Below are 122,872 nucleotides of genomic sequence, written 5' to 3' on the forward strand. Positions count from 1 at the left end.
GTCAACCATTGGGTCTACATGTGTCGTTCTGTGCTTGAATTAAAGTCAAATAGTTTTCCCACAACTTCACGCTTAGCAATTTTCCTCTTAGGATCAGTATGTTCCCTGATATTTGGCTCAAAATTTAAACCTAAGCTTAAAATTTCACTTTTTGGAAAAAACATGACCTTTTTTTGAAGAGCAGTATTAGGGAACTATAGGACGCATATAGCTGCGGTATAGTTCAAATTGCAGAAAATTTAGTCTAATTTAAAAACGGTGAAAGTTTTTTTCGTTACGTCATATAGGTACTGTTTAAATTGTAAGCGAAAAAAAGGTGCGATTATTTTGCTGTTTTTTTTCTTTAAAATATTTAAAAACGCACCAGGTAATTTAAATTTATAACACCCGATTCGGATTTAGCACCCAAAAAAGAAAAACATAGGGAATGATTATAAAACCGACTGCTGTTTTTTGTGTGTGTGGAAAGTCCAGTTGCCATTATAAAGGCAAAACGAAGCATGATGACGAACATGAAAAATTTTATTTCTCTGGAATTTTATTTTTGTAATATTAATTTCATCAAGAACCTCCATAACATGAACTGGATTAATACTACCAAAATGAACCTCGGAAAGGTTTTAAGTAGGGAAAAATATAATTTTAGATATAAGTACGTCATAGAATATGAATACGAATTATGTACGTAAAGTGAACGAGCACTGCTCACTTCCTACTGTGTTTGTCACTCACAATCAGATCCCAACATAAAAACTAGTGGTTACTGAATGGCGGGCAGGATGCTGTGAGGAAAGTTGTGTTGTGTTTTTTGTTGTTTTTTTTTACAATGAGGAATGACCGACATCATAACGTGCTTCTATAAAAAAATGACACAGGATCTAACACAGTATAATGCCCCGGAAGTAATTCTGTAGCACCCAGATAAGGTACTAGACAATAATTGTTATTTAGAACAGCGCTGAATAAAAGGCCCTAGTTGCGAAGCTAATGCAATTTTTTTTAAAGGAGGAAAAAAACATAGTGGGGGATCCCCGTGTATGTACAACTCTAAAAAAAAAAAAAGTCACGCGCAATGTCAGTAGCACAATGACCTAATTTGTCAGTTCATAATTATAAAACGATAGATTGAAAACTAATAAGTTAATTTCAAAAATTCTTGTAACACTGTCACCAATATGGCAGCTTGATTGACGTGCCTCTATTCTTTAATTCTGTTTTATGTTTGACATCTGAGCTCTCGGTATACGGCCCTTGGTAGGAATAATTTCATGAATGGAACGGCAGTCGCATGGGTAGGAAATTTGTAAACATGGCGCTGTCATGTGGCGTATGACCAAAGGTAAACTTTATAGTATTTACTTTTTAATTAGTTTTAACAAGATGGGCAGTTTTTTTTAATACAATTCCTTGTCGCAAATCAGATCCAACGCAGAGGGCTTAATATTTTTTTTCCAAGTCTGTTTCGCTTTTGCCGTAGCCGTTTCATGATATAGTTTAACATTTTTCTCTGCAAATCGAATAAATCGATAGTCAAAGTATCTGCTCCGGCAGCGAATTCTAGTGGCGGGTGCGGAAACTACGTGTGAGTGAATTCACAACTTGATAACACATGAGTGTTCTCGTTACCGAGGTTAGATGTTACATATCTCTGGGGAGCACTCAAATAATTGCTCACACGCACATATATATATTCTTTTCCGCTTCGGTATTGCAGTTAGTAAAGTTTCATTTCCGTGGAACATACTATCACTCGCCATAAGTAGAGACCTGTAAAATTCGCGATTTCAAATCCCTAAAGGATAGACTCCACGATCCTCTATGCACTCGTGCAAATTACATCTTCTGATTGGTTACCGACTCGTAACACCTGTTGACTGGAATGATCGTGATTCGCTAATTCTTCTGTTAAAGATTTTTCATTGGCCCAGAGTCCTTCGGATAAACTGTGGCCCAATCACTGAAGCAAAATAATGTCAAAAGTATTTGGTCTCTATCCTATCGCGAAATGAACCCGCGAATTTTACAGGTCTCTAACCATAAGTTATCTACAGTAAAATCCTTCACTCCGGGGTGTTTGTATCTGTCTTATATCTCATTCGACCGTTAGTCAGCAGCGACTCTGTGGCCATCTTCAACGGAACATGTCTACTTACATCAAGCCATGCATGCAGTCACAAGTCCGAGTATGTTCCAGACAAGTTGCAGGAGATGGGGACGACATATCGTGTTTTTTTTTTTCTTTGATTAATAACTTTCAACTTGTAAAGAGTCTGCGCTATTCACAGCAGTGTGAAGGTTACAAACTCGCAATATGATTGATCAGCGTATACGTAAATTGTGTGTGTTTTTTTTTGTAAATTTGGTACGTATAAATATCATTCAAATTCTCACTGCTACAAATTTAAAACACACCTGTCTAGTTGAACAGGTTCACTCTTAGTCAAAGAGAATTATGTTTCTTATACTAAATCATTTAATAAGCAAGAATATTTACATGGACTCTACGCACACAATTTTAAAAATATTTCTAAATCAAAGGACTGGCATCTGGGCTCTTGGAATAGGGACAACCATTACCAAACTCTAGCTATGCTTATGATTTTGAAATATATTTTATGTTCATACATTAATAGCCAAGTGCAAGTAGACTTTTGATAAATCAACACATTTGAGGGCGCTGAACTACTGAGAAAACTATACATGGTAAATTGTTTGAAACTGAATTAGTAAACAATTTACATTTCGTACATAATTTATTTACAAATGCAACTGGATATTTTTTTACAAAAATACAAAACCTTCAATAGTATTATAAAACATTTTACATAACAAAGCTTTAATGATTTAAACCTAGTAGTACAAGCTATTTCGTAAATATTGCACTGACTATAGGTTTAATACATCAGTTACACCCAATCTATTCTAAAAGTTAAGTTACATCACACATAAACACATAATATTACTATCCATTGAACAGACGCCAACACAATTTTTTTTCATACACCATATTTTTTATATAATTACTGATTCAAAATTTAAATTATTTGACTTTTTTGCTAGTTTATAAAAGTTTCTAGTTTAAATTATACAGAATCTACAAGCTCTTGAGTAAATATTATTTATTAATTAATTACAAGTGTAAAAGACCTAAATTACTAAAATCAAAATAAGTAATGTAAGAATTTAATACTGCAAATGCAGTGATATTTTTAAATACTCATGTGCTATGTTAGTGTTGAAGCATTGAAATTTACAACGCATCTGCAAATATACAACATTTTGAGGAAAAAAAAACTGAATATTGTTTAGCTATGCACAAATATTTCAATCAACTTCGCCCCCCATAACACTTTGTTAGTGAAATGGTAGAACAGGAGATAATTAAGCTGGTGTCACATTATGCATTTGTCACCACTGTTAAAGTTTCCGCAGAATTTTTTTTGTTGAATACTCATTCGAACGCTTTTCCTAGAATGCACAATGCCGGCCTGTCAAGAACTCACTAAGTAAATTCACCACAACAGAACATGTAAACAACTGATGTAGAATAAACCACCAAGTGGAAAATGGCAACCGCTCTGGTTCAACCGCATAGTGTAACACTGGCCTAGTATTATCGCTCTAACTTACAATATAAATGTTTGTACTGATAGATATCAATGTTTTTGAAGTGAAACTTCTTTGGGCGCGATGAGAGTACAATTTCAAAGCCGAATTTTTATGCAAAGTTTTCGTGAAACATTGTTGTGAAACGTTTCTCACGCGAAAAGGACAGAGAATAGGTACTTGGCCAAATATAAATAAAGAGAGCATTGTGCTATATACGTTGCTGGGCTCGTTTTCGTTCTCCTCCTTTGTGTGATGATTTGTAGCCCGCAAAAAAAAATCGAGAGAGATAAACCACATAATAATACAGTGTGTGCGCATGCGTTTGTTTCAGGAAAATAGATATAGGTATCCAATGCAGTCAGCTGCGAGTGCCTTGAATTTAATATTTGCTACCAGCGCGCTCGCATTTCTCCTTGTTCAACCAGCAGCATAGAGAGCGCTGTTTAGACAGTCCCTGCATTTGCCGCATATATAGCTCTACCTGTAAAGAATATCGTATTTTGTTCAGAGATTTGGCGTGTTCCAAATGGCAGAACTGTTTGACGAAATAATAACAAGCACAGTGTTTTTTTTATGGTGTATTTAAACTGTGAGTAATATTATTTAGAAAATTGCCTCCTTTCTGTCCACCCTTCTCCCTCTCTCTTTGCCATTTTACCCCTTACGATATACTTAAGAGTCGAGGTTTGAATCGCAGAAGTTTCACTTTTATCACGTGTACTGAGTTACAAAACTTTTTTTTACATCTCAACGAGAGCAATACACAAGGAAGGGATGCTGGGGAAGAACTGCACTCAGGAATCTCTTCAGCAGTTGTCTGGAGTAAGTTAGAGAAACCATGAATAACGAAATCAGGATAGGTGGACTGGCACTCAAACCCAGTTCCATGAATTGTGTTGTAAGATCCGAAGAAATAACATAAAAAATAGCTGGTTGATCAAAGTAATAAAAATCAGACAAATATTATTACATATTTGGTACCAGTTATTTTACAATTAATATTATTTTCGCACCCCTTCACAGGAATTCATTAAAAGTAGCCGTGAAATTACACGCCTCTAATATACTCATATATATAACGAATAGACCTATTGATATACATTTACCATCGCATTATGTATACACTCATACATACCTAGACATCTATATGCTCGTCGAAACTTGCATGCATGTAGGACACTCGAATACATACATGTATTCACACGTGCAAAATCACACACGGTACATCTTGGTTCATTGTTCTCCCTGGATCTGTGCATTCAGTCACATAAACTAATAAGTATACTAATATGCATTCTTACACATTTTTTTTGACATGACAACGTCTAATAAATCGATGAACGCCGGCTGTACGCACGAAAAAGTGTTCCGTTACGCACATTGTCCCGTTACGCTCATTGTACGCTTGCGCCGCATCTATCTCTCTTCCACTCGATTGGAACAACCATCGATTTGACTTTTTCGAGGCACATTAAACTTGAAACACTCCCATTCGTTTCCTACTTTTCCTATTATCGTCCTATCCTTAACAGAATAACACAGATTGGAAGAAGTTAAATAGCAAACATGTATAAAAGTTATAGTTAAAATAATCTCTTCGTTAAAGTAATAAACATATTTGAATTAATAAGTGCAAATAAAAGTAAATTTATCAATTAAATTTTAGATTTCATTTCACCCCTTCTTTGTATCCATACAAAATAGTGATAATTCAATCAAAATGATTCCATTTTATTCATAAAAGTATGCAATCATTTCATCAATGTTTTATTATGACGTCACGTTAAACTATCGTCCGTAAACCAACTTTGCAGACAACCAATTTTTTTTATATAGAACATTCATTCATTGATAAATTTATGTGCATACGATGCTAATTCTAATAATAAAAAAACCTCAATGTCCTACCTGCAAAGTGTCACGTGATATGCTAGGTTATGTTAGGTTCCGAACTGTTTGCAGTATCTTGATGAAAAAACCTCAATGTCCTACCTGCAAAGTGTCACGTGATATGCTAGGTTATGTTAGGTTCCGAACTGTTTGCAGTATCTTGAGGAAAAAACCTCAATGTCCTACCTGCAAAGTGTCACGTGATATGCTAGGTTATGTTAGGTTCCGAACTGTTTGCAGTATCTTGAGGAAAAAACCTCAATGTCCTACCTGCAAAGTGTCACGTGATATGCTAGGTTATGTTAGGTTCCGAACAGTTTGCAGTATCTTGAGGGCGGCCTGATGCTTGGCCCGCTTCTTGGAGAAGCCGGTGCCTCGCTGGAGGAAGTCCAGAAGCTCGCAGTCCATGCTGAACGTGCCTCGATCAGCCCCGGGCGGACACACCTCCCGGTACCTCGGCAGGGGCCACCGCCGCGCCACGCACAGGTTCTGAAGCTCCCCCACGGCGTTAGCCACGTCGGCGTCATGTCTCGCCACCTGGATGCCTGTCTCCATTGACGGTTCCTTCGTGTCTGGAAGGTTGGCCACAGTTGCAGTCGGCTTTCTTGTCCCCGCACGGTCGGTCACGCTGGCGAGCGGCGATTCTCCCGCGAAGCCTAGCTTTCTTGTCTCTAGGTGACTGGTTACACTGGCACGCACTGTTCCCACGGCAGATAGCTTCTTGCTCTCGGGAGAGTTTGCCATGTTGGCCAGCTTGTTTTCTAGAGAAGACATTTTTACCTCAAGTTGGTTGGTGCCACTAGCTAGAGGATTTCCTATGGCAGATATATTTTTTGTCTCAACATGATTTGTCCTTCTAGCTAGCACATCTGCTTCAGGGAACTGCTTCCTTGACTCCACACAACTAATCATGCCGGTTTGCACATCTACTACGGAAGACAGCTTTCTTGAATCTGAACAGTTGCTAACTTGTGCTAGAAATTTTTCTATAGGAGACAGCTTCCTGGACTCTGTATGGTTCATTATGTTGGTTAAGCCATCATTTGTAGGAAGTAATTTATTTGATTCTTGGTTGTTTTTCATTTTGGATAGACCATCTCCTTCTGGAGACATCCTTCTCGACTCTGGATGGTTATTCATGCTGGCCAGACCATCTCCTACTGGAGACATTCTTCTTGACTCTGGATGGTTAGTCATGTTGGCTAGACCATCTCCTACTAGAGATATACTTCTTGACTTTGGCTGGTTAGTCATGATGGATAGACCATCTCCTACTAGAGACATCCATCTTGACTCTGGATTGTTAGTCATGTTGGCTAGACCATCTCCTACTGGAGACATCAGTACTGACTCTGGATGGTTAGTCGTGTTGGCTTGAAGGTCTCCTACTGGAGACATCTTCCTTGAATCTAAATGGTTATTCATGCTGGCTAGACCATCTCCTACTGGAGACATTCTTCTTGACTCTGGATGGTTAGTCATGTTGGCTATACCATCTCCTACTAGAGATATCATACTTGACTCTGGATGGTTAGTTATGTTGGCTAGACCATCTCCTACTAGAGGTATCCATCTTGACTCTGGATGGTTAGTCAAGATGGCTAGACTATCTCCTACTGGAGACATCAGTATTGACTCTAGATGGTTGGTCGTGATGGTTAGAAGGTCTCCTACTGGAGACATCTTCCTTGAATCTGTATGGTTATTCATGCTTTTCAGACCATTTCCTACTGGAGACATTCTTCTTGACTCTGGCTGGTTAGTCATGATGGATAGACCATCTCCTACTAGAGACATCCATCTTGACTCTGGATGGTTAGTCATGTTGGCTAGACCATCTCCTACTGGAGACATCAGTATTGACTCTGGATGGTTAGTCATGTTGGCTAGACCATCTCCTACTGGAGACATCAGTATTGACTCTGGATGGTTAGTCATGTTGGCTAGACCATCTCCTACTGGAGACATCAGTATTGACTCTAGATGGTTGGTCGTGATGGTTAGAAGGTCTCCTACTGGAGACATCTTCCTTGAATCTGTATGGTTATTCATGCTTTTCAGACCATTTCCTACTGGAGACATTCTTCTTGACTCTGGCTGGTTAGTCATGATGGATAGACCATCTCCTACTAGAGACATCCATCTTGACTCTGGATGGTTAGTCATGTTGGCTAGACCATCTCCTACTGGAGACATCAGTATTGACTCTGGATGGTTAGTCATGTTGGCTAGACCATCTCCTACTGGAGACATCAGTATTGACTCTGGATGGTTAGTCATGTTGGCTAGACCATCTCCTACTGGAGACATCAGTATTGACTCTAGATGGTTGGTCGTGATGGTTAGAAGGTCTCCTACTGGAGACATCTTCCTTGAATCTGTATGGTTATTCATGCTTTTCAGACCATTTCCTACTGGAGACATTCTTCTTGACTCTGGCTGGTTAGTCATGATGGATAGACCATCTCCTACTAGAGACATCCATCTTGACTCTGGATGGTTAGTCATGTTGGCTAGACCATCTCCTACTGGAGACATCAGTATTGACTCTGGATGGTTAGTCATGTTGGCTAGACCATCTCCTACTGGAGACATCAGTATTGACTCTGGATGGTTAGTCATGTTGGCTAGACCATCTCCTACTGGAGACATCAGTATTGACTCTAGATGGTTGGTCGTGATGGTTAGAAGGTCTCCTACTGGAGACATCTTCCTTGAATCTGTATGGTTATTCATGCTTTTCAGACCATTTCCTACTGGAGACATTCTTCTTGACTCTGGCTGGTTAGTCATGATGGATAGACCATCTCCTACTAGAGACATCCATCTTGACTCTGGATGGTTAGTCATGTTGGCTAGACCATCTCCTACTGGAGACATCAGTATTGACTCTGGATGGTTACTCATGTTGTCTAGACCATCTCCTTCTGGAGACAGCTCGCTTGAATTTGGACAGTTATTGATACTGGCTAGAACATCTGCTATGGGAGATAGTTTCTTTGACTTTTGGTAATCATTTGTGTTGCTTACTATGTCTGATAAGGTGGATATTTTTCTTGTATCCTGACTGTTCATCATTAGTAGTGAATTTTCTCCTCGAGATACCATACTTATCTGAGTTTTATCAGTTAAATTATTTGTTCGTGTAATAGATTCACCTAAAGGTAGTTTTAACCTAAACATGATTTCTTTGCTGTCTGAAATAACTGGTTTCTTTGTAGGTACTGGTATACATTGCTCGTGGTCAATGTCTTCGAACATATCTTTTAAATTTTTAATTTTTTTTTCTTGAGCGAGATTTGAAGTATTGGTTCCATCCTCTTTATTAGGTATATATTTTGATTCATTTTTATTTTTTTCTTGTGTTTTAGTTGCTACATTAATGTCACTTGCTACAATTGAATTATTTTCTTTATCATTCTCATAGGAACGTATAGTATTGCATTTCAACAACCAATTAAATATCTCATCTGTAGCATCATTCTTTTTAGGGGGATTACACTTGATATTTTCACTTGTCTGCTGTTTTTGTATTTGTAAGCATATATGAGGTTTCTCACACAGTATCTGGCGGATGAGAACCTTGGCCGCTTCATTTTTGGCACTCTTTTTGGATCGGCCGCTACCCTGCGCTGTCTTGTTCCTGTACGAGGCCGTGCAGTTGAATGTGTCCCCGGAGCGTGCAGTCTTGAAGTCCGAGATCAGCCCCTGGCGGTCCAGCAGCTCTTTGAGCTGGGCCACCGGGGACTTCGTGTTGCTCAGAATGTAGTGCTCAAGCTGGATCTGACCCCTGAGAGGAGTCTTCTTCCAGGCGTTCCCAGCCGGGAAGTATCCGACTTCAAAGGCCGCGAAGGGTAGCTGAGACTTGCACAGCCAAACCCCATGTCCTGAATTCATAGTCACCCTGCTGACGGTGACTTCTGTTGACGTCTCCAGGCAAACTTCTGTTGACGTCTCCAGACAAACTTTCGTTGACGTCTCCAGGCAAACTTCCGTGCGGGGATACATGTCCCGCCGGCCCGAGTGCAAATGCTCAAAAACTGCCTTTCGACCGAACTTGGGAGACATTTCTGAGAGGTATATCCCCTCACCATGCGTGCCTTCGTAAGTCCATACGAGACCTAATTTGTATATACAATTATAGTCATCGTAGGTGGTGTAGAAGTAAAGCTTCTTAGCCATCGTGCACCTGGAAAAAAAGAATTAATTTAAGTTTTGTTTCAATAGGGGCATGTTATTTTTATAAAAACAAAACTGTAAAATTTTAGTCCATTTACATCGAGGAACATTTCTGAGTTATCATTTTAATATGAACACAGTGTATACATTTCTGGCTCTCAGTAATATTTAGTTATTTATAACTTAATATAGTAAGAGGGTACGAAATATTGATCTACTGATCAAACATCTGGATAGAGAATGGCCGTGGCGAATCCACAAGAGTCTTTTAAAGAGCTGATTCTCCCTTCTGACTGCATCTGACACTGGAAAAAAAAATGATTTTTAGTGGGAAATACAGGAAAAACAACACATTTCAGAACAGAGCACCACCTTCCTTTACCCATTTCTAGACCCGCCACTATGAATCAATAGGTACTGGCTTTGGCTGGGTCGGGGGTCGACTTGTATTAAAATTCCTTACTGAGTTCATGACTCGGTTTTATGTAATAATCATCTCCATGCTGTGACAGGCAGTGACAAAGACCACAGAATCACCACTATTACAATCACTGTAAGTGCATCGCGGCTTATACTGTGGTAGATTCGGGGTCTAACATAATCACCATAATTGTAGGGGTAGTACAATAAAGAAGCATATTAACCTTTATTCTCTATATAGTGTCCTTGTTTCGGAGTGAATGTTTACATTCATAAGATAAACAGCCTCCACATAAAATATGTTAACTTACACAATTCAACGAAGGGCCGAAAAATAAGCTACGCCTTTCAATTGTGTGCGTGATTTGTACAAACTATCATGCACAAATGTAAAGCAATGTTTGTGGGACTATTGTAATGGCTTAAACCGTACCTATCTGTTCAGTGTTCACTATCACACAATGTTATCACCCGTCTACTTATTTTATCACACGCAACTAATGGACATTCGTAACTACTTGTGCACAAAGCTATCATGAGTTTAGAAAAGTTGATGCATAGTTAGTTAAAAGCTGAATAGTGTTAATGTTAAGTATGCATCAGCTCCTTAAATAGTTTCTTGTCACTATTAAAAAAAATGTACGAGACATGGTTAATGTTCAAGGGAAAATGGTTTTAAGTCGACTTTATTGAATTTTCACAAAAAAAAAAAAAGAATGAAACTCGAAATATTATAGTAATACCAATTATTTGAGGAAAAAGTTCTAGGACTTATTTCAATATTGCCTTAACTGTAAAGCAATGGAATAACAAAATTTATAAATGGAAATATGAGACTTTTTTAAGAGATGCAGAACATTACTACTTGTTCCACATTCATCACGTAATGCAAGTGACCTTGGATGGACTTGGATATTAAAATTGTTATCTAAAATTTATAATTTTTTGTTTTATTTAATTTTTGTCTTTTAATGGCAGTACACTATAACACTTTTATCTTTTTTTACGATTATTCCAGAATGTGGAGATTTTGTAAGTCAAAATCATAAGCAGAAAATGAATTAAAACTAAATTCGAAGTCATTATTTAAACTTTTTTCAAAAGAGTTCTTTACTTTAAGAATTGAATATCTGAATGATATGTATGTTATTTTCTCTAAAAAGTCTAGATCTGTCTATCCGTCTGCAAAAAAAAAAACTTCCGAGTTCTTGTCTGTACTGGGTAAGATGGAAAATTAACATTTCCACAAACTTTTTATTGCTCTGACCCCAAAATGGAATCCATGTAAAACATATTGTAGAACTTCACAAATAAAAATCTTATCGAAACTTTTTTCTCGATACAGACGTGTGTGGGATGTCATTGTTAACATAGAGTTCCAGGTAAATTCATTTTAGGCCCACTTTAATCATGTACCAAAATTCTTCAAATGTGTCAATAGTTCCAACACCGATTAGGCTTTTAGTCGCTACTCGCTCAAGGTTGAAGAAATCTGAAAGTTATTTTCAAAACTACAAACCTAGCCTTGCTCTTTAATGAGTAATTAAGGAAAAAATAAAAACTTTTTAATTTATTAAAACTACAATCAATTATTATTATATTTACTCTTTTGGGCTCATTAATACGCCCCCTCTTTTCCTGCTTTAATACCGATGGACAAATGAGGGACGTTTCCAAGTTAAATTAATGTTTTTAGGGATGGCAAAGATACTTCTGGTTCAAAATATCGATAATTTGGTATAAATATCGATATTTCGTCCAATAGTATAGAATTTTAATAAAATATAATTTTTCAAGTAAAAATAACAATTTTATGAAAATTATCTGTAAATAAATTTGGCAGAAAAAAATCATAAAATGGTGGCCCGAAGGCTCCGGAAAGAACAAATTATTATTTAAAAGGATGAAAAAAAATATATTGGCGTTCACGGTAGGGAATTTCACAGGTTGTAAGTTGCAGCACTGCAATGCAGTGACAGGTGACTGTTGGGCAAGGCCAGTGGCCGGTGATGACGGGGAAGTAGATACGTGGACATATATAAAGTAGATAACTGATTTTATACTCGTAAATTATTTTTTGTTAGAAAGAGCTTGAACATTTAATAGGTATTTCCTTATATTAGCTTAGATACATGTAGGTACAGGAAAGAACTCAATATAACTTACACTTAAATCATAGGCGGATTTAGAAATGGGCACGGGGGGCAAGTGTCCCTCCCCCCCAAAGGGTAAAATATACACTGGATAATACGACTTCTGAAGTAATAAACAGGTAATAAACTAGCTCCAGACAACCTTTGGGACGTCTCCCCCCCCCCCCTCCCCAAGAAGTCAATCCTAATAATATAAAAATATAGTGCTATCATTTATCTACCCGTTACTTATATTTACTGCACTAGCAATGCAATTTATCAATGTTATTTAATACATGACAGTTGACCACGGTAGAGAGCAGATGTGTCGACCGTTGCTCCGTTCAAACGCGAAGTATCGTGCCTAGTGAAAGTGTTAAAAAAAAGTATTTAAACTATTATTAAATAATTATATAAATAATATATAAATAATTACTTAACAATGTCAAATGATTCAGAAGTGTGTGGTAAATGTCTAATGTGTCTGGAGACGGCGAATATGAAAGACATTATTAAATGCTCAGGGATTTGTGAAAATTACGTTCATGTTCAGTGCACATCTTTAGAAAACTTAAGAAAACTTGGTTTGAAGAAAGACACCTGGAAATGTGAGAAGTGCAAATCTCTTAAGGGGCCCGCCTCGTCAGGGGTGTATGTGTGTTAGTGAGGCGGGATGATAAGCGCGACGCTCGCTGGTGCTTCCAGCGCGGTATAGCCTCTAAGCGCAAGTCTCTGAACTGGCGCGCATTCGTCTCGTCGTCACAGGATAACTGTGAAATTTGAGCGGTGACCGTAACATTATATGGCGGAGAAATGAAGATAAAGGTGTTATGCAAGCCCCTTAAGTGCTTTCAAGAATCTGTACTGATTGTTTTATGCCTAAAAATTACTCTGAAAACACGCGTTTTAGGCATTTTAACGCTTCTAAAAATACAGTTTAAAAACTTAATCCGAAATTAAAAGTACTTTTCGGTCCTCAGCGAACTCTTAAATGCTATTCGTAAATAGGCCCCACGCGGATATCTGGAGTAGTTTTGAAATCGCGTTGTTTTTCCTGAAGCTCTGCACACCGTCTGTGTGACCAGGTAGGCGGGCCCCTTAAGGTGAGTAATATTGATCTGGTTGTTGATATAAAGCTTTTACTGGAACAAGTGGCTGAAATCTACCGCCAGTTACCGGCTCTCCAAAAAGTTGTTCAAAAAATAGAACTCTTGGAGAACAGTGTCAAATTTATATCTGAACAGTTCGAGGAATTTCGTGCTACTACAAAAATAATTGAAGAAAAAAAAAAGATAGACTAGTGAAAAAAAAATGGGGTTTTAAAAAATCGGTAAACGAGCTAGAAGAGTTAATGAACTTGAACAATACAGTAGAAACATGAACATTGAAATTGTTAGTATGACTGAAACGAGAGGCGAAAACTGTATTGCTGTAGTAGGCGAAATAGCTAAGGCTGTTGGCATTGACGTGGGCAACAAGGATGTCCAAGTTGCTCACAGATTACCCAGCAACAGAAGAGACCAGCCTAGGCCAATACTTGCTCAATTGTTCTCCCGACAAACAAGAGATCAATGGTTACAGAAAGTCAAAGAAAACAAGATGCTGTTGGCTTCAGATGTGAAAGCTAGATTTCCTGCAAGTAGGATTTTTATAAATGAACATCTCACGCACTACAATAAATCTCTTCTCTGGGAAACAAAGAAAGTAGCAAGAGAGAACAATTTCAAGTTTGTGTGGGTACGCGACGCGAAAATATTTGTAAGAAAAGAGGAAGGGAAACATGCCACAAGAATCAGACGTCCGTCAGATCTTGAAAACTTAGTGCCTACAAGAATTTCTAGTTAATCCGTAAGTTTCCAAAAATCTTTTATGAATGAACTTTTACAACCATTAGATGCAGATATTTTCAGATAGAAATTTTGTAGATAATGGTTGTAGTGTCTTGCATTTAAATATTAGAAGTATAAGCAAAAACTTTGAACAGTTCTTGGTCTTATTATCAGATATTAGAGTAAAATTTGATATTATAGTTCTAACTGAAACCTGGCTAAGCGGGCAGAGTTCGTTGTACTCCATTGCGAACTACAGCGCATACTTTAGCAACACAACGCTTCATAAAAGTGATGGAGTAGCAGTGTTTGTCAGAAGCGAGCTGGCTGCTGACGTAGAGGAGATTGTCCTCGCGGGAGCAGTCTGCTTGCGTGTCACTGTCGCGCTCAGTTACAGCATTGAATATATATTCAATGGTTACAGCGACACCGCTGTTTCAAGTCATGCTTCGCTTTTAGCAGTTTACAGATCTCCTTCTGGGTGTCTTGACGACTTCCTTAATTCATTAGACAATGCGTTCACCGTTCACAATACTTCAAAATTAATGCTAGTTGGTGACATGAATATAAATATACGTACGACTGTTTATGATAAATACACAGAAAAATATTTAAACATTCTTGCTAAACATGGCTTGACATCTTGTATTAACGAATATACACGCAAAACACTTTTCACACAAACCTGTATAGACCATGCGTTTGCAAAAATAAAAAATAAAAATGATGTTTATGCTGCTGTGTTACACATTATTATTACAGACCATTTTGCTACTGTTATTAGCTACAATATCGTGTGTCAAAGGTCTCTTAGGAAAAACAATATACAAACAAATTTTGATGGAAAAATTTTATCTGATTTTCTTGAATTCAAGTCTTGGAATTGTGTATTAAATGAACAAAATGTTGATATTGCAAAAGATAATTTTGTAAATTTGATAGAAAATTACATAGACAAAGCTAGTTCGCTTACTGTTAATACACGTAAGTCAGTAAAAATGTTAAAACCATGGATTACAATCGGGTTGATAAAATCTATTAGAACACGAGACGAAATTGAACAACAATTAAACAAACAACCATTTAATAGGCAGCTAAGACAAAAATTTTGTAACTACAGAAATAGGCTTACGTCTCTTATACGAATAACCAAAAGACAATTATTATAAAAGAAAAATTGCTGAAGCAAAAAAATGATTCTAAAAAAGTTTGGAATATTATTAAAGAGGTTACTGGCTCAAAAAATGAAAAAAGTAGATATTAAAACTGTATTAAATGATAATAACATAATAAATGCCATATTATCTTTGTGGCCACGTGCACGTAGGTGAAACTGGCAGAGCGCTATCCACCCGAATCAAAGAACACAAAAACAACTGCAAGAAGGGTGAAACCCTAAAATCCAGACTTGTTGAACATACATGGGAAAATAGCCACAAAATTCTCTGGGAAGACACCACACCACTCATACAGGAACCCGATAAAATGAAAAGGAAACCATGTGCGTCTCTGCCTGAGGACGGGAGCAGATAGCAGTTCCCGAAACGTCGCTTGTTTCTGTTTTGGAAAACTATTGTGTTTGTTTCGTCTTTTCGTTTTGACGTGTTTTTGTTCGTTTCAACTGTTGTGTTGAATTTTTTTGGGTTCAATATTTTTGTGCTGTCATAATTTGTGGTTTTTTTTTAGTTCTCTTCTGTTTTGGAAAACTATTGTGTTTGTTTCGTATTTTCGTTTTGTCGTGTTTTTGTCTCGTTTCAACTGTTGTGCTGAATTTTTTTGGGGTTCAATATTTTTGTGTTGTCATCATTTGTGGGTTTTTTTGTCGTTCTGTTAGTCCATTTTTCTTTGTTTTTCTCTTTTTGTTGACCATATTCCTGTTATGGAATATTATGTGGTGTTTATATCCTGTTGACAACAGCAATTGTTTGCTTAATTTGTGTTATTGTCTTTTGGTTTTTTGTAGTTTTCTTCTACAGACATACATATGCTCATCGATGGCGTATGTCCAAAAGCTTACATCAAGTAATAATAAATGCCATGTCAAATCCTGAGCAAGCTGCAAACACATTAAATAGATATTTTACAAATGTTGGAAATGCTATGGCTTCAGAAATCATTAAAAATAATTCTAGTAATAAGTCCAAAAATTATTCAGTTGGTACAAAACTTGTTTAAGGGTCTTTATTCTTAGCTCCTGTGTCAGAATATGATATACAATCAATTATTTCTGAAATTTAAAACACCAATGCGTTGGGTTCTGATAAGATAAGTGTAAACATATTAAAAGAACACATATATATATAAATTGTGCAAACCTCTAGCTCATATAGCAAATTTAAGCTTAAGTTTACGGAAATTATCTAGACGGCTCAAGGAAGCGATTGTCATACCATTGCATAAAGGGGGTAGCTTTGCATCCTCAAATTTTAGACCAATCTCTATATTAAGCAACATTTCAAAAATTATAGAAAAATGTGTTAAAAAAAACAATTAATGTCATTTTTTGGATAACAAGAAAATACTGTCTGTAAACCAATTTGGGTTTAGAAAAGGCTTAAGTACAAATGATGCTCTAATTAAAGTAACAAACTTTGTGCACAAACCCATAGAACAAGATAATAAATGTATTGGTGTAATGTTGGATCTTGCTAAGGCTTTTGATACAGTCTCACATAAAATATTTTTAGATAAACTGGATAAATTAGGAATAAGAAGTTTGGCAAATACTTGGTTTAAAAGTTATTTGGAGGGTAGATCTCAGAGAGTCAAAGTAAATAATAAATTAGGAGACATCCTAAATATAAATATAGGCGTCCCACAAGGCAGTGTTCTTGGGCCAATTTAGTTTCTGATATATTATATAAATGATCTATGTAACTTAGACATAATGGGGCAGATAGTTTCTTTTGCAGATGATACTGCAATTTTATATTCATCCGACAATTGGCCTTCGGTTTTTGAAACGGTAAATAACGAACTTAAAAAAGTCAAAGAAATATTAGATGATAGGTAGTTTTCTTTCTATAACATAAATAAAACCAAATATATTACTTTCTCTGCCAACATTTTGGGTCAACCTATCGAACATGAACTAAAAATTAATGTATGTAACGAAATAAACATTAACTGTGAAAAATGTAGCGTCATAGAAAGAGTACAGGATAAAAAATACTTAGGTATAGTGCTCGACTCTTTTCTAAAATGGGATAAACATGTTTCTTATCTTGCGAACAAGATTCGAAAAATGGTGTATAAATTCGTTGAACTAAGAACAATATTATCTATTGAAGGTATTAGAATGGTTTACTTTGCTATTTTTCAGTATGTTATGCAGTATGGCATTCTGGCTTGGGGAGGGATGAGTAAAACGTCAATTAAGCCACTTATAACAATTCAAAAACTTATTTTACGAGTTATTTAAAAAAAACCACATGTACCCATCCAAGGAACTTTTTGAACTATTATAGGGCCTATGTATTTGATATTAAAAGATTGTTTATTAGAGCTGTAATAATAATGAAGTAAGCTGTTAGAAGTCGGAATCGCACATTTAATGCTAAAATAAATACGTAACATTAGAACTCGTTAATGAATTTCATGTTTTAATGCACCAAAATACATCTGCCACAATTTCTCCCCAAGATCAGAAAAATCCTGAAGGGCTGCCCTTCCAAGGGGCAACAATTCAGACAACCATTCAAAAAACACTACTGTCAGAAACAGTTTTCAGGATTATTTAAACACTTACAGAAACGTGTTTTCAGAAATTGGATGGGCTGCCCTTCCAGTCGCTGTACAGACAAACCATTGCCAGAAAAACCCTGAAGGGCTGCCCTTCCAAGGGGCAAAAATTCAGACAACCTTTCAAAAACACTACTGTCAGAAAAATCCTGAAGGGCTGCCCATCCAAGTGGCAACAATTCAGACAACCTTTCAAAAACACTACTTTCAGAAAAATCCTGATGGGCTGCCCTTCCAAGGGGCAACAATTCAGACAACCTTTAAAAAACACTACTGTCAGAAAAATCCTGAAGGGCTGCCCATCCAAGGGGCAACAATTCAGACAACCTTTCAAAAACACTTTCAGAAAAATCCTGAAGGGCTGCCCATCCAAGTGGCAACAATTCAGACAACCTTTCAAAAACACTTTCAGAAAAATCCTGATGGGCTGCCCATCCAAGGGGCAACAATTCAGACAACCTTTCAAAAACACTTTCAGAAAAATCCTGATGGGCTGCCCTTCCAAGGGGCAACAATTCAGACAACCATTCAAAAAACACTACTGTCAGAAACAGTTTTCAGGATTATTTAAACACTTACAGAAACGTGTTTTCAGAAATTGGATGGGCTGCCCTTCCAGTCGCTGTACAGAAAAACCATTGCCAGAAAAACCCTGAAGGGCTGCCCATCCAAGGGGCAACAATTCAGCTCCCCCGCCGCACGCAGCTGCCGGCCGTGGGTGCCTCGCGCGCGGGGGTCGAGCCACGCACCGCAGACTCCGGGATCCCGCACTCACGCCTGGAATAGAGGCAACACCGCCACCCACAGCTCGCTCCACAGCCACTCCGCGCCTCGGCCACAGGAGGTCGACAGAGCCAAACCTAACACCTTTGAATATATATACTGTATAGAAGTCGCCAGCCCAGGTTAACATTTCCAATGCGGTTTTGAGGTAGTTGGTTAATTCACCGCCGCAATCGCCACCATCTCTAGGGCATCGACTTGTGGTGGTCCCTAGCGGACAAGTGTCGAACTCTTCAAACACCCCTTCCCCCTACCGTTGAACGACCTCGAGCTGCAGTGAATGATAGATGGGGGGTGCGGGGAATGGCAGCGGGCGACAGTGCTGCGCTCTAACGTGTAAATAACAACTAAGACGATACAGGGTGTTACGGCAGCGCACTGCAGCGGTGAAGTTCCCAAGCTGCTCATCATACGCTTCTGAAAAACGTAGAGTAAATCCTATCCACTCGCGACTTCTATACAAAGCTAAGACGAAGCAGTCGTTAAGGGCGCCTCCAAGTGCGTGCGGGGCAGGCAGGCTCGGCCTTACTGGCGCCTGCAGTGCGACAGCCGCGGGTTCCCTCGGGGGCTCGAAGCCGGTAGCTCCAGGCGAGACAGGAACAGCTAGGGCCACACGACGAGTGCAGGCTGAGGCGGGACAGTGGTGCCGGCTCTCTCTCGTAGCGGGAAACCCGACCTTGTGGCTGTGCTCCAGAGCACTGGCTGTGCTGACACGTGGCCGGCAGTCTCCTGGAGCGGGCGGAGGGCTAGAGTGACGGTCTCTTGCGGGGAGAGCTCGCAGGGGCCGTGTATCATCCCACTCACGTCCACAAGCAATCATTCACATCGGTCGCAGATAACTCTAGGAAAAGAAGTGACTTCTATCTTTATTCATCGCAAGGCCCTCAGCAGCGCGTGGGTTCGAGTCCCTCCCGCGATCCCGCTAGAGAAACACATTTTAACACCGCCTTATAAGCAGGAGCGTAGGAACCATGTCGGGGGGGGGGGGGGGGACAGGGGGGACGTGTCCCCCCTGTACTTTTTGGGTGGAGGGGACTGTCCCCCCCAACTTTCTAGAGCGTGATATATTTATTTTATAATATTATTCTGCCCAACTTTATTTGTAATTTCTTCACTCTCAAATTTTATCTTAAGGAAACAATAATAATTTTAACATCGATGTATCCAATGGTTAGATACAAAAACTGCTTAAAAAGCGCTATTTTGCACTTTTAAAATCAAAAATTTCCGGTGGAGGACCCCCGGAACCCCCGTCTTAGTAAGAGGGGAATGGGTTTACATGACATCAAAATCATTATTTGTCCCCCCCCCCCCCAACTTTATGATCACAGCTACAGCTACGCCAATGCGTCATAAGTAACCCAGTATCACAGACATCCACACATGGACAAGAGGCAGTGGGCGGGTCCTTGGTTCGATGCCCGGCTCTGGCACTCGGACCACGAGGCCCGCAGCAGCTGTGCTGACAGCACACTGTGTCGCGGTGTGGTCTGACTGAGCGAGCAGTCCGAGCGCCTTACCTGTAGGAGTATCACTGTCGCCGAGAGGCAGCTAGCACAGGCTGGAGCACCAGCCAACTAGATATACACGCACAGCTGACTGCTATCGCTGCGTCGCACCGCGTTATCTTCCTCGGACTGCGCGCCTTGCAGTTCCCACGAGATCGGCTTGATTGGAAAAGTAGGGGGGGGGGGGGGGGGGAGGGAAGTACAGGGTGCGAGTTCCAGGAATACCCGCGACGATACAACTCCAGCTCGAAAACATCGACCCCCCTTTAAACTTGTTCTTAGCACACAAATTCAACACGGTTGTAGGGAACTGGGTATACACATGGGAAACAGATGAGATATACAGAGTCGGCGAACCCATTAGGTGAGTCAGGTGACCACCCAGGGCGGCAACTTTTTAGGGGCGGGGGAAATAAATCCAAATATTAGTACTTAACGATGTTCCTCTCCCCACTTAATTACAGTACTGAACCTAACTTAAAGTCAAAGGAAAGTCTTGTGTAAAAAGTTAAACCAATCAATGTGTTTTTTTTATTTTAAATTTTTACCTTTTGTCTTCTCTCTTCTCATAACTCATGTAACTGACTTCAATGTGGCGTGGTATAAAAATAATTTCTTATTTGGCTGTCATTGATAAACTGCATTGCTATAGTGCAGTAAATATAAGTAACGGGTAGATAGATGAGATAGCAGCATAGCACTATATTTTTATTTTTAAGATAAATTTAATTTTCTTATTAATTTATGACGTTTAAAATTTGCATTTTCATAGTTTGTGGCTACACAATATATTATAATTATACGTTTTTTTTTATTGATTCTAGAGATAGCGTTCTTATCGAAAGTGGGCGTTTGAAATGGTATGAGAGATTGTGAATCTTTATTCTTCTTATCTACAGTGTACGGTAATTTTAATTCGCAAATGTGGTCACCTTAGTTAAGGGGAGGGAAATGTGACTTTTGCCCAGGTGGCGAAAAATACAGATTGTGTCAAGAAAAATTTCGTTGCATGGTGCGCGCGCATCCTAAAAATTAACTCTCATTAACGCGTCTAAAGAAGTATAACTTATAAAAAAGAGCCTAAAAGTATCGCTCTATGACACAAAAAAAAATTATCAAGGAAACATCCATGTGACAAGGGAGCTTCTGTAATTCGCACTTGGCGGGCAATGCTTTTAGCCCGGCTAATACAGCAATAAAGCTATACTTTATGTTTCCGCGCATGCGCGGGATCAGCAGGGGAATCACGGCCGTCACTCCACGCAGTATTCACTGGCGAGTGCTGGTTAGCCCAGCAGAGTTGCCAACATATACACTTTTATTACTTTCGGGGAAGCCCACGATTGTCAAACGGCCGAACGGTACCGAACTTAAACGAAGCTCGCCGCTCGCTCGTGCAACTTCGTGGTCAGAATACGAAACACTATTTTATAGTTTTTAAGTGTATGACTCATCCTAACCAAACTTTCGTTTTAGTAACCCTTTCCTAGATGTGAGAAAACCTATACCCTCACCTCTTAAAAGAAACGCATTTTTGTGAGGATTCTATTTATGCTGCATACATGTCAGGCATAGTAATATAATGAACATGGTTCGTGAATGAACACTTCAGAAAATAAAAATTTCCAATATTTCATGAATGGACATATATTAGCATTGGGTGCGACATACTGTTTTCTCTCCGCGAATCGATTCATAAATCATACGTTTTAGGAGGGTCGTTACCACAACGCCGAATGTCAAAATTGACCACAACGCCAACAGCTAGAAAACTGCTGTGTACCACAACGCCGAAATAACAACTGAATGAATTTGTGTGTGTTTCTTAAATTTACCTTAACGCCGAAATACCACAATCAAACCTAACCTTACCTAACCAAACCTAGCGTAATATAACCTAACTTAACCAAGCCTATCCTAACATAACCTAGCCTAACCTAGTCTAACCTAACCTAACCTTTGTGTCAGTCCTGCAATGACATTTTTCGGCGTTGTGGTGCGTCCCCGTTTTAGGAACACTAACCTGAACGACACACCGGTAGCGTCCCTTACAATAGCAAACACGTCATTCATATTGAGACCACACATTTATTACTGCGCAATTCGCGAGCGGTGACTGTGTGGTGTGACCGGCTGCGATTATCGTCCAATCAACGTGCGCCCAACACGCGAGCCATTGTCCGACGCAGCATATAACCGCGGCGCTGCAGCACGCCTGCACTCAGCAACCGAGGCGCCACCATGAAGACCGCAGCAGTTCTAGCAGTTCTCGCCGCAGCGCTGTGCGTCGCGCAGGCGAGTCTCCCTGCAGCGCGCGGTGTTGCCAGGTCTCGGAGAGCCCGGTGTTGCCGGTTCATCTCTCCGCGGAGGGACTCCCGCCATTAAGGGATATTGCACGTTCCAGCCATTAATTTTACATTATTGCGATTCCTACCAATTTATTACTTTATAAGCACCACAGAATACTTGTTAAATTTTGTGTCAAATATATTGTACAAGTAATGATAATTTAAATTTTTGTCCGACTAATTCCATTATAGTTACCTACTCTCTAGAAGCTAATATTTCTGTACTTCTACAATAAGATAATACTTTACTTACACACATTTATTTTTGAAAGATTTCTCTTTAAATATCTGGAATCAGAAAATTACTAAGAATATAGTATGGCTAATTTTTCCTGATACAGAAATAAAAATATTCAAATATAAGAAAGACCGGTTATAGGTTTTTTAAAATAAGTAAATCAAGTTTTTTGACAGGTGTTTTCATATTACGGAATGTTTAAAATGCACCAAATAAATAAAAACTTTCTTTCTGAACTTTGTTTTGCATAGGTTTTAAAATTAAGGGAGTTTTTAAAACAATCTGTTGGCACATCTTTTCTAAAAACCTGGCAACACTGGCTGCTTTTGAAACCATAGACTAACGATGAGTAAGACCGCGCGTGGAAAATGCAAAGTTAAGAGATTTGAGGTCCCAACAGTGAATGGACCATACGCAAATAGATCTGTCAGCAGTTGGGGTGTAGTTGAGGTTATAGCATCTCTTAACTTGGTCTTTGCTTCAATTGATATTGAGATTTTGTGACAAGTAAATTGAAATAATGCTGGTACTACGTCAAAATACAACTTGCCATTTGATAATTTCAACAGAATCATGTTTCTGTTTGAGTACTATTTGTAAACTAAAAATGCATGTCATTAACATAAGCATTTTTTTACAGTCCTATTGGCAAATAATCGTGAGCCAATGCCGGAGCCATGCGCTGAATGTAAGACTCGTTCTGTGACATCACAAGTCTAGGTATTATCTTTGAAAGATTTGTGCAATGGGAGTGCATGACTTGATGTAAGTTTTTGGACATACGCCATTGCTAAAAACTTTTTCTGTTGAAGAAAAACTAAAAACTAAAAATAAAGAAATATATAAATAAAACCCAAAAAAGACAAAAAAACACAAAATTAAGCAAAAAATTGCTGTTGTCAACAAGGATATAAACACTACAAAATATTCCGTGACAGGAATATGGTCAACAAAACAAAGAAAAACAAAGAAAAATGTACTAAGAGAACGAAAAAACCCACAAATGATGACGACACAGAAATATTGAACCCAAAAAAATTCAGCACAACGGTTGAAACGAAACAAAGCACGACAAAACGAAAAGGAGAAACAAACACAATAATTTACAAAAACAGAATAGAACGATAAAAAAAACCCACAAATGATGACAGCACAAAAATATTGAACCCAAAAGAATTCAGCACCACAGTTGAGACGAGACAAAAAACACGACAAAACGAAAAAAACTATTGGTAAAACTATTGTGTTCGTTTCGTTTTTTTCGTGTTTTTTGTCTCGTCTCAACTGTGGTGCTGAATTCTTTTGGGTTCAATATTTTTGTGCTGTCATCATTTGTGGTTTTTTTATCGTACTATTCTGTTTTGGTAAACTATTGTGTTTGTTTCTTCTTTTCGTTTTGTCGTGTTTTGTTTCGTTTCAACCGTTGTGCTGAATATCCTTGTTGACAACAGCAATTTTTTGCTTAATTTTGTGTTTTTTGTCTTTTTTGGGTTTTATTTATATATTTCTTTATTTTTATTTTTTAGTTTTACTTCAACAGAAAAAGTTTTTAGCAATGGCGTATGTCCAAAAACTTACATCAAGTCACAAGTCTAGGGTATGCTCGATATCGCACTCACCGAGTATTATGTTTTCTACGAGGGAAAATCATTACAATGATTTGTTTGTTATTATTTGTTCAAACTTTTGTTGTACTTTTGCTGTTTTGTTTTAGCTTGACGTACGATAGATGTTGTCGGCGCATGTCGGTCTGAGCATATCATTGACGAACGCAAAAAAAGGGGGGGGGGGGGGAATTAGGGGGGGGGGGAGAGAGATATATACCTCTAAGTTATGAAATTTTTTTCAAAATATCAGTAAAGACAGTTAGTTACTGTGTGAGAAGCCACATCACTTATACTGTAGGGTATGTGTCAAGGGTGATGGTGTTAATAGTAATGTATATTTTTGAATACATGTGTTAAATTTAATATATTTTTATTTTTATAATACTACCCGTACCACCCTTCCCCAAAATAACTACTGTATCCACCATTGGAGCAGATGTTCAGCAGACACACCTGTACTTGGCGAAAACGTTTTGCTACAAGATGTGTGTCAAACCACTGTAGCTTCACTTCGCTAACTTGGTCGGTCGAATGATGTTTAAATCGGCGTTGCCATTAACAATTGAATCATGGATGCATAGTGCCGTATTTGCGTTCTCATTGGCCAGTATAGCATGTAGAGGAACCTCTACCGACCATCTGCAACGATAAAAGAAACTGTACCAAACATTACTACAGTTTGTCGAAGTCTAAAAAAAACAAAAAAAAACCAGCTAATATTTATGCGAAATACAGGCGTGTATAACCCCCTTTATTATGACCAATAACAAACCAACAGTAACCGAATGGTCGAAACACATGTACTAATTATTTAGATTAGTTTTTGATTCCGCATGTGACTATTTGCAGGTCGACTCTTCAGTGGAAGATATGTGGGAGAAGATTGACCCTGAAAAGAAAATGCGTAAAGCCATGGAAGAGTGTCAGAAAGAACCCGAAAAGAAAGTTGATTTGAGTAAGTACACGCATTCCTATACACCTATAGTTACGCTCATCACTGAATGACTCTGCAACGCCAAAAATATATGTAGGCCTATACATTTGAGACAGGCGTATAAAAATATTAGCCTACTCCATAGAATGTGTATACAATAGAAATTTAAAGTCTAACAATAGAGTAATCTTTGCAATACAGCTACATATGTACATCTAAAGTATTGGTTATATCCTTCATTTTTCAATGGGTGCGTTAGGCGCTGTACGAATAACTATTCTTATAATAACTAAAAAGGCTCATATTTCATAAAGTTTAGCTCTAAACGAAAAACAGTGAAAAATTTTCCTTTTTTGAGAAATTAAATTTGCGTCACTGGTATGAATTTTGTACTTATGTCCTTTAGAAAATCTTTGTTTTTTCTATGAAGTTTTTAATTTAATTAAAAACCTGCTTTTTTTGTCTTATATAATATATGTTTGCATGTCCATAAGTTTGTTTTGGCAGATTTCATTTTTTGTAGCTTTTTGATATTTATTTTATATTCTTCTATTGTGCTTGCTGATAACATCAGTAAATAGCACAGATGTACTTAATACAAATATATATATATATAATATATACATAATTTTCTGTCAAATATTTTTTATATGTACCAGGAATAATTTTCATTTGCACAATATTAAAGGAAATTGAAATTTTCATGAAAATGTCGCGTGTATTAAATTAAAATGTCTGTTATGTTCATTATTTTTTCAACGGGAGCGTTAGGCGCCTTGCAACCTCCTAGTATATTTATGATGACGTCTAAATAAAAATTAAGGTAGAGAAATTTAGGGTTCAACATCTAATTTGAATCGTGGTCATTAGAGACAGTTAAAAAAAAAAAGGGGGGGGGGAGGTTGGGAAGATGAGGATAGAGCAATGACGGAATGCAGTTGGGAAATAAATGGCGAGGTTTAAAAAATAATTGTTGGCGGAGGGGGGAAAGGGGGCTAGTATCCTGGGAAAATAAACCCACCCTCGGCAATTTACGCCACGTTTCACTAAAGGTTCATTATCACAAGCTTGAAAAAAAAAATTACTAAAACTCTGTTTGGACCTTTTTTTTTACAAAGAAATTTATTAAAATACTGTCCATCTTGTTAAAATTCATTGAACAGTTAATACTTTGGCTTTGTGAACTTTGGTTCGCGCCAGCCGCCACAGATGGCAGCACCGTGTGTTTGTTACGCATTTCCGCTCCTCGACTTCCGTCGCATTCAAATGCCGTGTACCGAGAGCTGAAATGTTACACATCAAAAAGAAAGTATATTTTTGTTCGATCGTCACTGGCTTGTGTTCGAACATTCTCGTAGTGACGGCTGAATTCCCGAGCCCGAAGAATGCCGGTAACTCAGGTCTACGGGTGTTGCGCGGTGGAGCGACGACAAAATTATTTTATAACCAATCACGTTCCACACATCTGTGACGTCAGCGGGACAGACTTTTCCGATTAATAATATTTTTTTTTATATTTCCTGCTACCTCCAGTCACAGAACTGTACATGTATTCCAATCTTGAAGAGTTTTGACTAAAATGATTTTTATATTAATCATAAAAAAACTGTACTACTTCTAAAAGCTGTGCGATTTTACTGACAGAACCGTCTGTTTACAAGGTCGTGGGCTGTATGTGGATAAAACACTGAATAATTTTGAGGTCGAAGATTTCATTCACATTTTCATATTCTGATATCAGATGACAGGTAATAAAATATTTTGTAACATTTTCATTGATACTTCAACTGGCATCTACTGATGCGGTGGTCCTTTAAATGCACATCCCACAACGCTAGATACGAATTTTAAAATGTCCTCACACACTCCATATTATTTTATAATCCTGCAGGATCGAACTTATACGTTTCAAAATTTCCTAAAATACACAAAATGTTTGAAAAAATGAATCGCATATATTGTGAACATACATGTGTCTTAGTGCCAAACGAACATATGTTTGGAAAGTAAAAATTTTGAGATGTTATGTATAGGTAATTTTGATGTTGAACGGCACGTGATTTTTTGTGTAGGTAATCATTTAGGAGCACTCTACACTTGTTTAATAATGTCGAAAACACAAAACAACCCTATATTTGGGTTGGGAGCAGTAACATTTCGCAACTTACTCAACGAACTTGAACAGAACCGAGACCATCTAAGAATAACCGACAACTGACTTCTACTATCGGGCGAAAGTAAACACTGTCGTTCCTCGTGATGACTTTCTGTGGAAATCCATTCTGCACCATAACCTTAAACTTTTCCTTTTTTTTTTAGATGGATATAAACTAAAAATAAATTTACCGTAAAATTTGAAACTAAATAGGCTTTTCAATTCGTTACGCCTAAGCCTTACAGTTTACTAACATTTTGATAATGTTTCTTTTCCAGAGGAGTGCGAAAAACAATACGCAGCCAATGAAGTTTCAGAAGACTGTAAGGTATGAACATTGTTCATGTTTTAATGACTAAGGAAACCCATCCTTTTGGATACATTCAATTTTTAAATAACTTTTATTTGAATTTTAGTTTGGTAAATATGTTTATTAAAGTAAAATTAACATAATGAACCCTCTAAGGAAAGTTTATTTTAAATCTATATACTTTAAGAGTATTGTTACAACTATAAACGCGATTAATTGTCTACTTTCAATGATTACACACAAAAAAGTATATTTATATTTATTATTTTCTGTGTTACCTGTCGTTTACATATTTCATTTCCCTTTTATTGTAGAGAGTGACTTCTTTTGATCTAGGTTTTTACAGCATTGAAAGCCCTCTATTTACAGTAGTTTGATTTTGTATTTGGTGGCTTCCATAAAGAAACAAATAAATAAGTAGTTACTTAACGTAAAAATCTCCTTCGATGGCTGAGTGCATTTAAACGCTTGTAACGAACTGCGAACCCAGTCCATCAGCGGTGAGCAGTGCAGACAATACTTAAAAAAATACTTTGAGAAGTTTGGTGCAATTATTATGGGATGTATAGGTATGTAACATTAAGTATGTTCGAACGCACGGGATGGCGTGGGTACACAGATCAAAGGGAAGGAGATGTATCATGGTAACACGTGTCTGCTCTAAACACGCTGTGCTTTACTGACTACTAATGAAAAGGTAAACTTCTCTTGTATGGTGAAATAAACTTGTGTTTTGTTTTTCAGTGCCTTGCCAAATGCGTGATGGACAAACTTGAGTTGGTGAGTAGCCTGCAGATAGCACATTCATTCTAAATACGTAAGAAAGAAGTATGTATGAAATGTTATCTTACGTTTACTTTAAAAGCTGAAAATTGCATGAACCTATTATTCCTTTCGCAAGCGGCGGGTAATGAATGCATTCTACTGCTTCAATAAACACGATTATTTTATCATATATGTGGGGGGGGGGGGAAGAGAGAGAATGTCATCTTCTTGCTTATTAACATGTAAAATTTTGTGAATTAAAAAAAAACTACGCACAGAGGCTTACAAAGACTTAAATACATGTATTAGAAACTAAGGGTTCATGAGCTGGGAAATGTCAGGGTCTGGTTTCGAACCACGTATCCTCGGCGCTAGAACGGCACGCAACCACCGAGGATATCCCGTGATGCTCGTGTGTGCAGTGACATAGACATAGACATCACTGGACAGTGTGTATGCAGTGACATAGACTTTACTGGACGACACCCATGTCCCGGCATGGCGACACCTGGTCGGTCTGGGGTGCTGACCACAGGATGTCCCAGTTTCAATGGTACATCGCAACAGTTTAAATTAGATTATTTGCAACAGTCCACACATCAAACATGAAGGTACACTAACCTAGGGTTTTTCTTACAAATGTCCAAACATGTGGACCTTTAGCTACGCGGCACATATCCAACCTTTAAGTCGAATTCTTCCCACACTTTGGTTAACACGTCCGGATTAATGGAAAGGAATTAACCTCGTCAATTCTGTGTCTCAACCCTGTAAAATCATTAGGTAGCGGCGGAACGTAGACACGATATTTTATAAAGCCCCAAAGTAAAAGAAAAAAAAAACCGCTTGGTTTTATGTCAGGTGATTATGGAAGCCGACGAAAAAGAGCTCTGTTGTCTCGACCATTACGACCGATCAAACGGCCAGTGACTTCGACAGTTAAACTTTAAACGAAACTCACGTTGAATTACAGATTCACTCTCATTAAATTGCAGAACGCAAAACGCTTTTCGCTCAGGAGTCGCCATTTTGCGTAGGCGGTGCTGCAAGCGAGAAAACAACAAAGCAGTACTCGTGCATGCGCTTATCTCAAACTGCTTGAGTTACTCTTTAATTGTGACCTAGGAACAAACACTTTACAACGCTTACAGTTGATACGATTAAAATTTATGGTTGGAATATTCTTTTATGGTCATACTGTAGTGTGTTTAGGTATGCTTCAGTCCAAAGGCCATCTTCGCCCTTAAGGCTCGGCCTGACCCACCAGGTAATTCTGTTTCAAGGGGTGGAAACAGGGGATGGGGGTGGTTTTTCCGAAATCTCACCTAGACAGTGACTTTCCCCGCGTTTCAAAGGTCAGGAGTGCTAAATTTAATCGAGATCGGATAAATAGTTTAAGAACGCATACGGGACAAACAAACAAACAAACAAACATTAATTTTTGTATATAGGTTCTCTAACAGCTGTAAACAATCACATAATTGTTTATAATTACTATCACTTGCGTAAACATTTACAGCTCGAAAATAACGTGTAGTAAATATATCTGGTGATATATGTCATGACCCAGCAACAAATGCAAGAGAGGGTTTACAATCTGCAGAGCGGCTGTGTCTTAGAGACGGGGGTGTCCAACTGTCCAGCCTGGGTGTCCAACTGTCCAGCCTGGGTGTCCAACTGACCAGCTTGGGTGTCCAACTGTCTAGCCTGGGTGTCCAACTGTCCAGCTTGGGTATCAAACTGTCCGGCTTGGGTATCAAACTGTCCAACTTGGGTGTCCAACCGTCTAGCCTGGGTGTCCAACTGACCAGCTTGGGTGTCCAACTGTTTAGCTTGGATTGCCTGGATTGCCTGGATTGCCTGGGTTGTTCAGTCCCTGAATTGAACAAATCAAACTCTATTCAAGTCAATGTGTCACTTTTCTACAGGTGTTTCAGCAATCATTCAGATTAAAATTTGAAAACTCTCATAATTTTTCCAGCTGTCAAAAGTATGAATGTTCGCTGAATGTCTGAAGGGACACTTTGTCTTGAGTAGAGTTTACACGCATGGACATCAACACGTCCATATTGCAATCACGTGTTAACCTGTCTTTTTTTTTCTTCCTCAGACTAAAGACGGTAAGATTGCCCACGACGAAATACAGAAACACATCAATGAAAAAGTCGAGGATGAAAACACAAAGAACATCGCTAACAAACTCCACGAGAAATGTAAAGATTCTGGTAAGTGACATCTCGATTTCAGCTCTGCGCGAACTTGTATGCATGCTCCATGAATAGTCAAACTTTTTTGAACGCTTCACGAAGGCTCGAACTTGTATGAATGCTCTATGAAGAGTCGAACTTGTTTGAATGTTCTTTGAAAAGGCGAACTTGTATGAATGCTCTATGAAGAGTCGAACTTGTATGAATGCGCTATGAAGAGTCGAACTTGTATGAATGATCCATGAAAAGGCGAACGGGAGCTATGATGTATGTCAGGCATGGAGATAGAAATAGAGATGGCATAATGATACGTAGTTGAAGTCACTTTCTAACCTTGATATCGCCATATTGTTCCACCCTAAAACATTTCGGAAATTGTGCTTGATATCGTCAGATGATGTTTAGTTAATTACGAAGTAGAATCTCCATCGCTAAAAACTAACTTTAATATGTATATAAAAAAACCCTTCTGCTTGAAATAAGTTGTCTTAATTTTTCTGTTACTAATGACTATTCGTTAGGATAGGGTCATTTTGAAAATGAAAGAACAGGGCACTCCACGAGTTTTCCCCATTAAAATTAATTGTTTTGGTTATTGCTTGATTCTTATTTTAAGCTAATCAAACAAATTACGTTAAAAAGAGTTGCTGTTCGTTCAATTTCTATTGAACAAATAACTTAAATTTAAAGATTTTTTTTTATTTTGCTTCTTAGTTCGTACAACAATAAAAGTCCTTAAGAGGAGTTTCAAGCAAGTTGGATCTCGAATTAAGGCCCCCGCCTACCCGGGCACACATGCGGCGTGCACAGCTTCAGAGAAACAACGCTATATGAAATCTGCTCGAGGGTCTGTTTACAAAAAAAAACCGAGGGCGGAGGGGTTGCCCTGCCTCGTGTTTGTTTTGTTTTCAAACTGTGTTGTTTAGGAGAGTGAAAATGGCTAAAACGCGTGTAGAGTAAAACCAGAGTAGATTCTAAGCATGAAACTCCCCCGGTACAGATTCTTGAAAGCACTCAGTATAAATATAAAAAAGAGAGGCGCCGAGATGAGATCTTGCGAGCGAGTGTGACGCTGTGTTGCAGACAAGGGCGAGGGAGGCTGCGAGGGTCCGTACCGCTACACGCTCTGCATCGTCGCCAACTGCAAGGTGAGTGCCTCGCCACGCCGGGCCATCTTAGTTCAGAAGCTAGGAGGTAGGTCTCGCTAGCGTCGCCAACTGCAAGCCGAGTGCCTCCCGGCTGGCTGGCGCCGTACTGGGCCATCTTAGTTCAGAAGTTAGGAGGTAGGTGTCGCTAGCATCGCCGACTGCAAGCCGAGTGTCTCCCGGCTGACTGGTGCCGTACCGGGCCATCTTAGTTCAGAAGTTAGGTGGTAGGTGTCGCTAGCGTCGCCAACTGCAAGCCGAGTGCCTCCCGGCTGACTGGTGCCGTACCGGGCCATCTTAGTTCAGAAGTTAGGAGGTAGGTGTCTCTAGCGTCGCCAACTGCAAGCCGAGTGCCTCCCGGCTAACTGGTGCCGTACCGGGCCATCTTAGTTCAGAAGTTAGGAGGTAGGTGTCTCTAGCGTCGCCAACTGCAAGCCGAGTGCCTCCCGGCTGACTGGTGCCGTACCGGGCCATCTTAGTTCAGAAGCTAGGAGGTAGGTGTCGCTAGCATCGCCGACTGCAAGCCGAGTGTCTCCCGGCTGACTGGTGCCGTACCGGGCCATCTTAGTTCAGAAGTTAGGTGGTAGGTGTCGCTAGCGTCGCCAACTGCAAGCCGAGTGCCTCCCGGCTGACTGGTGCCGTACCGGGCCATCTTAGTTCAGAAGTTAGGAGGTAGGTGTCTCTAGCGTCGCCAACTGCAAGCCGAGTGCCTCCCGGCTAACTGGTGCCGTACCGGGCCATCTTAGTTCAGAAGTTAGGAGGTAGGTGTCTCTAGCGTCGCCAACTGCAAGCCGAGTGCCTCCCGGCTGACTGGTGCCGTACCGGGCCATCTTAGTTCAGAAGCAAGGAGGTAGGTGTCGCTAGCGTCGCCAACTGCAAGCCGAGTGCCTCCCGGCTGACTGGTGCCGTACCGGGCCATCTTAGTTCAGAAGTTAGGAGGTAGGTGTCTCTAGCGTCGCCAACTGCAAGCCGAGTACCTCCCGGCTGGCTGGTGCCGTACCGGGCCATCTTAGTTCAGAAGCTAGGAGGTAGGTGTCGCTAGCGTCGCCGACTGCAAGCCGAGTACCTCCCGGCTGGCTGGCGCCGTACTGGGCCATCTTAGTTCAGAAGCTAGGAGGTAGGTGTCGCTAGCGTCGCCAACTGCAAGCCGAGTACCTCCCGGCTGGCTGGTGCCGTACCGGGCCATCTTAGTTCAGAAGTTAGGAGGTAGGTGTCGCTAGCGTCGCCGACTGCAAGCCGAGTGCCTCCCGGCTGGCTGGCGCCCCGCCGGGCCATCTTAGTTCAGAAGCTAGAAGATAGGTGTCGCTAGCATCGCCGATGAATGTTATTCTATCAAGAATCTGGTTTGAAGAGGCCGATCCCCGAACCGAGGCAAGCAAGCACGTTGAAATTATGAATACACACGCCTTTAACCTCTAGGCTACGAAATCGGTTGGAGAACAAACAAATCAATAAGGAATAGTATTAGTGACATAAGGGAGCGCTGTGTCCAATGGCCGGGAAGTCTGGCTGGAAACAGTGGCCACATATTATTTATTTTATTTGTTTGTATACCCCGGCACATCTCAGCCCAGGGACGGATATAGGATTTCATTCGCCCTGGCCAGAATTACAACTAGCTCCGCGCCTATACTCCTCAATCATCATCACCGAACAGCAAAATGCACAGGAAAGCAAGGGGCTAGGTCCAAAACATGCTACAACTCAAAATTCAGAAAAAAAAGTTGTGAAACAAAAAACATTCAAGTCATAACATTTTCTCAAAATCACGAAATAAAACAACAAACAAACATTTATTTATGTTCCCCCCCCCCCTTTTTTTTGTTGACAAATATTTGTAGTTACCTAGCTGTAGTAATCACCCCACGATAGAGTTTAGATGCTCTGATTTTAGACATAAAATGTAAATTTAAAAACTTAGATACGTAAATGTGATTGACCTTTTATGAATTTGGTTTTCAGGCGGACAAGGAATGTTACAAAGAAGATAAAAAAGAGTGAAGAAAATGTGATTGAAAATTTGAGAGCTGGGAAAGGTTGAACGCCATTAAATAAATTGTGTATTGTTTATGAAATAAATAATATTTAAGGAATATTTTGTTATAATTTATTTTTCCTTTATATGTTTCTTGTCATAAGAAAAAGATCTATATTGATACGAATATATCTACAGGTGTAGATTGCTTGGTACCTATTTTTTTCTAGAAATGTTTTGGAAACTTCTATAAGCTCCTGGAACATTTTAATAACTGAATTTACTTAATATCCTATATGTTCGCCAATATTAAAAAAAATTCAATTAAACATGTTTTCATATTTCATGTAGCAAAATTGTTTTTAATGTTTTTAACTTAATGAATCCAGCATTGAATGGCTTAATAAATTTCATATTATGTCAATAAAATTAGTATTGCAATTATTTTTGAGCTAGGATTTTACGTAGACATACGTAATTTTTTTTGGACAACGGATTAAGGTAATATTAAGATGGTTAAAAATAAATTCCGACGAATTTGATACCATGAAATTGTAATTATTTTTATGTTAAATATTTAATAATTAATAGTTTCATCAAAAATTGATTCGGTCTAAGTTTTAGATAAAGTTCTACAATAAATTATAACGGATTTGAAAGTATATTTTTCTACCCTTTTTATGTCCACTCCTTTCAGTAATGGTTTGTTGCATAATATATATTTTTTCTTATTATTGTTTCAGTAAAAATATTTACGAGCAATGGATGGTTGTATCAAAAATTATTTCGACAAAATATTTTTATAATAACAAGTAATGATTTTTTCTTTTCTCTGACCCTTGTTTATTCCACCCCTTGCAGTAATGGTTGATCGTATATGGTTGTATAATTTAAAATTTTACATTAAAACAGAACAGATTTAGTGTGCATGTTACGGAATATATGGATTTTTTTAAACTCCCTTCAACAATGGAACAATGGCTAGTCTTATCAAAAATTGTTTCAGTCAAAATGTTTAGATAACAAATAATAGGACGCAAAATATGTTGTGCCTCCGAAGGGAGTTTATTATTTGTCCACCAACCCTTGTTTTTTCAACTCCTTGTATTTACAGTGGGTCGTATAAAAGTTTTATTCAGACAAAAGATACACTTACTACTCCTACGAGTTAATACATTCAAACGAATGTGCTATTTGTCATATTATGGGTGTTTCAGCGATTTTTCTCTTTTTTTTAAAAAAAACCTACCACATTTCTACCCTATTGGTCACATTTTGCCTATTAACGAACTCCACCGAGATTTTCCACTGCTAGAATTTATGTATCAGCTTAGAAGTGGGTATACAATTGTTGTATAAATGATTGTTTTGAGAATGAGGGATTTTTTTTTTCGAAATTCAGAAGTACCAATATTTCAGATATGTTCAGTAATAATATTTTAACGGTAATGTTACTATTATTTTGAAGGTCTTGTGAAAAACTTCTTTAACGTAGTAACGAAGGCAATAGTTACATTACTTTCTTTATTTTTGGTAAAGTGTACAAAATTTCACCAAGATCAGAATTAAACTGTACATTTACATAAATAAAAAAAGGTGCATTATTTTTCCACTGAATAAAATATGCTTACATTGTGTAAAATAAGAAAATTAACTATGCATTTAGTGTTAAAACACATTTTTTTGTTTTATCAATTACACAATGACAGGATTACAAGGTAATTTTAAAGTTGCTGTTATTAATCCTGCAACTATAGATATCCAGGATAGTTTCGCCATGACAAGGTTTAATTTTGTTGAAAAATAAGCTTGGTGCGTCCCCCGATGTTCAGAATCACGACACGCGGTCTACTTGTGACGTCAGCCTGTTCCACATCCGAGGCAGGGTGGGCGCCTGACGATCTAGTGATACATACAGGTCCAAGTGCAACCCACTTACTGACTAACACACAATTTAGCTTTTATATATTTTATGTACAAAGTAAATATTTTTTAAATTTAACTTATTAAATTTGACTGGTTTTTATTTATAATATGAATGGACGATAGTGCTAAAATTATCTTATTCAAAACGAAAAAAAAATATTTTTGCAAAACTCCGTTCCCCCGGAGAAACCCCCGGAATGGCCACCGCATGGGGAGCCCAAGAAAAGAAACGGGCTCCCCATTTGGAAGCCACCTGGAAGGTTTTTTTCTGTTCCACCCACCGTTTCTTTGGTAGCCTGACTTGTTACAAGGGATTGTGTTCCTACCAGAGAAAATGCCACCATTTCGTCTGGGCAATCCGCCTTGGAGGAGCCGGGGCGCGAACCCGGGTCCTACAAGTCACAAGGCAGGCGCTCTACCCCAGAACCAGAGTGGTAGAGCGGATACTTGCAGTCTTCTTAACACTGACATGATGTTATTGCACGAGTTTACTGAAGTTTCGAGTGTCATTAACACGTGCAGTACGTGCAGTAACATCTAACCTCGGTAACGAACAAATTCCATACTATATTTCACTGTTATGAAATTACATAATTAATGCTGAACAAATTTATGTGTTCGTTCAGCATTAATTATGTAATTTCATAACAGTGAAATATAGTATGGCAATTTGTTTAGTTGATTTCCTGCAAACACTTACAGTTCCGCTGTACAATAGTTATATAGAACTATAGATTAGTAAAAAAAATATGTAAAGAGCTTGCACTGTCGATGGTAAAGTTATTTTGAAATAAATGTTAGATATTAAAAGAATGTGTTTAGTTAAAATATGTGTGTGCTTACAGGCATGAAGTTAATGTATAACATTTTATTTATTTGGTTTTAAAGCCACAGAAAAGTTAACCTTGTTATATCACTTTTGGCTTTTTTTACCGTGTTTAATATGCGCAGCTAATACTGGAAAGCTATTAAAACAATTGTTTACAAATAGGCATTTTCAAAATCTTAAATTAAGTACTGACGCAATGGTAGTGTTGGAGATGTCAAATTAAAAGATACATTTCATACAGACATCACCGGAATTTTAGGTAATGATAGTACTGACCTTAAATCGATCAGTTTCTGAATACTAATAATTTACATGACACTAGTTTTGTGAGTATTGCTTACTTATTGAGAAATATTCACATTATTTAAATACAACTATATTTTATTGGAACTTACAGTATTCTTGGTAATAGCTTACATCAGGGTTAAGCAGGAGCATAAATGTTTTATTTCACACAATGAAACCCTCAGAAACTTATTACATCATCGGAATTATTAAACATGAACGTTTTTGAGTACACAACTACAGAAAGTTTTTATTTAATATTTGTGCACATCGCAGTGACATCGCTATTTAATTATTTGTAATAAAAATTGGAATTCGGTGTTTTTATTTTGGATGTGTAATATATATTTCTACGTGTAATAGTATAAAACATGTATTATGATTTAACTGTTACAGTATCAAAATTTCATTTAATGGTTGTGTATGATTATTTTCGTCCAAAAAATATTTTGTCCTACAACAAGAGATTTCACTTTTCTTATAATTTTGTTTTTTTAAATAATAATTAATATTATTAGAACCTTTCCTTCAGTTCAACAAGTTAAGTAGATATAATAATTTCGTTATGAAATTAAATTCTCCATACATACTACACTTGATATTTTGAGATTATTACGAACTAATATATAATTTCATTTTAAATACTTTTTTTTTGCAAACGTACGGGTTTCAAATACCAAATAAATTCTTTAATTTTCCTTTTTTAAATGGTTCTTGCAGTTGGGTAGATTGATTATATATATATATTATAATTTAGGACATACACCATTGCTGATTATAATTTGTGTCATAAGAAACCTCAATAACAAACAAGAAAGATAAATGTACAAACATACAGAACACAAGCGAAACTCAGGGAACATCAAAACATTTAAAACATAGACAGAAAATTACGTAGACAGAATTGGTAAAAAAATTATTTCAGCACAGACGGACACAGAGGGCTAACAGCGATGAGACATTAGCAACAAGAACAGTAAATAAAGACGAAAAATACTTTGGACAACTCACAGAATTGATTTTTCAGTACTTTTACAAATGATTCTATTGTAAAACAGTTGACAAGGAATAGTTTGCAATACTAAAAGACAGATATTATAACTTTGTATACCACATAGCGTTGGTTATTGTTGCATATCTGAAATACGGTTTATCGAGGTATAACTGAGTATTTCTTACAAAAATTGGCTATTAATTTTATATATAGTAATTATTTTTAAAACTATGGAAAAGATAATCGATCAAATATTCAACAATTTGGCTTACTTTCGTTTTACCGTGCTTAATATGCGCAGTTAATACTGGAACGCTATTAAAACAAGGGTTTACAAATAACTTTTAAATATTGGAGGTACTGGGGCAACACATAACATAAATGGTAACACTATTTTGTAATGATACAGTTATTTTCGTATAAATGTACAAATTAACAAATATCAAAGTTTATATGAATATTCCTGTTTCATTTACAAAGAAAATTTACGGTGCACAACGGCAAGATGAAACTTAACAGATAAAAATTGAAAAAAAAAAAAACCCGCATATACAGAGATGCACAGGTGAACTTAGCGATGTTACAAAACAGCGACGACAGCACAGACTAACACCATAACCAACAGTTGAGCGACAAAACAGATATTTTGAAAACCACAACGATGGTAGCACAGAATAACACAGAACGTTTTTCCCAAGACAACAAATGCGACGTTTCGGGAGAGAGATCTATTCCCTTCTTAAGGCACAAACAGACTGAGTTTTCTCATGACATACAGTTTAATGAGTAATAGTGTATGTCCGAAACTACATCCTGAATTAATTTACCTATTATTCAAAATGTTGTTAATCGGTTGAAATTTTATGCAATGAACTACAATGTTTTTGAAATTCACTTTAATACTGAATTTTTTTAAACAGATTTGTATTTTGATTTGTTTTATGTGTATATTTGTTTACACTTCTATTAAAAAGGCACAGGTATAAGTGCAGAGATGCTTACTCAAAAGAGGAACCTGTTTCTGTAACAATAAGTGTCAAGAACGTAGTAAAATAAGAGGGCCAGATTTGTTTAGACAAAAAAATTTTATTTTACGAAATTTACATTGGCAGGAGTTGCAAAATCACTTAAGGGATCGTCAAATAGCCTAAAAATGTATTTTCAAGCATTATATTTGTAAAAGAGTTTCAGGAGTGACTGGCTTCAGTCCTCCCCTTCCGCAAATACTGTTTTTTAACCAATTGCAAATGTGTAAACAAAATCACATGTAGTTACACACACTACTACACGATATACTCAAAAGACGTGAATTAAAATTTTCGTCACTGTAATTTATGGTAGTTGTACTTATATTATTATATGTCAATAATTTTTCAAGACATGTGAAGATAACCTACATGGAGTACTATAGTCTGAAACTATGTATTTATGATGTTATGCAATAATCGTACACTCACGCCTGTAGCATGAGGAATCACTACAAAGCAATCTGAAGATGAGAAAGGATACACTATCGAAGTTTATGGACCGAGTCGTAAGACACTATATTCGTATTCCAGAGAACATAGGTTCAAATCCCAACCGGTAATTGTCATATCATTTTGACGTGAAACGTCTTAAAAATCACAGCGAAGCATATGGGTAACAGAAAAATCTGACGAAAAGGTCTGTATCATCTTGCTTTAACATTTTCCTAACTATATAGGCTTCGGCCTGATACGCATTTAAGAGTCTTCCCTACATAGACCTCCCAAATAGGTACACTTAGTTTTAATTTAGGTTAGGAAAAAAATTCTGTTCAGTGTAGCTCACGACTCAGACGTGATAGCGCGGTGATTCGTGTGTTTTTGTATAGATAACCGACAACACTGGGCAATACAGATTATACGTTCACAAAAAAAAAAACATTAATTTTGATATTATGCCTTCGGTATCTCATTTATCATATCACAGACCAATGTTAAACATTTTCGTCGAATATTAATTGAAATGAATAGTAAGCTACCATTTAGTGTCTGTTTTGAATTAAAATATTTAGTACGTAGACAATGTCTCAATTTTATTATTTTAATTTTAAACCATTACACTAAAAGCGCCGGACTAGCTCCCGGCCACGTGACATGCTCTGTGCGCCTGCGCCAGGCAGGCGACCGGTGAAGCTAGTACGACGGGAGGTGTGCCGTCAGGGGCATACAGTCATCACGGGGGAGGAAGAAAGAACGTTACCCCCTGAACAAGCTTCGGCGCCAGGTTCAAGCAAAAGTTGGAAAAACACACGCGACTTATGGTTAGGGACCTGAAAAATTCGCGGTTCCAATGACCTGTAGGATGAACTCGATAGTTCTACGTACACTCATTCAAATGTCACCCACTCATTGGCTGCTGTCTTGTGAGACGTCCCAACGTAGCAGTCTGTGATTTGATGCTGCTTTAGTTGAGTTTTTCTCATTGGCCCAGAGTCATCCAGGTGAGTTGTGAGCCAAAAGCAGAGGCAAAACTGAGGTATAAATATTTGAATTCTAGCCTATCGCGAAATGAATCCGCGAAATTTTCCGATCTCTACTTATGGTGTTAAGTCCTTCCCAAGGCTGTTGAAGATGGGATTGAACAATTGATTTATTGCAAATAACGCCAAGCAACTGGATAATGTTTGATTGGACAAAGTTCTGCAACCACGGTAAAACCTGTCGCTGTCGTGAAATGATTTATTTGAAATAATTTGGGACAATGTTCTTATTTACCAAACATTATTAGTGGCGTATTGTTACTCCCAATTTTTCAATAAATCATTTTCCGACAGCGATTGGTTTTTTCGGTGATTGTAAAACTTCGCTCAATTAAATACTATACAAACGCTTAGTGTCAGAGAGGGAATAGTAGGGCCATGCCGCAAACCCCCCCCCCCCAATTTTTATATAAATAATAATGCAGCTCATTTACGAACTTAAAATGACTTAAGTTTTTTCTGATTTATGGCCACTGAATATGCACAATTAGAAACTATTCATCACTTAAAAAAGGTAGTAAACTTTAAACGTAGTACAAATATTGGTAGTGGAAATTTTATTATAAGTATTTCAGGCTTTGAAAAAAGCACTTAAGAGTCACCAGAGAGTCTTAAAAATGTGTTTTAAAGCATTGTCGTCTAAAATACTTTCTCAGGAGAGGACCTCTTGCCTAGGGGTGGTACAACCCCCAGATACAGGTCTATCCTAGTTATATTATTATATCTCTCTTGCTCTCCTTCCCCATAAAGTCCTGGCTACGCCACTGCATCAGTCCCAAAGAACTTTTGAAATTGTTATAGCAAATTAGTTATTGGTTATTTTGCAAAATGTAGGTTTTTGGAGGTTTCAATTCCAAACTACCATGAGAAGATGATACTTGCTTTACATCGAATTTTCAAAAGAAAGTCATGTCATATTTTCAGGGGAACAATCGCAGTTAGGAACATTTGGGGTACCTAAAGGCATTATTTGCTACCCGCAATGCCTCGCAGGCGAAGTTTTGTCTACCGTGGTCCACAGAACAGCGTTCTGCAGGCGGACAGAGGGAAGCCTTCTTTTCACAGACGAGAGAGCCAAACGTCCGATCGTGCACCTTAGGATTTTTTTTTGGTTCATTGTAACTCATGATAACTAATGGTCAATTAGGTTAGGTTAGCTACATTATAAATACTTTAAAACATCGTGGACGGTTGATTTGGTTAGGATGGCTACATTGAAGATACTGTGAAATCATGTAAACGGTTTCCTAGCCCTGGACAGCTACATATTAAAAAGTTATTTGATAAGCAACCACAAAATGATTTTACAGTAGTTTTAATGTAGCTATCAGTGGCGTAGCCAGGATTTGTGTTTGGGGGGGTGTTAAGAAGCATGCCGCCCCCCCTCCCCCCGTATTAAAGCGGGGGGGTCCGGGGGTCCTCCCCAGGGAAAATTTGGATTTTAAGGTGTAAAATAGTGCCATTTTAGCAGTTTTCGGTACTTAAATTTAAATATAGTAATGGTAAAATTTTTATTAATTTTAATACGAAATTTGTTTGTGTGATGAATAAGAAATTAATTAAAGATTTGATGCTAAGGGGGGGGGGGGGGTTGAACCCCTAAACCCCCCCCCCCTGGCTACGCCCCTGGTAGCTATACTTACCTAATATAACCAACCATCCACAATGTTTTAAAGTATTTATAATCAGGGGCGCAACAATATAAATTTCCAAAGGGGGGGGGGGGCAACATACCTTTTTATAAAGAATCATTGATCCCCCCTATTGAAGCGGGGGGTCCGGGGGTCCTCCCCCGGGAAAATTTGTATTTCAAGGTGGAAAATGGTGCTATTTAAGCAGTTTTATTATCTAAAAATTGATTACACAGCACTTTCTTTGCCCCCGTTTGCCCCCACTTCAAGGTTTTAGAGGGGGGGGGGGCAAAATACCCTTGCTGTTGTTCTGTTTATAATGCAGCTAACCTATCCTAATCGACCGCAAAATTTAATGCCACACCGGTTTATACAACGAGATAGAACGGGGGGAAATAAGCGAGCATGAACTTGGGGGAACTTGGGGTGTGGCTCTCTCGTCTGTGGGAGGAAGGCTTCCCCGGTGAGAGGTTGAGAGGTATACGAACACCTACCCCGCGGCCATTGGCGTAGCTGTGTTCATAAAGTTGGGGGGGGGGGGGGGACAAATAATGTTTTTGATGTCATGTAAACCCATCCCCCTCTTACTAAGACGGGGGGTCCAGGGGTCCTCCACCGGAAAATTTTGATTTTAAAAGTGAAAAATAGCGCTTTTTAAGCAGTTTTTGTATCTAACCATTGAATACATCGATGTTAAAATCATTATTGTTTCCTTAAGATAAAATTTGATGAGTGAAGAAATTACAAATAAAGTTGGGCAGAATAATATTATAAAATAAAAATATCACGGTCTAGAAAGTTGGGGGGACAGTCCCCTCCACCCAAAAAGTTCAGGGGGACACGTGCCCCCTGTGTACCCCGGTTCCTACGCCCCTGCCCACGGCTGCAGGGCTGATTGTCCCTGGGAGTGTACCCTGGACGAAGGCCGTCTGCCGCGAGGTCGCGCTGATCGCCGGAAGCGGAAACAGGGGTCGCGCCACGCACGCGCGCGGGTTATCGCTGCTCTTTTGTTCCTCGGCGGCCCGTATAAGGCCGGGCGCGGGGCGCGCGCACTCGCTCACGACAAGATGGCTGCGGCGCACCTGCTCGTGGCGGCGGCGGCCTGCCTGTCTCTCCTCGGCCTGCAGGTCAGCACCGCCAACCTGGCCACCTGGGTGGGCGGGACCGGCCACCTGGGTGGGCCCCAGGGGGGGGGGGGAGGGCAAGCGGGGCATACGCCCCGGGCACAAAGCTGTGGGGGCGCCGAAATCACCAGCTTGCATTGTAATTCCTACTACAACTGGTAACTGGTAAAAAGTTTTTTTTTTTTAACTTGCATGCCAGGAATGTCTAATCTGATTTACAATATAAAGTCTCAACATATTTAATGAACAAGTCTAGTGATTATACGGACTACTTTATGGGCATAGTGGGTTCATGCATGGAAGTTACAGTAGCACAGAAACTGTTACATGTAGGTATGGAAAATGCTTAAATAGCACCATTTTTCCGTGGGAGGGCCCCCGGACCCCCCGCTTTATTGGTGTGGTATGTGTAAAAAAAGAAGGGGAGGGGCCCGCATGAATCCATTCATGTCCCGGGTGCCAGAGACTCTAGTTGCGGCCCTGGCGTGGGCTAACTGTTTGCTCAAGAGTCTAACAAAGCGTGGGGCGTCCAATCAATAAACCGCGCTGTAAGAGTACGTCCAAGGTTAGCCTATGTCACCCTGGTCAGTAAAAGTTATACTTCTTTTTGGAAACATTCAATGAGAGTAAATTTTTACGATGCGCTGCGCACCATGCAACGAAATTTTCACAGGAAGATGGCGGATTCACGTGTATCAAACCAATATATAGCCACTTTCATAAATATTAGGGGACATACCAAACTCGTTTGTGTGCCTAATGAAACTTTATGAAAATGAAAGTACACTGCAATACATGGGCGTCCGAAAGATATATTTTTTGGGGGGACTTCAATTGATTAATTTATTGAGGAATATCCATCCCCTGGAAAAAAAGCAGGTGGTCCAGGGGTCCTCCCCCGGAAAAATTGAAGGTGCAAAAAGGTGGTTTTTAGGCACTTTTCTTTCATAAATATTTTAATTAATGTTGGTTGCAATATATAATTTATTTTTTATAAAACATATTTTCAGAGAAAAAATTTGTAAAAAACACAGTTAACATTATCTGCTGGTGCTATATCCACACAAAATCATTAATTTAAACATCAGGAGAAACCTGAATGTTACACTTAAATGCCGCAGCAGTATTAAGAATATTTCGCACATGTACACAAACATAAGTAATAAAGTGATTATATTCACTATTATTATAGTATCTCTCCTCGGTATCGACCTGAATTTGATTTTACACGAAGATCGAATTAAAAAGTGCTCACATTACCACGATTGGACTAAATGCATCGTGCGCAACATATGGGTTATATCACAGACATAATATTTTTAATATAACTACGAAACAAAATATATTATTGGAGGGGACGATATTGAAGACTTTTATTATTGGGGGGGGGGGGGACGTGTCACCCCCCGTCCCCCCCCCCTCGGTTGCGATGCCCATGCTGCAATATATTATTGTTAAGTAAAATGGTCATAGTAAACTACGATCCGATAGTCTTTGTAGCGCAGTGGTTTTAGTCCTTGTTAATAAGCTAATGGAACATGGTTCAAAGCTTGACAGTACACATTTTTAAAACTTTTTTTTTACATTACAGATTAATGGATTATACAAATTTTGGCAAATACATATGAACACATTTTACATGTTTATCGTATTGCTAAAATATTATTAAATACATAGCTCAGTCAATTGGATTGATTATTTCATACTAGGTAGACCTATAACCTCTATTTATAGTATTATTAGTATTACTTTTAAAACGGATTTTAGGAAATTAATAATTAAAATAGGTAATAAAAATAAAACTATAATAGTACAACCATCCTTTAATACTTTATTTTTATTACAGTTTTATAACGTGTAACAATTAATTATTAACTTTATTAAAAGAGAAAAAATATTAATTAATAATTAAAATCATTCATATTTTTGAAATTTCATTTGAATTAATTTTATTTATTTAACAACAATATAATAACTTATAATGAAAATAAATTGCACATTCATGAAAATAACTACGTGCCCACGCACAATAATACAACCGAAAAAGTTTATAAACACAAATTGTACCTATCATTATTCACAATAAATGAATGCTTTTAATTAAATGGGTTCAATTATAATCAATAACTAACATTTATGATTTAAATGCACATGTATAATTTTTATTTGTACCTATGTAGCCTCTTTTCATGTTAATTTTTATTGCATGCTGCGTGCGCATCTTAAAAATTCACTCTGATAATTTTTTAATAACGCGCCTAAACACGTATAACCTAACCTCACTTAGGTATATAAATACAATTGAAAAGGTTTACTAACACAATTAATATTATTAATATTTAATATTAATTAACGTTTTTAAAGATATGGACCACTATTCAATATCAATCACTAAAGAATAAGATTAAAAACACATAGCCTATATAATTTTTATTTGTATGTAACCTTTTTTTCATCCTGTGAAAGTATCGTTGCATGATGCGCGCGGATCTTAAAAATTCACACTGATATTTTTTTATAACGTGCCCAAAGAAATATAAATTAAAAAAACTTCGTTAACATCAAAAATAAAACAAAATGCTGTAGAATTTTGCGAGCCACGAGTAACGCAACGCACGGACAGAAATCTCTTAAGTCATGCCAGTTATAAGTCAGATAATTTTTAACTTGTGGTTGTGATAGATTACAGTTTTTTTTCCAAGCTATCGCATTTCCAAGATGTGTTTGTAAGTTATGGCATTTCTAAAATATGACGTTTCTGAGTTATGTATTTCTAACGTGTGACAATTCAATTATACGTGTTTCCAAGATGTGGCAGTTCTAAGTCGCTATTTTCAACGATACGATAGCTCTAACTGAGCTGAGGACCCAAAGGCAAAAAATGTTCCAAGGCGTGACTTGTGAACTACGACTGCTACGAGCAAATACTTGTCAGCTAGAACGGTTCCAAGAGGTAACTTGAAAAGATAAGACTGTTCCTCGCCGTGACTTGTGAGGAACGACTGCTGCCAGCGGTGACTTGTAAGGAACGACTGTTCCAAGCCGTGACGTGTACATGAGGAACGACTGTCTCGGGAGGCGTGACTCTGGACGGAGGTGTGTCTGTGCGCAGGGCGAGGGCAAGTTCATGGACCCGGAGACTGCGCTGGACAGGATCGACCCGGAGCTGAAGGCGCACATCAAGGCCTGCGAGCAGGAGCAGAACGTCTCCATCAGTGAGTGGACTCAGCCGCCGGCACGCCGGCACCTCCCCCCCTCACCCCCTCCCCTCCCATAGCAGCGACACCTTCCGGGAGGGGGTACTCGATATGGCGTCATCGGGTTTTCGTTAATCAAATTTTTGACGTGATAACGTCTGATAAATCGATGAACGCCGGCTGCACGCACGAAAAATTGTCACGTTCCGCCTGAGCCGAGCGTGCAAGAACCGGTCCACCACCGTGCGTTAAAATTTTCTATAATATCAAACAGGTTAAGGCGGGCTTTTTAACTAATTGTTCGTGATTACCTATATTTAAACAAATTATTTAAATTAAATTTGCAAAAACTTTAAATAATATTTGAAAATTAAAAAGTATGCAATTTAGCATCAATGTTTTCTTATGCCATTATCAAGTAAAATTATCGTCCGTAAACCGACTTTACAGACTAACCCCCCCCCCCCCCCTTTTTATATTCAAGCCAAACTGGAATTTAAATTTCCACAATAGTTTTCTGACAAATAATACTGAGGCTAGTTTTATGCGTGCTAACGATCAAATGCCGACAAAATCGCGTCATTTCATGATGCAGTATCATTTTTCAAGGGTTTCTTCAAACAAAATAAATAGGTAGGTATTGACCAACACCTAAATACATGATAACATTAATTTAACTATTCAGCATCAACAAATTGCAAAATATATAATTAAAAAAATGATAGTAGTAAAACTATTATAGCTAACGTTTGTATGTTAACAAGTCGGGCAGTATGAATGTGGCAACAGGTAGCGCTAAAGCCTGACTGCTGCTACTCGGAACTGGAGACAGAACAGTAAGTTGGTAGGGATCCGCGGCGGCCATCTTGGATAACTTCTGTCTCTACCTTCGATCCCGGCGACCAGCTTCGATTACTCCGCCATTTTGTTTTTTAACATTCCGCCATTTTGAATTATGACGTCATGTACGCCGTATTGAAAATATGTAATTATTAATTAAGAATTTTTGAAAAAAATATTTAATAAAAAAAGGAGGGTTGTCTGTAAACTGATAACGTCATACGAAAACATTGATGAAAAATTGCATCCTTTTTAATTTTCAAATAATATAATTTACAGTTTTTACAAATTTAATTTAAATTATTTGTTTAAATATAATCACGAAAAATTAGTTTAAAAACCCGATTTAAACTGTTTGATATTATAGAAGATTTCCTCGCACGGTGGTCGGCCGGTTCTTGCACGCTCGGCTCAGGCGGAACGTGACAATGAGTCATGCCTTTTTCGTGCGTGCAGCCGGCGTTCATCGATTTATAAGACGTTATCACGTCAAAAAAAAAAAGAACTTTTCGCGTTGTTCCCCCTTCCCACAACCAAACAATCTTCTTCCCTAGCGGCTGTCACACGGCGCCAGGTCCTCCGTCAAAGCGCCTCGCCGCGACAGTGGATGACCCGGGGACATCACCGCACGTGACCCGAGGTCACGACGCCGGCCTGCGTGGTCAGATGTCCGAGCACCAGTCCGTGGTTTCCTTAGGGAACCTGCATCTCCTGCAGTATCCGCAGAACACTGAAACTTTAATTTAAATAAACTAATGTTACCAGAGCTTCGCCGAAGCTCGGGGCGTATTTTCTCACCAATTCGGCAGACGTAGCGACGCCAGAAACTATTTGAAAGGTCGCGTCGACAAGGCCCGACGCGACAGCACACACCAGCCACAAGATGGCACACCCAAGCTCTCTTCTCCTCTATTAAAATTATAGCGTCTCTTACAACAATGTCTTTAACTTCAGTTCAAAAGATACGCCGATCTACCGGCCAATAACCGGCCTTGAATTACGTATTTAAAAGACATAACATTTTGCATTATAGACATAGAGAAATGATTTAATGCTCGTAGCAATATCCAAAACAACTTTAGAAATTAATAAACGTGAAAGATATATAAATTTGACATTAATAAATAAATGTAAACAAATTCTGTAAAACATAAATAAATTATTTAGATTAAAGTTTCAGTGTTCTGTGATATGTTGTAGTATCACAGTGGTCAGATGTCCGAGCAGCAGTCCGGCTTTCCTGTAGTAGTCACAAGATTGTGACGTTAAACGTTGCTTACAATTGTATGTCCAAAACAAGTCGTTGGTGTACCGAAGCGATAACCTTTTCTCCTGCAGCTGGGAGCAGCACTACGTTTACTGAACTACCGGGACACTGTAGCACTGTTCGGACCATGCCACACGGTTCTGTTGGCATTAGCGGACACGTTTATGTTTGGCAAAAATATTTTATTTCGTATCAACGTCCATCTCAAACTTTCCCTATATTTGTATTCTCGATGGCTTTGGTTTTAACAACAACCACACGTGTTTTACTCATCGTTAACGTTCTTCGTTCAAATCAGTGACGTGTTAAAAACAGGGTAATGGCGGATTAAATTAAAAATTTTATGGTATGTTCTTGACGTGACAACGTCTAATAAATCGATGAACGCCGGCTGCACGCACGAAAAAGTGTCCCGTTACGCACATTGTTCCGTTACGCTGTGTCCCGTTACGCACATTGTACGCTTGCGCCGCATCTATCTCTCTTCCACTCGACTGTTTATAAAGTGAAGTGAAAAGTTAATGTGGTTTTCATTGCTTATTACAACAACAATTTCGGCAATAAAGGTTAATTATTCATGCATTTTAAAAATCTGATTACTAGGTTAATTTCAAGTATTTATTTTTTTATTATTAAAATAAAAATGATTAAATTGTATTCATAAAGTATGCAATCATTTCATCAATGTCTTGTTATGACGTCACGTTAAACTATCGCCCGTAAACCGACTTAACAGACAACCAATTTTTTTTTATCAGGCCAAATATTTTATTGCCAAATTTTCTAATTTATCAAACCAAAACTATTTCAAGCCAACTGCAAATTTTAGTATTGGAAGCTAGGTATGTATATATTTAACTTGGAGTTTGATTCATGCAACGGTGTTTTTGAAAAATTTGAATACCCTCGAGGAGACACCCCCCCGTACCTCAACAAGGAAACTTTTCCCCTGACAATAAATTTCAACTTCGACAGCTTGAATGCCCTCCTGCTTGACCTTTGCTGATCTCTGTCTCTCAAATGTAAGTTTATTCATTACGTCTCAAATAATCTAACGTAATCGTACGCAGCGTGTATTTATGATTTCCTTCTAAATAAATTTAAAGTGTTCTGGTTAAATCTTTTTATGGCATGTCAGTTGTTAATGCACATACGTATTAAAAGCAATATCGCCAATATATTACCCACCCGAGGCGCGGATTCGTACATGACTCAGAATGGCCTAGCACGTCTGTTCACGAATTTTCTTTATCATCCAAGTTAACCCAGTACAGAAATAATTAGTCTGTAATATTTGGGTGCTTTGCTGGTTTAATAACTTTGTTTTTGTATTTCCAGAGCATTGTCATGATGAGTTCAAGAAGAAACAGTACGACGTCATACCAGAAGACTGCAAGGTAAACGTGACCACACGTAACGGGCTTATGTATGCTCATTTTATCCTGAAGTGATTGGTTTTGCGCGACGTGAAACCAAATGGTACGATAGAGACTATCTGTGTCGGATTCCGGTAGAGCCTATATGTACCTTTTCACTATCCAGAAACATAGGCTACACATCCAAGATTTACCTGCAGCGGAAATCAGATGCCAATAGGAATAGTCACAATATCTCACACTATGACTATAAAAATGTCGGCGCATTGTTGCCGCTCGAGCATGGATGGCAAGTTACCAGCTTATTTGGTACATGTTATCTTTAAAAGTATAGTAAATGTACGCGTTATAAAATAACAGATTCTATATAATAAAATGTGTGTTTTTTTTCAGTGTTTCGCGTATTGCGTCGCCAAGAAGGCTGAAGTGGTAAGTGATATTTCAAGATTCATAAAGTTATAGTTTGTTTTACCATCCAATCATGTTCAAATGTATTTTTTCATGATGTAAATAACATTTAGTTACTTCGCGAGGATTAAAGCAGTTTATCTGAACTTAATAAATCACACTAATATAATGATAATAAGATATAAATAATAAATTACAACAACCAACCAGAAATATTTAAGCCTTCAGGTATCTACATAAATCAACGAATAATAATAATAATAATAATAATAATAATAATAATAATAATACCTCCTGCAAGGCCACAGGCACATTAATTGAAGCTCTTAAATAAATATTCTGCACTGAATTTCATATTTTGTTTCGTGTGTGTGGCATAATGCGTTTCTAACAAGATAAAAATTCAAGTCTCCCGTTGGATAAGTACTGTTCAGGCAGTGATATTTGTGAAAACTTTACAATAATATTTCTGATTGAAGTTTTTTTTCCTTGGCAAAATTACTTCGGAAAAGATTAATGTTGAATGTATTTATATTATTTCTCACTATCTATTATTAATTCATCCATAAGGGCATGAAATACGTGTAATTTTTTAGTGTTCCACTTTTGTTGTAATACATGCCATTATAATTATCAACACTCCGTCATTATTATTTAGCTATATTAAGAATGAAAATTAACCTTTCACAGAACGAGAATGTTAAACAATAAGCCTTAGATAACTTCGTTAAAGGGATCAAGGAAATAAAATTAACACATGTAATGTTTCCCATTGCAGACGGACCAGGATGGAAAGATAATTCCACTGAAACTCAAACAGAAGATAGACGACATAAAAGACGAGAAGTACAAGCACTGCGCGCAGAAACTGTACGAAGACTGCAAAACTGCCCGTAAGTACAGTCGCTGTCGTCACGTACAGTCGAGTGCAGAATGCTGGGAGCCATCAAGGGTGGCAGGATGAGGCCAGATGTTCTGGAACTGACTGTAGCAGCTCTGATGCCTGATGCCCCACGACCACCCAGGGGCAACTCTTGCTCAGTAACTGACGAGTTGCACAAATGATAAAGTTAGTTAGAAAATAAACTGTTCAATCAGAAGGTTATACGTTCTTAAAATAATTCATGCAATGGGTGAATTTTTATTTATTTAATAAAATGTCTGGGAAACATACCCTACAAATATGACACGTTCCGAAAGCAGTGTGTTCCTAATCACTTTTGGGGGAGGTACCACGTCGGTATTGTATATTCCACGTGTAACTGTACCATGGCATGTTCAGAAACAGAACTTGGAGCGGAGGGGTAGATGTCATGTTCTGAACGTATAGCTAAATACTTATTATTTTTTTTAAAAAATTTGTAACAAATAATCTTTTCTTAAAAAAATTCCCACATATGCTTTAGAAATACTTACTTTTTAAAACCTAGTTCCTCCAGTTATGGTTTGAACGTTGGCCACCGCATACTGTGTTCCAGCTCAGCAGTATTACAGATAGGTACGTCAACTGCAAATTTCCTCTCGAATCCTGAACTTTTTAGTTTTGAGTAGCGACGTCTGTGCGGAGAGAGAGAGCGGGTGGTGACCGCCTCGCTGTTGCGTGGTGCTTGGTGCTTGTTGCAGCGAGGGGCGAGGGAGGCTGTAGCGACACCAACAACCTGGTGATCTGCTTCGCGCTGCACGCCAGGGTGAGTCCCGTCGCCGCCTGGTGACTGCCCTCCCGGGCCTGGTGACTGCGAGAGACCGCACACCACACGCCCCGACACCGCCCTAGCCGCGGAAGTCACGGCAGGGGTAGTAGCTGTCAACAACTCCTCTATTTAACATTGGTTTCCATCGATTTTCCCCACAAGCTTAAACACCAAACATGGGAGAAATGTTTACACCTCTGTGTGGATTCACAATTACTGATAAACAATGGAAACTAGTGGTAAATAAAGTTATTCAAAGTTGTAACCCCTTCGTGACTTTTGGCCCATTATGAATAACCATTATATATATGTGTAAACTTGTCCATGGCACCGACAACGTATTGGCCAGAGAAAAAACCTGCTGTGGTTCCTCTCGGACTAGAAAATGAACTAGTTACAGCTAGGCTAAACTCACAGTGTTAGCTCTGGGAGAGCTGCACATGAAGGGCTAGTTGTATATAATTTTTTATTCGCACAGAAATTAGTTTACAACTTTAAAAAATTCTAATGTTATCTTTAACGACATTAATTAATGAATTAAGGATTGGAGAAATCTGCGTGTTCATTGACCTCCAGAACAGACACCTCTGTCACGTGTATGTTCGGGTGAATGTCATGTATATGATGAGTAAGGTATCTTTATAGTTTAATTTCAAAAGAAAATTGATTGCCACGCTAAAATCTTAGATAACTGAAGACCTTTAGAACTCCAAAGTTTACACATATAAATTTAAGCAACGATTTTTCATGAAAAAAGAAAACTATATATATGTTATTTAATACGTGATACACACATGTACAGTTTGAGACATGTCGGGCTATAATAAGGACGAAATACATATTGTAGCCTACTAACAGTTGCAATAATCTTTTTACAACAATCTCCTTGTTACCTTGTGTTGCTAAATAGCTGTAATATTCTTATTCTGTCTTATTTTGTTTTTTCCCCCCTTTTTAAATCCTGGAAGGACCTCCCTCTGGCTACGTCCTTCTGCAACAGGCTGAACGGCATGGCATGTCTTGCCATGTCTTGTCTTTGGAACATCGGATGTGGGTTAGTGATGCTGACAGGTGATGAGATGCTAGTGGAACATCAGCGGAATGAACAGGAGTACCTCGAGAAAACACCGGCTCACAGAGGCACAACTGTCCAGAAACGTATCACAGGAAACGATTCTTGCCGTTGCTGAAACATCCACAGAGCAAAAGAGAGACACCGGATCCGTACAACGTCCGCGAGTCACGCAACTGCACTGTCAGCAGTTACAGTAAATTAACGGACTTTTCAACGGAGAACCCAACTCAAATAAACGAAGAGGCCTTTGTGACTTCAAATTCCTGACTCTTCACAGAAACTACGCAGTGTTTCAACTTCCGAGTTGCATGGTTCGTTCTTGACAAACGTAAACACACGTGTGGACAGAAGAAGATAGCTCTTTCTGTAGACTTAACCCGTTTGTGAATGTTTTCTCAGTATACCGAGAATATTATTGTTTTTGACTCATGTCCAAAGTAAGCGAACTCAGTGTCCCTGGATGATTTGTAACCAGCGTTCTTCGTAAATTGAAGGTGAAATTTTTTTAGCAGTGTGGCCATACCGTACCTATCGTAGTCTGTAACACGCAAACAGTGGACGGTTCACACGGTTGTCGTACGGCCTACCACACAGCAGGGACATAGTGTATCTCTTTGTGCACGGTAACGCCTGCATTTCCGGACCGAAGTTCCTTGAGAATCACCGCCTCCACTTGTGGGGTCCGGGCGTGACCACGCATGGGGTAGATTCCGGGGGACTCCGCCCCCCAGGGGTCGCACGCTGCTGCACGGCCACAGAGACGCCGACTCAGACCCAATCATACTGCCCGTTGCTGATAGGCTGGCGACCACCATGCTTAGTCCGAGATACCACTTGTTGCATTACGTGTAGGCTCTGGCTTATCCGGTGGTGGTGGTGGGAGGGGGGGGGGGTTAGTGGCATGACCCTCCCCCCTTTAACACTGAATACTTTTCATATTTCCTCCTAATTCCTAATCATAGTTTTCCAAAACTTACCAAAGTGTTATTTTACTGCAGGGCCATAGATAACGGCAAGTTTTTTGAACCAAAAATAAAATGTACTGAATAGTTCAATTCTAAATGTGCTAAAACAGTATTAGAAATTTTAATTTGGCCCCTCCTCTGACTCTCAGTCTGGGTCCGTCCTTTCTTTAGGGGCTTTTGCAGCTGCAGCTGTTACCATGACGTAACTGTCATCGACAGGGATGAGACGGCCTCGCGACTGCGGCAAATAAGAAACTAAATAAACCACATTAACGGGGGAGTTAAGAGATAAAACGACTATCTGAGACGGTTCTTACAATGCGAGACACATGGCGGTCACTACTGACAGTGGGTCTTCTCAGTTGCCCCATCGCACTTGGTCCTCGCTTCTGGCACTTCCTGGCCTCGAGTCCCGTTCGGGCTCTTGCCTCGCCTCCTCACCCTGCACGATGATGTTGCTACTTGCTGATGTTGCTACTTGCTGATGTTGCTGCTTGCTGATGGAGTTTCTTTGCAGGCCCACCAGGACTGCCGGTTCGAGTAGAAGAGGAGGACGAGACCGAACTGGATTTTCCTCCAGCCAATTTGTTTTTGTACATAAAACAATAATTGTAATAGATCCGTATTCTGTAAAATATTACATCCTAAGCATGGAACCCGACTCAATAAAATCTCAATTTACACTCTGTCGACGATAATTGAAGACCAATCAATTAACCCCATTTTTTTCATTAAGAGAGACATAGACCTTTGAGAAACGTTTTCATGATCGGCACAACCTACGAGTTGACACGAAAACGTCAAAACCACAAACTGAGATTTGTTATCAACATTTGAGCCCAAGAAATTGCAAGGTTACGAATAACTTTTGATATTTTACAAACAGAACACTTCCCCCATCATAAGTTAATGGTTTTGAAAAATTACTTTGGTAGCGCGATTTGATGATCATAGCAGTTTGATTCCATTCATGACATACGAAATTTTTTTATCAAATATGTACTGTTACGACGACTGTAAGTCCGAGAACAATAAACATTCCATATCTGGTGACATTGGCATGGGGAAGTCAGCGCTAATGTTAAGTGTAGTAGTGACTTACTCATCCGTGACTCCACAGAAAACAGAGAGAACACAAACCTACGTATTATGCTGCATTCGCGTCAAGAGATGGACACCAACTGCACTAGTCAAGAGGCTGCAGTACTGCTGGTGTTCGAACCCATGTTTCTCAATCTCGATCATTTAAACTTCCCCAACACAGTTTTAAAATTCTCTCTTCCTAGCGCAGGTTAGAAGCCCGATTACAACCCTAGAGCATTTACAACTTAAACAAACTTTATCAGTCACTTAAACTAATTGTATTTATTACCGCAATCAAACCCTGTTTTCTGTAAAGGATATCCACAAAAGAATAAAAGAATACCCCAGTTTCAATGGTATATTATAATAGTTTAATGTAGACCCTTTAACAAAAAATCTTATATCAAATCGAAGGTAAACTAACCTAGTTTTCTTACAAATATTCAATATGGGCATCTTTACCCATACGACACACATACAACCTAAAGTCTAATTCTTCCCACATTTTGGTTAACACGCCCTGAGTAATGAAAACAATAGCCTCTTCAATTCTGTGTCTCAACTCTCGAAAATCATTAGGTAGCGGCGGAACATAGACACGATCTTTTATAAAGCCCCAAAGGAATAATATTGCTTGGCGTAGATGAACGTAGAGGCCAGCGAAAAAGAGCTCTGTCGTCTGAAATTGCCCATACCATCGGCGGATTTTTTTTTGCCGCTTGGACTTTAAACGAAACGCAAGGTAAACTGAAATTACAGATTTACTCTTAAAAAATTTGAAAAAAAAAAAAAAAAAATCTTTACTCTCAGGAATCACCATTTTGCGTAGGTGGCGCTGCAGGCGAGAAAACAACAAAGCAGTTCTCGCGCATTCGCTTATCTGAAACTGTTTGAGTGACTCTTTGATTGTGACCTTGAACAAACACTCTACATCGCTTACATTTGATACTATTAAAATTTACACCTTCGAAATTCTTTTATGGCCATGCTGTATATTTGATACAGACAGGTGGAGTGCGGCATCCGTCGCCTGGGACCCTTCACGGGCCGTGGTTCGATGCCCGTCTCTGGCACTCCGTGATAACACAGTCCGTGACACTCTGTCGCAATGTTGTCCGGTCGATCAACTGGTCTGAGCTGCCATTGGTCGCCTGGCCAAACATGCAAGGGGAGGCTGCTGCGTGAAATGAAACACAACACGTTAACTTCAAAATGTAAATATTTTATTCATTATAATTTGCGACACACACACACACACACGTAGTAACATGACTACAACTCTTCAATGTAATTAGCAAACAATGGAAAATCATTTAATCACAACCGTTTGATGGCCAAACCAACTGAGCGGTTTATTTTCCACATATTTGATTCATGTACATTTATATTAAATGCATAAGGTCTTATTTAATACACAAAACGTATTAAGTAATATGTAATGTCAGTAGTAAACAGTTTAATGTAAAGGAAAACGAAACGATTTAAATACTAGCGTTGAAGTTTTTGATAATGACATGCAATTACCCTCTAGAGTTTTCTTAGTAGTTAAAATTTATTTCCGTTCCCTGTTGCAATTAATTTTTATTCTATTCATAAATACCGATGTACTAATATGTTTAAGGTATGGTCAAAAGTACCTACTTCATCAAAAGAGAGTTTAGTTGCAGAATTAATCAAAACCTATGGTTTTCTTCATACAGAAATAATTGGACTAATTTCCTTTTTTTTATCGGAGAAGTTTAATAAAATGTTTGATTTTGATGGATGATATCCGTTTTTTGTATGTCTTGTAGTCGGCTATGCTGAAACATATTGTGTTATTGTGGCTTGACTTATCCCAAAACCTCATACAACTAACAGTGTCGAAGTTACGCGAATGCATTAAATTTAACTGACCTAAGTTGTTCAGATGCTGGAAACTCATGGGATGACTCGTTATTATCCTGAAAATTAGTCAAAAATCATTATTTAACTTACGTTCGCGCATTAACGAGCTCCGTTTAGTAAATTTAGTTTCGTGTAAAAAAAAGCTGACAATGCTAGTAATTCAGCAACTGCAAGGATCGGGTGCATTATTTGCGATATTTGCGTGTTCGAAACCTTCACGCAGCGACCGTTCACTGGCCTGGCAAAGCGCGACGTCGCTGTGACGCGAAGACGCCCGAGTGAACCAGTCTTCGAACCCTTTGCCAGCTCACCTCGTCGGCGCAGTGACAGATCTCTCTGCAGTCGCGCGAACACTGATGAGTAGAGACAGGAAAAAATCGCGGGTTCAATGACCTGCAGGATAGACTCCAATATCCACTACACACTCGGGCAAATGCCAACTGTTCATTGGCTGCTGACTTGTGAGCCGTCTCGACTGTGTGGGCCTGTGATTCGACGCTTCTATGAGTGATGGGTCTCTAATTGGCCCTCAGTCCTCCAGATTAACAGTGAACCTATGTCAGAAGCAGCACTAAGGTATAATTATTTGAATTTTAGCATGACACGAAATGAATCCGCGAATTTCTCAGGTCTCTACTGATGACGAGGTGTCTCGACTCTCGAGCCTCTGCTCCGAGACAGCTGACGGTCTCCATCGCCCCGAGTCGAGGACTACTCCACGTTCGTGCGCCTGGTCTCTCCCGCTGCGCCGCCTTGTCGCGTCGTGGAGGGACGGCCGGCCAATACAGTCTTCACCACAAGGTAGGGACTGGAAAAATTCGCGGTTTAAATGACCACTAGGATAGACTCCACGATTCTCTATGTACTCGGGCAACTATCACCTGGTCATTGGCTACCGACTCGGGACACCTACCTGTTTACTGCGATTCTTATGATTCGATACTTCTTTTGTTGAAGTGTCTGCCATCGGCTCAGAGTCCTTCAGGTAAATTGCGGGTCCAATCACTGACGCAGCATTAAGCTAAACGAGTTTGGATTCCAGCCTGTCTCGAAAGGAATCCGCGAATTTTTCCGGTCTCTACCACAAGGGCACACGGGGCGCGTGACCAGCCCCCCGCCCCCCATCCTCAGGGGCCCCCGAAGGACCGACAATCTCTCTCACATCTATTCTCAAAACGTTTTTGTTGAGCACAGCAAACTAACAGCGCTGCTGTCAAAATTTTTGTTTGTCGGGTTGCACTAATTAATAATATTTCAGAAACGCATCCTAATTTACTAGGTACACCACATCTAGCGATCAAACATGTAAACCACTCCAATTCCTAAGTCAAGCTGCACAGCCTAAACGAGGCCTAAAATAGATGTTGACGAATACTATAGAAGATTTTGCTCACCAGAAATCCCGAAAGAAACCATTATCTTAATCGTAACCAAAAAAAACCTAGCAGCATACTAAGTAATATCATTAATGACATTAGATTGTTTTTTTGATTACCCATAATTAGAGACATGCAAAATTCGCGGATTCATTTCGCGATAGGCTAGCATCAAAACAACTATACCTTCGTACCGCTTCTGCGATTTGCCCACATTTTATCCGGGGATACTGTGAGCCAATGGGAAACACTAAACCAAGAAAGTGCCGAATTACGGACAGCCTAGTTGAGACGTCTCACGCGTCAGTAGCCAATGAACAGGTGTCATTTCCGCGAGTATTTAAAGGACTGTAGAATCTATCCTAGAGGTCAATGAATCCGCGAATTTTGCAGGTCTCTACCCATAATAGATAGAAGATCATAATAGAAAAAATGTTAGTATAATTCGCTATCTTTATTTTCCAAAAGGGCCCCAAATTCTTGTGTGCCCAAGGGCGCCAGCATAGTTTAGGACGGCCTTGCGGACGGGTGGGCGTGTTTGCGTGACGTTTCTGTTCCTCCGCCACTTCTGCCACTGCTTCCTGGCCAGTGAACACCCGGCTGGCTGGTGCCACCGTGTCTGCTTCAATGGGGCGTTGATACTCACTCCCAAGCCTGAGTGAGGCTGCCTGGGCCCACAGACGCGGCTGCTCGCTGGAGCTTCGAATTACACATCTCTAGATACTGGACAAATTCGCGCTTTGGATGACCTCTAGGATAGACTCCACCATCCCCTACACACTAGGGCAAATGCCACTCCTCATTGGCTACTGACTCCTTTGGCATTGACACCTGTCAACTGGGACGCTTGCGATTCCTTACTTTTATGGTTGAAGGTTTTTCATTGGCCCAAAGTCCTTCAGGTAAACTGTGAGCCAATCAGAGAAGCAACATAAAGGAACAGTTGTTTGGATTCTATCATATTGTGAAATGAATCCGCGAATTTTTCCGGTCTCTATGTGCTATAACTCGTGATTCCGTCGGAATAACTTTCAAGGTGGGAATTTGAATTCTTTATTTCAACATGAACCCCGCGCTTCGCCGTATTCTGCCCTGCATCCTCACCCCCTGAATCAACCTACGAGCATAGTTCATGGGGAAAAACTAAGTACAAATCAGGAAATTATTTGTGAAATTTGCGACAGGGTTTACCATGATTGCCACACTTGTGGCAGAGAGTCGTGTATTTTGGCAACAGAGGCCGACCAGCTAGTCACTCCTGTTAAAAGAGGAAACCGAGCCAAGATGTCGTGATTCCACTTGTCGGTGCAGATTCTTCACTTGAACTATGCACAGCTGCAGTAGCTGATGTGATGTGAAGATGGCCGTGTGAACTTCAGGCTGGCCTCGCTAGCAACACCCAGCTTCCACTCGACACTGGGACAACCTCTCTGTGCAGCTGAGTGCTTCCTGAGTCGCAGGGGCATCGCTTCAAGGTGGAATAACCAGCCAAGGTAGCTCAGAAGCGAGCACGCGTCAGAAACAGTTCACGCGCACTTGCAGATATTCTCGCCACGAAACCACACGTTTGCAAACAAATGCCAACAAAGTTTCCATCAACATACAACGGAGAAGCGAATAATTAAATTAACTAATTTCCATCCGCTGTAGTGTGTGTATGCGTGAATATAACATTTATATTGTTTGTAAATAATTCATGCATCGAGTGAAATGTTAATCGTTGAAAAATTTTAAAAGCTTCATATTCGAATAAAACATTTCATTATGCCTGTACAAAATACTTTCAAAATATCTCAATGTATCTTTCAGTAACCTTGTGGTCAAGACTTTTAAATGTCTCTTTTAAGAAAATCTTAAAGTTTTTATTTGAGGGGGAAAATATGCTTATCACACCGCAAAGTTATTTCACTTGTACTTATTGTTTGTATTAAGTATTAACTTAACTTTTACCAATACATATAAATACTAAGAAAATGAATAAACCGCAAAAATTAAAAGTTTTTTGTACTATACAACAAATTATTTAACCTTTCAAATTCATACCACGTCGATTTAGAAGATATCATCAAAAGATTTACCTTGAATAAGCCCACTTACATTTAGGATTTTCCCAATTGCCCAATGTTTAAATTAGATAGGTGATTAGGTTTTATAAATTAATATAAGGAATTTTTAGGGATTGGTTTTTAAATTGGTTGCACCAAAACTGAAAAATCCCGGTGAGAACAGCCCGACTCGCAGTGAAGAGTTGTCTTCACACGGACGCATCGTGACGCGGATTGTAAAGTCATTGCATTGGCGAGTGTCGGGAACAACGACAGTTAGAGCAGGGAGAGAGTGTGCACAGTAGTGTGTGCACATTAGTGTGTGCACATTAGTGTGTGCACAGTAGTGCTTGTACTAACAGAGGGCTTGCACCCAGACAACGTCATCACATGCTGATGGTACTAAGTAACACCAAACGTTTAAAGCGCTGACTCCGTATGTATGATTGCAAAGAAAACTCAAAAGCAAAAACCAGTTTTTTTTGTTTTGTTTCCGACCCCACGCAAATTTAAACACTTACAAAAAAATTGCGTACAACAGCATAATTTAGCATAAAAGTTTACTGTTCACGTTGGCAAAAACTCAGGAGAATAGTGATTTATTATTAAAAATGCAGTGTATAAATCAAACCGAAGACAAAAATTTTATACACTTTGTTTTAAAACTGTTAATCCTAATCAGTCAGGTTTTTTTTTGTTTTGCAGCGTTTATAGCTCTGATAGGCGAAGTATTGAAACTTTATCATGTTTATAACAATTGTATCGTTCACAAATTCGACTCACGTGAACAGGCATAGAGGCGATACGGTTTTTTGAATGGCTCTTGCTAGGGGGAGACTGATTTTACTTGGAGGTGATATTTCGGACTATATATTTCTTCTCTGAACCACATAACTGCACATAGTTACCAGAAAATTTAATTTTAATAATCACAAAAATCTCTTATTGTAATACAATTTACAAAGACAGAATAAGCTTAGCATTAAATAAAAATTTAAAGATATTCATTTGATACACTTGTCATATTCTCCACGAGTATGGCACATCATAATTGAATTGTGGCCCGCAAACGATGATGACCATTATTGAATAAGCAATTAAGTTTTATTTTGGTTTTAAGTTTTATTTAAACTAAGGTTATTGAAACCATTTTATTTTGGAAAAATTTGCAGCGATTTTAAATTCAGATTAAAGTAAACCAAGTTTTAATTTTTTTTACAATTTTTCATAATCAAATATCCAGGTTATAGCTCAAACGTGGCATTTTATGACATGTTTCAGGAAAAGTTAAGTGACCTAGTTGTAGGAGTATTACCATTGCATTGTGTTACACGATAAAAACTTTACCAGTACTTATATCTTGATTGACAATGTTGTACCACGTGTGTCTAGTGATTTCATATTTATTAATTAGAAGCTCAAAAAATTAAATGAATTAGGAAAACTTATATTTGATGCCTGTCCCTCAGAGATACATTCCCTATGTGAAATAAAATATACAAATACCATGAGTTCACCTTTTTAAAAGTCTCCACAATCATACATATTGTTACTAAAAACACTGATCAAATTAAAAAAAAAACACACTGAATTATGCATCCGTCACATAAGCACAGCTTTGTACAGTCTGTTTGAATTACAACGACCAAATTACAAAAAAATGAAACAATACATTTAGCAGATATTGCAGTGTAAACAACATAAACAATGCATACGACACTTAGAGCAGACAAAATATTCCAACATTGATAAATTTCTTATAAAATGGCAGTAAATGTCAAACGGAGCAGTTAGCTGGGGAAGGACATTAAAAAGTTTATTTATTTACTTTTTAAAAGGAAGCAATTGTGAAAAATAATTTTCGTGCAAATATCGAAGCAACCAAGCCTGAATTGTCCCCCTTCAGATGCTGTCTGCGAGGTTAAGACTGCATTCGGGATATTGCCAACAGTGTTGCTATGATTTCAAAAACGAGTCATGTGGATGTAAATAGCCAGCGCACTGCGGCCTTGCAGACAGGGGATTACCAAATGCTGCCTCCACGTGTGTCTTCTCTGACTGACAAGAGACCGCGCCACCAGCTGTTGCCAGTCGGTCGACATTCACTTCCGGCGAGTGTGTTTGGCAAAGCTGACGTCACGGCCGGTCGCTGGCCAATGGGACCCGGTCGCGTGCCTGTAAACACTGTCAACACTGTCAACACTGTCAACACTGTCAACACTGTCAACACTGTCAACACTGTCACGTGTGACACATGCGGCTCAGCCAGCCCTCAGAGCGAGGACTGCTCTCGAAATGAGCACTGTCACAGGGGGAGGTGCAACGTGCTGAGTGAAACGCAAACGCTTTTTCGGAATAACTTGAATGCAGGGTTGATTATGAAAAAAACGGAGACGAATTAGTAAGTTTTTTTCTCAAGCCTTAGCCTACGGAGTTTAAAAAAAGCACATTTCACTCATTCGCTGGTTCTCTTTCAAAGCGGTACATTTACCGAGGAAGATAAAGTGGCTAGTGAGTGGCTAGCAGTTTCATGGGTCAAGGAAGATGACTTTTGGACTCCAACCAGACCCCACAATGTCTACTGATGACTAAGCTTTTTACATCTTTGTGACCCTTGCTAACTTGTGTGACTTTGAATCAGAGCTTTACGAGGACACGTCACCAAATGGATGATTCACGAAAGCCTTCGAGACTTTTTTTTTTTTTTTTAAACGGCTGATGACTGATATGAAAGCCTCCGGTCCAGTTATTTCTTTAGCGTTTGGCGTATACTCTATGTTGTTTCGACAGGCTTGTTCACGCGACATTTTCGTTTCATCAGCTACCGTAGCGCGTGGTCGTAGCTTTGCCATAATACAAAATAAATAAATTACATTTGAACATATCTTGGTTCTTATTGTGCACTTATATACATTGCGTGAAGAAAAAAAAAAGTGGGTATTTACAGAGAGATTAAATAAAATTCAATGTTAACATCTGAAATGGCAATAAAGTTTGTAGTTTTCTTTTAAGATCTTTATGTTATCATCGGGTAAAATTGATGAAATCTATAATTTATAATATTTGTGAATTTTATAACATATGTTAAAACAAACCGTACACATGGTACACTTTTGAAAACTATTATTTCAGAATTAAAGTAAGTTAAGGAATATTATTCAAACAGAGTAAAATCACTCATTTCAGTTAAGACTAGTTCAAAGCCAGGGTTGGGAGAAAACCATTAATCTCAGAAAACCTTGTATGCTTAAAACAGGTCGCACGTGCTTTCAAGCAAAAATGCAAGTAAAATGTCACGCATCGGTGATGATTCGGAGATCATGAAGTAGCTTGTAATGTTTTTAAATCTGCACGTGTTAATGAGTAGGTTCCACTCCTTATACATATTTACTTCGACCTTAATATTCCTGCCACAATAAATTAAAATATCCCTGCCGCAATTTCAATGTAAATGTAATGAACATGCCATAATTATAACACAATCATGTAATTTAAGGCAATATATTAACAGTTGCATCAGTATAATTATGTGGTTTATATTTAGAAATTTCACAGTCATGATAAAATTGTAAATAACACTATAAAAACTAAAAAAAACTCAATTTAAAAAAAAAATAGAGATTTATCCAATAGGATTTTCAAGTTTCAAGCATTTTCATTTAATACAGAAAATATTAATTAATTTACATAACTTTATTGAAGTTGCCATAATTATTTTAATCATTTAAAAATCAATTATGTTCTATTACATATTACAGCCTTCAACTAGTAGGAAAAATGAGAATATAAATACATATTACTAATTTAAAAAAAATTGGCGGTGGTGTAAACAAGGTTGATACGCTGAGACATATGTGAAAAATTCAAACACTGAAAATTAGAAAATAAAGTCGAATAAACATTTTTTCCCGTCATCTACGGAGGATGCTGTGTGAGACAAACATCATTGCCATGACGCATGCGGACAATTGAACAGTGACTGGGGACGATCACAATAAGAATCAAGTTACAAAATGAGAGAGAGAGAGAAAAAAACAACAACATGGCCGCAGAATCATCGGGTCCCGACGAGAGCCGAGGCGAGCCGGGAACGCCCGAAGATGCCCGAAGATGCCCGAAGGCGCCCGAGCAGGCCGGGCGGTCGCCGGCTCGTCTCGGGTTCGTCTCGTAGCTCGAGCACGCGGCGGGGAGCCCGGCGCCATCTTGGGACGCGACGCCATTTTGCGCCGCCAACGTCCTCTTTAAGCAACACGAATTATCGTCCAGGTGACATGTTTTTACTAGGCTTCCACCACGATGCGGGGGGAATGTGGTTCGTGTAAATATCACGTGACTTGAAACCAGTGGCGGATCCAAGTGGGGGGGGGGGGGGGGGGGGCACCAGGGGCAAGTGCCCCCCCCCAAAAAAAAAACAGTTGTCTGCTACATTAATATTGCCGACAAAAATGATTGTTTCTGGAACCAATAAAATATTTTAATATAATTAATGAATTTCTTGTAGAATCATAAAATCTGGTGGTTGGATGTTACGTGTAGTGTGAGTAGATTAAATACAAATTCAGTAATTTTAAGACATTTTTTTTTCCTGTGGCTATTCTGAAATGCTAGAGTGAACCTCTGGATCCGCCACTGCCTTGAGACAGCGACGTGAACGCTTGTCGGGAGGGAAGACAGTCGGGGCTCTCTGTCGCGTGCTCACAGCTCCGCACGGTCGGATGACGAATGCCATGTAGAAAGTAATCGGAGCTCAGGTCACATGAAGCGCACCGCCTTTCCCCTCGTCGCTCCCCCGACCTTGCGACCAAGCTGAGGGGGGTGGTGGGGGGGCAGTGGCAGGCATTAAGGCCCCGGCCGCCCGCCGCCCCTGCAGGCGCAAGAGCCTTAACGACGCACTGCCCGCAGTTCGAGTTCAGGACGAGCGAGCACGGGTGGTTTTCAGCAAACTGAACATTTCAGTTCAAAACGGATTTTTTTTTATGGGTACGCGGCATAACCAAATTTTGTGAATTCCGATGAACGCACCTACAGTTGAATCGGTACTTACGTGTTAACGCCACCAAAGCTACCTTTAAATATTGTGGATGGATGGTTGGTTGGTTTGGTATAGATACATTATAAAAAAACAACTATAAAATATTCATTATGGTTGCTGAGGAATTACCAATTTAAGATGTGGCTATCCTGACCCAACCAAAAGTTCACATGATTTCACAGTGTTTTTTTTTAATGTTGCTATAATAACCCAACTATCCGTCCGCAATGTTTAAAAGTAGCTGCGGTGTCGTTGATACGTAAGTACCGTTGAATCCACCGAGACGTCTCCTTAGTTAAGGGAAACACGACCTCAGGGCTCAATTCTGGGACTCACGGAGTGAGGCACGCTGATTGGCGGGTAAGGCACAGTGCGTCGCGAGGTCTCGGCTGCAGCGGCCCAGGACTACCAACGGCCCGATGCGAAACCATAACTGAAGCCTTGTCGAAGCGAGGGGGGGGGGGGAGCTCAGACTCGATCTGAAAAAACAGCCGCTGGTGGAAGCAACGGGGGAAAGCGAGATGTGCACAAAGAAAGTGATAACAACAGAAATCGACGTGACGCGACAGTTAGTCATGGCATGAAACGTAGTTGCATGTAAACAACAAGATACGAAAACGCACACGAGCAGTAGTACGGGTTGTGCTCGACACATGAAAAGACAAAATCTTCTGGTGACAGAGAAAGAGATAGGAACGGGTTGCAAGTTTTTGTTTTGTTGATTTCACAACACTGGTTACATGATCCAAAACGAACACCACCATTACAATTTTACAAAAAAACTACTTCTCAGAAACAAATGAGCCACGAATCAACTGGGGAAATGCTTAAAATTATATTTATTTTGTCAAATAATCGATTTGACTTGCATTTCATATCATACAGCTCAAGTGAATCTTTTCAGCTTCATTTGTTTCTGGGAATAACTGTGCACACATGCTCATTCTCCACGAAAACAAAATCTAGGGAAAAAATTTCAATCAGCAGCAAAACTTCAATGCTCTTGGGCGTGCGGGCTCTTCGAATCTAAAATGCCTTTGGATTGAAATATTTGCTGCTGACGATGAAACGGGCACAAAATAATACTTTTGAAAACACAAAGTAATTGTTAAGACATTCACAATGCAATATTCCAAAGCCGTGCAGATGACGTCACACAACAACATTCAGTGCAGGAATACATGTGATAAGTTGCAGAGAGAGATAAAAAAAAGAAAGAATATTACTAAAATATGCAATGACTGTGTCTGTTCTTTTTTTTTACGTCTAATTGTCTCTTCCACAGCGTCATAGAGTTTTTGTCGACACAGAAAAAGTGGAAGAAAAGAGAGTTATCTTACTGACAACACATTGTAAATATGAAAGTTCACACATGTAATGACAATACAATAGGATGTATGTCTTAAGAAGAAGTTAAAACACGTGACTTACGGCCTACCTTAAAGTCTTTACGTTGTATAAACTTCTATGCGATACTGATATTCATATTAGTGGAAAGTATATAAATGGATACATAACGAATCACAACACCTCAACATGTAGTTTCTTCTAGTTGAAGCACAGTTATTGACACTTGTTTCTTGTTTGTATTTATTTTGTCAGTTCTGTATATTTATAGTAATTTCTCTAATATGAATATTGTGATCACTAATTTTCTAACTGCTAAAGGTAAATAGCTTACGTAAACATGCATAAATACGGGATGGAATAGCGAATAGTTTATTAAGATTTAGGGTTCAAAGTGTTTGAGCATTATTCTTTCAAGGATTTTTGATATGACCTATGAGCTTCATTATTTAAAGATAAGATTCCAGCCACCTTTAAATTCCGAGTTTATTATAACGTTTATTCTCATATACCATAACTGTATACATAACAATTAAGTCACATTTTATTCTACGCAATTCGTATTTTGTAACCTTTATTGACAATGCGATAATCAATTTTTTATATTATAGCTATATTAAAATAAAATTCTCTATCATTTTGCAACAAGAATTTAACTAAATTAAATATAAATTAATTTAAATTTTTAAAAGATAATTTTATATGTATTCATTGTATGCGTATTCTAAGTATAATAAAATATATAATATTTATAAATTCAAAAAAGTACGTGATATGTTACTCCTAAGGTAGTAAGTTGAAAACTATCGCACGACAAAACAACAAAGTTCTGCACACAGATGCTTGACTATCATGGTACTTCTCTAAACTGTCTGACATGTCGGTTAGGTATTGTACCATAAGGAACAAGGAAGTCATAAGCTACCAAGACATAGTTATTGACACAATACCACCTTGTGAGTCATGCAGAAACGAATTTCAAATGTTCAATCAAGTATCTAAAGATTAAAATACAAATTTTATTTCACACCGAAACTCTAACGGTGTGTAAACTCGTAAAATGTCCTAAGTATGTTCGAGTATGTGAATCAGCATTAGTTAAATATTAAACTATTTATAAATCATGCAAATATCATATTACAAAAGTAGCATTATACTACATTTATATATATATCTGTATTTATAATTGTTTTTTTTAATTTTCCTTAGTTGATCGTGTAGAAACAACACAGCTAGTGAATTTTAGAAAGCGTTATTTTGTTTATATGCTGAGAAATAGTGTTTCAAGAAATAATTTTGTTAGTCGTGTTTTGGGCGATTGTGCTGAGGGTGGCGCCTTCCACGGTCGAGATATATAAGGGGTTCAACTCGTGGGAGGGCCTGAGACGGTCTGAAGCTAGCTAGCCCTTCTGCCGGAGACGAGGCCGTCTGTTTTCCCAAAACACGACGAAGTGTTTTTTTTTACAAAAGCTGTGTGTGCGTCTACACCGCTCAGGTGTTACGAAGGCTAGTTTTGGAGAAAAGAAAAAAGAGCAGGGAATCTATGTCTATGGTGTTGCCGGAGAGAATGGTGTCCCGGCGTTCGACGGAGCTCGCGGGGTTTTGCCTCCCGGTAGCTGCGCTCGCCCGAGTGAGTGGACCAATCAGCGCGAGGCAGCTGGCGTCACGTGATCGGTAGGCGGGACACCACGCTCTCCAGGCCACGACTGCCGTGCAGGCGGGCGTATCGGCCGCTACCGCCCGGCGCTACTGTACTCCGGAGGTCTGCAGGGTCTCTGCGGGGGGGGGGGGGGAGGAGGACCGAGGCCTATCTGTGCACCATGCAGCTGAGTGCGGACGCTAGCGGCAGGAGCAGCGAGTGTGGCGACAGCAGGAATGGTCGGTTCAGGACGCGGAGGGGCACGGCACTGTTACACATGTCCTCTTCGCAGAAACACATGTGACCCGAACCACTACTTTCCATCATGCACACGTGATCCACCATGAACAGGTTGATCTGCAGCTGCGACGTGCAGGTCCTCCGCACGCTCTCGTACGCTGCAACACGCCACCGCACGTCTCACCCTCGCTGCTGGAGGAGGTCACAGTGTCACAATGTCACAGTGTCCCAGTATTCCAGTGTCCCAGTGTCCCAGTGTAACAGTGTCCCAGTGTCCCAGTGTCCCAGTGTCCCAGGGTCCCAGTGTCCCAGTGTACCAGTGTCCCAGAGTCCCAGTGTCACAGAATCCCAGTGTCACAGAGTCCCAGTGTCACAGAGTCCCAGTGTCCCAGTGTCACAGAGTCCCAGTATCACAGAGTCCCAGTATCACAGAGTCCCAGTGTCACAGTGTCCCAGTGTCCCAGTGTAACAGTGTCCCAGTGTCCCAGTGTCCCAGTGTCCCAGTGTCCCAGTGTACCAGTGTCCCAGAGTCCCAGTGTCACAGAATCCCAGTGTCACAGAGTCCCAGTGTCACAGAGTCCCAGTGTCCCAGTGTCACAGTGTCACAGAGTCCCAGTGTCCCAGTGTCACAGAGTCCCAGTATCACAGAGTCCCAGTGTCACAGAGTCCCAGTGTCCCAGAGTCCCAGTGTCTCAGTGTTACAGTGTCACAGAGTCCCAGTGTCACAGTGTCACAGTGTCTCAGTGTCACAGTGTCCCAGTGTCCCAGTGTCCCAGTGTCCCAGTATCCCAGTGCCACAGTGTCACAGTGTCACACAATCCCAGTGTCCCAGTGTCACAGTATCACAGTGTCCCAGTGTACCAGTGTCACAGTGTACCAGTGTCACAGTGTCCCAGTTTCACAGTGTCCCAGTGTTACAGTGTCACAGTGTCACAGTGTCCCAGTGTCACAGTGTCCCAGTGTCACAGTGTCACAGTGTCACAGTGTCACAGAGTCACAGAGTCACAGCAAACAGCACAGAGGCCTACACCACCTAGCGCCAATGTTGGCATCTCTCACAGCGACTCACAGGTTGGCAGACCTGTCTGAAGAAAAACTTCTCTCCAGAGAACAACGGTCCAAGACCCTTTCATTCGTCTTGGAATACGTTATGAACTCTGCTTACTGCTTTATTACTCACGCAACACTTGTATTAAATGATATTATGAAAATGGAGTAAACCGTAGCATGTTTTTTTTTAAAATGTTAACTATTGTTTCTGCACAGGAACACTCAGTTTCAGACGAGGACTCAGCCAGTGTGAGAAGCAAACAAGTGCGGCTACCTGCAGAACGCCGGCGTGCGACGGGAAGTCTGAAACTGAGAGTGTTCCTGTCGCAAAAAAACAACATTTAACTTCACTCAGTTCTTATAACAACATTTACTGCGATTTCTCTGATACACTTTCTTAAAAAAAAGGTGGGGGGGGGGGGGGGTTTGTCTGTAAAGTCGGTTTACGGACGATAATTTTACGTGATAACGTCATAAGAAAACATTGATGAAAAATTGCATACTTTTTAAATTTTCAAATATTATTTACAGTTTTTGCAAATTTAATTTAAATATAATCACGGACAACTAGTCAAAAAGCCCGCCCTAACCTGTTTGATATTATAGAAGATTTTCTCGCACGGTGGTTGGAAGGTTCTTGCACGCTCGGGCTCAGGCGGAACGTGACAATATTTCGTGCGTGCAGCCGGCGTTCATCGATTTACAAGACGTCATCACGTCAGTAAAAAGAATTGTGAGGAACAACGATACGACTGCGAGGAGTGTGACGGCCTCGAGGAGGGTGAAGAGGGAGGGGGGGGGGGGGGGGGCATCACTCACGTGACCTCGCGTTGCGCACCATCTTGACGCAGCAGCCGTTGCACGTCATGAGCGGCGGCTGGTCACGTGGCAGCGCCGTGTAGTTGAAGGGGTCCTTGCAGCGCAGGTCCGTCCAGCTGTCGCACTCGTAGCAGTAGATGGTGCGAGCTGCAACCAACCACGGCGCGGCTCACCGGGGCGCCGTCACCACTCGGCCTGTTCCAACTTATAGCATAGCAGTTCCGAGTTGAGTGTTTCCAGGTTGTCATAGTTCTAAGTTATAGCAGTTCCGAGTTGAGTGTTTCAGAGTTGTGATAGTTCTTATTTGTCTGGCTCAGCACTGTGTGTTTCTAACTGTGACAGTTCCAAGTTGAGTGTTTCTGAGTTGTCATGGCTCTAAGTTGTGTGTTTATAAGTTGTCATAGTTCGATGTTGTGTGTTTCTAAGTTGTCATGGTTCTAAATTTTGTGTTTCTAAGTTGTCATAGCTCTAAGTTGTGTGTTTCTAAGTTGCCATGGCTCTAAGTTGTGTGTTTCTAAGCTGTCATAGCTCTAAGGTGTGTGTTTATAAGTTGTCATAGCTCTAAGTCGTGTGTTTCTAAGCTGTCATAGCTCTAAGGTGTGTGTTTATAAGTTGTCATAGCTCTAAGTCGTGTGTTTATAAGTTGTCATGTCTCTAAGTTGTGTGTTTCTAAGTTGTCATAGCTCTAAGTTGTGTGTTTATAAGTTGTCATGACTCTAAGTTGTGTGTTCCTAAGTTGTCATAGCTCTAAGGTGTGTGTTTATAAGTTGTCATAGCTCTAAGTCGTGTGTTTCTAAGCTGTCATAGCTCTAAGGTGTGTGTTTATAAGTTGTCATAGCTCTAAGTCGTGTGTTTATAAGTTGTCATGTCTCTAAGTTGTGTGTTTCTAAGTTGTCATAGCTCTAAGTTGTGTGTTTATAAGTTGTCATGACTCTAAGTTGTGTGTTCCTAAGTTGTCATGGCTCTAAGTTGTGTGTTTCTAAGTTGTCATGGCTCTAAGTTGTGTGTTTATAAGTTGTCAGAGCTCTAAGTCGTGTGTTTCTAAGCTGTCATAGCTCTAAGGTGTGTGTTTATAAGTTGTCATAGCTCTAAGTTGTGTGTTTCTAAGTTGTCATAGCTCTAATTTGTGTGTTTCTAAGTCATGTGTTGCTCCCCTCTGCAGTCGAGGGCGGCCCTAGCGGCCTCGGTCTCACACGACCATCTGGTCACTCGTGCCAAAGGTACTACAGACTAATACCGGAACTTGTGTGAAAACCTGGCGTTGTTGTCGCGTCAGTCCGATAGATGGAAAACGATATCCTCTGTATGAACTGTGTATTTAATTAATACTGAAGTTGAATTCTTTATGCTGCTCCTAGTTGTGGTAGCCACTGAAGTTAACTCTTTATGCTGTTGGCCCCTAAGTTGTGGTAGCCACTCTAATAAAACCTCCTTGTTCTGTATTATATGGTATTCAACTCTCTCTAATTATTGGTATGTTCTCATGGGGTTCTTGGCGCCTACCCTCGTCACAGTAAATACCAGGAACGTTGCTGCTGGATGGTCTGCCCAGACTGATAGTCCAGCTAGCACGTCACTGCCCTGTGTTACTGTACAGAGAGTAATTATAAAAAGGAAATTTAGTGGTGTTGCGTGAATAGTGGAAATTTGCATATAAATGAAATAATAATAAATGAAAAACATATGATTTTAATGGGTTCTTGAATATGGGTGTGAAGTTACGTTTAACATGGATTAAGCGAGAACAACCAAGGTGTCAAACTTAGGTGTCGGTAATTAGATGCAAATGAAGTCACTGGAACACACTGGATACCATGCCGGGTCTAGCTATACGTTGTCGGAGGCTTGAGGCTCTCTTCACAGGACCTCCAGGTGGTCTGCTGCTACACTGGAACACTGGATGCTGTAAGCTGTAATTAGCGAACTACAGAAGGTCTGAGGTAGCCGGGTATCTGCTGAAGACTCGACTTCCCTCTCGTCCTAGAAAGTCTGGTTTAATCTGGATCGGTCTCACCAATCGTCGTGGCCGATCGTAGCTGGCGCTGCCCTCAGATGTCTGGAACCACTACGGGACGAAAACGGGACCGACGCGGAAGTTGGCACTCGATGTCACCGAGACTCCCTATCTAGGACTTATTTAGTCCAGATACAATTCTCTCAACTCGTAGAGCAGAGAATTCTAAGTAGGACACGATCGCGGATGACGCGAATCTTCTATTTCTCGGGCGGCAACCAAGGCTTTGGTTCGCCCCAGCCCGAGAAACGTCTTCCCGCTGCAAGATGGCGATGGCGTCTCCCTTCTTCCTCCTTATAACTATTTACTTTCAGTCCCTAGCAACCAAGGAGCTATCGATATCAGCAAACAGAATAAGCTGCATAGTGATATAAAAACTTGGATGTTAGAGTGTAAGAGTATCGAACTAAGACCAAATGAATAAAGTTTCCAAAGAATAATTCTTAGAAGACCCTGAAGTTGAAAGTGTGTTGTCTATGGCAATAAGATGTGTTATATCTGTTATACCTTGGTTGTCCTCTTTACAATAAAACAATTAAATACATAATATTCGCTTATGAAATATACAATTAATGTTACAATCATAATAAAAATAATAATTATAACTGTAAACAGTTGTACTGGTTACAATACACGTGGTACCAACATTATGAAAACAAAAATAACTTTATATTATTTTAGGTGAAAAAAAAACTTATTATAATCATTATACACATCCATAGGGGAAAATATACCTCCTGTGCTTGACATTTCTTAAAAAGAAATTTATTCTTTAAAAAAGTGTGCCATTTAACTAAAGGTGCAAATATTGAACATTTGTAAGTTCAACTAGGTTAGTTTACCTTCAATTTAATGTATGATTTGTTGTTCATAGTTTCAATTAAACTGGTAATACATACCATTGAAAATGGGACATTGTTTTATGAACATCCTGTATTTTATGGTGTATGCAAAACCTCCCAATAAACAGTTTTGTATGTAACTACAAAATATTTTGCAGCTGTCACGAAACACTTTGCTGTCAAATATATACGAAATACTTGATGATGACTTTAGTAGTGTTCGTCAATACGCGCTCTGACATTTTTAATAAAATAAATCATAATATATAACATGGCCACTAAAGGGAGTGATCCAGTAGATTATCACGTTTTTCTGCAATAATAAATTATTTTAAGTTATTTAAAAAAAAAGTTTAGTCTATCAAAGACATACATAACTTTTTCAAGCTTTCCGAAGCTATATCGGTTTTATATTAATTAACAATCTGTTGCATACTATTGTTGGAAAGAAATAATTGATTTAAACGCGAGGGCTCACTCTAATGTAACACTGCATGAATTTTCACTTAAAGAAGAAGAAGATGAAGCAGTTTTTAATATCCTGTCAAGCCACGCAACATAATAATTGTCTGCAGAGGGTAGCTACACATAACTTAGAAACACACAACCTAGAGCTATGATAACTTAGAAACACACAACTGAACATCAGGTACATAATTGTACTGAAAGTTGAGTCTTAGTATCTACAAATTATTATAGCTGCGATCACCTTCCCCCCTTAATGACACATCTACAGAAAACCATATAATTTATAAAAAAGAGTTTGCTGCGCCAAAACAAAACGCATGTTTGAATTTTTGAAGAATGCACTAAGATGATGTTACTAATCATGCTGTTGTATGATAAATACTCTATGATACAAACTTAGAAAAATGGTCTAGATTTTCTTGCGTACTATATTAAAAACTATATATATTTTTTGAAATAAACAAAGCTTCCTCTGAGTGTAACATGGTGGTTTACTAAGGTTAATATGTATTTTAATACAGTACAGCCTTGCCACTCTAAGGAACTTAAATTTAAATACGAAACACTAAAGCCAGTTAGTCTAGACTACGTAATTACAGTAAGCATAGTTTAACTACATTAAAAACATTTTGTTAGCTTTCAATATAAAAACACATACAACATTTAAATATGGAAACATTAATACTAATCATACAAAGTAGAAAAATAATAATTGTAGATCAATGATTATCCCAGCATAATGCCGTTTTAATTACATAATTGATCACAGTAATAATAAATCCAGAATGTTCTAAATCCAGCACGTAAAAATTTTATTTTGAATCTTTTATGACCATGGTTTTAAAAATATTTTACTGAAACATCATAAGTGTTAAGCAGTTTTTGTTCTAACAGTACATTCACATCTGCTTATTATTTTTTGTATTTTAGTTACAAAATCAATGAGTACTCTGCTAACAGAATTTAAAAAGTAACGTTTGGATAATTCACCTATGGGGATACAGATTTTTCGAGAATAATTTTTTTTTTCAATACCACTGAAACACTATTTACAGCACTGTACAACGTTTGCTAAACTTTTCTTGTGATTTTCTCATAGCAAAAAAATTTATAAACCAAATAGTGCTACACTATTTTCAGTTAAAAATAAATTTTTAAAATAAGTCACATTTGGTATAAATTAAATGACAATCATATAGAGTAATTATATGTGCGAAATGATTCCTCGAGTATACTATTCGCAGTACTGATAATCATTTTACTCTCAGTGTATAACTCGGTAACCTCTGAGTAATTAGTGGTTCAGTGCCAGTCCAGATATGATTACTCGAAACATGTGTATCCCTTTATCATTGGTTACATCCGAGTCCGGTTAATTAAGCTACGTGATGTGATTTGACACACTACACAGTAAAAAATAACCACTTTAAAAATACTGCATATACACTATTTTTACAATATTAATTAAAAACGTGAAGAACTGTTACTGCACAAGTAAGTCTATCTATGTGCAGTGTCATGCGAACACGTCCCTTTTTTTAAATATAAAAATGCTGCTCAATCCAAACTTTGGTTCTCAGCCGGTTCTAGCTTCTAACATAGCTCTCGGGTCGTGGGTTCAAGTCCATCTGAGTGAGTAATGTTCTATGATTATCTAATCCACAAGCGTATCCCCATAAGATTCCTGGCATAAAGCGGGGACTGTTACCACCAAACAAAACAATATTTTTTTGAAAAATCGTATGCAAATTATCTTTCAAAACCGCGTCACAATCTACTATTTATTACTGCCACGAAAAACACACATGTTGATCGGAAAATTCATCTTGAAATCTAAGCTATCATTGGTATATTTTATGTAGCGATATATTATAGCTTACGCAACTACCAAAAAAACAAACATGTTATCGTTCCCTATCCTACGCACCCATTTCCAAAAGAAAAATTCTTTGGATAAAGAAATTGATTCTTGTTAATGATGAACATTTTTAGAATTTAAAAGTCAGTATTTTATTTTACGCTACATGTTTCTTTCCAACACACGTTAACTTTCGCATTAATTCGGGCATAATTGCTGTATCCACACGTCAAAGTTGTGAACACACGAAACTGTTATAGTACTCTTTAATCACATTTATGAGTAGTTCGCGCGATATATTCTGTACACATCCACGTTAAACTTGATTTCAAGAACCTCAGAAATTACACGTTCAGATAAACCATTCATTAGTTTTATATACGCAATCTACAACAGTATAATGTAAAATTATCGCCGCATACTTATAACTTATTCAGATATAATTTTAAATTGGAACTCATTCGGCCGCGACAGCAAAGCAATCTCAGGTAAACTCAAATGAATGTTTTAACCATAGCCCCAGCATACGCATAAGTTTGCATGATAATTAGCATGTTGCATGCGTATAAGTATGCACATTTATGCATATTTACTCGTAATAACGCACTGGGAGTAGGAAAAATTCACGAGGCTGTGCAACGCACGCCGATGCATTAGTTTCCGGGGTCGGAATTAATAAATAAATAAACACAAGTGAGTGTACAGCAGGCCACGCGAAGTTGGTTCACTATTCAAATGTTACTGTTAATTTCAGCCAATGTATCCGACATATGTTGGCAGTGTTAGCAAGTAACTCTGTAAACTACCAATTGTTTATCCCGTGACATCTGACCAGCAATTTTGTAGCACTTATTTTCACCATATAAATGAATAAGGGTTATATGAAACCACGCCAAATATATATATATTTTTTGCAATTTTTGCTAGTGACTCATAACTAATAGCATGAATTAATTTTTAGTGCAGGAATTACACCTGAGCATTGTAAAAATCTCGAAACTTTTTTGCCACAATATGATTGATAAACATAAACAGTTCTCAAGTCCCACCAAAATGGTTTCCTAATCTTCTCTCATTGGTTATTGAGCCACGCGGAAATAAAATATGTATATTCATTTCCCTCACACGCGACCTGTCTCATACGTACACGACCGTCCTATGCGCTGTTGCGAATCAGCAGGTTTGAAAACACGGCGGTCAAGTGTTGCGCGCGCGGCCTGCTGTTACTGTTGTCTTTTCAACTGCGCACCCGGCCTGTGAGCGGTGTGAGTGGTGCGAGTGGTGTGAGTGGCATTGTTTACTGTGCAGTGAGCAGCGAGTCTTGGCGCGCAAGCGTGGAGTACTCACTCTGACATTCCTCTTCTGTTAGCGAGACTGCGGCTAAGAGAATCACTGCGGGCGGAAACAGAGAAACACGAGCACAAGAGTCACTACGGCACAACACACAGGAGGCCCGGGGCGAACATGGGCGGAAAACACAAGCGTTAAAACACAAACACAAACACACAGACAACGGCAAGCTGTTAGCGGAGGTTGTCTACTCTTCCTCGCACACAGAGAAAAAAGGTTTGTTTGAATCAAACAAACATTTGTTTACATATGGCGAAACAAATATTTACTTGGTGTAACAAAATATTTTGTTCGCTTAACAAAACTCGGTAAGAAACAAAAAAAAAATGATTTGTTACACTTAACAAAATATACATTTGAGTTGACAAAACCATTTTGTTGGGTTTGACAGAATCTTTCCTACTACAAAATATTTGTTGGAATTAACAACATATATTTATTTCACCATATACAAACAAATGTCTTGTTGAGGCAAGCAAACCTTCCCCTGAGTGCACTCTGACAGAGGGTGATCGACGTCTAGCGCTGAAACACCAGTTAGCCTGCCTGTGGGTCGCGACTGAAGGACGAGGACTACGGGAGGGGAGGGGAGGTGTCCGAGTCAGGCCACGGGGGTGACAACAGCAGCAGCAGACATCCGGCCCCGGTCGACGGGAGGTTCGACAGGCCGATGGTGCATTGTTTCTGGACACGCGCCATTGCTAGGGACCGGAAAAATTCGCGGGTTCAATGACCTATAGGATAGCCTCCATTATCCTCTGCATTTCTCAAGTAAACACGCGTGTTCATTGGCTACTAAATTGTGAGGCGTCTCCACTGGGTAGCTTGTGATTCGACGCTTCTTTGGTCGATAGTCTCTCATTGGCCCAGAGAGTTCCAGTTAAACTGCGAGCCAATAGCAGAACCAGCAGAAATGTACACAAGTTTGAATTTCAGCCTATCACAAAATGAAACCGCGAATTTTTCCGGTCTCTATCTATCGCGGTGTTGCCCAAGGTTGTTGTAACTCTCTCATCGTTGCTATACGACGTAGCTGCGACCGAATTCCTTCCACGTAATTCTCTGCTCTGTCCATACAGTTAACATAGGTTGATTTTGGCTTGTTTTATGTGCGTTTCTTTGTGAAGTACTGTGCGAACCGGCAAATGTCCAGATTAGTGACGTTGATCGATCTTCTGCATTGCAAGAAACATTCAAAGGACGTGTGCTGATTGTTAGGGGCAGGCATTTTTCGCGAAAAGATCTGAACGCCTATTATACTGCAACAATATACACCCGCAGCAGCGGTTTATTCCTTGTGATTGGCGGCCGTCTGCGAGAGAAGTCGTTGCCTTATTTCACCGATCCACTCAGGACGCGTTTGCTTCCGCAATGGATTTTTGTGATTGGTGTTGTAACAGTAGACATGTGCCTGGAAGAAATTTCACCCAATCACGAAACACAGACGATGCTACAATGTTTTAACTTTCAGCTACTCTTTGAATCTTTTCGCGAAATGTGCATGGCCCTACTGATTGCGTGTGCCGCACGGGACAGCGACAAACTCACCAGGGTACCGGGCAGACTCGCGCGCCCAATCAGCTCCGGGATAGCAACCACTGGCCTGTGCGCATGCGGGCAAGTGAGGCCTGCTCATTGGCTGCTGACTCGAGAGACGCCTCGGCCGTGTCCCGTTGGCTCAGAGGTCCTGCGAGTCCGACATCAGGAGAAGCGCTGCAGTGACGGCGACATTTGCACTCGCCAATGCGAATAAGAATATATCCGTAAATATTATTTTCTATTGAATTCGAATATTATTATATCGGTATTTAAGGTGCTAACACGAATATAATCGTACTTGCAGGCGTGAATACGATTACAGTGCTGTATTCGTATTTTTCGCGTCAATATCCGTATTCGCCTGTCAGTGAATCCGCGGATTTACCACCTTCGTTAATCTATACATTGTTATCTTTAGCTCTAGAGCACCGTTTTTGGGTACTTCCTAGAGAAAAAAAACTTATAGTCCACAATCTGTCGGTCTAACGTCTCATAATGCTTTTGTTTTGTTGACCCGGTTCTCTTAGCCGTCAAGCCCTTCCGCCCTGTGTCCATAAGGGCGAGGACACGCCGTATGCGCGACCAGGAGAGCTCTTAGAGTCGGCTACGACGAGAGGCTGAGGCTAAACATCCCAGCATCTTCACCACCTCGCTCAGCTGACCAGACACTTGGCTGTGTACTCAGCCCTGAAGACGTGGTCAGCACTGCTGGCGCCTTCCCCGGTCACCCGCGTCACATAATAATTAAAAACATACTAATAATTAGAGACAGGAAAAATTCGCGTGTTCATTTCGCGATAGGCTAAAATACAAATAGTTATACCTCAATGCAGCCTCTGCTATTGGCTCACAACTCACCTGGATGACTCTGGACCAATGATAAAAGAATTTATCGAATCACAGGATGCTTCGCTGGAACGTCTCACAAGACAGCAGCCAATGAGTGGATGGCATTTGACCGAGTGTACGTAGAACTATGGAGTTCATCCTACAGGTCATTGAACCTGCGAATTTTTCCGGTCCCTACTAATAATTGTAATAAACTTAAAACATAATATGCTGCTATCGCTTAGGTAAAAGTAAATTGCGCATTGTCTCTGCCCAGTCGGCTGTTCTGCTGATAGTGGTGCTGGTAGGAATCATGAGGTCTTCATTCCCTGCGCCAGCAATACTCTCTCACAACTTGATCCTGGGTTGGGGGAGGCTGAGCTAGCTCAAGAATGAGTTAGTTTGTAAGCCGTCTCGCGCTAAGCTTCCAGCACAGAAATCTGAGACGCTGAGAAAGCTTCCTTCAATTCATGTGCGGCCCCTCAGTTTGCGTGAATGTCTCTCAACCAATGAGTAACCGTCATCCATAGAGGTATTGTTATCACGAGTTACCCAAGTAAGACGTCTCTTGAGCGAGCAGCCAGTGAATCTCGAGTATCTAGAAGTCATTAACCGCGCAGATATTGGCTGTCCCTAAGAACTGATATTTGGCGGAGTTGAACGCAGTGTTTGCCCGGGCCAGCCAGTGCAGCTGCGCGTCTCTAGTTGCGACGAGAATCAAGACTCAGGCGTTTCTGCTGCAAATTCGGAACACGCGAACTGCGCGGAGCAGCAGAGAATGTTCCAGAGTTGGTAGTTGTGGGTTGGGGTTGTTTAAAACTCTGTTTCACGACAAGGTGTCGCCTGTTTGGCAAGTGTTTTCGTCCAGCCTTCGGACTCTGACAGCTGAATATTGTGACGTAACAAACAAAAAAAAAAATTACAGATCAATCTACTAATAACTAATCTATAAAAATTTGATGAGGCTATCCAGCTGTGTAAGTCTGAATGTTGGCCGAATGACCTGTCAAAAAGTCTCACCTTATCTGGAACAGAGAGTAGCGCGAGGGGACCGCAGAGAGGCGCCGAATGAACGCTGCTGTTATTGTGTGGGGTCGGGGGGGGGGGGGGGTTAGGGTTGAGGTCTATAGGGTGGATCCTCAGCAACGCACGCACTCGCTTACATTTGTGATAGCATTCCTCTGTGGATAGTGACGAGATGGTGAGGAGAACAACTGCAACAAGAGAAACAAACAGCAAAGGAACAAAAAACAACAAAACAGCATCACTTGCACAGGAACACTATACCGTTCCCGCATTAGTGCGGGTGTAGACATTGCTTTAAAAGGTGTCTCTGCAGTGCACGTCCAGACTGGCATGCCTCAATTCGGAAGTTTTAAAAAAGAATTATTTAGTGTTAACGGGCCGGTGTTACCTCGCTTCGCTTGGACAAAACCAACCAGCTTCTATCAAATGTGAATTTAAAAAAAGAACCTTTAAAAACAGAAAACATAAAGTTAAACTAAACCATATTAATATTAGTGTTGTATTTAATTTAGTCAACAAAACTCTGCTTTATTGTTTTCATTTTATTTCATACTTAATTACCTTATTCTATTATAATACTTGCTTATGGTTCAGAACCGCCTGGAACGTTCTAGAACATTCCGGTATTCGAACATTTCAGAAGATTTTCCAACATTTGGGAAAATTCTAGAACATTCTGTAACATTATACGACATTCTAGAACAATCTCGAACCTTCTTTAAGATTATATAACATTTTGGAACAATATACATTTTCCCAACATTCTCGAAAACTCTATAATATTCTGGAAAATTTTAGAACATCCTCGAACCTTCTGGTACCTTCTATGAAATTATGAAATACTGAGATATTCTTGAACATTCAGGAACATTCTGGCCAGTATGGGCCACTTCGGCACTAGATTCCCAGCTGCTTCAACGACTTCCCCATAAGAAGTCCATTGGTGCGATGCCCCATATCTTCAAACCAAACCCCTGCAGTTCCAAGACGAAACCTACTCCAACGATGGACGATGGAGGGCTACCATACCATAAGTATACCCCCGTGGTCATAAATTTTCGTTTGGCACACAAAGACTTTGGGTATGTCCCCTATTTTTTTTTTATGAAAGTGACTACAAATAGTTTCATGTTCATACATGTGGGTCCGCCATCTTCCTTTGTAAATTTCGTTGCATGGTGTAAAAATTCACTCTCACCAATTCTCCGTGCAAAGTCGTGTTTACACATATTGGTTAGTAAATATCTTTAACAAAATTGGAAGTAAAACACTGGTCTGTCCCTTTAGCGCGGTAACGGGACAGATGCACTAACCCGGTTGTTCGGCTAGGGCAGGCCACACCTGGGTGCCTTGCAAACAGCGGATTGTTGAGGGAGGTTAGGCCCATACATACAGTCACCCATCGCTCGACGCCGTTATTTACCGAATGCAACCATAGAATAGTCCGTCATTCGTATTGCCGCGATTAAAAGCGGTTTTGTGTGTAATGTTCTTAAATACTCGTGCATTTTAAACATGCCATACGTAGGGACAATATTATATGGTGAATTGCGATAAAACCGAAATAACATCGAAAATAATATAAATACACTATATAGCACCGCAATGAAAGTTATATATTTTTCGGAATTACATAGCATTGAAACTAAACTTGATTAAAATATTAAAAAAATATATTTTATTTTAATGTTTGAAATTAAATATTGTACTAAAGAGCATAGATCAGAAAAAATAATTTAATTTGTATTATTGAGCATATATTATTTTATCACTTTTAAACCACGAAATAATTAATTTTTATTGTTCTGAATGTTTTTTTACAAATCATTCTATCGTAAAAACAAAATGCAGCACGTAAGTATTATACAAATAAAACACAATAACATGATTATATGTTTTAATTCGTTAAAAAAACAAAAAAAAATCATAAAATCCTGTATCTAGTTATATGCCAAGTAAATTCCTAAAAATGTATAATAGCAACAACAAAAAAACTGCACTTTGGAGTGCAGCGGCGCCGGTTGTAAACGAATGCGCAAGCGAGTGTTCACGCCAGATGAACAGCTGGCAGCTGTTAAGCCAGTGACGCAGACACTGCGCGCAGGATGAACCACGCGGTGGTAAAGGGGTGAAGGGGGGGGGGGGACACAGGCGCGGATCTGGATATCGTCTCGCGGTCTGTGCGCTCATCCGTGGCTGCAAGAGCTCCTTGTGTCCTAGAGGAGGGGGGGGGGGGAGAGGGGCTGCTGGCTTTTATCGCTCAGACTTGTTCTCTCTCTCTCTCTCTCTCACGCAAACAGAGCGAGTATGGCTCGCTCTCTTACCCGCCCGTCACCGGCATGACACCTCGCCACTGGAAGCCAGCACGGATTGGAAGTCATCCTTCGTTAATGTTAGTCACGAAAGAAATATTTGTCAAGGTGAGAGGGACAGAATAAAGTTTTGAAAGTAAATGTGTAGTTTGTTAAAGTAATGGCTAGAGACTTGCAAAATTCGCGGATTCATTCGGTGATAGGCTAGAATTCAAACACACATACCTCTTAGATAATTTTGCTATTGGCTTACTGTTCATCTGGACGAATCTCAACCAGTTATAAACCCTCAACCAAAGAAGGATCGAATCACAGACAAGCAAGCTGAGACGACTCACAAGTCGGCAGCCAATGAACTTGCGTTATTTGCCCGAGTGTACAGGGGTATGTGCAGTCTATCCTGAAGGCCATCGAAACTGCGAATTTTGAAGGTCTCTAGTAATGACATTACGCATAAAGATTTTTTTAAATATTAAATTATTAATGAAAAAAATGAGGGTTGCGCGAGTTTTAATGAACATAGCATAACTTTAAAACTGACATGAAACAATACAGTATAATATTTGAAGTAATGCATTTCTTTTTTATTGGCTTTAATTGTGTTGAAGTAAGAAATCTAATAATATGTTAATGGAAATTGAATTTAAAATTTAAAAAGGCTTCTTCAAAATTTGAGTCCTGGGCTTATTTCCCCATATGCTTACAGTGGGTGGATGTGATTAGTCTGCAACCATTTAATCTGTGTCGCAATAATGTTTTGAAAATGTCAACAGTTTGTAACTGTAACTCGGTAAGTTGTACGTTCCGATCATAGCGAAATTATTTTTGTTGCCCAGAGTTACAAACATGAATTTATTTGTCGTCTTTTTATAGCTTTAGAGCAGTAAATGTAAAATGTGAATAAAATTATTAATCATGTAATTGAGACTTTATTTAGCAACAAGTTCCAACTGACGCAATACATTTGCAAGCACCTATTTTAGTGATTATTTTAAAGTCTTACACTTTTTGTCATGAATGTCACTAATACTGCCAGCCTTTTTTTTTTTTTTTTTTTAAACCAAACAGGTAACTTTTTTTTTTTAGATAATGAAACAACATGTGAATGGGGGATAGAAGACGTTTACAATTTCGAAATCAGATGTAGATAGTAATATCCTAAATATTTGGAATATCAAGTGCACAAAATCAAGACGTACAACAAATCAGCTATATATGTTAAAACAGGATAGTTTTGCTACGACCAATACGCTTGGTGCTTCCTCGCTGTTCACAAAAGTGACACGTGGCCGTCCTGCAGATTGTGACTACAACATTAGACGTCAACCTGTTAGAATTCCGAAGCTAAGCTAATCTAATGTACACATCTCTACGTACGACTCACTCGCTGATAGCACACAATTTCAAAAAGTGTTTTTTTTTTTAGAATTGCATTTACAGAAGAAGATTGAGCTTTATTAATATCATGGTGGGATGATAATGCTACAATACTTAAAAGAAATATTTTTGCAAAACTCCGTTCCCCCGGAGAAACCCCCGGAATGGCCACCGCATGGGGAGCCCAGGAAAAGAAACGGGCTCCCCATTTGGAAGCCACCTGGAAGGTTTTTTTCTGTTCCACCCACCGTTTCTTTGGTAGCCTGACTTGTTACAAGGGATTGTGTTCCTACCAGAGAAAATGCCGCCATTTCGTCTGGGCAATCCGCCTTGGAGGAGCCGGGGCGCGAACCCGGGTCCTACAAGTCACAAGGCAGGCGCTCTACCCCAGAACCAGAGTGGTAGAGCGGATACTTGCAGTCTTATTAACACTGACATGATGTTATTCCACGAGTATACTGTAGTTTGGTTTGTCATTAACACGTGTTTACTTCTGGCTGTTGATCCGGGAAGCAATTATGTACGTAGGCGTAGTATTAAAAAAAAATTTCAAAGCAGTCATGACTGCCGACAGAAGTAAAAACTTAAAACTATAAACAAAGTTTTTGTTTTTGGATATCCAAACTAATTGTATGATCTTAAATTAAAACTTGTAAGTCAAAGTAACTATTATTAATATTAATAATATAATTATGAAAATACAAATATAATTTGAAATAAGAAATACTAAATTTGTAAAATATAATTGTGTAACATAAGAAAATATTTTTTTATAAAAATTAAGACTTTTTCACAATTTTTACGAACAAATTTTATCACGTTAGTAAAATAACTCCTAAATTACTAAAAAATACGCATTGCATAGTAATTCTAGGTATTAAAAAAAGAAATAATATTCTTAATTTTTAGGTTATATTGCTACAAAGACTCCGTTTTCTTCGTTATTCAAACTATATATCTATATGAGAATATAACATACATATTTTATACTCACTTTTTACTGCACAGTAATCGTATACTTAAGATTTAAAATAAAAATTGAACAAAATACACAATTTGAACACTAATAGGAACAGATAAAGTGTTATCGTTAACACGTCACGTGAACACGTCGATGACGACTTACATGAATGTACTCCTTATCCAAACCTTACCATAGAAGTTATCACTTCAAAAACAAGTGATGTGTAACATATGTAACCTCGGTAACGAGGAAGTGTTCTCATGTTGCCGTCGGCGTGTGTTGAAAAGAAAGAAAGAAAGAGAGAGAGAGGGAGTTTTCTTCCACGCTGCGATCTATGAGTGGGAGGCTCTATGGTCGCTGTACGGCTATTTCTGGGAGCGCGCATCGGCCTGTGTTGGGGTCTCGCGGTGCATCCTGGGTAGAGCGCACTCGACGCCGCATTGTCTGGGTCCGTGCCTCGTGTGTAGGTATGACCTGCGTGGAGGCATGTACGTCAGATACGTGTGTCATTCTTTATCGATCATAATTAGAGACCGGAAAAATTCGCGAGTTCATTTCGCGATAGGCTAAAATACAAATAGTTATACCTTAGTGCTGCCTCTGCTATTGGCTCACAACTCACCTGGATGACTCTGGACCAACGAGAAACACCCAACCAAAGCTTTATCGAATCACAGGCTGCTACATTGGGACGTCTCTCAAGACAGCAGCCAATGAGTGGGATGACATTTGACCGAGTGTACGTAGAACTAGAGACTGGAAAAATTCTCGAGTTCAATGACCTTCAGGATGGACTCCACGATCCTCTGCCTACTTGGGCAAACGGCGCCTGTTCATTGGGTGCTGAATTTTGAGGCGTCTCACGTCGGTAACTTGTGGTTGGATACTTTTTTGATTGATGGTCTCTAATTGGCCAAGAGTCCTACATATTAACAGCGAACCAATAGCAGAAGCAGCGCAACTGTATAATTATTTGAATTTTAGCATATCACGAAATGAACCCTCGAATTTTTCCGGTTCCTACGACCAGGAAAGAATATCTTGAGGTGAATTAACGCAACCGTCACCGCCGTTCAGGTCGTGTTGAGAGTGTTTGCAAGCCCCGGGCGCGCGACTGTCTGCCTGCCACCGAGCGACTGCGTGCAGCTGGCGGCACCAGCCGAGGTAACACCCCAGAGGTTACGCCCTGAGGGAAGCTACCTCGCCGCTGTTGCCCGTAAACACCGCCGCCTCGCATTAAAGCAGCAGTCGCGACTTGTAAACACGTCCGGCCGGCGCCCCCGGGCTTCGTAAACAACGCAGGGAAACGCAACAGCGTTTCAGACGCGAAACGCATCGAACGGAAGAAAACTGCAATAGTTCACAAGGAACGCCAAGTCGCAACACGTCGACAAACCGACAACTTGAAACGGTTGAAATTTAAAAAAAAAAGGGGGGGGGGGGAGATTGTCTGTAAAGTCGGTTTACGGACGATAATTTTACTTGATAACGTAATAAGAAAACATTGATGAAAAATTGCATACTTTTTAATTTTCAAATATTATTTACAGTTTTTGCAAATTTAATTTAAAACTAATCACGAACAATTAGTTAAAAAGCCCACCTTAACCTGTTTGGTATTATAATAGAATATTTTCTCGCACGGTGGTTGGCCGGGTCTTGCACGCTCGACTCAGGCGGAACGTGACATTTTTTCGTGCGTGCAGCCGGCGTTCATCGATTTATAAGACGTTATCACGTCAAAAAAAATTCTTCATAGGTATTCTTTGAAAATGGCTAGTCTTTTCAAATAAAACTTCTTTGGGCGCGATGGGAGTAAAATTTCAAGGCCGAATTAAAATGCAAAAGTTTCTATTGCCAAAGAGATATAAAAACATAACTTACGAGTCAAGGTTTGAATCGTCAAAGAACTTTCAATTCTTTCGAGTATTGTTAGTATTTCAGTCATACACATGCAGTTGGAACCAGCCATCTCCCCACGAAAGAAAAAATTGGTTGTCTGTAAAGTCGGTTTACGGACAATAGTTTAACGTGACAACGTCATAAAAAACATTGATGAAATGATTGCATAATTTTATGAATAAAATCGAGTCATTTTTATTTTAATAATAAAAGAATAAATACTTGAAATTATACTAGTAATCAGATTTTTAAAATGCAAGAATAATTAAGCTTTATTGTCGAAATTGTTGTTGTAATAAGCAGTGGAAACCATATTAACTTCACTTCAATTTATAAACAGTCGACGAAACAGTACACGTGTAGATGACTTGTAATTAGTTTTAAAAAACTGGCGTTTAGCTATAAAGTTTAAATATAATTATGAACAAGTTTTCATATAAATAAACTGTAATCAAATATCTATCATCAATTATTAAAAACACGAGAGGTGTGCCAAGAGTGTCACTTGTTACGAAACTAAACCCAACACCAAAGGCGTGACAGCTGGTTTTCCATAAGATATGTTTCATAAACTGACCAAGGGACATCAGAACTGGGTCCTCACTGGCATCCTTCGAGATATTACGCTGGCAGAGTTCGCAAAGAAAAAAAAAACTCCCGCAACAAAAATAGACAACTCGGAGTCACAGCGTCTCTTGGCGACCGCACGGACTAATAATAGTTGGAACGAGCAGGGACTGGACTGTCTCACGCACCAACTTGGTTACTTCACGTCTCGTCATTACTAACAGTCAAGAGATCACCCTTTCAAAATAAATAATTTATCGGTTTTACTGGCGTTGAATTTCATACAACACACCTTTCCTTACACTTAACCACATTTCTGCTATTACATAATACATTAAAACTTATATATATAACATACACATAATTGATAATAAAAAAAGTCATAATATAGGAAACAATTAAGCTCTAACTAAACGTTCAAAGACAAGAGGTAACCATTACAATATTGAAACAAAAAGATAATTTACAGGTGACCAAAATCATGCTGGAATATAATAAACGGTGTCATTAGTTTTTTGGGTTACAAATTCTCTCCCCAAATATTTACTGGGCGTTATTTTCAAAGATAAAAATAAACCACGTAACTGATCATAAAAATGAAAACATTTATGATTTTCTACTGCTATTACAGAATGTTTATAAAATTTGAGGAGAAACTTGACATGTGAGAGGGTTATTGTGATACATTTTTGAGAATTACCCTTAAATAAAATTAATAATGAGAGAAAATAAAGCACACAGATGGCGTGTGAGTCCGGACCTAAGGAAAAGCGTCCAAAACTTCAGAAACCGCAAACTATCTTGAAAGATGCATCTCGCATAGCCTTAAGATGTATTTGATAATCGTGCAAAAAAAAATGATGGTTGTGGTGAACAAGTTAAATAGTTCCCTTGTAAAACCTAACATTAAAAAATACAGTAAACACCTCTGAGCCTGGTAAATTCCGGGAACTTTCAGGCCGACAAGACAACTGACCAGCGCCGAAAGACATAGGGGAGACCGGGGCAAGTTGACGATGTTAAGCTTTGAAATGGCCTTTAACAGATAAATAAGCATATATAATATCTAATTTGGTACCAATACGAAGTACATGCTCATTTCTACCTAAATATGTAAAAAGGTTGTATTACTTTGCGTAGTTCCGAAGTTATTGACAAGAAACCAATTAGTTAGCACATTCGTCATCTTGCCCCAGGAGTGGGGTAAGTTGACGAACCTATTGGGGTAAGATGACGAAACCAAAATATATATATTTATGGACAAAGTAAACAATAGTTTTATAGATATCCTACACTAAACAACGTGCAGGATGTAAAGAAGATATATTGTAACATATTTGAACGACTTTGATATAATTCCTTGACTTCATAATTGGAAAAGTTTTCGTGCCACCACTCAGAACATGTGGAACACTGAATCCAGTCTTCATTTGGAGGTTCCACGTAAACTTCTTCACATGCAGGGCAATAAACTCTATTTAGGCTTTATGGTTTTGCAACAGAATGATCAGAGCTTTGTTTTTCAGTTTTCTTAGTTTTTCTTTCATTTTTCTTCTCTTCATTCTGCTTCTTCTATCCATCTCTTCGTAACTCCAACGCCTCCTTTCCGTTTTCCGCTTATAATATGCCTAGGCATCTACAAAAAAATCAAACAAAATTGTTACGACTATTAACACAGGAACTATTTATAATATTTTATAATTTCATTATTATTTTTATTTTAATTAAATGTTCGTCATATCTGTACATCATTGGTTTAAATAACACATATAATACAAAATAATGCTCACACTGTCATTACCTATGGCAAGTTGACGATTGCAGGGGCAAGATGACGAATTCGTCATCTTGCCCCCGTCAACTTGCCCCAGCAGCCGTATTTTTGCTTTACCAAAATCACGAACAACATTAACAAATTTTCTTCAACAATCTATACACTAAAATACTCCCAAAAGTCAGCATTTCATTTTACATATATAAACATTTAAAACAAATGGACTCTTTTCTCGTAATAGCTTAACATACGTACCTTCAATATTACAACAATGGCTCACGAAACAGACTGCCTCTCAAAACTGCCACATTCAAACTGACTGGAAAATTCCGCTGCACCTGCCTAGTAGGTGCAGATGGTGACACACAAGGTCACAGGTGCGCCAACCGTCTATCTGTGTTTCTGGATTAGTTACATACGATTCGTCATCTTACCCCGTTCGCCAACTTACCCCGGTCTCCCCTACCTGGCACTCCAAGTGCGCTACTGGTTCGTACTCACACCTGGAACTCTCACTCAGAGGGTTTCTGGTCACCAGAAGCCACACCAGGGAAACCTAAGCCTCAAGGCGAGGCTGAACCACTGCTACCACGAGATCTGTTTTATTTACTTTTTCCCCACATGCTGTACGGTAGGTCATCTGTCGCGCACGTGATAAATAATTCTGTGTCATCCGTGTATTGACAAATTAGGTACTTTAAAGCTGTGTATGAAGATAAATATATTTTAATAATTATCCTTGCGTAACTACAACGGTTATATATTTTATAGTTGTCAAATTTTTTATATTAATTAAAAACTAATTTTGGCCAATTGAGAATGTTTATTTTGATTCCATGTAGCTGTTACAGCAACGGATATAATTATTTTTTTATAAAATATTGTTTATAATGTAGTTGGTACTTAATAATTTGGTTACTGCCGCCTTGTAAACTTGTTACAGAACTATTTTGCGCGTCATTTCCAGCTGGTTTTCTTCTGTTCATCTAGAAGTACTGCCGCTAAGCCAAGGTAAGGCCAACTCACAATCTAAACGCGTTACTTTTTCTGTAAATGGAAATGAATTTAATCTCGTAAAATCACAGATATTTGTAAATTTGTACATTTACATAAACAAAATAATTTTCACAGTAATACTGTGTTCAGATTCTTTCTCGGGAAATTATGCTTTGAGTTGTCCCAGCACCTACAATAGGTACAGTTATTTGTAAACCACTCCCTGAATAGTTTTTCAATATTAACTGTGAACATGATAAGCATACCTAATAAAAAAATGAAGTCCAGTTGTTAAATATTTAGATTATCTTGTCCGAGGTTTAAAAAATTTAAGTTTGTATAAAACATCAATCGAAATATATAATTGTGAGCCTATTTTCGTAAGCACAACAAGAAATATTCAGTTTGGTTTCCAAAAACCACATTTCTTTTACGCAAAAATAACATTAGCAATGTTTTGTTAAAATTTACAATATTTTTTATAGTGTTTGTCACAAACTATTTCCTGGCAAAAACTTTTCAAAGGAATCTTTTGTAAAAGAAGAAAACAAATATCTGCGTAGGCCGTAAATGCAGAAGCCGGTATACGCCAGCGACCGAAGAGGTTCCCGCCTCCCAGTGCCCAGTTCCCCGGAGCTACACCAGGGGAGGGTACCCGTGTCAGGACTTGTCGCTAGCTGGACACCGGCACCTCCAGGCTGGACGTCGAACCAGAGGAGTTGGGGGGGGGGGGGGGTACAGCACAGCCCGGCCAGGACCAGACCTCACCTAAGCTCGTCCAGCGACTCATATGCCTCTGGGCGCGGGGGTTGGTCTCCGCTTCACGCCAGAGCGGGGCAGGTCGGGCATATCCCGGGCCCTGCCGGCACCTCCCTCATCGCCATCACCGCCGCGCACTGCACTCGTCGACGCAAACACCTCACACACACACGCCTTCTGCAGACACCCTCTCAGTCTCACCTACTCGAGCATCAGCGCTCGCTCGGCCGCTGACCGCACTGCCACCGGGTACACGAGCACCGGCGGGCCACCGCGCGGTCTGCCGTCACCTCCGCGCATGGTCGCGTCTACCGGGCGCCCCGTCGACCGCGCACTCGGGTAGCGAAGCTCGGAGCGGGTCCGCACCTAGAGGCCGACTGACCCAGCCGAGCCCCCTCTCAGGGCGAGGGGCGCGGGGGGGCCGGTGGTCCATCCACGACTATAAATACCCTCGCGGCAGAACCGCCCGCGACTCCCCTGACTGACACCACTCGCCCCGCTGGGGTGCTTCAGGTCGCAAGTTCATCTGCTTCTGCTGTGCAGGCACTGGACTTGTTTCATTACGTGATAACGTCGATGAACGCCGGCTGCACGCACGAAAAAAAAATTTGTCACGTTCCGCCCGAGCCGAGCGTGCAAGAACCGGCCGACCGCCCGTGCGAGGAAAATCTTCTGTAATATCAAACAGGTTAAAGGCGGGCTTTTTTAAACTAATTGTTCGTGATTATATTTAAACATATTATTTACATTTAAATTTGCAAAAACTGTAAATAATATTTTTAAATAAAAAAGTATGCAATTTTTCATCAGTGTTTTCTTATGACGTTATCACGTGAAATTATCGTCCGTAAACCGACTTTACAGACAACCCCTTGATTTACTCTATGCATAATTAAATGTTATCATTTGAATAATAGGTATATTTTGACTCACAGTAGGTTCATTTTCTACGTATATTCAGCCGAGTAATACATAGAACTTCAATTTCATAGTACCTCTTACAAGTATTTTTTTTTGATAAAAATTCGAAAGAACAAAATTATCCGCGAGTCATAATTTCCCAGCGTACAGTTCACTCCCGGCGGACCATCTAGTCGAGCTCTAAGATGAGCTGTCAGTAGAGGAGACCTGAAGACCTAGTAACAGCTGCATGTGTGTCATAGGCCCAGCGCAGTCCATGCCGCCTTTACTTTCATGGTTGTTGTATCACATCAAGATGACTTATCATGATCTGGCAGTAAAATTCTTTTGTTGATCGCCGAGTATTGTGCACATTAAACAACTGATAGTGGGATTTATTTCTATTAACATCAGTCAATCTTCTGGGCACATGATTTTAAAATCTCATTAGTTTTAGATGGTTACATAACCTGTAAAGGGTTACCACTACCACCCCCTTTGTCCTTCTGCAGAAACACCCAGCCGTGAAAACCCTGGTGCGCCATGGCTTCGTTACCTGGACTCACCGTCCTTGGACACGAGTGTCAAACAATTTTTAACAACCAACAAAGAGATAATAAAGAATGTTTTACTTATCCCGGTATCGCAAGAAGATGGATGTCTTCCAAAGAGCTGGGATCAATGGGAGCGTGTACAGAGCTGTCGCCGCGAGGTCTGTGTTCAGTAGCCGTAGCCGGTGAGTGTCGCAGCGCTCCGATTGGCCGCGCGCCAGGAGTGGCGTGTGATTGGCCGCGCGCCCGGAGTGGCGTGTGATTGGCCGCGCGCCCGGAGTGGCGTGTGATTGGCGCACATCGCCGGCACGCTACACGCAACCCCCTCGCTGCCACGGACTGTACAGTCTCGCTTCTAATGCGTAGAGACCGGAAAAATTCGCGAGTTCTTTTCGCGATAGGCTAAAATATAAATCGTTATACCTTAGTGCTGCCTCTGCTATTGGCTCACATCTCACCTGGATGACTCTGGACCAATGAGAAACACCCAACCAAAGCTTTATCGAATCACAGGCTGCTTCGCTGGCTCAGAATTATTGCGTAATGACGCAACCCCAGGCGAACCATTGCTGGCCGTCTTACAGGGCTATCATCATCGCCATAGTGAGCCTCGTGGGTTGTCCCCACTCGGCTCACTTAGAGTTCCAGGCCGCGGTTTGCCGCCCACTACCTCTATGGATCATTTTGAGTCTGTACATTGTTGATGGGGGTATATAATTTGTCTCTTTTGTCCAGTGTGTTGTTGTGGTAATGGCTGGAACATCTCACAAGACAGCAGCCAATGAGTGGATGGTATTTGACCGAGTGTACGTAGAACTATGGAGTTCATCCTACAGGTCATTGAACCCGCAAATTTTTCCGGTCCCTACTAATGCGTGATTGATTGATACCTGCATGACACGGCCCAGGGTTTTCCCTGTGTCTATGCACGTTTTACCTGGGTCACCTTAGTTACCTTTAGGCTAAGGCAACCAAAGGGGTGCTAGCCATGGCGCCCATCGCAACCATGACTGGCCAATAAACCCCAATAAGCACTTAGGCTAGGAAAAAATCTGCTGGATGGTGATTTATCGCAGGGAAACCTGACCATCTGTTAAGTTTCAATAGAGCTCTGTAAATGTCCTTACTGGCTATGTCTGGTGAAGAAGAATGCATGGTTCTTGGATGGGCCAATGAGAACGCAGAAATAGCATTACAGAACGCCCACGATTCGTCTAAAAAATATATCGACAAATATTTCTTCCGACAAAATAGTACTAAAATGCTACAGTATTTTGTAGAAATCATTTTATATAATTTTTTTTTGAAAATTTATCACAATCACTACACGCCTATCAGAGTCTTCAACATAAATATACCATCTGTGTCTGTCCTGTTGGCTGTGCAAAATTACTAGTGCAACATTATGCCTGATTGGCCAATCAATGCTCACCCCGGTAGAATCCTCCACTAGGGCTGTGGGGTGTGTTAATGTAACGATATGAGCTTTCAAACATTGCGAATGAGATGTGGCGATTAAAAAATAGTGTGCTATATGGTGTATCTCTATAATAGATACACCAAATATGTAAGATGCCGATATTAGACGGTAAAGATATTTACGAAATATCGCCATAAATTTGGAAATTACTACATAGTATTGTTGTGGCTTCCATGTATTACACCGACATTGAAATGGGCTTATCCCACTGAACTATCCGCAAATACATTAGAAACCAGCCAATGACTACTTCAAGATTTATGAGCCTCCGATCTGCCTTTTTTTTTATTTTGCACCGTTCCTACAGATGGCAGAAGATATGTGCAGTATTGCCATCGTACTTGGAGTTGCTTTGCTTCTGGGTTTTTGCCGTGTCGAAGGTGGTATCTTCGCCTGGCACGCGGCCACAACCCAGAAGCAAAACAACTTAAGAAAACGTCTGCGATGGCATGCGATCTTTGTTAACATTGTATTTGTTTAAAATTTACGAAAGCAACAGTATGATAGTGAAAAAAAAAATACTTTCTTTTCTCTTAATAAAATGGTGAAAATATACCAAAATTCCTAAAGTGCTTCAAATTCCACTGAATTAGCGACAACATTTGATCTTCAGATAAAATACACTCTTGGCTAATAAAATTAATTCGTTGTAGTGTCGCTCCATCCCACCAGGTAGCGCGTCGCTCGCCCGCCCGTGTCGACAGCACGTAGCTGTGGGGTGCTGGTTGCTAGAGCGGCGCTGATTGGTGGACTGTGTCCCGCCTCGCCGCAGCAGAGCGCGGCTGCAGTTGGCGGTCTCGCTTCACTGGGACAGGCTGGGACGAGCGCCATCACGCATTTGAACTGCATTTTCATTGAAAAACGGGTCGTTTGAAGGACAAGGAACCAACAAAGTTGATGTAACCCAACAAATTCGCGGATCCGGACAGACATGTAGAGGAATCTAGCAGCCAGCCAATGAACTAAATACACTAACTTCACAATTTACAGTTGCGGTGTCCAGCATGGAACCGGAAGATAATTGGATGCTGCAGGTTATCTACTTGTTTATGGTCGTATAAGGTAGCAGTAACCATACTTCATTTCCAGCAAACAGAATCATATGTACGTAAGCACACAACACATTCTTAAGCATAGTCCACAGAAGGTCAGTGTGTTGTAGGCAGTAGCGGATCCAAGGGGGGGGGGGGGCACCAGGGGCAAGTGCCCCCCCCCCCCGCCCCGAAAAACCAGTTTGCTATATTAATAATGCCGACAAAAATGATTGTTTCTGAAACCAATAAAATATTTTAATATAATTAATGAATTTCTTGTAGAATCATAAAATCTGGTGGTTGGATGTTATGTGTAGTGTGAGTAGATTAAATACAAATTTAGTAATTTTAAGATATATTTTCTCTGGCTATTCTGAAATCCTAGAGTGAACCTCTGGATCCGCCACTGGTTGTAGGAGCAGGCGAAATTCCCCACCCGGCTCATTGCTGCTCCTACGTCAACAGTCTGGTAGGACCAGGAGTGGGAAGGAGGACTGTCCAGCGGCTGACCGGCTGGCTTCACTTCCACGGGGAGTGCCCCCGGGGCCCGGCCGACGTGAGGGGCTTGTAGACTCACCTGGGACAGGCAGTGTCCACCGCATCCTCGGCCTCCGCGCGAGACAGGTTCGGACAGGCCTCAGGGGCGCATCACTCCTGCGGACACACGGGGCAGCGCCGGTCACTGGCCGACCTCCTGGTCGCTGCTCTCTGCTGGGCTCTCCTCTGCTTGTGGCTGAGTCGTGCTGTTCTCTCTCCTGGCTGTAAGGGGTCATATCCTGGCTGTAAGAGGCCATGTCCTGGCTGTAAGAGGTCATATCCTGGCTGTAAGAGGTCATGTCCTAGCTGTAAGACTTGACTTTCAAAACAAAATTTATTGACACACTAAAATCTCAGAGAATAGTATAATTTAAATCTCTAAAGTTATAAATTTAAGTAAAGATTTTGCATTAGAAAAAAAAATATTTTTATACTTTGTTCTAAGTAAACTGTTTTATAATTTAACTAAAACAATGTTACTTAATACATGAAACATACAAGTCCAGTTTGAGGTATGTAGGGTCACCTAACAGTTAAAACAACCTTTATAAAACAATCTCTGTGTTACCTTGTGTAGTTAAGTTGCTGTAATTGTCTCATCATTAGAGACCGGAAAAATTCGCGGATTCAATGACCTCCAGGATAGCCTCCATTATCCTCTGCATTTCTCAAGTAAACACACGTGTTCATTGGGTACTAAATTGTGAGGCGTCTCCACTGGGTAGCTTGTGATTCGACGCTTCTTTGGTCGATAGTCTCTCATTGGCCCAGAGAGCTCCAGTTAAACTGCGAGCCAATAGCAGAACCAGCAGAATTGTACACATGTTTGAATTTCAGCCTATCGCGAAATGAAACCGCGAATTTTTCCGGTCCCTACTCATCATGTGTTCGCATGTTAGGTGTTGAACCGCAGAAAGAAGGGGTCGGGACGCCTGGCTACGAGCTTCCAGGCGCCAGATACGGCTTGGTTGTGAGCGGACGAAAACGTTAATTACATGATTATTTTTAAATCATGTTCTTAACGTCATTACGAAATTTTTGTTTGTAAAAAGTCGATCACACAAATAATTACTTCCATATAACACACCTATGTGCTTATTCCGTAATGAATAGTCATGGTTGAAATACATGATTAGTTTGACTTACTCTTAATATCATGACGTATCATAACTTGGATGACAAAAATCACAATTTCCATCAATATTCAGATTTTAAGAATCTTCTTTAAAGAACCATCATTAATCTGTTGGAATTTTGTTTCAATCTCTGTGTTCTCATTTGGCCCTCCGCTCAAGTGGACGACCATAGAGAATACACGCGTGTACATCGCAGCACAAGTTAGAGGTACTGTAAACTCCCTATTATCCGCGGGCGGATAATCCGTGGTGCGGATTATCCGCGCATGTTTACGCTAAAATACAGCACACATGTAAATCTGTATTTTATTACAAGTGAGCAAATTGGAACTCTACTGACGAGTGTATTGCGTGCAGTATACAGTAAAACGCCACAGGCCTTCTCGGAACTCACGCAGTGTCTAATGAAGTCTCTGAGTACGTACAGTACTGTATCCTTGTTACGAAGCAAGTACCGAGCACTTTTATGTTTACATTACTGAAATGTATTTTATGTTAATTATTCAGTATTTTAGCATCATTTAAATTTTTTTTACTGTTAATTGTATCTTTTACTGTACATAATTTTTTAGATTTTTTAATTTGGAACTAATGTTTCCTTTTTTTTTGCCCATTTTCGGCTCTTTTGCGGATCATCCGCGATTTTCACTATCCGCGGTGGCCCTGCCACTTGATTTCGCGGATAATCGGGAGTGTACTGTACTTCCTCAGGGGGGGGGGGGGCGGAACTGCGCGAGACAGCTGACCACGCAGAGTGACCTCCTGGAGGTCTCACACCTCGACTGCCTCGAGTCCTGACCCCCGGAGACTGGGGCCTATCTGCGCCATCTCCACCACTTGCCGCCGGAACAGCGGCTCGAGTCCAGGAATAATCCCCCCACGTCCGCCGCCGTAACAGCCGCTCTGATTGGCGGAGCTTCCTGGCCGGGCGGGCCTCACTCGCCTCCGGTCGAGACCCGGGGAACACGGGAGCCAATTAACATCCGAGACGAGCGCATGGCCGGAGGCCGTACATCTGCCTCGAGGTTCGCCCCGCAGCCGTTTACTGGCTGCTTTTGGAATACATTACAACTCCTGGTAATAACTCAGGTAATGCCATGTGCACGGTACAGGTAGCTAGCTGGAACCAAACACGTGGGCTGTCTGTGCACGAGGAATGTCTGTTCTAGGTTAATAATGCACAGCTGGTGACGATGACGAAGCTTCACGCATGTCGCGATTACATGCCAGAAGCTGTATGTATTGGAATGTGGCATCTTTCTGGTCGTATTAGTCCGATTCACGCAATTGTTTTTCGTTTTTTGTTGGTAAAGTCTGTCTGAAAAGTATCTGTACATTGCAAGCCATATAGGATTTTTTTTTGTTGTCAGCTGTCAAAAAGTTTAAAATGTGTTTTGGTACCATCGGCGATTTGTTATTTTTTTATTTGTTTAAGAAAATGGATCAGAGAATTCGTATAAAATGTTGGTATAAGAATGGAGTTAAGTGTAACATGTTTTTTTTCTAAATGTTAACTATTGTTTCTGCACAGGAACACTCAGTTTCAGACGAGAACTCAGCCAGTGTGAGAAGCAAACAAGTGCGGCTACCTGCAGAACGCCGGCATATCTACTTCACATTTTCACATACTCGCCATTCAGCTCCGAGCACTTTCCGCAACACTGCACCAGTTTCTTTAACTCCTCTGCATGGAAGTTCGTCGCCTGGGTGTGGAACGGACGCCTCGGTCATAGGCTTCATGGACTACGAATACGCAATGCGTGTGGCCTAGGTACAGGCGCTCAGTGAACATCTCCGGAAAGCGTTTAAGCAATCTCCGTACTCGAGTGGAAAAACGATGTATACCGTTTTTGTTTGTTTTGGGGACGATAAGTGGCGTCATTTTGGTTGATTTAATGAAACGTAGGTTGAGCAATTACAGCAAAAATTACAAACTTACCACTGTCAACTGTCAACTGGTTTAATTTCCAGGCGGAGAACATATATGCAGAGGAGTTAAAGAAACTGATGCGGCTTTACGAAAAGTGTTTGGAATCGAATGGAGATTATGTGGAGCAGATATGTAGTAAACTAAAATGTACAAATAAAAAACTTTTTTCTCGTGAGTTAATTATTTATTTTTTAATGACCAAACGGAGCTTAAATTCCTAACAGCCTTCGTATCTACCTCGGTCTACCTTCGCGCCTGCCCTCACGGCCTGAAGTAGGTCTGGCCGAGGCATCGGTACCACCTCCACGCCGCACGGTGCGCATCGTGCAGGTGACGGAACGCGACTCACGCGCATCGATCCTCGCTCGGGTGTCGCGACACTGCAGTATACCTCCCCCCACCATCCCCCTCACCACGTGCTCGACAGCATGACGTCACCGAGCGCCGGTCACGTGACCAGGCGCCCTCGTGGCTGGCGGGGTCGACAACCCGCAGGCTGGACTGGACGGCGCTCGCTCCGTGGACACTCGAGTGCACGCACGTCTCCAGTCTCCAGTCGCCTGTCACCAGTCGCCAGTCGCCAGTCGCCGGTCGCCGGTCGCCAGTCTCCAGTCGCCTGTCGCCTGTCGCCTGTCGCCAGTCGCCGGTCGCCGGTCGCCAGTCGCCAGTCTCCAGTCGCCTGTCACCAGTCGCCAGTCGCCTGTCACCAGTCGCCAGTCGCCAGTCGCCTGTCGCCTGTCACCAGTCTCCAGTCGCCTGTCGCCTGTCGCCTGTCGCCTGTCTCCAGTCTCCAGTCGCCTGTCGCCAGTCGCCAGTCGCCAGTCGCCAGTCACCAGTCGCCAGTCACCAGTCTCCAGTCGCCAGTCGCCAGTCTCCGGTCGCCGGTCGCCAGTCTCCAGTCGCCAGTCGCCAGTCGCCTGTCACCAGTCGCCAGTCGCCAGTCGCCGGTCGCCGGTCGCCAGTCTCCAGTCGCCTGTCGCCTGTCGCCAGTCGCCAGTCGCCGGTCGCCGGTCGCCAGTCGCCAGTCTCCAGTCGCCTGTCGCCAGTCTCCAGTCGCCAGTCGCCGGTCGCCAGTCTCCAGTCGCCAGTCGCCAGTCTCCAGTCGCCAGTCGCCAGTCGCCAGTCGCCGGTCGCCAGTCGCCAGTCGCCAGTCACCAGTCGCAAGTCTCCAGTCGCCAGTCGCCTGTCGCCTGTCGCCTGTCGCCAGTCGCCGGTCGCCGGTCGCCAGTCGCCAGTCTCCAGTCGCCTGTCGCCAGTCTCCAGTCGCCAGTCGCCGGTCGCCAGTCTCCAGTCGCCAGTCGCCAGTCGCCAGTCGCCAGTCGCCAGTCGCCGGTCGCCGGTCGCCAGTCGCCTGTCGCCAGTCGCCTGTCGCCAGTCTCCAGTCGCCTGTCGCCAGTCTCCAGTCGCCAGTCGCCAGTTGCCAGTCGCCTGTCGCCAGTCTCCAGTCGCCTGTCGCCAGTCGCCAGTCACCAGTCGCCAGTCGCCAGTCTCCAGTCGCAAGTCTCCAGTCGCCAGTCGCCAGTCGCCAGTCGCCGGTCGCCGGTCGCCAGTCGCCTGTCGCCAGTCGCCTGTCGCCAGTCGCCAGTCTCCAGTCGCCAGTCGCCAGTCGCCAGTCGCCTGTCGCCAGTCGCCAGTCTCCAGTCGCCTGTCGCCAGTCTCCAGTCTCCAGTCGCCTGTCGCCAGTCTCCAGTCGCCAGTCGCCAGTTGCCAGTCGCCTGTCGCCAGTCTCCAGTCGCCTGTCGCCAGTCGCCAGTCACCAGTCGCCAGTCGCCAGTCTCCAGTCGCCAGTCTCCAGTCGCCTGTCGCCTGTCGCCAGTCTCCAGTCGCCAGTCGCCAGTCTCCAGTCGCCTGTCGCCTGTCGCCAGTCGCCAGTCTCCAGTCGCCAGTCGCCAGTCGCCAGTCGCCAGTCTCCAGTCGCCTGTCGCCAGTCGCCAGTCTCCAGTCGCCAGTCGCCAGTCTCCAGTCGCCAGTCGCCAGTCGCCAGTCGCCAGTCACCAGTCGCCAGTCACCAGTCTCCAGTCGCCAGTCGCCAGTCGCCTGTCGCCAGTCGCCAGTCTCCAGTCGCCAGTCGCCAGTCTCCAGTCGCCTGTCGCCAGTCGCCAGTCTCCAGTCGCCAGTCGCCAGTCGCCAGTCGCCTGTCGCCAGTCGCCAGTCTCCAGTCGCCTGTCGCCAGTCTCCAGTCTCCAGTCGCCTGTCGCCAGTCTCCAGTCGCCAGTCGCCAGTTGCCAGTCGCCTGTCGCCAGTCTCCAGTCGCCTGTCGCCAGTCGCCAGTCACCAGTCGCCAGTCGCCAGTCTCCAGTCGCCAGTCGCCTGTCGCCTGTCACCAGTCTCCAGTCGCCTGTCGCCAGTCTCCAGTCTCCAGTCGCCTGTCGCCAGTCTCCAGTCGCCAGTCGCCAGTCGCCAGTCTCCAGTCGCCAGTCGCCAGTCACCAGTCTCCAGTCGCCTGTCGCCAGTCGCCAGTCACCAGTCTCCAGTCGCCTGTCGCCTGTCGCCTGTCGCCTGTCTCCAGTCTCCAGTCGCCTGTCGCCAGTCGCCAGTCGCCAGTCGCCAGTCACCAGTCGCCAGTCACCAGTCTCCAGTCGCCAGTCGCCAGTCTCCGGTCGCCGGTCGCCGGTCGCCAGTCTCCAGTCTCCAGTCGCCTGTCACCAGTCGCCAGTCGCCAGTCGCCGGTCGCCGGTCGCCAGTCTCCAGTCGCCTGTTGCCTGTCGCCAGTCGCCAGTCGCCGGTCGCCGGTCGCCAGTCGCCAGTCTCCAGTCGCCTGTCGCCAGTCTCCAGTCGCCAGTCGCCGGTCGCCAGTCTCCAGTCGCCAGTCGCCAGTCTCCAGTCGCCTGTCGCCAGTCGCCAGTCACCAGTCGCCAGTCGCCAGTCTCCAGTCGCCAGTCTCCAGTCGCCTGTCGCCTGTCGCCAGTCTCCAGTCGCCAGTCGCCAGTCTCCAGTCGCCTGTCGCCTGTCGCCAGTCGCCAGTCTCCAGTCGCCAGTCGCCAGTCGCCAGTCGCCAGTCGCCAGTCGCCAGTCACCAGTCGCCAGTCACCAGTCTCCAGTCGCCAGTCGCCAGTCGCCTGTCGCCAGTCGCCAGTCTCCAGTCGCCAGTCGCCAGTCTCCAGTCGCCAGTCGCCAGTCACCAGTCGCCAGTCACCAGTCTCCAGTCGCCAGTCGCCAGTCGCCAGTCACCAGTCTCCAGTCGCCTGTCGCCAGTCGCCAGTCTCCAGTCGCCAGTCGCCAGTCGCCAGTCGCCTGTCGCCAGTCGCCAGTCTCCAGTCGCCTGTCGCCAGTCTCCAGTCTCCAGTCGCCTGTCGCCAGTCTCCAGTCGCCAGTCGCCAGTTGCCAGTCGCCTGTCGCCAGTCTCCAGTCGCCTGTCGCCAGTCGCCAGTCACCAGTCGCCAGTCGCCAGTCTCCAGTCGCCAGTCGCCTGTCGCCTGTCGCCAGTCTCCAGTCGCCTGTCGCCAGTCTCCAGTCTCCAGTCGCCTGTCGCCAGTCTCCAGTCGCCAGTCGCCAGTCGCCAGTCTCCAGTCGCCAGTCGCCAGTCGCCAGTCGCCAGTCTCCAGTCGCCAGTAGCCAGTCGCCACACGGGCATTGCACCTCAGGCTGGACTCCACTTGCCCGTGTCAGGAGGAAATCTGTCTCACCGTGACTTCGGTCGATCCAGGTCTTGATTTCCGGGATCAGGCGAGCTGTCCATCTGCCCTTGTCGCAGGTCTTCCATCTGTCTTCACATTCTTTCAGCGTTTCCGCCTTCACAATAATTACGGGGAAATTGGAGAGGAGGGTTTTTTAGTGAGTGGAAATCCCACACTACCGACCAATATGTATCAAAGCGGTGTCTTTGAAAGATTTTCCCTCCTCTATAATAATAAAAAAATTGCCTGTGTACGAGGAAGCCTTTTAGAGAGCGGGTTGTTGTAACTGGCTCAGGATTTTCGAAGACGTGTCAACTTAACCGCGGTCCAACCATCACCATTAAGCAGACGTATAAGTATTTAAAGCCTATTTTGTTGCCCAATGTCTCCACAAAATATTATTGGCTTTAAAGATATGCACCGAGAGAGGTTATCTTTGCTACATACTTTTTTTCTGACTGACTGCTAATGAAATCTATTTATTTACCATTTAAATTGAACAAATAAAATGTTTGGAATAGGAACTGGTATGTGATATCGATATGATGTGTTGTCGGGAAAGGTTAAGGTTTGGTTGGTTTTGAGGTTGGTGAAAGAAGGGGGGAAGGGGGGAAGGCAAGATGAGTTCTGGCCCCGGGTGGAAACTAGTGTAGTTACGTCTCTGACGGCTAACAAAGCATTTTCGTGGACTTATAAAGTGTTCCACTGTTATAAGTACTTCAGTTTAGTTGACGGCTGGTGCTCGGTGAACGACAGTCTTCAACCTGGCGTGTCGCGGCCGCATCGAGCAGCGCACAGACTGACGCGTCGCTTCCGCGAATCACATCCCCGTCGTCAGCTTCCACAAGGAAAACAAAACTGGGAAGAAGAACAACCGATGACAATCACTGATTCGCTCCCGCTAGTCTTTCCGCCGACCGGCTTCGAGTACAGATTGTTCTCTCTCTCTCTCTCTCTCTTTCTCTCTCTTCCACCACACACTGTGTGTCCAACTAAGCTAACAGTATGTCACCCGCGAGATTATCCCAGATTTGTGAATTTCACCGAAAATTTTCTTAAAAAGGGGAGTTGTCTGTAAAGTCGGTTTACGGACGATAATTTTACGTGATAACGTAATAAGAAAACATTGATGAAAAATTGCACGCTTTTTAATTTTCAAATATTATGTACAGTTTTTGCAAATTTAATTTAAATAATTTGTTTAAATTACCGCCTTAACCTTTTTGATATTATAGAAGATTTTCTCGCACGGTGGTTGGCCGGTTCTTGCACGTTCGGCTCAGGTAGAAAGTGACAAATTTTCGTGCGTGCAGCCGGAGTTCATCGATTTATAAGACGTTATCACGTCAAAATATGTTTATAAAAATCGTGTCCGTTTTTATTTTCATTACAAAAAAAATTGTTATTTACGAAATAATTACTATAAAGCTGGAGTCACAATGCCACGACTAACGCGACACGACATATCCGATCAGGCGTCCTGCAGTGTTCCAGCACGACTATGTTAACAGCGCAGGGTCACAACATTAACACTATCAACTCTTAACATGGCTGTCGGAAAATAATTCCAAAGCCAAATGCGCCCATTTTATCATTATATGCATAACCAAATTACATTTATACGTCTGAGTTAGGTTTATTTTAGATAAAAGGAAGCAAGCTTTAGTTATGTTGATAAGCTGATGCTGTTAACTATGTTAAAAATTATAAAAATATAAACTCAATAAACAGTTGAAATCACATTACAGATGTTGAAAATTGTATCCAAACGTAAAACAAAAATTTCGTTTTTCAGCATAAATATTTACCAAGTAGGCAAATGTTATTGAAGTTTACTTCTGTAATGTTTCCGTTTTGCCTACCGTCTCACGGCGGTGAGACCCGACACGACGAAATTAGAATTAGAATCTGCTCTTTGCAGGCCTGTCCTGTCGTGTCTGTCATGACACTGCAACTTTAGTTTGATGGTAGGATGTCTAACGTGTGTTGTTACACATCATTAACCGTGACAATTTACACAATATTTCTTTAAATACTCTTAAAAAACAAATTTTAACAATTTAACAGGCTATAGCCCTCTAAAGAAGGCTTCCAACCACATGCCAGGCAGAATAAAGGTATCTCTTTGCCATTGCTTAACCTGCTATTTCGATCCCAAGACGAAACTTACGTATTTTTCATGTGCAAATACATTACTTATACGCACGGAAAAAAATATTCCACAAAATTGAGTTATGTGTTTAGACTTGAACGATCACATAACACAGTGTTGAAGATGGAAAATTAATTTGGCGTTTTCTTGATTGTAATAACAGCATGTCCTTAAAATAATGTAAAAAAATATTTTGTGCACAGTTACTGCATCAAATTACCAAAACACCAGTTTGATACCGAACATTTCCAAGTAAAACTTAAAACCAACTCGGGCAAAACGAACTTGGACATTCTTATTCGTAGAAGTTTGCCAATGGCCTTCCCAAGAAAATGCAAAATTTTAAATGCTCCGTTGAAAATCAGTGTTATTCTAACTTTAACTGATCAACTAAGATGCTCTTATAATTTAAAGGCTAATTCCATTAGATGTAATGTCTTTGTGACTTAAAAAAACATAGCAACGTCACTAAGGTTTTTGGGTACATTTATCTGCTTTGAAGATGAATACTCTTAATTTCTTGTGAAGTAAAGCATCAGTGTAAAAAAAACCAGTTCTGTTCCCAAATTTTAAAGACGACAACGTTTTATAAAGATAACCAAATTACCGTGACTGGAGAAACATGTACCCACAAAATATTATGGAAGAGATATCTAAGTATAACTTGTCAAGTCTATTCCAAATACATAAGAAAAATTAAACGGTTATTTCCCTTACAAATATAAATATTTTATGTACACATGAATGAAATAAAACTAATGGTATGTTTCTTTGTTACATACGTTTTTTATTGAATGGCTGCTGCAAATGTTCTCTTGGTATGGTATTCACACCTCTACGTGGTTTGTGAGAGTCTACTGCTTTACATGTTAGGTACATTTCGTCTATTGCAAGCGTTACAACGATGCAACTTCCGTAAAAACTTTATCTGGTGTTCAGTTTCATTGCCTTAAAACTCTAAAAACCATCGTCAAAAAACCCACACACACACACATACATAACGTTTTAGGGATACGATAACTGCCGTGATTTTGCAAAAAATTACCTTCAGAGTGTTACATAAAATATAAATATGGAAAATCTCGGTCAAGTTCATTAATGGGCATAATCTTAACAAAGGAGTAGAAATGGCAGTTCATGAAAAAACCGACAAAACACTATAACACCCTTAAACTGTGAAAAAAGTATTGCATCCTTAAAATGTAACTTTATATGAGTAGTAAAGATCCCATTTGTTTGAATTTTATTTTTATGACCTCAACCATTAGTTGAAGGGTGGAAAAATAGGGGTTGGAAGACAAAATAAATTCATATTTCACTTAGTAAGCACAGTATCAAGTCCATTCTCAGTTATTGTTAGCATTCCTAAATATTATCTAAATTTTTGGCTGAAACAATTTTTAATTAAACTAACATATATTTTGTCAATAATTGTTTCAACGTACAGCAATATAAACTTTGTAATCTATCTGTGCCTGTATTGAGATGAAAAATATTTTAATTTTCGCAATTGATAATTATGTTTGTTCAGAGTTAAATATTACCTCTTTGAGTCCCCAAGAAGCTTCGCTCACTGTAGAAAAAAAAATATGTCGGTTAAATGTTAAAAAAAAGGCATGTGCACTTATGTATGCGCGTTAGAAGTTATATTTCTTTTTGATTCAAGACAATGTACTATTTTGAAATTTACTGTAGCAAAAATTTATTAAATAAACACTCGGTTTTTCAATATTAATATAAATATGTGTATAAAATTAATTATTGTATTTAGCAAAATAATCGATATCAATTTTAAATAATGAAAATTAATTAATATGCTGAATTATATTCTAATTTATTAATCATAGTTATTTTTAAATTATAAAATAGTAATTTATAATTTATTATTCAAATAATTTTTACACACGGGAACAAAACCTCACTTATATTAACACAATTGAAAAAGTTTATTAACATAAATTAAATTACTAATATTCACAATAAATAAATGTTTTTAAAATATGGACCAGTAGGTATTCAATAACAATCACTAAATTTCTGAACACGACTCACGCGTAATTCCGCACCCGCCGCTAGAATTTGCTACCTGAGCAGCTACGTCGACTATCGAACCATTTGCAGAGCGAAAGGTTAAACTATATGTAATGAAAAGACTCCGATAAAAAAACTAAAAAGACTTGAAAAAATTCTAAACCCCGGCTTGGACTTGATTTTTGACAAGGAATTTTATCAAAATACTGCCCACCTTGTTGAAATTCATTAAAACGTTATTACTTTATAGTTTCCGCACACGTTATATGACTACAGATTATTAAGTATTAAAAGATAGTTATACTATTATAAAGTATAATTTTTTATTAGTTATGCGAATTAATGGAAATTTAGTTCCTAACAAACGCAAATAATTTAATCTTACTTTAAGTAAAAATTGATTAAGTAGGCCTATCTAGTATGAAAAAATCAATCCAGTGGACTGAGCTGTGTACTTAATAATATTATAGCATTAGAATAAATAAATAAATAAATAAAATGTATTCATATCTATTTGCTTAAAGCATAATTTGTATAACCCAGTAATCAGTTATGTGAACAAAATATTTACTGAGTTCATTTACGAGCTAATAACTTGCCCTCCCCCCTTTTTTTTCCTTTTTTTTTTTTTTTGACCATTTAGATAATTTTACATTTCGTGTTGGACTTCACGGTTTCTTGTTACAAAGTAACTATATAAAAATTTTCACTAACATAAATATTTTTATTAAATTGATTGATGAAATGGATTTTTTTTATATAAAACCATTTTTTGACATAAGCCATTGCAGTTTTGCACTGTTTTTCATAAGAAAAATTCAAGAATTTATTATCATGGGAAAGCTATCGTGTTCGTGGATATTGTCGTTGTTGTGTCCTGACTTCCTGTTCATGTTCACAGTTGTATTCTTATGTTTGCTGCGTTCTCCAGATTATGTTTTCTGTCTGTTTTTACTGTTATTGTTACAAATTTGTCTCGTCGTTAGCCCACTGTGTTCGCCTTTTCTGTTAATTTTTCATGACTAAATTACTTCCACGGAATTATTGTGCTGCTAATATTTAAGGTTTTTTTTTTTTTTTTTTTTTAATATTTTCGTCGGTGCTGTCTGGTTTCCAAGTTGGGTCCATCTGTTCATCAGCTGATCTAGAATGTAGTGGCTTGTTCTTTATGAATTTACGTTTTCATTTTTATTTCTAATCTTGCATTCTTGAATCTTGTTCATGACAAACAGTGCAACAATTGAATTGCGTATGTACAAAAAAATAAATTTGAAAGTTAATTTTAACCAAATTAATGGTTTTAAGCACACCAGCCCGATAGTATGTTTATAGCCTATTGGCTTTTGGTGGTACCTACTTTACGTTTTAAAATGTAGCTACCACTTCTCCTCAATGAAACAGCCTGACAAATTTATGTTATATATATACCTACACACTCTATCACGCTGGAAACTGTCTAGACGAACCCAAATGACGCAGGTTTCGATGAAAATATTGTAATTGTTCGTTGAAGAAGCACGGTGTTGTTCTGCGAAGTATTTGTTGAAGCCATAACCTAACTTACTTGTAAAAGGATCGGTGTGTTGTTGCACGGAGGGCAGAGCGCACCTCACAGACGGCTCGCCGCCATGCCCTGCTGGTGCAGGCAGGAGCAGCAGTCACACGCCACGCGCTCTGGACCCGAACATCCCGCAGTCCGGCTCTGTTGCCCCTCTGGCGCGACGGGCTGTTTGCGCGACTCGGCCCCTCCTACACTCGCCCCCTTCGTGGCGCGGCCAGGGCTATTGATCCCCCGCCTGCCACATCTGCAGCCCGGCGCGCCCAGCGCTCCTGGCGGTCGAGGCGCGCACTGCCGGGTCACGCCTGCCGTGCCTGCCATGCCTGCCGTGCCTGCCGTGCCTGCCATGCCTGCCGCACTGTCGGCCTGCCGTGCCTGCCATGCCTGCCGTGCCTACCGCACTGTCTGCCTGCCGTGCCTGCCGCACTGTCGGCCTGCCGTGCCTGCCATGCCTGCCGCACTGTCGGCCTGCCGTGCCTGCCATGCCTACCGCACTGTCGGCCTGCCGTGCCTGCCGCACTGTCGGCCTTCCATGCCTGCCGTGCCTACCGCACTGTCTGCCTGCCGTGCCTGCCGCACTGTCGGCCTTCCATGCCTGCCGTGCCTACCGCACTGTCTGCCTGCCGTGCCTGCCGCACTGTCGGCCTTCCATGCCTGCCGTGCCTACCGCACTGTCTGCCTGCCGTGCCTGCCGCACTGTCGGCCTTCCATGCCTGCCGTGCCTACCGCACTGTCGGCCTGCCATGCCTGCCGTGCCTACCGTACTGTCGGCCTACCATGCCTGACATGCCTACCGCAATGTCGGCCTACCATGCCTACCGCACTGTACCGTTGTCATGTCCTACCACGTATGACACCGACAATCACATGAAACTGATACCTTAATAATATTCTCCTTAGTATAAAAAAAATGGGTGCGTGTACTTATGTACGCGCGTGAGAGGTTATACTTCTTCGGCATCATTAAAAAATAGTTTTTAATTGCATGAAAATAATTAATTACAAAAAAATAATAAAAGAGCTGGAAAAAGATTAGTCAACACGGTCAATAAAGTTCAGTTTGAATTTGAAAAATTAAATTAATGAAATTTAGAGAATAATAAATATATATGACATTATTTGTACTACATATTATAAGATTCTTAATTTTAAATATTATTATTGATTATTTAATATTTTAAAAGAATATAAATAAATTTATTAATAAATTCAAAAATTAATTTAAGTTTATTCAATTTTTAAATATTTATTATTTTCTTAATTTAATATTCACTTTTAATTTTTATCAAAAAGTTTTTATTAAATTTGTTCATTTATTTTTACAAATATTTATTATTTATTCAATTTAATAAAAATTAATAAAAATTAATAATTTAATTTGAAGTTCGATTTTAATTTTTATCACAAATTTTTTATTAAATGTATTTATTTTGAAAATATTAAATAACCATTAATAAATATTTAATATTAATAATTTAATAATATTTAGTATTAATTATATTAAATAATAATATTTTCATTTATATCAATAAATTGTACATACGGATAGTTAACCTCAATTATATTGGAGCACTTGAAAAAGTATATAAACACATTTTTTTTACTAATATTTACGAATAGTAAATAATATTAATCAAAATATTCAATTTAAATCACTACTGAATATAATTTATTAGCACATATATAATTCGCACTTGCATGAAACTAAAACACGTGTTGTGAATGTAGAAACTAGAAACATGTGGATCAATATTATAAAAATGAAAACAGTGATCAGAGGCGACGAGCGTGCCAACATGCGCGACAAATAGAGGTTCTATTTCTATTTTGTTGGTAGCTTTTTTTTCGAGACTTAATGAGCGATTTAGCAGGCAGCTTCAAACTGTTAATTTTGTGTTACAGTGATGCGCGCGCATATTAAAATTTCACTCTCATCATTTTTTCATAACGCGCCTAAATAAGTATAAATTCAAAAATTATTTTTATATATTGTATTGATCTTGTATGTAGTGCTAAAGTTTGGAACCTTCGAATATCTAGAACTAACATAACACTTGGTCACCGCGTGTATTAAACGTAGAGCTGGCGTGTCACTGGACACTGGGCGATCGAGCGGTAAGAAGTCACTGGCGTCGCCGCTACGCAGCGCTGACTGTTGATGGTTCCGCTACCTCCGTAGCGAGGTGTCCTGGGTTCGAGTCCCGGGCAAGGCACGAGTGTAGCACACACATGCTGATGTTTGATTACGATTTGTTCGAACAAGGACAGATTGACCCTTTGGCTGCTGGCGTAAGCTGTAGGCCACACAGCAAAAAGAAAAGAAAAAAAAAATGTGCCGAACATTCCCGACTCTCTTGGCGTCCCGAAGCTCACGTCATCTGTTCCGTTATCCTACTTGCTCCCAGTTTCTGTGCTCTCTCTCCAACATATTACAGATTGTTCACGATAACTATCACGGCATTCGCAACAGTTACGTGCACGTGAAAATAACAAGTTTGAAGTTCACACACAAGAATTATCGTACTTTCACTAGTTCTGTCGTGCACGTGAGTTGGGTTATAGGAGCCCGCATAATGGTTTCAGTTGCAATGAAGTGCACAGAGACTTGGACGATGCAAGAGTGTTGGTATCGAAACCACGACTCACGCTGTAAGGCGCGAGGCCTTAGGCTACGGCCACACGTGCGTGTTTTCACGCTGCTTTTACAGCGTGTTTTCACGCAGCGTGAGATCCTGAGCGACCGATGGCCACACGTGCGTGTTTTCACGCTGAAGCCTAGCGCGTGATTTCACGCAGAATGAATCCGCTACCCGGCCACATGTGAGCGTTGTATTATGAACTGGCACCCATCTATGCTTTGCAGGCTTGATTATGAATTCACTTGCTGCCCGACCCGGCTTCGCACGGCTATACTAATGGAAAAAAATTAAGCCACATCTCCCATTTACAGTAATGGTAAATAAAAAAAATGCAGTGAAAATTTATTACAATGCTGTATAATGTACCGATGGTTTCCCGACTCGTGCACGCAACATAAAACTGATGTACCCGTACTTCGCTACGGCAGTCTACAAGCAGATCACTCTTGCGCCGCTTATTATACATGCCCCTCCTTGTGGGTACGCCACTGCCGCGCGATGCCCGTTGCCATGTAGACGCAGAAGGCATGAACAATTGAAAATCCTGTTCTCGTGCAGACAAAGTACCCACTCTGTTTCCTGGTTTTAACCACCCATGGGATCTAATTTTCGGAAAATGTCATCCTGCGTAACATAAGGAACATTACTGTGAAGTTTGAAGTCTGTAAAATATATATACTTGAAAAAAAAGGGCATTTTTTGTTATTTAAAGTACCCGCAAAATTTCAAAGGTGATGAGGACTGCACTAACAATGAAATAGTCGTTGTCATAGAGACGAATGAAGCATCAACAAAGCAACAGCCATTGCCATGGTGATTTCCTACAAAAAAACTGGAAATTTTGATATATTACGCCCCCGAAACATCCCTTGGGATCAGATTTCCGCCGAATCCGTTCTTAGTGAGCGTGTACATCACAAAATGAGTAACTATGATAAATTTCAAGTCAATAGGGTGTATAGTTTTAGAGATCTCGTGATGAGTGAGTCAGTGAGTGGTATTTTGTTTATATATATATATATATATATATAATATAGATACAAGTCCTTGTCAGAATTGTAACGGGAGAGGAAAATTATTGATGGTCCGAAAAATGAAAATTAAATAAAAATAATAAAAATAATTCTAGTAAAGGAAAAAAACAAATTAAACACAGAGAGAGAAAAAAAACAAAAAGGTTAGGTTTGCGATTTAAAGTGATAAAAAGTATTTAAATACTAATTGAACTCTTATGAGGGTACTGATTGCTTCGTTGTTAATATCACACGGGTGTTTTTTACTTGTATGGGAAAATTAAGAATGATAAGGCATCTAGTGCGTGGCAACAATGTTAATAGGCAATATGAAATAAACTTCTAGCGCCTGCGGCATTGTCAACACACACTTCGTACGTGTACTGCATGTTGTATCTAACCCCCTCCAACGCATTTGATTCTAAATTGGACTTTTAGTAAGGATCCCTAGTGTTATTGATAATATAATATAGCCTATAGCCTTCCTCGATAAATGTACTATCCAACACTGAAAGAATATTTCAAATCGGACCAGTGGTTCCTGAGATTAGCACGTTCAAACAAACAAACTCTTCAGCTTTATAATATTAGTATAGATTAAGCAAGAACGCTGCTGTGGTTTTAAGTGCTGTGCTGTTGTTTCGTAGGCGTCGTCGTCGGCGGAAGCATTCAAGAAAATACTGGGTCCATCCCATATTGAGTGAAACATCAACGAAAGGAAAATTTGTGCTCTTTCATAATAAACTAAAAGAAAATCCAGACTAGTTTTTTGAGTACTTCAGAATGTCCGTTAACTCATTTGAAATACTTTTGTCTATGGTGAAAGAAAATATATCAAAAAGTAACACAGCAATGAGAGAATGTGTTAGCGCTGAAGAATGTGCCGAAAAATGTTCATGAAATATATATATATATATATATATATATATATATATATATATATATATACATACACACACACACATACACATACACACACACGCGCGCGCGCTTTTGAGTTGACCATGGTAAGGTCTTGGGGTATGAAAAGAAAAACTACATGAACATTTTCCGGAAGTCGTAACATATCGACTACAATGGGTAGTATTTCAGAACAGAACGCGGCGAGAATTCCCGCACGTGTGGCCGGGCATCGACTGAAACGCTGCGTGAAATCACGCCAACGAATTGGCCGCGGTGCATTTTCTTGCGGGCGACCTTGAAGACGCGCCTTTCTGTCCTCTCCCCGGCGGGAATTCACGCTGCGTCTGGCCGGGCTCATTCTCCTTGCTGCGGTTCATATTTCTGGCGTCTTTTCACGCAGAATCTCTGCGTGAAAACACGCTCGTGTGGCCGTAGCCTTAGCGACGCAAGAAACATTACAAATAAAACATGAACGACCTAGTTCAAGTAAGGAAGTGCCTTGCCCTCCAGGAAGGGGGCAGAGACCCTGGAAGGGGGCAAAGTCCCGAGAATGGGGCAGAAGCCCGGCAATGGGGCAGGGGACCTGGAATGGGGCAGGGGCCCGGGAATGGGGCAGAGGCCCAGGAAGATGCAGAGACCCTGGAAGGAGCAGGGGTCCAGGAAGGGGGCAGAGACCCTGGAAGGGGGCAGAGACCCTGGAAGGGGGCAGAGACCCTGGAAGGGGGCAGAGACCCTGGAAGGGGGCAGAGTCCCGGGAATGGGGCAGAAGCCCGGCAATGGGGCAGGGGACCTGGAATGGGGCAGGGGCCCGGCAATGGGGCGGGGGGCAGAGACCCTGGAATGGGGCAGGGGTCCAGGAAGGGGGCAGAAGCCCAGGAAGGGGGCAGAGGCCCAGGAAGGGGGCAGTGACCCTGGAAGGGGGCAGAGTCCCGGGAATGGGGCAGAGGCCCGGGAATGGGGCAGAGACCCTGTAAGGGGGCAGGGTACCTGGAAGGGTGCAGGGGTCCAGGAAGGGGGCAGAGGCCCAGGAAGGGGGCAGAAGCCCAGGAAGGGGGCAGAGTCCCGGGAATGGGGCAGAGACCCTGTAAGGGGGCAGAGACCCAGGAATGGGGCAGAAGCCCGGCAATGGGGCAGGGGACCTGGAATGGGGCAGGGGCCCGGCAATGGGGCAGGGGCAGGGGTCCAGGAAGGGGGCAGAAGCCCAGGAAGGGGGCAGAGTCCCGGGAATGGGGCAGAAGCCCGGCAATGGGGCAGGGGACCTGGAATGGGGCAGAAGCCCGGCAATGGGGCAGGGGACCTGGAATGGGGCAGGGGCCCGGGAATGGGGCAGAGGCCCAGGAAGATGCAGAGACCCTGGAAGGAGCAGGGGTCCAGGAAGGGGGCAGAGACCCTGGAAGGGGGCAGAGACCCTGGAAGGGGGCAGAGACCCTGGAAGGGGGCAGAGTCCCGGGAATGGGGCAGAAGCCCGGCAATGGGGCAGGGGACCTGGAATGGGGCAGGGGCCCGGCAATGGGGCAGGGGGCAGAGACCCTGGAATGGGGCAGGGGTCCAGGAAGGGGGCAGAAGCCCAGGAAGGGGGCAGAGGCCCAGGAAGGGGGCAGTGACCCTGGAAGGGGGCAGAGTCCCGGGAATGGGGCAGAGGCCCGGGAATGGGGCAGGGGACCTGGAATGGGGCAGGGTACCTGGAAGGGTGCAGGGGTCCAGGAAGGGGGCAGAGGCCCAGGAAGGGGGCAGAAGCCCAGGAAGGGGGCAGAGTCCCGGGAATGGGGCAGAGACCCTGTAAGGGGGCAGAGACCCAGGAAGGGGGCAGAGACCCAGGAAGGGGGCAGGGGCCCGGGATACTGACCTGGTGCGGCGTGTTGGCGGTGACGCAGCGGGCTCGTCGCGGCTCTGACGGCGAGTGTCGCCCCGCCTCTGCCCCGGGGCTCCACCAATTAGCGCTAACGACGCGCTTCCCTTTGGCCCTCGCCTCCCCCCTTCCCCCTGCTGCTGTTGCAAACAACATGACATATGCATGACATCAGCGTGAAAGCAGCGTGACAGAAGCGTGACAGGGTCGTGGGGCCGGCAGACACTACGCAGGCCTATGGTAACACCATACTGGCCGATGTTGTCTTCCACGCACGTGGCTAGCATTTATTTACCATTCGCCATCGGAAATGCAACAACCAAGTGCGTCTGTTTACAAATTTTAACTCCATCGTGCAAGCGCTTTTGTGTAGTAGAATTATTGGATGTCAGGTAGTTAGCTGACGCAGCCTGCTTGGTAAAGGGGGGGGGGGGGTATTTCCAGGGATGGTCCCGCCTCACGGACAGGTAGCACCCTCACTCCGCCACGTGGTGATGCGATTAGCAGCGGCGCCTCTCTGTCACTCTCCCTCTCGAGGTCTCGGCACGTTCCAGAAAGAAAATTTTGTTTCTCCTCAGCGGTTGCCAAGGCGAAAATCTCTGAATTGCAGTTTTAATTGCTTGACCACCCTCCTTACTCACAGACATAAACCCAGTTGCCAAATTGGCTAAAAAGTTGCGCGTTTCGAGGACAGAGATTTTTTTTGTCGCAAAAGATTGTTAAAAAAAACAATTGCGCATCCAAAATGGCTGAAATTTCAGAGGGTGTGTTCCAAAAGATGATGCAAACACATATCCCATAGAGGGAATTTAGATGAAACAGTTAGACAGGTACATCAGACGGGGCGACGGTCGACTGCCATATCGGAAGACTACCATAATGACAGTATTCCGCCTGGCCTCTTCGAAAAAGACGGAAAAGTACCATAACGGAAAAGTGCCATACGTCCAAAGGACGAAACGGAATTCTGCCATATTTTCTTACATCCCACAGCATTGCCCTCGAAGTAGTGTATAGAATACTCGGTAGGTAGCGCTGTCAGCCCTCTAGCTGTTTCTCAGGTTAACTTTAAAGATTACAGGTAGCGCTTCTGACGGTGATAGTTGCAATAACAAAACACTTCCAGATCGCGGACGGGAAGAAAGAAATGTTTCCAAAAATGTATTATAGGTAGCACTCTATTCTTATTACGACAATTAAAAATAAAAATACATGTGATACCTAGTATTCCATTCTGCCAAGATTTATGATACATTCTACGAAATGAGGAAAATGGCCTTACTCGTTACTAGCTTCATATAATTTACATTTTTGCACACTGGAATAATTGAAATAATTGGAAGATCATTATTTAATCAGTGCAAATCCAACGCAAATATTCAAGGATTTTCTTGTCATGTTTTCATTATTAGGGTGACTGAACACAAAAAACTCAGATGTTAAGATTTTTAATGTTTATAATAAATTTTTTAAAGTCTACGAAATGTATTTCTAAGATGCTGAAATGCGAGGGAAATATTGTTGTGTAGTGTAGCTTTTTGGCACAGGGCAAGCAGCACAGGCGCTCTAGGGGAGACATAGGCTCGCACATAGAATGTTGATGGGCTTTGTACAGGCTTGCAGTCTTTCAAAAATAAACTGTGTGGAAATTGAAGTATTTTTATAATAGAAAACAAAAAATATTCATTACTATGCGTAGCATATTATCCTGCTTCACCTATAAACAATAAAAATAAATAACAACAAAAACACAAGACATACACTGTTACATATCAATGCGACAAAACACGAAACAACACAACACACAGATACATAAATATTGATAAATTTCATGCTAACCAATTGGCTACTTTGGTTTTCACAAAAATCTTAAACCGAAACTAAAATGGTGTATACAAAATAAATATTTAGATTACAAAAGTTTTAACAATGAATATTTGTATATTATTCCAAATTAGTTATAATTTTTTACACATATTAAAGTTACTAATGGTATTAATAGTGTCACTAATTCTGTAATTGCAAATTGGAATTCTTAATCCAAACAGAGTCATTATGTATGAACCAACAAAAATGGTATTAAAAAGTAAACAAATAAAAAAAAATTAATAAGCAGTCATGGGGACTGTCAACAAAAGTGAACACTTAAAATTTTGTTTTTAAATGTGTAATATGACATCATTTCTATGTCAAATGTACGTAAGAAAATGATTTTGGTATTATATCAGTACGGTGTCAGCATGATATCATTTATCCTTTCATCATTTTTTAGTCAGTGGTATGTCAAAATTACGTAAAAATTCATTACCTAGCTATAACTTACCAGTGATGTCAGACCTAGGTCATGTATTCACGTGGTCAAATTAACTTCACTTGCTGCTACTACAGCATGTCGGTGATGCGAACTCACAAGATTTTACCCATCCAAAAGAAGTGTCCAACACGCACATGATACAGTCGAGTATATATAGGGTTGCCATATTTTTTCACGGACCAACCGGGACAGTTCTGTCTTTTTTACTTTAGGTTTTAGGGATGTCGGTTTACGGGGGGGGGGGGGGGGGGGGGCGGAGGGGGTTTTGAAAAAAAGTAATGTAAAAACACTTAAAATATAGAATAGATAATCTTTGTTATTTTATTCATAATGGTACACAAACATGATATTTGTATTACTGTGTTACTTACCAAAATGTTACTGATCACACAAGAGCAGATTAATCATTCTCTGATCTAATAATTTTGCTCAATTATTTCCAAGAAACTGTGCCCTGAATCTAAACCGGGACAATTTCAACAACCGGGCGGGACACCGGGACAACCCAGTATATCCGGGACTGTCCCGGCGAAACCGGGACGTATGGCAAGTCTAAGTATATACAATGTATTAGTGTATATATGCGTATACATGTACACAGGCCGCTGCGCGTCGCCAGTCTGGCGCAACACGTCACTTGCATGTCGGTGACGCGTAATATTTTTTAGGAATAAAATTCATGTGCCTAAAAATATTTTTTCGTCAAAAACTTCTAAAATACTACAAAAAAAAGGTTTAAGACTATAATTTAACCGTCAATAATATTTCAAGAAAATATATACCGATATATGGTTGAACACACAACATCAGTATACAACAACTCACTGACTGATACACAATTAATTCAAATATGTTATGTACAAAAGGAAATTTTTTTAATGTTGGAATGATAATGCTACAGTTACTAAAAACTAAAACGCTACAAAACAACAAAAAAATATTTTTGCAAAACTCCGTTCCCCCGGAGAAACCCCCGGAATGGCCACCGCATGGGGAGCCCAGGAAAAGAAACGGGCTCCCCATTTGGAAGCCACCTGGAAGGTTTTTTTCTGTTCCACCCACCGTTTCTTTGGTAGCCTGACTTGTTACAAGGGATTGTATTCCTACCAGAGAAAATGCCACCATTTTGTCTGGGCAATCCGCCTTGGAGGAGCCGGGGCGCGAACCCGGGTCCTACAAGTCACAAGGCAGGCGCTCTACCCCAGAACCAGAGTGGTAGAGCGAATACTTGCAGTCTTATTAACACTGACATGATGTTATTCCATGAGTTTCGTGTGTCATAAACACGTGCAGTAACATCTAACCTCGGTAACGAACAAATTTATGTGTTCTTATGTTGTTCGTTCAGCATGATTATGTAATTTCATAACAGTGAAATATAATTTGTATAACTAATCGGGAAATTTTTTAGTTGATTTCCTGCACACAAACTTACAGTTCCGCTGTACAATAATTATATAGAAATATAGACTAGTAAAACATATGTAAGAGGTTGCACTTTCGATGGTAAAGTTATTTTGAAATAAATGTTAGATGTTAAAAGAGCGTGTTTAGTAAAATATGTGTGTGCTTACAAGCATGAAGTTATTTATAAACATTTTATTTATTGAAAAGATGAACCTGTTTCTGTAACAATAAGTGTAAAGAGCGTAGTAAAAAAAGGGGGAGGATTGTAGGGTTGCCAGATTTATTTAGACAAAGAATTTTATTTTACAAATATTACAATGGCAGGAATTTCAAAAAGTACTTAAGGGATCGTCAACTAACTTAAAAATGTATTTTCAAGCATTATTGTAAAAGATTTTCCGGAGGAGGCACTGGCTTCTGCTGTACTCATTCCATGGAGTGTAGTATAAGGAAAGACGGTGGATTTCCAACTCGTCCTTTGAACTTATGGCAGATTTCTGTCATGGTACTTTTCGCGCCCTTTTTTCGAAGAGGCCAGGCGGAATACACTCGTTATGGCAGTTTTCCGCGCCCGCTGACCAATCAGACGACACCGACCTCCGACAGAAGAGTGACAGGCACCGTTGACGTCACCGGTGTTGGAGTCTGGTGGAGGTACTGTCGAATCCTCGGGGCGATGACAGCAGTGAAGTGCAGAGGGCGAGTGGTCCCCAGGACAGCATCGGCGGGCGAGTGAGTGGCGCGGCGGGCGAGTGAGTGGCGCGGCGGGCGAGTGAGTGGCGCGACGGGCGAGTGAGTGGCGCGGCGGGCGAGTGAGTGGCGCGGTGGGCGAGTGAGTGGCGCGGCGGGCGAGTGAGTGGCGCGGCGGGCGAGTGAGTGGCGCGGCGGGCGAGTGAGTGGCGCGGCGGGCGAGTGAGTGGCGCGGCGGGCGAGTGAGTGGCGCGGCGGGCGAGTGAGTGGCGCGTCGGGCGAGTGAGTGGCGCGGCGGGCGAGTGAGTGGCGCGGCGGGCGAGTGAGTGGCGCGGTGGGCGAGTGAGAGGCGCGGCGGGCGAGTGAGTGGCGCGGCGGGCGAGTGAGAGGCGCGGCGGGCGAGTGTGTGGCGCGGCGGACGAGTGAGTGGCGCGGCGGGCGAGTGAGAGGCGCGGCGGGCGAGTGAGAGGCGCGGCGGGCGAGTGAGTGGCGCGGCGGGCGAGTGAGTGGCGCGGCGGGCGAGTGAGTGGCGCGGCGGGCGAGTGAGAGGCGCGGCGGGCGAGTGAGTGGCGCGGCGGGCGAGTGAGTGGCGCGGCGGGCGAGTGAGTGGCGCGGCGGGCGAGTGAGAGGCGCGGCGGGCGAGTGAGAGGCGCGGCGCGGCGAGTGAGTGTCGCGGCGCGGCGAGTGAGTGTCGCGGCGGGCGAGTGAGAGGCGCGGCGGGCGAGTGAGTGGCTAGGCGGGCGAGTGAGTGGCTAGGCGGGCGAGTGAGAGGCGCGGCGGGCGAGTGAGTGGCGCGGCGGGCGAGTGAGTGGCGCGGCGGGCGAGTGAGAGGCGCGGCGGGCGAGTGAGAGGCGCGGCGGGCGAGTGAGTGGCGCGGCGGGCGAGTGAGTGGCGCGGCGGGCGAGTGAGAGGCGCGGCGGGCGAGTGAGAGGCGCGGCGCGGCGAGTGAGTGTCGCGGCGGGCGAGTGAGAGGCGCGGCGAGCGAGTGAGTGGCGCGGCGGGCGAGTGAGTGGCGCGGCGGGCGAGTGAGTGGCGCGGCGGGCGAGTGAGTGGCGCGGCGGGCGAGTGAGTGGCGCGGCGGGCGAGTGAGAGGCGCGGCGGGCGAGTGAGAGGCGCGGCGGGCGAGTGAGTGGCGCGAGGCAGAGTGGTGGACAGGGGTGAGAGGTAAGAGACGAGCAGCAGAGTCGCCGTCGAGCCGAGCGCAGCTGGACTTGCGAACGTGTGAGATAATTTGTGAACAGACATTTAAATAGTTGTAACTAATTAAATTAATACTGTAAATATTAGCTAGCAAATATAAAATTGCAAGAAATTAATGGCGCTATCCATTTCGGTGCCTGTTTTTTCCCACTTGCAAAATTATTATTTTATTAATAATACAGCCGCCAAACACTTTCTCCAGGATAATGAATCTCGGACATAAAGGTGACGCGAGATTACCAACACGACGACGCACAAACTGTCGTCCGCCATGATGCATTGTTCTTGACAGTTTTTTCGGCGAAAACTTTTCCAATGGGCAACTTACGCGCGGGGGGTCTTTAGGTAATAACGTTTTCCGTGGAAAACACGCGATCGCTACTCCGGCGAACGGCTTTTTGTGGCTGTCTGCAAATCAACAACACGAGAGACTGTGAGCTCCCCGCTGAGATCCTCGGAGTCAGAACCACGTCCTGTCACGCACTCGGCACGGCGATGGCTCTCGCGTGAGGACTGCCGGCTCGGTGCGGAGGGCAGCGGCAACCCCTTGCGGGAGCCTCACCCCGCGCGTTCAGGGTCCGAGCCACTCCTGGGGCGGTGTCCCGGGAGGTTAGGGCAGATTCTTGACGTGCGTCTTCCAACATTTCCCAATATCCGTCCCCTGAAGTGAAGGAACCGGCAGTGCCCTAAATGACGGTCGGGAGCGGTAACCTGCACCAGGGCCGGTGCAAGGTAAATTGGCGCCCTAGGCGAAAAACTTTAATGCCCCCCCCCCCCATCACCCCCGCCGGACACCCCAAAAAAAATTTTCCTTGCCTCATAATACATCACGTAAGCCTAAGATTTTGTCAACAATCAAATGTAAGCAGGCTTGTGTTTTTTTTTTTACTTATTACAAATCATAAAAAGGTCACTGTGGACTATAATAATTACTTATATCAATATAAACATTCCAAACTGTTACAAAAATCCATTTTCATCTAGTTTCAATAATCGTTAAACATATGATATGAGCTGTTATGTGTCGTGCTGCGCCGCCCCCAGCTACTTGGCGCCCTAGGCGGTTGCCTAGTTCGCCTATATGGACGCGCCGGCCCTGATCTGCACTAGAAGTACAGTTAAAGTTTTCAGGCGAAGCGTGTTCAGCGCCTGAACCTCCGTGAAGTGACCTGGAGTGCCTGCCCCAGTACTCGGACTCGGCTGAAGAAGTCAGCCGCGACCTTCGAGCGACCACTCCCGGCGTCTGCCTGGAGGGACATCGTCCTCCCGTCTCGAGCAGGGACGCAACAACTAAATTTCCAAAAGGGGGGGGGGGACAATATACCTAATCATTGATCCCCCCTATTGAAGCGGGGGGTCCGGGGGTCCTCCCCCGGGAAAAATTTGTATTTCAAGGTGGAAAATGGTGCTATTTAAGCAGTTTTATTATCTAAAAATTGATTACACAGCACTTTCTTTGCCCCCGTTTGCCCCCCCCCCCCCCCTTCAAGGTTTCGGAAGGGAGGGGGGGGGGGAAATTACCCTTGCCCCCCCCCCCTCCCTGTTTTTGCGTCCCTGGATCTCGAGGAATACCCACGGACCACTCACTCACTGTCACTCACTGTCACTCACTGTCACTCACTGTCACTCACTGTCACTCACTATCACTCACGAGATACCACTCATGCTCTGTGTCTGTGCTGTGTGTTATGTTCGTGTTCAAAACACCGCGCAAGGTGTTCCTGCAGGGACGGTTGGTACCAAGGTGACAAAGAGTCTCGCTTAAAACGAAAAGGTTGTCCCTCTTGGGACAGAATCCAGAGTAGTGCAAACTTGATTGGGGCCTCCTTGGGGTATGATGAGGGGGGAGGTTTAGTTACGATTTATAAATTTTTGCTTGTTTGTATTTAGCACAAATATTACAATTCTATTGTCAATAAAATGTATTGGAAACCTTACAAGTTAAGCAATTTTTTTTGTTCATATCATGTTTACAGTTATGATCATGGTATATTTGGTATTTATATAATATTTTATTAAGTCTTGGGTTTGAAAACTTGTACATAAGTAATAGGCACAGAGCCCGACAAAATTATTTGCCCCAGGCCCTTAGTATTTTTCGACAGCCCTGCACTTATTACGCAAATATGTCAAAGTCTTAGTAATAGCATGCTGTTAATAAGCTATTTTCAACGTTATTTAAGTCATTACTGTAGATTAATGCTTTCACGATGTTAGGCACTGACAACCCATACCATTCGCTATCTCCGAGGAGTTCAATCAGGAATAATCTGCATGCAATTGCCTTCGCGTGATATTCTGACTCCTCGTAGGCTGTATCACACATTTTAATTTGCAAGTGAAGCGGTGGCCTTTAAATTCATCGAATGATTATAAACATCGCACTATTTGCTTTGGTTTAAACAGCCTTTGATTACACTGAAACAGTTCTTTAAGCAACTGCGGTTTATTTTCGGAACTAATTTGTTTGACTCCGTCCTACGCTCGAGAGCGAGCGACTGTAAAAGCGGAATCTCTCGCAGCTGCTGCCACCTAGCGGCCGCTAGCCGAACTGCAGCGCTGTATTGCGCCGACAGGTGGCGCGGGCTTGTGTCGCCGACTACAGTAAAAACGAGTGCTCTCTTAAGCGAGGGAGACCTAACATGCACATAAAGTTTTGCCGTTCCCGATTACACCCGAACAATACACCTTCGTCCAACTTCGTGATTTGTTTTATTTTTGCGCAGGGAAAATGAATTCAAATATTAAAAGTGGTCGGTTAGGTTAGCTACATTAAAACACTTTAAAACACTATGGACGGTTAGTTAGGTTAGTATAGCTACATTAAAATAAACAGAGAAATATAAATATATAAAAATAAACCCGAGGTTGGCCGAAGGTGAATTGTTCGGGTGTAATCGGGAATGGCAGAACTTTATGTGCATCTTAGGCTTCCCTTAAGCGAGAGT

The 122,872-nt window shown here is 41.1% G+C and overlaps 4 protein-coding genes across 5 annotated transcripts; 2 read left to right on the forward strand and 2 right to left on the reverse strand.

Moving 5' to 3' along the window:
• Positions 1-2,740: 2,740 nt before the first annotated feature.
• Positions 2,741-22,343, reverse strand: LOC134534331 (uncharacterized). Of its 2 annotated transcripts, none has more exons than XM_063372728.1 (2): positions 22,115-22,343; positions 2,741-9,688 (listed from the first exon to the last, which is right to left on the reverse strand). In XM_063372728.1, the coding sequence occupies exons 1-2, from the start codon at positions 22,177-22,179 to the stop codon at positions 5,797-5,799; spliced, it is 3,957 nt and encodes a 1,318-aa protein (XP_063228798.1). In that variant the 5' UTR covers positions 22,180-22,343; the 3' UTR covers positions 2,741-5,796. The 2 variants fall into 2 exon arrangements, with proteins under 2 accessions (XP_063228798.1, XP_063228799.1); XM_063372729.1 differs by lacking the exon at positions 22,115-22,343 and adding an exon at positions 20,104-20,222.
• On the forward strand, positions 22,281-33,893 carry LOC134534334 (general odorant-binding protein 56a-like). Its single transcript, XM_063372730.1, has 7 exons — positions 22,281-22,386; positions 25,134-25,239; positions 27,652-27,701; positions 28,428-28,463; positions 30,559-30,673; positions 31,739-31,803; positions 33,763-33,893. Exons 1-7 carry the CDS (start codon positions 22,333-22,335, stop codon positions 33,799-33,801), a joined length of 465 nt encoding a protein of 154 aa, XP_063228800.1. The 5' UTR covers positions 22,281-22,332; the 3' UTR covers positions 33,802-33,893.
• Positions 33,894-43,007: 9,114 nt separating this feature from the next.
• On the forward strand, positions 43,008-54,575 carry LOC134534481 (uncharacterized). The gene is made up of 7 exons (XM_063372958.1): positions 43,008-43,073; positions 46,183-46,285; positions 49,713-49,771; positions 50,144-50,179; positions 50,937-51,051; positions 51,782-51,846; positions 54,407-54,575. The coding sequence occupies exons 1-7, from the start codon at positions 43,014-43,016 to the stop codon at positions 54,431-54,433; spliced, it is 465 nt and encodes a 154-aa protein (XP_063229028.1). The 5' UTR covers positions 43,008-43,013; the 3' UTR covers positions 54,434-54,575.
• Positions 54,576-56,108: 1,533 nt separating this feature from the next.
• Positions 56,109-114,360, reverse strand: LOC134534335 (protein quiver-like). The gene is made up of 5 exons (XM_063372731.1): positions 114,311-114,360; positions 95,526-95,602; positions 76,937-76,981; positions 70,408-70,554; positions 56,109-68,696 (listed from the first exon to the last, which is right to left on the reverse strand). Exons 2-5 carry the CDS (start codon positions 95,548-95,550, stop codon positions 68,467-68,469), a joined length of 447 nt encoding a protein of 148 aa, XP_063228801.1. The 5' UTR covers positions 95,551-95,602; positions 114,311-114,360; the 3' UTR covers positions 56,109-68,466.
• Positions 114,361-122,872: the final 8,512 nt, after the last annotated feature.

Source organism: Bacillus rossius, chromosome 7 (assembly GCF_032445375.1).
Source record: "Bacillus rossius redtenbacheri isolate Brsri chromosome 7, Brsri_v3, whole genome shotgun sequence".
Lineage (NCBI taxonomy): Eukaryota > Metazoa > Arthropoda > Insecta > Phasmatodea > Bacillidae > Bacillus > Bacillus rossius.

Excerpts from the sequence above, each read along its gene's own strand:
- LOC134534334 (XM_063372730.1), top strand. The coding sequence starts at position 22,333 with ATGAAGACCGCAGCAGTTCTAGCAGTTCTCGCCGCAGCGCTGTGCGTC. Across the intron at positions 22,387-25,133 it reads CAGCGCTGTGCGTCGCGCAG|GTCGACTCTTCAGTGGAAGA; the intron begins GCGAGTCTCCCT and ends GACTATTTGCAG. Across the intron at positions 28,464-30,558 it reads TGATGGACAAACTTGAGTTG|ACTAAAGACGGTAAGATTGC; the intron begins GTGAGTAGCCTG and ends TTTCTTCCTCAG.
- LOC134534335 (XM_063372731.1), bottom strand. The coding sequence starts at position 95,550 with ATGCGGTGGACACTGCCTGTCCCAG. Across the intron at positions 70,555-76,936 it reads AACAGAAGAGGAATGTCAGA|CTCGCACCATCTACTGCTAC; the intron begins GTGAGTACTCCA and ends GGTTGGTTGCAG. Across the intron at positions 68,697-70,407 it reads GGTGCGCAACGCGAGGTCAC|CGTACGAGAGCGTGCGGAGG; the intron begins GTGAGTGATGCC and ends GGCGTGTTGCAG.
- LOC134534481 (XM_063372958.1), top strand. The coding sequence starts at position 43,014 with ATGGCTGCGGCGCACCTGCTCGTGGCGGCGGCGGCCTGCCTGTCTCTC. Across the intron at positions 43,074-46,182 it reads TGTCTCTCCTCGGCCTGCAG|GGCGAGGGCAAGTTCATGGA; the intron begins GTCAGCACCGCC and ends GTCTGTGCGCAG. Across the intron at positions 46,286-49,712 it reads GGAGCAGAACGTCTCCATCA|AGCATTGTCATGATGAGTTC; the intron begins GTGAGTGGACTC and ends TTGTATTTCCAG.
- LOC134534331 (XM_063372728.1), bottom strand. The coding sequence starts at position 22,179 with ATGTGTGGTCTCAATATGAATGACGTGTTTGCTATTGTAAGGGACGCT. Across the intron at positions 9,689-22,114 it reads GCTACCGGTGTGTCGTTCAG|GTGCACGATGGCTAAGAAGC; the intron begins GTTAGTGTTCCT and ends CTTTTTTTCCAG.